Below are 144,179 nucleotides of genomic sequence, written 5' to 3'. Positions count from 1 at the left end.
GCTGTGGTGTCGCTGTGTTCAGTGTATTCAATTAATTCGTTATAATTGTCATTTTTTCAGTCTCGTGCCAGATTTTGGGGAGACAACACGTCCTGAGGATGCCACGTGTAGAGGCGAAACACGTGTCGAATTGTTTCAAAACAAATATTGGCGGAATTAACACTAAAGAACACTTAAATCATTTGTATAATTATGGATTTCCGCAAAGTAACGCCTTCTTCAATAATAAAAATTTTTCATAATTGTCATTATTAACTCAATAGTTATTATTGGGTACGTAATAATTATTATTTTAACAATTATTTGGTTTACATTGTGAGGTTAGTGTATGTAGTTAGTGGTTTATCATTCTAACTAATACCAATATATATGAATAACCAATGAAGTTTTCGCTTCTGCCATGCGGTCTTAAGCCCACACTCCTTTTTTTTTTCATCAGTGAAATACATATATTATTTGTTCTTTTCTTTCTCGTATCTGGACAGCAACGATATCGACGAAAAGCAAAACCTTCAGGTTTTATTTAATGACACGCGATAGTTTTCTGGGGGGAATATTCATTACACGCGATATTTTTTTTTTGTTATTAATAGGATTTTGGTATATTCTGACTTTAACAGTATTTTTTGCTTTATAATATCGCCAGGGTCAGACTTCAAAATTATTTTTTACTCTTAGTTTTTTAGTTTCTTCAGCTATAACTTTTTCTCTTTCTTACAGTTCTCAAAACAGCAAAAGAATATGGTAAGTTATAAATCATCTATAAATTTTATAACAATCTTATAATTTAAATAATTAATATCTTCTTTCATCTTTTCTGTTTCGATATTTTATTCGACCTTATTCAAGTTCAATTATTTTTATTCAAAATAGGATTCATAATCACTTAATGAACTTCAAAAACAAAATAGACTGCCTCAGGCTCAAACTCAGCGGGCTTTTTTTTATATGTATTACTATATAATGTCGTACAATAAACATTTATAAAGATAGAGAAAGTGATATGAAAATATTTTTATCATATAAATTTTAGAACACCTTTCGTATCCAAAACGTCACCCTCCCCTTGAGCTCGTGAAATCGCAGATACATAGTTGAAGACAATAAAAGGCTTACTTCAAATGAAATACATATATTTTTGAATACAATATTATTGAAGATGTTTAGTATAATTTTGGAAAAATGGAAGATACAAAAAACCATTTACAATAAGTTAAAAATATTTCTTTTAATCGAACTCTAGCTGTCTGAAAGAACCCTCGACTCCAAACATTTCCTCAGCAGTCTTCGGTTTTCCCGGTCTCTTACTCTCATCTGAACCGAACGACTCTTCTTCTGCGAGCCAATCCTTATATTCAAGGAGTTTCTTTTTCCATGCCGCTGTTTTTAAAAAACGAAAAATTGTTAGAATCTTTCATTATATCTAGGTAGCATTCACGGACTAGTAAAAAAAGAAGGACTCGTGATATTAGCAAGTGAAGCACCTTTATGCTAGTGTGTGTGCGGTTACGGTGTATACCAGATACACAAGTTTTTCTGACTTAAATAATCATATATCCACAAATACTTTTATAGTATTGTTTTTACACTTTTTCACAACGCACGACGGCATTTTTAAAATATTATTAATATACGCAAACCGATATGTCACAGACGATGGCAAATCTCATAATGGCGGCCGATCGGCTTGTATTACTGTAAGTGAATGCGTGGGGCTATGTATTTACACGTTTACCGGCTTGTTTTGTTGCCTCACTATATGTAAGGTGATGCGGAGTTCTTCTTATTTTACTGGTCCGTGGGTAGCATTATATAATTTATTCTTGTACTTATATTATAACTAGCTGATGGCCTCGACTTTATCCGCGTAGATAAAGGGTTTTTAAAAATAAAAGGCATATACGCGTAACAAACAAACTTACATTCCCATTTATAATATTAGTAGGGATATCAAATATGTAATATTCACAAGTAATATACACATAAACAGTATGTAAAGGATAGGTACAGTTTTGCTAGATATCAAAAAACAGGTTTATTATATTTTATAGGTTAATCTCGTCATTTGAAAAGGGGAATCCTATCTGAATTTCGGTCAAAAGATGAGTACTGTCCTACATAATCCTGTAAGGCTTTTGAGGCTACACTTATACAATTTATACAGTACTTTTTAGTGGAGTTCGACAAACTTTATGGAGAAAAGTCGTCATTTCAGCCAAAAAAAAGTAAACAGAGCCGTGCGAATGGAAATTGGAAGCTGGCTCTCGGCAACATGTCAAAACAGAAATGATAATGCCGTCATTTGCAAAAATCATAGCATCATTGGGTAGCGTCATGACTTTTTACCATCCTGTATAAATAGTAGGTTATTTCAGTTATTAGACAGGTACAGAAGAAAACAATATAACCAACATACCAGTGGGAGGCTCCTTTGCACAGGAAGCCGGCTAGATTATGGGTACCACAACGGCGCCTTTTTCTGCCGTGAAGCAGTAATATGTAAACATTACTGTGTTTCGGTCTGAAGGGCGCCGTAGGTAGTAAAATTAATGGGCAAATGACACTTAACATCTTATGTCTCAAGGTGACGAGCGCAATTGGAGTGCCGCTCAGAATTTTTGAGTTTTTCAAGAATCCTGAACGGCACTGCATTGTAATGGGTAGGGTGTATCAATCACCATCAGCTGAATCTCCTGCTCGTCTCGTCCCTTATTTTCATAAATAATAAAAAAAACATGAAATATTACCCGTGATTTCTGGAATAGTTCCTCCATTGCCGCCGTACTCGACTGGTAATATTTCTTTTGGAATTGTTTTATAAAGTTCGTCGAAATTTTTGTTGTGAACGTATAGCTGTAAATGATACTCAATATTAATATTTCCTTATAATATCGAGTGTTTTGTTTGGGATTTTTAGTCCATTCTTCATTAACAGTGATGTATAATAATTCAAATATTTTATTGAAGTTATACTTCTTTACGCGCGTTTTGAAAAAATTATGAAAATGAAATTTTGAGATGCGCGCGCATCATTATAACACAAAAGTAACAGGGTGAAGTTGGTTCCAAAAAAATTCTGAGGTTTGCGACATTCGGTTAACTTTTTGGTTTCTTCGTCCATTATTAGGACAGGCAAAGGGTTCAAGCACATACAGCCGTATTCGTTATTTAATAGTTAAATGTCAAAGCTATATTTGCAAGATTTATAATATTGTTCTTTCTGCAAACGTAGAATAGCAGGAGGAATAAATAATTTTAAGGATTTTTGCTTTTATTACGTCAAACAAGTATAACTTCTTGCGTGCGTACACCCTTTTTTTTGCAATAAAACTTGATAATCATTCTGTTTATATTTTAAGAAATCATGTTCGATCTAAAAGATCTAATTTTAATTCATGTTTAGTTTATTTTTCTGACTGGAATATTCTTACCCTGCTTTTAGTCTTTTCATTAAGGAAAACTTTCATAGCGTTGAAAATCTTCTCAAATCCGCCGCCGACATTAACATAGTGCCCACCTTTAAAGCGCAGTGGGGACGCATCCTGAATAAAAAATAAAATTAAAATAACAATTACAACGGTGAACGGATCAGCCTAGCTATCCAACGCTGAAATGCTGCCAGTATTCTTGATATGCTTCCTTGTAATGATAGTTTTAATTTTATGTAATCATAGTATTGTGAATATATTCATAAGATTTTTTTTATTTGTTACAATTATAATTACAATTTATTCCAATCTACGAGTTCTACAGCTCTCGCTTTTTGGAATCTATTGTAATGGGCGGGGCGTATCAATGTCCATCAATTGAACGTCCTGCAAGTCTCGTCCCTCGTTTTCATAAAAAAAATGTTGGCGAGTGAAACACATAAAATAAATACATCACGGCTCGGAAACAAACATTCATTTTATATACGAACGTTTGTATCTACTGGGATCATTAGGACTGCTTTAATACCTGAGAGAAAACAGCCATTTTCTTCATTAGACTCGGTGTTACTTGTAAAAAGAATGACATACTCAATCCTTCCCAATCCATAATGGTACGTATACCAGACACAACTGTATTGTCATCCTCCACGAGCAATATCTGAAATTAATAATTTGTATAATAAAAATTGTACACAGTATTGGCAAGTACTACTCAGCCTTTAAAATAATTATATGCAGGAAATTTAAAAAGAGAACGCATTTTGTGTCATTAAAGGTTTTATGCAATACAAACAACGTAGAGAAATTGAGAACATAACGCAGTGGATCGCTAAAGTTATGACCTCAGTTATCTAAGATATTCAAATATATATACAATACGTGCCAACATGTCCCGGGATAGCGTCGACGAGAACCGGAACGAACTTGTGTCTGAAATCGAGACTATGCTTTGCAAAGTCTCGGAATGGGGCCGACATAATTTAGTCCAATTCAACCCCAAGAAGACACAAGTTTGTGCGTTCACCACTAAAAAGTCTCCCTTTGTCGTATCCCCTCGATTCGAGATCACTCCTCTAACTGTCACAGCCTGTATTGGCATACTTGGCGTCGATATATCGAGCGACGTTCAGTTCCGTGGTCACCTGGAAGAGAAGGCCAATCTGGCCTTTAAAAAGCTTGGTGTACTCAGTAAGGCGAGACAGTACTTCACTAAAAGCCATCGCCTGCAACTTTATAAGGCGCAAATTCGGCCTCACATGGAGTACTGTTCTCACCTCTGGGCGGGTGCTCCCCAGTACCAGCTTCTTCCATTTGACCGCATACAACGAAGAGCGGCTCGAATCATCGACGGTCAAGTCATCTCCGATCGGCTTGATTCTCTAGCATTGCGTAGAGATGTGGGTTCTCTCTGCATCTTCTACCGCATTTATCACGGGGAGTGCTCAGAGGAGCTGTTCGGGTTGATTCCAGCGGCCGAATACCACCATCGGACATTATGTGCAAAGTACCATCCGCATCACGTAGACGTCTGGCATTCCACAACCGCGCGTTTTGTTCGAAATTTCTTGCCTCGCACAGCCATTTTGTGGAATCAACTACCGGCAGCGGTCTTCCCGAACAGATACGACTTAGGGACCTTCAAGAAAAAAGCATACTCCCACCTTAAAGGCCGGCAACGCATTTCTTGACACACCTGTTGTTGCGGATGTCCGTGGGCGGTTGCCTCACCTCTCCCCATCCCGTGAGCCGCTTGCCCGTTTGCCCCCTCTCATATAAAAAAAAAATAGATTTAAAAACCTTATCAAACTGAGGGACAATTTGAGGAAAAATATCAGGAATATATATATATATATATGTATATGTATATATATATATATATATATATAATACTAAAAATATGTAACTACTACGGGGAAAACTAAAAAAATATAACTCATTTACAATTGTTGAATTATACATTTTTGAGTGCTGTATGTTTTATCGAAAAAAATTTAGCGAATTCAGTAAACATGAAAACACTTCTCTTTTCTCATCCAGGGAACCAAACTACAAGTACCTTGCTGTAGAACTCCATTACTTCAGAGAAACTGTTTGTGTATGTGCATAAAAATCTATAATCACATCCCAAAAATAATAAGACAGGTATCGTCAAATAGGAATTTCTCATCTAAATTGAAAATATACCTTAGTTAAAACTGCTTATATTCATTAGACGAATATTTTCAACTAAAAACTTGACTATATACTATATAATACTGCTACTAATCTTTTGTTATATTTATATTATTGTAACTAATGATTTAGAAATGTATTTTATAAAATTTGCACGTCATAAATGTGGCAAACATGTACTTAATAATATTTATGTGACATCAATATAACATGTTTATGCAAATAAAAACTTTGACTTTGACTTTGAAAAATTAAGGGAATATGTTGTGCCTAAAATATTTAACAGTATAGAATGGTTAGGAGATTATTATATTATTATTTTATTATTAGATTAAAAAGACTGTAAAAGAGTACTTAAGAAAAAATTAAAAGAGTCACACTTCTTTAACGTCTCCACGTAAGTCTTAATATTTAAAGTAGTATAGTTTAGTTATATGTATACAGGTAAGATTTTACTATGTTTTCTATATTATTTTTTGAATATAATTTTATGAATTAATAACTAAGTAATATAATATCATATGTGTATTAGTAATAGTGTATATAAGGAATAAATTAGGTATAATAAGAAGAGAGAGCGTCAACTCGCCAACAAACATTGCAACAGTTTTGCGAGATATAAAATTTAAGTACCAACTGTGCATACATTTATGATTAAGTAAATTGGGAAAAAAAGATACAGAAAAAAAAACTCTTATTGTCTACGACACAAGCCATCATCATCATCTTGGACACAGGACAACATCCAACCGAAGTATCTACACAGTACAGGAGATTCGTTTAAGTTACTGGGGTTGTTTAGAACCATCATCATCAGGCATGTCTCTCGAGATAGTTTTTAGAGGTAAAAAGGCATGAAAGGCATTTATTTTCTCAAAATTGATTCCTTTAGAATTCTTTTTGATGTCATGTCTAATGGTAATTCTTTGGGTAATGTGTGTGTTCCTAAGCTAAATAGTTTACAAATACGTTTCACTCACGATTATTTTAAACTCAATAGATTATGGGGCATAATTAATAATAGCACTAATACTATTTTATAATTAAAGATGTAAAATAGATATGCTGCAAACATTTCACAAGTGGTAGGCTACTTTGGAGAAACTCTTTTAAGTACTACAGCGGCTCTCTCTGCCTACAAACGATACCTTCAAAAAAAGCGCGTACACCTTCCTTAAAGACCGGCAACGCTCCTGTGATTCCTCTGGTGTTGCAAGAGATTGTGGGCGGCGGTGATCACTTAACAACAGGTGACCCGTACGCTCGTTTGTCCTCCTATTCCATAAAAAAAAACAGCAGCGCTCATTATTGTTTGTCCTTATTTGAAGGATGCCGCAGCTAGAGAAATGACTGTGGTAGACGAGAGCGTACTCATACTTTACTTGGACTTTACTCACGTAAAACTCAGCAGAGTTCAATCTATGCACAAGCTTTGATTTGGTCATTTGAGTCATTTGATTGCTGAGATTATGTTGAGCTAAGACAACCCAATAGAAAGGCCAAGCGAGCTATTCATTACACACAGTACATTGTCGATTATTGTTGTTATTATTGTTAAACAAACTTTAACAAAATAATGTATACTAAATTGTAACAATATCCAAAACTTATCTGATTTTTAATTTATTGAAATAATTGGAAATCGATGAATGATTTAAGTATGCGAATTACGGTCTTGATATGTGGTATGAGAAACGGAACGCATTTTTACATGTGTGATAGCTGTGGGTGACAGCAGACAGTGTATTTATACGGGAATTTTAAAACTTCTAACAACAGCTGTTGTGATGACGCAAGTAGTGTTGATCTCCTTTTTGTTCGGCTTATAGTCTGTGTTTTTCCTAAGTCTCAACTAGCTAGGTCAGTCTGAGCAAAGTCTAAGTTCGCTTTATAGATCTCAGCCTTCACATCTTATGTCTCATTATGACGAGCGCCTCTCAGAATATCAGGCTCAGGAGAATTGTCTTGAAGTCTTGCTCGACTTGCTGTCGGCGCTAGATAAAACAGTCAGCGATTGTTGTCTGTTTGACAGCTGAATGTTTTGTTACTGAGGATTACCTCAAATCTAATCACAGGAACAAACTAGATATTGATATCTACAAAAAGATAATACGAAAGGACATGAGCTGTATGCACGATAGAATAACAATTAAGATTGATTTAATCTCAGTTCAGTACATATTAAATTCTTTAATATGTACTGAACTGTATGTATAACTGGAGAACTGTATAATTTAATTCAATTTAAAATTATGAAATTGAGAGAAAGCGGCTTGAGATAAACTTTGAACAAAATTACATTTATTATTAGAATCAAGCAGGTTGGTTTTGTTTGATTATTTTTTCGGACTAATACATTATCTTTCTATAAAGTGCGGCATGCCCATAATTTTCACCTAATTGCTAATTTACGGTATCCAGACTTAACGTTACGATATCAAATCAAAATCAAATATGTATATTTCTCCCAATATCTAGTATTGTAATAGTATGTAGTTACAATAGTACAGCAATACTTGTCATATTATTGATTCTTTCTTGCAAGAATAATATGTTTTACTAATTAAATTTAATGTATTAAATGCCTTGTTATAGAGTTATAAATTCGGACCTTGACAGCAGGAGAACTTCCTAACGTAGCAGTCCTAAAACGAGGTTTTTTACAAACTTCATATCGCCGGTATCGTCTTTTTTTGATCTCTATTACTTTGTATTTTTTTTAATTTATACTTTTGTGTTGTCTTAAAATTGCTTTAAGTATAAACAGTTGTCTAACGATAAGTATATGTGCATTTCGATATAGCTGATATCTTGGGAATAACCTCGGTTTTAAAAAGCATATTAATTTTAAGAATGAGTCTGCGCAAGTTGTAGTTGTAGAATGTGCGATTTAGCAGCTGCACCCAAACTTTAAGATGTAATAAGCGTAAGAGTCGTGTACTTTGAAGTATCTTCATTATATTCTTAACTTATTTAAATATAATGAACATTTCGTGATTGTCCGATTCTTACCAGCTTGGCATATACGTTCTAAGTATGTTTTTACTAACATTTCTTTCAAAAGCTTTATTAATAATCGACCATTATACCACGACTGTTATTATTGTTTATCGTATCATAGTAGATACAAATTAAATTTGTAACCAAAATTTATGAACGAACGAGTGGGACGCGAACCCTCTCGGGTTCCGGCTTCATCTACAGGATCTACTTTACATTTTATTACATGATCTTAGCGTACCTGATAAAAAAAGGAGTACGATCGGCATCGTACTCCACTTTTTCAAAATGGCGTCCATTAAATACGTAACAATCGAGATACAAATTCGCTAATCAAAAAAATTGTGAAATATAGTAACACAAATGAAACAAACAAACGCGTTTTAAAAAAGTTGATAACAACATTTTACTTTTTTTTATGTCCCTTTTTTGTCATCAAGGCAAGCCACAAGATACAAATAGTACAGTCAAAGAGATATTATTTTTCTTACAAGTTTATATCTTTTAATGGCACCACTCACGCAGTTGTATCTGGCCATTCGTTAAAACATGCGGAGTCCATCGAGAGCCAATTAAAATGTTTCCTCCTTTTGGAGTATTCATTTTCCAAATACCAGTAATTCTTTTTAAATAAGTGTGTTACAAGAAGCCAAAACAGAAACTTTTAGTTTGGCCGACGTTTAACTGAATTTTTAGTTAGTTTTATCTTAGTTCCCTCTTCGCATTATTATAATAAGCGTGTGTTTTATAAGAACTTTTGGATTATAACTGTCAAAATATTTTATATTCCTAAAATAAAACGGCATGGGGACATATTATGTTTTGTTGATTTTACTTAGCCGAAGTTGTTATTAACAGTATTCGTTTTTGGACAAGACTTACAGCAAGTTTGGTATCGTAGGATGATCTCATGGAACATAATGAATTATTGATACGAGTAGTCACTCACCCTCTGCATTGCGTTTGACACTCCGATAAAATCGGTTATTTTATAATTCTCAGCGTCGATAAGACCAGGTCTGTATATAACAACTCGCTCACCATCAGGAGAAGATAATTTGGGAAGTATTACAATAGCACTGAAATATTGAAACAAACGTAAAGGAGATAAAAGATTGATTATATTTTATAGAGTAAAATAAGACAAGGATTTACTAAGGTATCGTCGAAATCAAGCTTATATTAAGATCAACCAACCCATTTAAATAAAACACTTTTCAAAGGATTAAAACGCGTGTAATTGTCACTGTTCTTTTACGTAAAGGTTACATTTTAATTATTATTTTTTTCAACCGCATTCCCCCTGAAACTGTGCTCTACGTCGTCGAGTTATCTAAAATAACAATCAATGTAAAAACACAGTGACACGCGTTTTAATTCTTTTAAAAGTGTATTTTTATTATAATAAGGGGCGAGGCGAGCCGGACGTTCAGCTGATGGTAATTGATACGCCTTGCCCATAAAAATCTAGTGCCGCTCAGGATTCTTGAAAAACCTAAAAATTCCGACCGGCACCACACTTCCGCTCATCACCTTGAGACATAAGATGCTAAGTCTCATTTGCCCAGTAATTTCACTAATGTTTACACATTACTGCGTCACGGTAGAAATAGGCGCCGTTGCCCCCCACTGTTTATTTATTAATTTATTTATTCAAGGTCCACCAACATAGAATACACATGTCAATTCATAAGATTGTAACATTAGTCCAAAAATCGTGTTCCTGCATTTACAGGTTAACACATAATGCACATAAACATACAAACAATTTAGTTCTTAATTATATAAAAGTAAATTGAAGTCCTATAACAAAACAATAACCTATGTCAAAACAATATAAAAAGATAGATTAATTCCACAAATCATTACAAGCTACAATACAGTCACTTCAATATAATCACTAAAATACAATATACAATATATTTTGTCAATGTGTTTTTTATTATAAATAAGGTCATTACATTTTACTAATCAGAGTGTCAGGGTCCTCTTAAATTGTGCTACTGTATCTCCAAAAACATCTATAGGTCGCTTGTTTGAAATTATAGTGTTGACGATATGTTATGTTTTTAAAGTGATAACCCTCACTTCTAGGATTAATACACAAATAAAATTTGAAAAACTTTATGAACTTTATTTTTCGAGTTTTATTTGTGTATTAATCCTAGAAGTGATGGTTATCACTTTAAAAATATAACATATTGTTTAGATTTACAAGAGCGACATCTCAAGTCAATTTCCTAATACGCAAATATTGGGGTTGAGCAGGTTATCAACTGTAAAATAGATCCTGTAGATGAAGCCACAACCTGAGAGTTGAACAAAGCAAACAGAATTTTATAACGAGGCGGTACTCGAACGGTTAGCTCAGTTGGTTAGAGCCGGCACGGAACGCCGGAGGTCGTGGGTTCGAATCCCGCATCGTTCATAAAATATTGTCTTTCAAATTTTATTTGTGTATTATAGTGTTGTATTGACGCAACAGCCTATTCAGTGGGGAGTTATATCCGAGATTAGAGTTTGCTCGATCAGGTACAAACGGTTTATATTTTGCCAGTTGAGCTGCTCTAGTTGGCATGAATAATCTTGCTCAATGTTTTATTTAATTGTGTAAAATTTTCGTTTACCAAAGAATATCCTAAAAACCATTTCATTATGTACATTACCCAGATTCCAAAATCTGGTTGAACGCATCCTCAGTTATTTTAAGCGAGAAAAATTCCGGAGCGAGAGTTCGCATTGAATAGTACAAGTCCAACTTTTCCTTAGTCCTCTCAAGGCTGTGTTTACACGCACGCAAAAATGCTAGGAGCCATTGATCATCTGTAAAAATTACACGCAAATTGTAAAAATATACACCTTTATGTGTTTTGTAAAAACAACATTTGTACTTATATCGTTCAAGTTAATAATTATATAGTTTTAAGCGCCTTAGCAAATCAATAAAAACTATAAGCAGGACATCTTCACGATAAATAGGCGACACAAGTGTAAAGAGGCGGTGCGGTGGTGGTGAGGGCACCTTCCAGGATTCCAGAGAATCAATGTTACCAAAAGGCCTCTTGATATTGTTACGTGAAATATCGTTCGGTTCTAGAATAGCCGACACATTGACGGCAGCAAAGACCTGCCGAATTACATAGTTGAAAGGAAAGACGACTTTACAGTCCGATGATGCGTTACCAATTTTCATGTGTGCGTTTCACTAATATTAAAAAAGTGGTTGGTTGCAAGTTACCTACCACTTTTTTTAACCAAACACTAAAAATCAGTTACAATAACAATAGATTGGCTCTCCTCTTCAACCGTGTTGTATCTTCGTGAGATATTCTATTCTAGTATATTCTTCTCTCTTGCATCCTTTATTTGTCTATAGGCAGTAACAATAGTAAGTCTAATAAAGTTATTTTAGGAGCATTATATGAACACTATGAAAATACATATAATAAAATTTATAAATATATTATTTTTAAACATTAACATCATGTAGCAGAGTTACTGATCACAGGATTATCCAGCCACCACGAGAAGCGTTTGCAAACATGACGCGTGAACCAGCCATCACCTCTCTATCCATATTTTAGGTAAGGAAACGACCCGCCACACGACGCTGCCACAAACAATGACATTTAAGCGAGCATAACGAAGTCTGCTACAAGAATTCATCTCAACCAACTTACAAACAACAATGTGTTATTAACCTGTTCTTGCTCTTAGATGTGACTGCTTGGATAGCCACTCCTTAATATGCTGCAAATCACTTTCTATTCGTTTTGGGTCTTCATTCAATTCTACTCTAGCTTTCTCAGCTAGCTCTGGTATCAACGGCCTGATGTGCATGTTTTAAAAAAAAAATATACGAGTAATTTGTAATGTCAACGAAATAACTACCACACAGCACTTATCACACTTGTATTGAACAGAAAAGTCAATAATATCAGTGATACTCCTACCTGATATGATGTAATCAACGCAGAGCGCTGCTATCTTAGATAAATGTATAATTTAATAAATATCGAGAGATATAATGCACCTATCTCATGAACGTACGTGGCTTAACGTTTCTATTTTTTGCACATATTACAAAAATCCGTTGTACTTTCGCGGGGCGGTAAAAAGGGAAGTCACCGGGCCAAGGGCGTCGTAAGCGCCTCTTAAACCGTAAAGCCCTTAGTTGCCAGTAAGGGCTTTCGGTTCGATTCCCACAATCCCCCACTTCCACCGTATACGACAGCATTCCTTGAAGAGTTTTTCTCCGAATAGGATACCAGATCTGCCAGATTCGGGTAATCCCTTCTTGAGCTTTTTTCTTGAGCTCGTCATATTCTGAGGAGGGCACAGTACTGCTTATCGCTGAGCACTGACGAGGCTAGAACAACGCGGCACCGTGCTCCACAGTTAATGTGGATTTTTGCAACATTTTTGGAATCCATTTCAACTTAAGCGCCGGCCACCACCACCCTGTGACTCCGCAGATGTCCTTGTTTCCTTAATCAGACTCAGGTCTCTCGACTGATCGACACAGCGTATTTAACATACCCATGTGCAAAACCGACTTTAGCTACAAAACTGGGTAAATTTTTTGCTACCACTTTTGGGTATTTGCCTTCTTATATTCATTTTCATCAAGGAGGATATCTGCTGTCACCGAGGCACCAATTTTGATATTGTAACGTGTCGTTTTTTGTATAAGAGGGGCAAACGGGTAAGAAGCTCACGGTATTGGGAGTGGCGAGGCAACCGTTTTTTGAAGGTGCATAAGTTGTAACAGCAGCCAGTAAATCCACATCTCTACGCAACGCCAAAGATTTAAGCCAGAGGGGAGAACAGTACTCCATCCGAGGCCGAATTTGCGCCTTATATAGTTGCAGGCTGAAGTACTGTCTCGCTTTACTTTAGACACAAGACTTTAGTACACCAAGCTTTTTAGAGGCCAGTTTGGCCTTCCTAGTGACCAAAACTGAATGTCGCTCGATTTATCGACCGTAAGTATGCACAGATACACCTTTTTTTTATAGTCCTGAGAACACCAAGATACACAACGAAGCGAAGTCTGGACGCAGCTCAAAGTTCCGTTCCCAAAATACTGAATCTCCGACTATTCGAGCAGCTCTGTGGGGCATGCGGCTAAATAGTTCGCTCTGATAAAAGGGTGCACCAAACTAGAATTGAGAACAATTATACGCCAAGTCACCTCCATCTTATACAGCACTAGAGTGTCAGCTGGCTTGAAGTAATTCTGTGTATGTATGTATATGTTTCGTTCTATTGATGAATTTTAAATACTGGGGGTATTTAAAATCCAAACCTTTGCATTAAATTTGACCGCGGAATTAGCAATCGCTTGACTCAATATTACGATGCTAGGTGAAGGATGGACGAATGCGGTTTTTAGCGGTTAACACTCAAACTTGAGTCTTCTGGGGCTTACATTGAACACGGTAAATTTTACTGCATTTAGCGACCATTCATTCAGAGAGGACTCGATAGAATAAACAAGTTTCTCCATATCATAGATATGTAGAAGAAACAGTTTATGAGATGTCACACATCCTTAGGGAACGCCAGCGTTCATGGGCTTCAGGTTTGAACAATATCTGCCGACAGTTACATGTATGCTGTACCCAGTCATGAAGCTACTGGTCTACATAAATTAATTTAATAGCTTCCTTTCACGAGCATGACACAGACCCTTACTACTTTATTACTTCTCAATAAGATTGACATATATGTAATAACAAAGTATCTGTAAAATAGAATATATGTAATAACAAAGTATCTGTAAAATAGAATAAGTTTTATTGGATAAATAAAGATTTATTTATTTATTTATAAAACAGGCATTAGATGGAACAATAACCATAGCGATGGAAGAGAAGGACTATCCCCACGATGACACTATAATTAATGACCATAAAAGAGATAAACAGGGGCAAAAAGGTTATCACTTACAAATAAAATATTCGAAAATGTATCTATATTGAAGTAGACAGTTCTTACAATTTTGTTTATCTTAGATAGCAGAAAACATCGATTAGGAGTGCATATCGACGATACAAGCAGGATTACCACTAATTTGTACATTAGCAGACGTATAATTGTGTGATCTCTTCGAAGAATTATATAATAATATGCCAATTCGCCCGTTAATTCCTGAGTTAGCTGAAAAAGCTCGATTGGAGCTAAATGAAGATCCAAAAAGAATCGAAAGTGATCTTCAGCATCTTAAGGAATGGATCTCCAAACAACCTCATTTAAAGGCAAGAACAGGTAAGACAAACATAACTCTGTTAATTTCAATAGTAATTCGATACGATATAAGGATACTCACTAGAGTTAATTGTATATAAAGACTAATAGTTATTATTATTATCCAAATTGTAATAAATATCTATTCTAGGAATTACGTTACAGTTATATAACTGTTATACTCGTATAGAGAATTTTAAACCCAGTAAAATTATAAACATTATTAATTAGGTTTAAAAGTCTTGAGAATCATATTCTAATTAAAAATACCACCTTTAATATTTTGGTACAAGTGCATACCAACTAACAAGACGGACATAAATGTTCTAATGATTTTCTTTAGATAAATAATTTTCACATACTTGAGTATGTAAATTTGAGGTAAAAACACTTTATAATACATTTAAACAAAATACAATAATGAATAAAATCTTTAAACTTCTGAGTAATAGATTAGTTAACTACTAATACGTATTTTATGTGTAATCAATAAAATTAACAACCTCAATAAGAAATTTACAATGAATTAACGCTCGATTAAAAATTATTAAGAGTATAGGAAACTAATTGCAGATGACCAATGGCTTATAGTATTTCTACGCGCATGCAAACATAGCCTTGAAAGAACTAAAGAAAAATTGGACCTCTACTATTCTATGCGAACATTGGCTCCAGAATTTTTCCAACTTAAAATTACAGATGATAAGTTTAAGGAGATTTTGGAATCGGGGTAAATATCATTTGCAATGTAACTTAACTCCTTTATGTAAGTTTCTTTGTTGTCTTAGATAAATACTAAACTGCTACGATGAAAGAACAGAGCATATGAATCACCTTTTTTCAGGACGTTCAGCTGATGGTAATTGATACGCCTTACCCATTACAATCCAGTGCCGCTCAGGATTCCTGACAAACCCAAAAATTACACACTATAATAATAACGCTCGTCACCTTGAGACATAAGATGTTAAGTCTCATTTGCCCAGTAATTTCACTAGCTAAGGCGCCCTTCAGACCGAAACACAATAATGCTTACATATTATTGCTTCACGACAGAAATAGTCGCCGTTGTGGTACCCATAATCTAGCCGGTATCCTGTACAAAGGAGCCTCCCACTCGTATACTACTCCACTCTAATGTTACTAAAACCAGGCCTAAACATTGTATACTTTTGTCGCAGTAAATATATCTGTGCTTATGGTATTGTTGGTTGTAAGGAGTGGACTTCCAACGCCAAGATATTTTCAGTGAGATTCAAGTGAACTAGAAGCTGACTCACTTTACTTGTTTTAATAACAGATGATGAAAGTCTTCTAGTCGTTCATACAAACCTCGCTAACAAATATTTGTTGGTTTGTCTACCTAGCCAGCTTGTATTGCCTTATCTGATTTTTTTACTCTTAATTCGAAGACATTTGCAAAGCGGTATTATATTTCGACTCATATAATTGTTTTGTCAATGAAATTTCAATATTCTCACTACATAAATATTTTTCAGTTGTTTTGTTATGCTACCAAAATTAGCTGCAGTCGATGGCCAGAGGGTTTGTATAGCTCGACCAGGGGCTATAAATACAGACAAATTCAACCTCCTGGATTTCTTTGCTGTATCAAATGCTATACAAACGGTAAAACAAACATATTAGACAGATTTTTATTTTTGTGAAACTGTAACTTTAATCGTCTTTTGTCATGACAAAGAATTCTACTTGAGTATTATTGATTAGATTACTGGTTTCATTTCGTGCTTTTAATAAATATATATATGAACATTACAAAAAAACTGAATAAAGTGATGCGCCAAAAATAAAATGTGCTACTTGAGGTTAGTGACTGAATAATTTAGTTTCCCAATGTAAATTTATACTGGAATTGAATGAATGGGACTTGTTGGGTGCTGCTTCAAAATTACAATTTTCAAATATTTTATTGGTTCTATAATACCTTAATTAAATAAAAAAAAACATCACATTTGAACTAAACGAAAATTTGATAATCTCATTATTTTCGGTTTTAAGTATAGAACTTAATTCATGACATGTAACATAATTTTAACAAGAAACATTAATCTTCCAGATAATGCTGATAGAAGATGATAATACCGTTGTATCAGGAATACAAACTATTTCGGATTTGGAGGGAATGAACATGGGGCTCTTTTTACAAATGACGCCAAGTGTGATGAAGAAAATGGCAGTTTTTTCACAGGTAATAGAACCAGAGCACTAGACGGCTTAAAGAGAATATATTTAAAATATAAAGATAATTATATTATTAAAACTTTCATTAGTAATTATTAAAATTATCTATTAATACGGCTTTACTCAGGTTTTTGTCGGTGTCGGTACCGACTAGTTTCGGACCATTCGGAAGTCCTTCATTAGGGTGAGTGTGGTGGGTTCGCGATAACGTCCCACCTCTTACTGCGGACTTGAGCTCGGAGTGCGCGGCTGGACAGGGCGGGGGGCGCGGGGTGTGCCGGTGATGACGAGCACGGTATCACTGACACTGTATCACTATTGGTGTCCACGGGTGCACAGAATGTACTCACAATGTCCACTACGTGATCATCGGCACTATAGGTCTTATTGCGAGACGTGTTTTGTAACACAGGTTTCCAAGTTGGTGGCAGAGCCCATGCCTTGTCTTTATTAAAATTAGGTCGACGGTCAATTTCTATGGCTTCTAGCAGCTTGCGAGACGCAAAGTTTTTATTGCGAGCCAATACTTTCACCATATCGAACCTAATATAATGTGACGTGTCGGAGTTTAGAGCGTGCTCTGCCACTGCCGAGGTATTGGCTATCTAACTTGCGTACACAGCGTATGTGCTCGGTGAGCCTGGTTTTTATTTTGCGTCCCGTTTCACCAATGTAGCTTTTGCCGCACTTGCATGGAATTTCGACGCCAGGGCTCTCCAGAGGGTCTCGATCCTGAGGAGATCGTAGAAGACTACCAATCTGCGTCAGGGGGCGGAAAATTGTCCTAATGCTATATCTACGGCGTAATAGGCGTCCAATTTGATCCGTTGCCCCTCTCATGTATGGCTCCACATGTTGAGGCCGCTGTTTGATGGTCGGATTTGCCAGTCGATTACACTGTCGCCAGTTGTAACCATTGCTCTCCAACACTTGCCGCACGTGTCTCAATTCTGACTCAATGTCGACAAGTGCGACGGATGGTGATGGGAATCCGCTTTTAGGTATAAAGATAATATTAACAACTCTATAAATAGAAAGGTTAAATAATAATAATAAATCTTCATTTATTCCGAATCACTTGTTACATTTTGTTTTTGTATACTTAAATAAATATTATAAACTTAAATTAAAACAGTTAATTCAAAAGTAAACTAAGTAAGTAAAATTAATGCTACTTATAGGATTAATTCGGATCCCTTTCGGATAAAAGCCTCCTCCATATTTTTCCATTGTTCTCTATCCTGTCCTGTTTTCATCCATTCCTTTCCCGCTATCTCTTTTATGTCGTCGACCCACCGTCTCTTGGGTCTTCCGACTCGTCTTTTGATTAGATATAATATAGATTATTATGTTTTGTTTTAGTTCAGATGTTAACTAATTTATTATTTCAATTTTTAATTGATATATTGTATTTAATACGTTTCAATTCCGTTATTTTAGGAAGCGGCACCAATGCGGTTCAAGAGCGGGCATCATGTGAATGTTGGCAGCGGATTTGAAAAGTTTTTTAATGCCATTAAAGTGTTCTTGAACGAGAAAACTAAAAGCAGAGTAAGTAATTACTGTATCACTGGGGCTTAGGGACTTAATTTTCCAATTATTAAATCATAATTAAGTGCAACAGGCTTGCTGATAGAGACTCGCACATTGCAATTGTAGGACATTTCCAAAACTTTCAGAAATTGATTTATTTTTCCAAGTCAAATCCAAAGTGTTCAGCCCAGCGCTATTCAGCACTAAAGTTGCCGTCAAGTAGTACTTTTTCTTTGCCAATTAAAACATGCTCTGACACCTCAAACCCAAAGTCATCTTTAGCATCATCAAAAGCCTCATCGTCTGTGTCAGCAGCAGATGGATTATTTTGTGAGCTTACGCCGTCGTCTTTACGGCAAAAATCCTCATAAACGAAATTAGGTCATAATCTGAATCACCAATGTTTAATTCCTCATAACTGAATCTTCAAAGAGTGTTGCTATCTCATCATGTGTTCTAGAAGTCATTATTGTGTTATTCTTTGCTTGCTTCAATTTGTCTGAAATGAATTTGTAATAATATTTAAATGTATATTAAAACACAATAACATGTTATATTTTATAAGATAAAACAGATATTGTAAGATATATTCTTTACAACTTACCAGTATTTTTTCTTCAACGGGGTTAATTCCCCAGGAACACCTGCGCTGCTGAATGCATTCTCGCGAGTCCTGCTCACATGCGACCTATTTATTTTATTTGCAATACTTTTGAATATATCACAATTTGAAAAGATGGTAGGGTACACCTCTGTACCCATAGTAGTCTCAAAAGACTGAAAATATTAGTTTATTGCTGAATGTTGCGCATTTTAATTTTAGAACGAGATATTTTTTGTTAAATTGACATATAATATTTTTGATTCTATGGCAGCTGCTCCCATAGCTCAAGATCGCAAATCTCATAAATACGTTAGCCATGCTGAGAGATGCTGAAGTCAGAAGTTGTGTTGTGAACAAATATGCCATTAGCTAATAAAGTATTAATCTAACACATTTATATGTCAGTGTAATATTTTACGTATTTATTCCGCAGCTTCACGTTCACAATAAAAACTTTGAAGAAATGTATAAGACAATCCCTAAGGAAATATTACCTGTAGAATATGGCGGTAACGGTGGAAGTATTCCAGAGATCGTTGGTAAGATGCAATTTCAAAAGTAATATTTTAAAATCTAATAAAATTATAATTTATATATGAGATAAATGTGTAGAATTAGAAGTAATATCTAGAACTACTGCAACTAAATCTCTTCTGGAATATTATTATCTGATGATAAGTGATCACTAATGCAACAGCCATACTACCGTGATAATGCAAATATAAGGCGGTAATTTGGCAAAGCCAATGAATATGGCAAATAACGGTAAGCAATAGCTCCGGTAGACGTTACTTTCACACATCAAAGAAGATTACCCTGATCAGGTGATAGCCTAATAAAATTATTATTTTATTATATTTGGAAAACCTGTAGTATTACAATACTTGAAGTATTTATTGTGAAAACACCATTTAACAGTTCTCACATATCACAAAATATAATATCTATAATACATAATGTTATGGGATATCCGATGTCTAAAATTCATTAGATATTCATAATTTCACCTTCCTTAAAGGCCGGTAACGCTCTAGTGATTCCTATGGTGTTGCAAGAGAATGTGGGCGGCGGTGATCACTTAACACCAGGTGACCCGTACGCTCGTTTGTCCTCCTATTCCATAAAAAAAAACGAAATTAATTATTTGTTTGTGAACAGAATACTGGAAGAAGAAAATCGAAGAATATAAAGAATGGCTAATAGAAGATCAGCAACATGGCACTGATGAAAGCAAGAGACCAGGAAAGCCAAAGTCTGCTGAAGAAATGTTTGGAGTAGATGGATCATTCCGCCAGCTTGAATTTGACTAAATAAAACTAAAATGCTTACTGTTTCTGTGTTTAATTTGTATGAGGCCATTCTAAGATTAACATTAATTCTACAACAACGTACCGTCGTGCTAACAACATTTATGAAAATTTTATATACTTTCACAAAAATCGTCACCTTTTTGCTCTTAATAGTGATTTTCATTATTATAACACTAGAAATAAGGGATTGCTTGTAACTAATTCTAGTAGGCTTCATAAGATACATAATAGCTTTAAGGGTAAATGTATACACTTCTATAATAAAGTCCCAGCCACTGTTCAGGCATTATCTATAAATAAATTTAAATGTTTTATAAAAAAATGGCTCTGTCGTAAAGCCTATTACTCCACTGCTGAATATCTAAATGATCCGACAGCCTGGGACTAGATTGTGATTATTTTATAGCGATAGAAATGACTGTACAATATTGTATATATTTATTGAAAAGAGCGCAAAAAAAAATGTTGGGAGAGTTTCTTGCGCCGCTTCTCCTCTCTCAGAGCGCCATTTGTTTCCGAAGCGGAAGTAGTATCTAGTAATATCTAGTAGTTATTAGAAATGACATCAAAAAGAATTCTAAAGGAATCAATTTTTGAGAAAATAAATGCCTTTAATGCCTTTTTAACGCGGGCGAAACAATCACCCGTGAAACAAAGACAACTAAAGGTCGTAAGTAAAAAATCAGGGATACGTTACGAAATCCGGTTACATCTAGTTTCCAGGAAATAAGCTATGTCGGACTGCTTAAATTTATTCGCTTATTGATGTCGGTATTGTAAACTGTTGTGGCTTATAAGATTAAGCATAAATAAATAAAAAACGACAATCAAGGAGAAAAGAGTCGTACATAAAAGTAACTGTTGATCGTAGATGGGTGAAAATTAGAAGTTGTATGTATTTTTTAATGCTGAAAAATTCAAAATATTAAAAAAAAATTGACTAGGACCATTTAACATTTAGGGGGAAAATAGATGTTGTCCGGTTCTCAGACCTACCAAATATGCACTCAAAATTTCATGAGAATCGGTCAAGCTGTTTCGAAGGACTTTAACAACAAACACCGAGACATGAGAATTTTATATATTAGATATGCTCAGTTAGTTAGTTCTACAAATCTTTGAAAAACAGAAGTAAAATAAAGCTATAATTCGATTATCTTAATACCAACTTAGTCAATGTCAGATTAAATCGAAAATTAAGACGATTAGCACGTTATCTATAAACACAACGAAACATTAACTCACTTATAATCATATGAACACTGTCTATCTACGGATATATATCAATATAGTCATCTAAACTATCTATATATATAAAAATGAATTGCTGTTCGTTAGTCTCGCTAAAACTCGAGAACGGCTGGACCGATTTGGCTAATTTTGGTCTTGAATTATTTGTGGAAGTCCAGAGATGGTTTAAAATGAATGAATAAATATGAAAATGCTCGTAATTAAATAAAAGCACCAATTTTATTTTTCCTTTGATGTGACCCCCGTCGTGCAGAAATCAAATAAAAAGAATAGTTTAAAATGAATAACTAATTTGAATTTTTATATCTTTAACTTTCTCAGGAGGTAAAACAGAAACTTAATTTTAGCTAACTATAGTTGGTAGATTATTTACAATTGTTAACTATCTATCACATTATTTTTATCTTAATTGATAAAATATGGCGATACCTTCATTTAATATAAAGTTAATAAAGTTTCAAGAAATAAAGATTTTTAAAAGTACTACAGACGAAGTACGTACTACTACGTACTTTTTACGTACTTTTTAGTATGTACTAGCTGATACCTGCGGTATCAGCTAGTACATAATAAAAATAAAATAAATCTTTTAAGATATAATTAAAATAATAATTCTTCTACACCCCATGCTTTTTTTACAATAAAATATATTTTTTTAGACTATTTTCAATTTAAATTTAATTTTCTATTTTTTAGTTGAATTTTATATAAAGCGTGCTTGTTAGTTTTTTTTTACTAATATTTATTTTTCATTTTTTAGTCAAATTAGTGTAATGCCATCGGTCCTCGATAAATCTACAAAGTTTGAACGAAATCTAGCCGTTTAAAGTGGGTCAAAATCGCGCCCAAAGATGTCGGTTCCAAACATACAAATATACAAACATATAATACAGACACACCTCTATACAAATTATCTTGACCGAAACTAGGCATAGCCTGTACTATGACACATATTATATGACTATTTAAAAGTGTATCATTTTTATTGGGAATGCAGATTACAATTTGTTGAAATTGAGGTAACACAAAGTGGTCTACTAAAAACGTAGTCAGATACGCTATACGCATCTTGCTCTGTAAAATACTTAAATAAATATACTAATTTTAATGCCACTTACAAGAAAACACATAATTATTTCTGTATTTATAATGATATTACAAACTAACTATACCATTTACCAGTGAGAGGCTCCTTTGCACAGGATGCCGGCTAGATTATGGGTACCACAACGGCGTCTATTTCTGCCGTGAAGCAGTAATGTCTAAACATTATTGTGTTTCGGTCTGAAGCGCGCCGAGCTAGTGAAATTATAGGGCAAGACTTAACATCTTATGTCTCAAGGTGATGAGCGCAATTGTAGTGCCGCTCATAATTTTTGGATTTTTCATGAAACAAATTCAAATATTGTTATTCAATATAGGATGTGGCATCACTTATTGAAAGTCAAAAACTACTACCTATTCCAAAACGAATGCCTCAGACCTGAGAAGAATGGGCGCAACAAACTCAGCGGCATTTTTTTTTCATCGAAAAAATATGTTTGCAAAGTAATATTGTACAATTAATCTTATTATTTAATAGCCTGAAGGCGGTCGCTCCATTCCCAATCTGTGGTATCATTAAGAAAGTCATTTATAACATAAATGACTTGACAGTAACGTTTACTACACAAACGTTTTTTTTACAATTCCTTTGAATAACGTAATAATATTTTGAACATTTTGTTCTAAAAGCTTAAACATCGCCCCACATGGAGCCTCCCACTGGATAAACTGGTGACTCTCAGAGAAATGGAAGATATCGGAAGTAACAAATTACGTAATGTGAGCCCGAGAGACACGAACACAGTACCTTACTTGAACTGTCAAACTGCCCGTGACCACTGGGTCACTTTGTGTTTATAGCTATTATAGTTTTATGATAATATAAACAATTCAAATAAAAAAGACTATTTTTCAAAAAATAAATCTATCGAGATTTTTTTTCGTAATCGTGTTTTCAAAACTGAGATAATTTAGATAAAGAAATAAAGATAAACATGTCAAAAAATTGGAACCGTAGTATTTGTAGAAGTATTTTAAGTAGATTTTCAAAAAAGTTACTTTTTAGGACTATAGCGCCTTAAGTACTTATTTAAACTAATTGGTGCATAGGTGATCCCATTATTATGATCCTGCATTAGTATGTATTGCAAATGATTACTCTGTCCTTGCATATTGACAGTTTTATAAATAACATATTATACTTTACTAGGTACAATAAATTTTTTTTATTAAGTTTGCGCCTGGCTTGAAGGTAGAGCAGTTTACACTTAGATAAAAATTGGGTCTGAAAATATTATAATTTTCAATACTTTTTGTAAAGATGGTGCCAAATAGAAATAACGTATTCTAACTAGTGACAACCCGGTCATTCGTTGCGTGTCTCCTGCACGTTCATGCAAGCATACACATGCATGCCTAAATGTTTGAAACCGAATAGGTTTTGATCCCGACCAACTGGTAATTTTATGCTTTTCTCATGAAGACCTTTTCAACTATATATTGTGGGAGTCTGTACCTTGTATAGTTGCTGAAAAAAGAAATTTCTTACGCCCTCCTCGTTTATAAGTACAGTAAAAGCCACTTAAGACGATTTCACAGGGACGCAACCAACTTAAGCGAGAAAGCACATTATGCGGGATAGGGAAATAAAACATACCATACATACCTCCTACATCTGTGTCATAATATCACATATAAAGGTATTAAATTATACACTTATGAATTATATTAAGTACTTAATGTAATTTAAATTACGTAATTTAATGACAGAAAGATTTTGATGCATTAGCAATTAAGTACAAGATTTTCAAAGTAATTTAAATTTTGCAATGCGTCTTTGCTTTGTTTTAAAGAAGCTGCGAGGCGTCTTAAATCGCTAACAATTGATAATGCCTGGGCAATTGGCAAAATGGAAGTACCTATACATAAGTATATGAATGTATATATAGACGGTAAGGTTTTCTTTAAATATACAAAAGGCAAAGGACTATTATGCGAATCAGCGGAGGCTGATGTCATTGTGAAAGCGTGTCCCTATAAAATCAATCAAATCATATATTTAAGTACTGTAGCACCAACAAAAGAAAAATCAAAACAGAGAGACGCAGATAACGCTTATATGGCAGTTGTTTGAAAATAATTTTAATCTAGGATTAAAAACGCTTGCAGTGTTGATCTACTGCCGACAAATTAACATTTTTAGACATTGAAATCGACAGCAATTTAAATTGGAAAGCCATATCGAAAAAACAAAAACAAAATTATCTAAATTTATATATGGACTCAGAGAACTAAAAAGAACTGCCAACTTAAAATCTGCACTAGCCGCGTATTATGCTTATGGCTAAGCATTTTTGAGGAACGGAGTTATTCTATGGGGATACAGCACAAATGCCCAGGATCTCTTTATATTACAAAAAGTGCATACGAATACTGGCCAACATAAAAATAACAGACTCCCCAGATATACCCCATTTCAAAAAATTTAATATTCTAACCCTACCCTCCATATATATCTTCGAAATATGCAAATTTGTTAAAAGAAATTTACACAATTACACAAAGAAATAAAATAAGCCCCGTTGATTTCCCGAAAGAAAATAAATAAATTAATCCTCCAACAATCAAATTTAGTACTACATACATCGAGTCCTTATGTAATGTCTATAAAAATATATAATAATCTGCCAAACTCAAGGATTTATTAAGGCAAAGTCTGATAATATTCCTGATGTTGATATATTTATGATCACCGATTTTTTAAAAAATGACGTTCGGTTTAATTCTGCTGAAGTTCGAGGTGCCAAGGCATCAAGGTAAGTTTGTTAAAAAATAATATAATAAATGAAAATATTTAATTATTTATTCTCCATTACATTAAATATAATTATTTATTTCTTAAATTGCAGAGCATCGCGTGAGAGTTACGGCGACAAAGCTATAGGTTATGGAAATAAAATAAGCCCCGTTGATTTCCCGAAAGAAAATAAATAAATTAATCCTCCAACAATCAAATTTAGTACTACATACATCGAGTCCTTATGTAATGTCTATAAAAATATATAATAATCTGCCAAACAAAATTTTTTTATAAGAAAAGTGCTACTATGCCATAAATGATTTCCTAAACGAGCCAAACGAAAATAAATAAAAATATGGGTCTACTACTGTTAGGGTTTGTAACCGATTACAGTTTGATATTGTTCATAGATGTCGCCCTAAGCCATCAAGGACGCATTATCTAAGTTTATTATAGAACTGTGACCTTACTTATTATGTAACTGGTGAATATTCTACGCTGCCCCCGCCTGGTTTGCGCTGACAAGCGAGACGGGTCGCAAGTCGCTGCGAGTGCAGCAGTCGCTGACGCTCCGCACCATCTCCGGAGCACCACGCTTCGTACGAAATCAGGTCATCTCCAGAGACCTGCGCATGGAGAGCCTGGACGACTTCGTTCGTCGCCTGAGCACCTCTATGTTCGCGCGCGCCGATGGAGCGCGATCCCAGCATTTGCGTGGCATCGCGCCATACCATCGACGACCGCCGGACAGAAGAGGACTACCACGTGACCTAGTCTCCTAGGACACGACTGCTTCCTCGCCGCTGGCTGATGGGCGCTCACCGGTACACTACCGGCGGGCTCGACCTCGCTGAGCGGCGGGCGCAAGCTAACCACGGACCTACAAACCGGCTGCAGTCCGCAGATCGCTCGCGACACTACGCGGGCTTGATCGCACTGTAGCAAGATACCACCGGACATGACACCACGGACCAACCGGTCCCACCCAGTGCCCCGTCTGTAGTTGCAGGCGGCGTTTATACTACTGAAAGGGGCCATCGCCCCGAACAGTTACCCCGAGGCCCGTAAGGACCTACGCGGAAGACCCACCAGATGGTGAATATACGATTGGTACGCCCCTATTAAGTGTTTTAATACTTTAGTTAGTGGGATATTTTTGGGATTTGTACAACTACGGTCTGCTGTTCAGACCAAATTGCGACACCCGAACTGGGTATCCATAATACTGCCTTGTAAAATAATTATAGTATTTACTACAAATGTTATATTTAAGGACTGTATTTATGGAATTGCAATTAATTGAAATTTAAATCTAAGTTGTAGGTTTTAGGTTTGGTTTTTGGAGTGATCTTGATCGAAGTCGAGTGGACTCCTGTGTTAACTTGAGAGGTAACGTTGCTAGAACCGATAATTTTTCTTAATTTGATGAGTAACTTTATATAAAAGAAAAGAAACTAAAATATTAAAACACAGTTCGTAAAGTTAGTTAACCATTAATATTTTAGTAGACTATTGATCACCACGATATCATGCATTAGTTATAAAAACGGATTAATGTCGGTGCAAAGTGTTTTTTTTTTTTTCAAATAAAGTGAGTTATTTTATACTTTTAATACCGCACCTTAAATTTAATTATTTTATAATTAACACCACTTAAATCAAAATTTACAAATCAGAGAGCAGAAATGAACTAGCATTTGACCCAGAAATAGAAATGTTTTAAAAGTTATAATAATAATAATAATATTGATATACTTTTACACAAATTATCTTGCCCCAAAGTAGGCATATTATGTACTATGGGTACAAGACAACGATATCTTTAATACAATATACATGTTTAGACATACATGAATACATATAAACATCCATAACTCGGAAACACACATTCATATTCAGAATAAAAATGTTTGCACCTACCGGGATTCGCATCCGGGACCTTAAGCTCAGTGACTACTGGGCTATATCAGTCGTCAATTTCTACAAACTTTATAAACAAATAAACTTGACATAAAGATATACCTTAGAATAAACAAAGAAAATGCACAGTGTTGACTATATCGCTGACAACACTGTTAATACAATGATAATTCTGAAGTTTTCCGAATGTCAAGCAGCCTTAAAAATTAAGTCGGGTAACGTTAAACGTCTGAATAAACAAATCAGCAAAATGTCTATTTGTAAACATTTTGCATATTCTTGGTTAATTCTTAGATATAATTTTAGGCCAGTTTTATTTGTAAGGCCGTAAAACTATATGAACTTAATCCAAAGAGATTCTTTTTAAGAGATTATTTTGAACTTAATTTAATTACAGTTTTTAAATATAATTTAATATATTTTTTTAATTTTTTGATCTTCATTGTCATCTTGTCTAAGGCTCAAACTTATTTTCCGAACATAACTTAAAATATTTGTAATGTAAATATAACAGAAGATTCATACAAACAATGACATCTTATTACACAAGTTATTTTAGTTTTTTTTTAATACATATTAATACAAAACTTGACATCAAATGACGGAACAGTCGCTTGTTTTCGTCTTCTATAAAAAAATATGTTATACATCTATATCCGGTTAATATTTATATTATACTAGCTAAACTGACATACGTTGTTCTGTAGATAATAAAAAAATACTGTTGTATAGGAATTTGCCAATAACATTTCAAAACATCAAGAATTATTTCGTAAACAATGCTCCCTGTTGTTATAATGAAATTGTTTCACAGCAGAACTGTCAAACCATGCGTCACTAAATTCTATCATAGAAAATATGTCCATACAAAACAAATATTGGTAATAAAAATAATTATACCCCACAAATCGAAATAAAAAGTATCCTATCTCTCAAGTTGGACTAAACTGCACTCCATGAAGTAATCCTCATTAAAATCCGTTTATTAGTCTAGGAGTACATCGCGGACAAATAACGTGTCACGTAATTTATATATATTAGATATCCATAGTAGACAAAACAAATCTTATAACTATATTTACAATACTACGACTACATACAATTAAAACTATCATTACGTGGAAGCGTACCAAGAATACTGGCAGCATTACCGCGTTGGATAGCAAGGCTGATCTGTTGACCGAAATAGCTGCCAGCGCTTGGGTTTCCAGTAGCCTTATTGAGGCGCGAAGATAGTATTTTCTCTGGGCCCCACGGGCCAAGTGTCTCGACACCAAACGGCACAAAGATGTATGACTCACTGAGATCAACATATTTGCGACGCTTGCTGTCTTCGGCAGTCGAAGCAGCAGCCCCAGCACCAACTGACGTAACTTGGACATGAGAAAGAGCCAGAGTGTCGACGCAAGTAGCGTCCCACACCAGCGCCCTTCCCCGTGCCCAAGCCACTAGCGTCATTCCATCAAGACGCTTGCCATCGCAGCGGGTAATACCATTTGGCTTTAAAACAGCTGGTATATTAAGAGCGGCAAATGCCCTGCGGATGACTTCACTAATGCTGGCGTGACGACTGATACGGCCTGCCGATTGTAGGCAAGCTAACCCGTGGCGTCCAAGAGCATCTACCTGAACGCCACATCTACATTGATGTGGTTCATTCAGTTTTATACCTAGCCGGAGTGATACGCAAATTGACAATGTCATATTGTCAAGTAGCGTTCCAATCGGCGCAGAAGTAGTATATTTAAATTTCTTGTAGAAAAACAATCCGCTTGCCACATTTATAACACCTCGTCGTGATAACAAGCCAATGGCAACTAAAATAATTATTATTAATTATCACGTCTGTTATATGTACGTATATTTTGTTATCTAATAACTACTAACAAAAGTGAATGTGTCTAGTTTATACGTCTGTGTCTATGAAGCACTTAGTGACTTAGGTAAGCTATTTAAATTTTATAAAAGTCAAGTGTTACAATAACTAGTTACATGATTAGATTTATTTTGTGTTGTCACAATTTTATTGGCTCTACTGATTAAGCCAGCTTATTCTTAACTCTTCCTTCAAATCTACACGTGTTTGAGACAAGATGTTTTCACACATCTATTCATGAAGAATTTTTACCAGTGGGGGCTCATTTGAACAAGATGCCGGCTAGATTATGGGTACCACGGTTACGGCAACTATTTCTGCTGTGAAGTAATAATGTGTAAATATTACTGTGGTTCGGTCTGAAGGGCGTCGTAGCTAGTGAAATAAATGCGAAAATGAGACTCAATATCTTATGTCTCAAGGTGACGAGCGCAATTGTAGTGCCGCTCAGAATTTTTTGGTTCTTCAAGAATCCTGAGTCGCACTGCCTTGTAAGTGGCAAGGCTCGTCTGGTCCCTTATTTTCATAAAAAATAAATCAGTTTCCTTTGTTTACTTTTAAGGTAAAAAGTACAAAAATGAAAATAAGGCCCTTATCAGAGCATTTGCAAAAAAAGGCTATCACGGAATTGTTTGAGGATCCTGCTAGAATCCATTTGGATATTGAATACATAAGATCCTGGCTTCAAAAGCAGCCACATCTAAAATCAGCCAATCCATGTAAGTATCACCTGAACTAGCTATAAGTATAGGAATTATACCACCACGAAGCCATTAGGCGGACCAGTATGTTCTATTGTTAACCCTTTTCAACTATTTCGCATAGTTGGACAAATCAGATGTATACGCGCGCTGTTAGTCTAAACCGCCTGCACATGTCATGGGCATCCAATGCTTTCGGTGAAAGAACAACAGCTTACATAGTACCTAGACTGATTAATAAACTGCCACGTGACTTGACCGACTCGTTGACTGAGACAAATTTAAAACAGAATTAAAAAAAATACTTTTTAATACTTGACTGACCACCGATCAACTTATCGTGCTTAATAACTATTATTTGTATCAAGTACTTTTACTTTTATTTGAAAAATTATAAGTATAGCTAAGTTTCTAACGATTGCGAATTATTTTTTCTTTTGTTAATTTAACTCTGTTGTTGTAGATTAAATTTAGCAATTGTACAAACCTCAGTGCTATTGCTTTGAAACCTCCATGTAAAATTTTGGTTTTTATTAATAAAAAAAAAAGGTATCGCTAGATGTTAGAAACTCTTGATTATCCACTTGGACTATCTACTCTATTATCACAATAGACTCTATGACATCTCAATAAATTAAATATAACTTCTTATACAGGACAATGGCATAAACTAAATATTTTCAGTAGTCGGATTTTGAGGTATTATATGTGTGCGAGGACTGTAAATAGTAATTATCGTTTTTTTTAATGCTTTGGGTTTTCTTGACTTTGTCAGAAAATTTTCACACAGAAAGAGCTATTCTACCAATTCTCTTGTCTTCTAATTCTCAAATCTTTTCAGGTCTAAGCTTTATATCCAGTTTAAGTCACCAAACGGAACTACTTTAACAATTCAGCTCTGCGCGTAGTTTTTCTGATTCCTCGTCAAATGAATTCCAAGGCTTACTACCGTGATCTGCTCAATTAATTGATTGAGGGCATAATTAACTTTTGGCTCCGAGTCAACCTTCACCTGCATCGCCAAGAAATGATTAGGTTCAGGCCAAACTCACAAAACTACATTCACACTTTTACAAGATGGAGGTTTATCGATAAAACCACATAAGTTTACAATATCTTCCGTTCCAGTTCCAAAAATTTTCACATTTTGTTCGACGTGACTTAATAAATAGCATTCATAAAATTAAATTAAAATAAACTATTATGCTATTTGAATTAATCACAAATAGTAAACATCATGAAGATTGCAGTCCGCAGGTCGCAATCGAACCCATCGTCTCCACCCCAAAGGGAACAAATATTATATATCCATCACCGAGTGATGCATGTTTCTTCCGCTTTAGGTTTAGACAGTTTTCGTCGCTGCTCCTGCCGCCTTAGATGTATTTTCAATATAAGAGAGCTCTATTGTGTCCACACAAGTCACATCCCACACCAACGGCTATCCACGACTCCAGGGAAACAACGTCATGCCATCAGGCCTCTTGCCATAGTCACATGAAATACCATTGCAGTGCACGTAGACGGTAGCAAAGGCCCGACGTATGACGTCGTTTAAGGCGGCATGGCGGCCCGTATTACGGCGGCAAGATAAGCCATGGTGACCAAGACTGTCTACGTTGCTTCCGAAGTGGAACTTTTGTGTGCTAATGTTACTAACACTACATTACGTGCATAAATATCACAATTTTTTTCTTTGTTTGCACTGCATAATCTCATTTTTTCTACTAAATTTTATAATGTATTGAATTTCTTCTTGATACTATTTGTATACGGCCAAAGCGATTTTATTACAAGATTTTACATAAAACTATGGGCAAATATGCGGAAGGGCTTTTTCTCCGCCTATTATTTCACAAGCAACCTGATAGATATTATGTTACCATCACATATTATAAATTGTTATAATAATAACGGTATATTGAACTGAATAACACCCGTTGATAATACCTGAAGGCATCAGAACTTTTTGGTTTTAATCAATAAAATAATTTTCCCATACTTTTTCTATTATTAATGAAATTCTATACTCTATAAATTAATTTATATTATTGATGAAGTTCTATACTCCTTAAATTAATAGCATTTCACTGTGATAACTTTCAGCTGATCAAAAGATCGCGTCATTTTTACGTGGATGTAAACACAGCCTTGAACGTACGAAAGAAAAACTTGATATGAGCTACACACTACGAACATTGGCGCCGGAAATATTTCAAAAAAGAGATCCTCTGGACCCAAAAATACAAAAAATATTAACCAAAGGGTATGTAGAAAACAGAAATGTTTAACAATGTAAATGTAGTTTTGGAGAACATTCTAAATAAGTTAGCTGAAACTTAAATATAATTGTTTCTTTAATTAATTTGAATTGTTGCGGCCTATTCACTATTTCAGGATAATATTGCCATTAAAGAGATGTGAAAATGATGGCTGTCGACCAATTTTAACGAGATTCGATTGTGAACTGGCTCCTGAATGTAGCATAGAAGATATGGTAAAAGTTTGTTTCATGGTAATTGAAGTGCTGATAGAAGAAGATGATAACATAATAATATGTGGAGAGGTAAGATATTGCATACTGTTTACTGAATAACTGTTATGTATGAAACATGAAACATGAGCGTGGAGCAAGGTGCCGTGGTGTTACTGCCTCGTTTGTCCTCGGACATGTGCGGTACTGCGCCCTCCCCAGAATACAACGGGCAGCCCGAGCGCGATTGCCCGGGGAGGGATTCTCCGACTCTGGTAGAGCCGGTACCCTCCTGGGGTAAAATCTTTTTAAGTTCCACTGTCATATTCGGGTGGAGGGGCGGGGATGTCCTCCGGTCCTCGACAATAACCTATGCGAAATATAGCGGCACTAATGTGTGTGGTAATTAATCCGGACAGGTCTGGCCCGAATGTGCTGACGTCATAAGACGGCAACGTGACTCTCCCACTTCTAAAAAGCCCTCAGTCGCCTTTTACGATACCCTTCGGCCTGGGACTCCCATATTCTTTTTACGCCCCAGGGAAGCACAGGGCAAAATGTGTGTGTAGTATGGAGAGACTCGGATTGTTGAGCCCTAGAAAAATATTGCTCTTCAGTGCTTTGTAGTATCTTTCTCTCTTATAGCATTCTAGATATTTACACAGAACCGATTCATACTTTGGCTTTGTGAACTTTGAAGAAGCAACGCCTACATGCACTCATATTGAGTATTGTAAGTCCAACATCAGTAAGTCATCAACATCAGATACAACTATTCAGTGAACTCTGATATCTACAGAAGTTCCAAAAAAGAGTGGCTGGATTGCATTTATATAATGATACCATGAACGCGCATTTTTAGACACATATATAAATCCTGGCGTGAAAATCTCTATCCCGAAATAAAAGATTCAATGCTTGTGTTCATCGGAACGCGAGAGGCTAGTATGATTTTTAGATTGTCGATCTATTGGTGATCTTAAATGTCTATTCCAATGAAATGTATGTATAATAAATGTATGATTCCAATTGAAAGAAAAGAAGAGGATATGTAAGCAGCATGGATAAAGAGTAATTCTTTAATCGTTTTAATGAAGACCATTCCAAGGAGTTACTGAGAATTTGTGCAAGTATCATATTACTTTCTTACGAAGCGTCAAGTTGTGTGTCAGGTAATGATGCCTCTACCTGTGTTCCTTATATTAATTATCACACAGGTTGGCTGTCATCCTTTAATTTTAAAAAACATCGTGGTCTAATGCATATCAACGCTATCTGTGCGCTATGCTTTAAAATATTTTTTATATATATTAGAAGCATTTTCTTTTCCACTTCACGTCCAGACCTTCTTGCCTCTCTTTCATTTTCTGAATTATTCTATTTAGATAAACTGATAGTGGATGACGCGAGTACTTACGATTCTTGACGGCAAATAAGGCGAAGGTTGTAACACAAGTGTATAGTGATAAAAACATCTTCACTGACTTCTCAATTCAATTCAATTTCGATTCTTTGGCCAAGCCTTTCTAATATTTAAAGTACTAAAGAATAGAGACCAAGGTATTTGACAAAGGCTTACTTAATAATCGATTTTTTTTTTCAGGAATTGGTATCAGACTTGAAGAAGACAGGATTTGCTTTAGTAACGCAGTTTACCGCGCCATTTGCTAAAAAGCTTGTTACATCATTCGAAAAAGGCTTGCCAGTGCGAATGAAGGCTTTTTATTTCTTGAACCCACCTACAGGAATCGAGACTGCTTTTTTCATATTGAAATTTTTTATAAGTGAAAAACTGAAGAAAAGAGTAAGTAAGAGTATATACATACATAAAAAAATGTACATTATTATTAATGAAACAGCATGCTTCTGATATGCGAAACCGAGGGAAAAAAAATAAGTTTTCCTCACAAACTAATAAGAAAAATTTCTAAAATGCTCGGTTGCAATAGCCATTCCGGTCTTAATATGAATCTTAACTAAACAGGAATTCATTCAAAATCGCCACCAGTGCGAGGCTCGTTGGCACAGGATGCCAGCTAGTTTATGGGTTCCACAACGACGCCTATTTCTGCCGTGAAGCAGTAATGTGTAAGCATTACTGTGTTTCGGTCCGAAGGGCGCCGTAGCTAGTGAAATTACTGGGCAAATGAGACTTGACATCTTATGTCTCAAGGTGACGAACGCGTTGTAGTGCCGCTAAGAATTTTTGGGGTTTTTCAAAAATCCTGAGCGGTACTGCATTGTAATGGGCAGGGCGTATCAATTACCTTCAGCTGAACGTCCTGCTCGTCTCGTCCCTTGTTTTCATAAAAAAAGGCATATAATGGCATTAAGATTGTTGCATCCGGTTGGCACAAGTTTTATGTCACACACACACGAACAGAAACGGTATACAAAAAACTTAATTAACATATAGTAACAGCTTGATGTTATGGTATAAATTGTTATGTTAATGCAAACGCCTACAAAATATCGATAAAAAAATAACGGGTTGCACTCCGTTATAGGATAGTGCCGGCAGAAGTGAAAACTTTGTTTGAACATTAACGTAGTTTTAATATTTTTTTTAGCATTTTTTTATATTTTTGAATGGTTAGGGAATAATTTTACACGAACTGCTTTATTTATCAGTTAAAAAGTACTAGAATTTATGTTGTTCAATACAATATTCATTCATGGTGTTCGGACATGGCTTATGTTCCGTATTTGCATTAGGTACTATTATGGGAACTGTAGACATACGGATATCTCAGCGAGAGAGTAGAGAGGTCTGTTATCTTATTGACAACGATAGCAAATATGGAGGATAATTATTATCGCCAACGAACACAGATACCGCAGCATGAGACACAAAGTTATACTCAATCATATCTATAATGCGTTCTTGAGGTGGTAGTGGTCGGCGTTTAGGTTGAAATGTAGACTACTTTGACTTGCACGTTGAAGTCCACGCTAAGTCTGGAGCAGGATGGTTTTTACTTCATTTGTACTCGGTTATAGGGAATCCTGTAGTATCCCCAGAATATGAAAGAAGAAATTTCCGGAATGATTCTCAGACCTTGGCAGATACCGACTCTGCCAGAACTTTGTCACAGTCTTATACATAACATAGTAATTCATAACAAACGGCGCTATGCTGCTTTTTCACACAGGTTTATAATCCACTCGAGTATTCCCTGTTATTTCTTATAGCTTGACTTTTCCATATTAAATGTCTGGAGTTACTGGTTCTAACTTCAACGCTTCAAGAAAGACTCTTGTGGTATCCTATGCATATATGGGTTAATGGTGAAGTTATATACTCCAAATTTAGCTGAAGTTTTGCTGCGCTCATTTTCTTAATACCTGAATCACTGTTCTTATCGTAAATCGCGTAACCAGCATTTTTTAGTTTCAGGTGCACAATGAGAACTCTAAGGGAGCTTATGATCAAATACCCCAAGAATTATTACCACAAGAATACGGGGGTAATAATGGGTCTATAGAAGAGTTGACTGGTACTATTTAAATATTGATTTGTAATATATGAAAGAACATTAATACTTGTTGTATTCATGTTATAATTCTTCCAGAGTATTGGAAAACAAAGTTGGAAAGCTACCGTGACTGGTTCCTTGCTGAAGAAGAATCGCGTTCCAATGAATCTTTGAGACCGAATGAAGCTAAAACGACATCGTCACTATTTGGAGTAGAAGGATCGTTTAGAAAATTAGACGTAGATTAAAAAATAATCATGGTGTATATGTATATATTTTATGTAACGCAAAATAAAGAATTTGTTTATTTGAAACGATCACTACAGGGAATCATTTAATAAATATTAAATCAAATAATACGAACAAAATTTGAAAAACATATCTAAATATGAATACAATATACATGCCTAATCTAATTAATTTAACTTATAGCTAATCCTAGATCAACATAATAAAAGATTGCACCCTTGTCGGCTACCAGCACTGCGTCTTCCGGTACGTGGTCGCCATTCGAGAACTTTACTGCCCCAACGGCCATCTGTCCGTCGAAATATGTGCCCTGCCCACTGCCTCTCAGTTTCGCAATCAAAACCAAAATTATTTAGTGTCTAAAGCTTCGATATTAACAGGACAGGTTTTTTAATGTGCTTGACAAGCTACGTCTTACCTCCGTGATTTGTAGGTCACTTTGTGTTAGTTTGCTTGCATTGCTCATAATAGAGGTTAACAGTCAACCTCAATTTTTTCGACGTTTTCACAGCAGCTGTCACAGTCTATCTAGACGTATAAATAATCTAAGGTATGTATGCAAAATTTTGTGGGAATCCCATTAGTCTTGGATCGATAAAATATCTTATAACGACTTCCCCAACCTTCAATTATCTCACACATTTTAATAAAAATTATAATTAAACAACGCAAATAGTAGCTATGTCAATGTCAGAGAGGTTCTTGATTCATATTTTAATTATAATAATAATTATATATACAAGAAACTCATTAGCAATTTTTCCGGTGTGATGTGCAGATGATTGAATTATATTTATATTTTTGTAAGTTAATTTTTTATCTCGTATATTTAAACCTGCAATTTTACTGTAGGTTTTTTTTTTAAGAAAATAAGGGATGAGACGAGCAGGACGTTCAAGTAATGAACGACATGCCCATAGGTTTTTATACATTTTTGTATCTATATATTGCATATTTTGGAATAGATTATTATCAAATTTACTACACGGCGAAACATTGTTCTAGCCTTGTCTCATCTGAGAATTCTTTATAAATAATAATAATAATATATTTTATATACATTTAAACAATGCTATGTTGGTACACTTGCTATATTTCGAATAAAGTAAGACAAGTCAAATAAAACTTTATTGAAATAGGCTTTACAAAGCCCGTTTGATCATTGTCATCAATTAATATTTCTTTAAAGTTACGAATCCATCATACGTTCAGAATTAGAGCTCGTGAGAGGAACATACAACAAACTAAACGGCCACTCTTTTATTAAATCAATGAGTATTTTACAATCAAAATAAATCTTATAACTATATTTACAACACTATGACTACATAAAATTAAAACTATCATTACGTGGAAGCGTACCGAGAATACTGGCAGCATTTCCGCGCTGGATAGCTAGTCTGATCCGTTGACCGAATTAGCTGCCCGCTCTTGGGTTTCCAGTAGCCATAGTTATTGAGGCGGGAAGATAGTATTTTGATCATTCTCCGCGCCTCTGGGCCCCACAGGCCAAGTCTCCAAAGAAGTTACATCCAAAGATGTAAGACTCAATGAGACCGACATATTTACGCAATGCTGTCTTCGGCAGTCGAAGCAGCAGTCCCAGCACCAACTGAGATAACTTGGACATGAGAAAGAGCATTTTACAATAGTTTTAATACATAACAAATTAGTAATAAGTGCACCTTATGCCTCCAATATGTTAAAAGTTACTCTGAAGCTCGAATTCATTGTTTGACGACCTGTATAGCCGAGTGGTTAGCGATCCTACCTACTAAACTACAGGTCCCGGGTTCGAATCCCGGTAGGTGCAAGCATTTATATGATGAATATGGATGTTTGTTTCCGAGTCATGAATGTTTAAATGTATTTTTGTATGTTTAAGTAAGTATATTATATTTATGTTTATTTAATCAAAACAAATCTTATAACTATATTTACAATACTACGACTACATAAAATTAAAACTATCATTACGTGGAAGCGTACCAAGAATACTGGCAGCATTACCCCGTTGGATAGCAAGGCTGATCCGTTGACCGAAATAGCTGCCAGCGCTTGGGTTTCCAGTAGCCTTATTGAGGCGCGAAGATAGTATTTTGAACATTCTCCGCGCCTCTGGGCCCCACGGGCCAAGTGTCTCGACACCAAACGGCACAAAGATGTATGACTCACTGAGACCAACATATTTGCGACGCTTGCTGTCTTCGGCAGTCGAAGCAGCAGCCCCAGCACCAACTGACGTAACATGGACATGAGAAGGAGCCAGAGTGTCGACGCAAGTAGCGTCCCACACCAGCGCCCTTCCCCGTGCCCAAGCCACCAGCGTCATTCCATCAGGACGCTTGCCATCGCGGCGGGTAATACCATTTGGCTCTAAAACAGCTGGTATATTAAGAGCGGCAAATGCCCTGCGGATGACTTCATTAATGCTGGCGTGACGACTGATACGGCCTGCCGATTTTAGGCAGGATAACCCGTGGCGTCCAAGAGCATCTACCTGAACGCCACATCTACATTGATGTGGTTCATTCAGTTTTATACCTAGCCGGAGTGATACGCATATTGACAATGTCATATTGTCAAGTAGCGTTCCAATCGGCGCAGAAGGCAAGGCTTGTAACCAAAAGCCCGACTCATTTTGTGTCACGGCCAAAAGACGAGCACGCTCTGTTATGTCAGTAGATGAGATCAATAGATCATCAAAGGCTGACTTACAAAGAAGTGCGTCCCATGCTTTTTGACACTTTAAATCGTCTGGAAAATTTTGAATGTTTGCAATATTTAGCCAAGCATTGTTAGCTTCGTTCAAATACACAATCTCTGAGTTACCTGATACATGATTTACAATTCTAGTAACCAAAGGCTGCGCACTATGAACTGAAGATAGAAATGCTGGTAAGGCAACGCCCGAAACTTTGCGAGTACCCAAACCACCAAACCGTATCGGTAAAGAGGCTTGAGACCATGCACGATCTGTAAACGCGCAATTCAAAACGGTTTCTAAAATATTTTTAAGTGAAATATCAATCACATCAAGCAAATTTGGAAATTTCCATAACGGGCTAGACCTTAAGAGGTACGTAAATTTTGGAACAAATAAACAAGACCGAATAATAGTTAAGGCCATATGAGAATTAATTTTTAATAATCTGTCCGAAACATTATTAAATTTTTTAATGTGATCGTTTAAGATCGTTGGAATTGAAACAGGAAATAATGGAGCTCCAAGAAGGTCAAGTGAATTCTTATCCAAAACTTTAATATTGGGGGCCAGAACATTAAATTTATTGGTAATATCAACCCGGTCTGAAATTTGGAAATTTTCGCCGATAAAAAGCTCGCATTTTGAAAAATTTAACTCAAGGCCGATTGAGCTAAAACTTTCTATTACAACTTTCAAATCATCTAAAACAGAGTCCACTTCACCACCCAAAGTACCATCATCCAAGTACCAAACATTAAATTTTGATTTTAGTTTTGTTATGGCGGAATGAATGGCAAGGCTAAATATTGCTGGACCAAGAGGGTCGCCTTGCTGACAGCCAACAGAAGACCAAATATTATGATTTTTGAATAATAATTTGGATGGTTTACTATAACATTGCCAAATATAATGATATACTGAAGGAATTGAATTTTTAACTTCTCTCAGCAGAGCTCCCCTATCAACAGAGTTAAAAGCATTTTTCACATCTAATTTTAAAAAGACATCACCAGAGTTCCTCTCCAAAAAAGTTCGCGCAGCGTGGACTGCAGCTTCGCAACCACTTTTGCAGCCGAAACCCAACTGAGTTGGAATGAATTTAGTTGATAGGAAAGGAGAAATATGTTTACAACAAATTTTAGAAACAAGGCGTCGAAATGTGCAGCCCACGGCTATAGGACGAATACCACCATCTTTTTTCTTAAGAGCACATATATTCGCACCATATAAAATTTCGGTAATTTCGGTATTAACTTTTCCAGAAAGCATGAGATTTACTAAGAGAACAATGTCCTCAAGCAACGCTCTACCCGCATCCCCTGTGGAAGGACATACCAGATCTTTCAGATGCTGGGGTGTCAGTCCATCGGGGCCGCCGGCAGAACCAGTCTTAAAGGACATTATTGCTTTTAGTACATCACCATCATTAGCCCGTAGATGATTATCGGAAAAAGATGGTTCCGGAATAACACAATTAGCATCTGGTGATGGGTGTTTACTTTGTAAAGCCAAAAGTGTTTCATTTGAGTCGGGTGCCAGGATATCATTTGAAAAAAGTATAGATGCAGCACCTTTCACGTCACCGTCATTAACTTTCTGTTCTACTTTTCGAAAAATGTTGAATTTGGAATTTTGGTTACTATTTAAAATATTGCCAAAGATATTTGGGTCAGAACAATTTGATTTTATTTTCTGTGTGAGTGAACTGTGGTCATCTTTCTTTGCATGTAAAGTTGAATATGCGAACATGAACAAATGCTCCCAACTATCTTTTGAATTTTGGTTGACTGTAGATCGAATGACTTTGGAGAGTGCAGTTGCAACAGTAATGCGAGCCCCTTTTGGAATTCGCTTTACTACTGGAACCGAATTCTTTAATTTTCCTAATAATTCCGAAAAATTTGTTGTAACATGATATGCGTTATTTGTCGAGGGCAAGGTGCTATGATGTATATCCGAAACTAACGCGGAGCTGTGCTTTTTACCGATGTGAATTTTTAAGCCTCTTGCACCTCTAAAATAACGTGTAGGAGAGCATAGGTTACATTTCACAAGATCACTGGCTTGGTTACAAACATTGTTTATGTTTAGATTATTATCACTCATTAATTCACTATTGGTCCATTTAACAGTCACTTCACACACAAGCTCAGCTATTGGTCCTCGAATGACACGAACTGCGCGTTGCTATGTGCAGAAGACAAATCTGAAAACAATAAATACCTTAGCAACTATATTAACAGGACAAAAATACTTAGGAAATATACTATCCTAAAACATTGTGATGGGTAGCCACACCGACACACCAACACTTGTACCGATGCAGCACCACTTTCTGAGGCTGGGATGGGACAGCAAGCGCTGATTTGCAGCGAAAATAATCTGAAACAGAATTAAAATATGGATCAGTAGTATGTTCTGCGTGACAGCTCAATGACAATCATCAATTATAAGTATATTGTATTAAATATATTATCATTGTCTTGTAACCCATAACACAGGCTATATATGCTTAACTTGGAGCATGATAATTTGTGTAAAAAGTGTGTCAATATTATTATTATTATTTTTTGTGATCATACTTCGTGACTAAGGTCATAATTAGTAATCGCATCGAAATATTACAAATGGTTTATTATTACATTCATTTAATATTATTAATGCATTTATTTATACAGAAATAAAAATATATCTACTAGAACGATGAACCTAAAACTAAAAACCTTAAAAAATATATAATACTAGCTGACCCGGCAAACGTTGTTTTGCCATTTAAGATGATGGCGTAATAAAAGTGACTACAACTGAGTACTCGGAAGCATCGCAGAAGCACACGTTCTGAGTATGCTACGAAAATCCATTCGGCCCCCTAATTTTCTTAATTTCAAAGGAGAACAAAGCCTCCTTAACAGCTGTTTTCCGAACTTTACTTTAAACATAGAGCTTTGAAACCAGTACATGTTCAGCAATATATTTCTGGTGTCGTTAAGACTGGTGTTTGATGCAAAGCGAGTTCCAGAAAATCTGGTTTCTATTATGCTGTTTGGCCCAGGGAGGTATTCTTCATGTACCACATGTATATTGTGGCACCTGAGAAGGCTGGCTGAGGTTACAAAAGCCTTCAACAGCCACAGCTTTCGACAAGACAAACTGACGAGCAAATATTTTCCTTAGATGATTTTCCACTTTTGATATCTCGATCTTTGCTGTTGTCTGTGAACCAATGTAACTTGAATTAAAGGTGTGTGCACTTACGTAAGAATTAAAAAAATATACTTCTTTGGCATAAAAAAAGAAAAATAACTACAAAATTGCATCAATATATAAATAATAAATCTAAAAGCTGGTTTACCCTGTTTTGAAACGCATATCTTCACCTGCATAATAATTTAAAACTACATATCAAAATATACAGTGTCTGAAGACAAAGGTTTTCAACCAGTGTGTGTTGCCAGTGATGACTTACGGCACGCAGTCGTGGTCGCTAACTATGGGCCTTATGTGAAAGCTCATGGTCGCTCAGGGGACAATGGAGAGGGCTATGCTCGGAGTTTCCCTGAGAGATCGAAAATTTCTGATTAGAAATGAGGAGATCCGTAGGAGAACCAAAGTCACTGACATAGATTGGTAAAGTGAAGTGGCAGTGGGCAGAGCACATACCGGAAGACGCAGTGTTGGTAGGCCCCTCATAAGATGGACCGACGATCTGGTCAAGATCGCCGGAGTACGTTGGATGAGGGTGGCGCAGGACCCATCGTCGTGGCAATCTTTGGGGGAGGCCTTTGTCCAGCAGTGGACGTCTTCCGGCTGATGATGGATCTAATAAATAGTTCCCTAACATTTTGTACAATATCATAGTTACCTATTGTATGTTTTGACAGTGTCACTTACTATATAAATATTTTGAATACATACACTTCACACTATACTAGAGGGAGATTCATCCACTACCGCGTGTATCGTATATAAATCTTATATCGTAAAGTAACTACAGAAACATTGCCTTTATGTTTCACGTTTTAAAATATAGCTATAAAAAGATAATTTTACCAGCGACCCTCATCAATGTTATGTCGTGTTATGTAGTTTTTATCTGTATTATATTTTATTTTTCACCACTAGCTCACCTTGGTTCTTAATATAGATTGATAATATAGACCCACTAGCGGGCCAGTAGTAATAATCGGAAGGCTGACGTGAAACAACGCGTAAAAATAGTGTATGTCTGTATATTGTATATCTATAACATGGTTTGTCATGCTCACTAAAACGGCATTGCTTACGGCGGCGTTGTGTGCCGGGCCGCCTTTCCTCAAATATGTACGACGTAAACGATGGCTGGTCCATGCGGTAACATGAGAACGAGTACTGCCTGTGGTGCCTGGTCGATATGCTATGTTAATAAACTATTAAAATAATGATGCAACCTGTTCAAACACGCTGTCCCCTTCCCATCTACATGGAACCAACTACATAGCTGGTGCGGCTTGTGAAGCGGCTGAAAAAGCTAAAGCATACAAATACAGGAGTCTAGGCTCCGAATAAGATTTTGTCCCATTTATGTTTCATGGACACTTCAGCCACGTACAACCACAATATGAAATGAGCTTCCTTGTGCAGTGCTTCCATTGCGGTACGACAAATACTGCACATAAATCGCCGTAAATGGCAAGTGTACTTAAAGAATGCGTTAATTGAACGTCGCGCCTGTGATTATTTTGGTGTAAGAGATCGGGCGGCGGTGATTACACCAACAGACACAAAAAACAACACAACTTTTCTTTCAAGTGATTCATTTACTTATAAAATGTTCAATAATACATGAGTTCTTAATGATGTAACTTGAAAGAGATTGTAATATTGACACACAAAATGATCTTGCCCCAAACTCGGCATAGTCTCTCGGCATACCATATGGTTACTTAAACCTACATTTATATATATAAATATCCAGAGTCAGATTATTTCTCAAATGACAGCACTTAGCACTCACTCCCCCAGTGAAGGTATCGAAATCGTAAGTACATGCGGCGGCCTCTACAAAAGGCTATCCAGTTAGGACTCGCGAGCAAGTAGTGACGCACGCGCGAGCTTAGTTCGTCACCGATCCGATATTTTAAAAATAAAAACATAAATAAAGCAAAGCATATTAAAGCTCATCGCGATCCAAATTAATTTTTTTTAAGCTTCCTAAAGACGCTTAAACAATCTAATATAAAGTGATTATAATGAAATTACCATTCATGATAGCTACCTATTTATTTCCTTTATACTAAATAGACTATGTCGTGGTCTTCCAACGCATACATTACTATCTGTAAGTAATGTAGGTTTGACGACGAAAGAATATTGATTTAATATCACGATTACATACCTATTTATACATATAAGAAAAAACTGAGCTATTTTTTTAAGATGACCTTATTAGGTAGGTACAGTTTTAGGTAAAGAAGTCAACCCTAATGTCGTCAGAAGAGGCATGAGTCACGCGATAGAAAGAGACGCAACTTCTAGGTGAATAAATATGTAGGTTAGTAGCGCTGTACCATCTGAATTACACCTTATTGTATGAGCGCAAGAGTCCCTATTCTTTAACTTATGTTGCAGAGTGAGACTTTCTTAGTTGTTCTATTATATATTATTTGCCCTTCGGGCCTACGATGAACTCTTATTGCGATTCAATTGACAACCTAAAATGAACTGCTTTGCTATTTCGTACCACGACGTGATTAGAGCTATCAAATTTAGGTTGACGTCAAATCAACTGATTAAAACGCAATTATGTCAATTGAATGTCAAAAATGATATCAATTGAATCGCAAACTGATTTAGTTCGTTCATTCATTCGTACCAGGAGGTAATATTTCAACCTGAACTGGATAGCTTATGTGTCAAAGTGAGCGATTCGAAAACAGTAGCTACTTCCTTAGAGGAAAGTGAATCGTGTTGTTAATAACTTTTAAAAAATAGTGAAAACATACAGAAAAGGAAAATTTTACTGACGAAAGATGAGATAAATACCAAAAATGAAAATACCAAAGACGAGGCGTAAGGGCCCGGGCTGTTCGCAAGAACGATTTAAAAAAAATGTACTCTGTGGTCCTGTCAAATAAAACATCAATGGAGGTGAGTTCATATCTCGTTATTTTTACGAAAACACCTACAAAAAAGGGCTTTATGGTTTGTAATTTGACGCTATAAAGTGCAATTTTAAAATGTATTTTTAGTATTTTCTACGCAAAAAATCCGCTAAAATCATATCATTTTAGGTTTCGAAACGCAACGCATATGGTTCGAGTAAGAGAGACAAACTAATGCAACGACTGTAGAGCGTCATCTCTTTCTCACACCGCGGACCACAGACACATTTATTTCGTTCATTCTTCATATGCGATCCAAACGCCATTCAGTTAAAGGCACTTCATGGTACGAAAGTTGTGATTGAGTTTAGGTACCTAAACTGAACTGCATCGGAATCGCATCGCTTATTAAAAGTTGATGGTAGGCCCTCTTGTGTTAAACATACTGGTCAAGCCCGACAAATGCTTATCCTGATGACGTCATTACCGTCGACACCAACACGGCAGGCACTAGGGATGGGACACTACACCGTTTCATATCTTCTGTTTTTCATTTCTCATTACCGTGTAGGTAGATGGTTCTCGTGGGAGACGCTTCGATACTTTAAAACACTTGAATATCCACGATGCCACTTATACGTTATACGCAGTAAGGCTTGAACAACCACCAATAGTCAATTTTAAAATTAACAAATGTTAGTAAAAATTTATAACAGCTGTGACGAAAAAGTTAATCTTCACAGAAAAAAATCCATCTACGTAATTTCTAGTTTTATATTTGATGTGGCCTCTAAACTAACAAAAGCTAATTTACAATAATTAAATTTAATATAAGTACACTATTCTCCAGGAATAAAATGAAATTTGTATTTCTTTGTTCTACGCTTCTATTTATTATCTTCTGATATATAAAATTCTCATATCGCGGTGTTTGTAGTTAAACTCCTTCGAAACGGCTTGATTCTCATGAAATTTTGAGTGCAAATTGGGTGGGTCTGAGAATTGGACAACATCTATTTTTCTTCCCCCTAAATGTGAAGGGTCGTCCACGCCAAATTTTACTTTATTATTTTTTTGACATTTTTTTTAAATTTGTATGATTATGAGTCAGCATTAAAAAATACATACAACTTCAAATTATCACCCATCTACGATCAACAGTTACTTTTGTATCGCGATTTTAATATTGGCAATACAACGTTTGCTGGGTCAGCTAGTAACAAAATAAGTTTATCAAGTTACAACACGCCTGTGAAATTTAAAATGTAACTTGTTATTCATTTAAATTATTTAAGTTCCACTTGCCGCACCGGGCGACCTTAAGCTTTTGAGATAATAATGTTTTACATATTATAATATTATACCATCAAGAATATCGTTAGTGTTATTATAAGCGTGAAGCAAGTAAGTTATTTCAATTTATAAAAGGTTTTTGTTAAGTCCTATAATTACTTAGCCTTAATTAAATAGTACTTATACCTACTAGCTAAAATATTATACGATAAAAATAGTTTTTAAAACGGTTGGTATGTGTTAATATCTAAACATATTGTTTTGGGGTTTCTGAAACTTGTTGTGTGTGTTATTAATTGTGTTAATAGCCATATTGGTCGTTTTTGGAATATATAGACATATTTAGCATCTTCTAGAGCAATCGTAAGTAATATTTTTTTGAATAATAATTTTATTTTGAATAGGAATAGTTTTTCAGTGTAGTGTGATAAATAAATACGCGCGGCGGATGAAAAGTAATCACCGTTGCTCACCTTTTGAAACACCAAAGGACTTACGGGAGCGTTTCCGTCCTTTTATATAGGTTCCCATAATAATAAGGGATTGCTTGTAACTAATTCTAGTAGGCTTCATAAGATACATAATAGCTTTAAGGGTAAATGTATACACTTCTATAATAAAGTCCCAGCCACTGTTCAGGCATTATCTATAAATAAATTTAAATGTTTTATAAAAAAAATGGCTCTGTCGTAAATCCTATTACTCCACTGCTGAATATCTAAATGATCCGACAGCCTGGGACTAGATTATGATTATTTTATAGCGATAGAAATGACTGTACAATATTGTATATATTTATTGTAAAGAGCGCAAAAAAAATGCTGGGAGAGTTTCTTGCGCCGCTTCTCCTCTCTCAGAGCGCCATATGTTTCGCAAGATATTAGCAAGCACAAAAAAACATGACTTATTTAGCCTTGTTTATAAAATTTATACATTATCATTCGTTTTATTGAGTGAATATTTAATGGACGTACACGGCATATTTACGTTTTTATTACCTATAAGTATAGGTGTATAAATTTGGTACCTCATTACCTACTATGAGAATCAAACGTCTTAAATGTCTGTCATTATAGATTTCTGTGACCTACAGCTTCAGCTCAGGTCCTACAGGACATCATACCAATAATAACATCGCTTATTTACACAAATTTCAATACACAAAGCTTAATTCCATAACTAGCTGACCCGACAGACGTTGATCTGTATATAATAAATAAAATAATGTTTTTATATGAATTAACATCAAAAATTAATTCGTAAAATATGCACCCTGCTGTCGTAATGAAATTGTTTCGCAGCAGAACTGTCAAACCGTGCGTCAATAAATTCTCTCGTAGAAATTATGTATGGACACATCAAAGGAAAAACAAATTTGTTGTTTTTATTTAATTTAGCAGCATTTTCCCATCTGTTCACCTTTTAAACCTTCTCTGGACTTCCCCAAATAATTCAATACTTAAATTTGCCAAATCGGTCCAGCCGTTCTCGAGTTTTAGCAAGACTAACGAACAGCAATTCATTTTTATATATATATAGAGAGAAGACATGCATACTGTATACCGAATTTGTTTGTATTTATACCCACTGGCTATTAGTGGTTTCAAATTACCTTGAATTACTTTTACAGACTTAAAAATGACAATCCGACCACTTTCCGGGCCTTTACAAGAGAAAGCTATAAAAGAATTGTTTGAGGATCCGGAAAGAGTAGAATCGGATATTGCAGCTATACGGACATGGCTTCAAAAACAACCGCACCTAGAATCGGCTAATCCGTGTAAGTAAAATTTTACCATGTAACGATTTTTTTATAAATAATTACACTATCATTGTCTGTATTGGTATGATTTAAACACTCTTAGAACTAGAATCTTATTATTATTATCTTTATCCATATTTTTTATCCATTAATCTTATGAATAATATAAAGATTTAATACTTAAGTATTCATCGCTACACTGTGCAAAGAATGATTAGTTTTGGTATGCGTCTTTTTGACTCATCCAAGCCCTTATTGGTTCTTTAAGATTATCTTTGGACCAATATACTCTTACCTACTTAAAGAAATAAATAAATACCTAAAATATGGTAGGTAAAATAATGTAGGTAAATAAATAATATGCAAGGTAAAAATAAGCTAGTGGTAGTCCACTACCTTATTTTTGTTAGACATCTGTTGAGTAGGTATGCTATCCCTTCACTACTAATTTAGTTTTATCTCAATATTGTTCGATTCATGTTAATAATTTTACCTTGCCATCAATTGGAATAATATTACCTACATATTTTACAAGCGTTCATAGTTCCCGTAAAGTTATTTTTTGTATTTCTATTTACTAAAAGCTTCAATGTTCTCATTTGCAATTAATTTTATTCTTTATTTATTAAAATAATAGTAACAGGATGTGTGAGATATATTTACGCACTGATGATTTTAAGTGATAAATTTAGCACACGGTTACAATGATCATAGTTTTAAATATTAATATTTGAGGCACCCAGCATTTCAAATAGATACCTACTGGATAATAATTGCTCTCTGTTAGATTTTCCTTGGCAACTGCTGATCACCAAGCGTATACGAAAAGCTAGAGTTACTAATATTTGTAAGCCTAAGTCAGTATTTAATTTATCTTAATTTCAGCTGATCAAAGGATAGTTTCATTCTTGCGTGGAAATAAATACAGTCTAGAACGTACAAAGGAGAAGCTTGATATGAGTTATACACTGCGGTCTTTGGTGCCGGAAATATTTCAAAACAGAGATCCTCTTGATCCAAAAATACAAAGGATTTTGGCTAAAGGGTAAATATCATATTGTTTAAGAATAATAAAATATTATTACGAGCTTCGTGGATAGAAAAGTCGTTAAATTAGTAAATAGAAAAAAGATATATATAACACACAAAAGCAAATAGAGCGTAAATTCACACACAAAACACTGTCATTAATTACTCTAATTTACACACACTTTACACGCACACATTTATCAATCACTGGTCACAATACTCTCACTATTATCTCTTCGAAGCTATTCGCTTGGTATTGCCATTCACAACGGAACTGAACTCTTTGCGTTTCAGCCTGTATATGCCTGTTAACAATATTCGAGAACTTTCTATGCAAATCTAGAATGCAAGATCATTCATCTCTTGCCAGACGTAATTCCGTCTTTGTCACACAATTCTAGAACAATCGCTCCAGCTTCTATAAAATTCTACTTTTCCTTCTCTCTTGTCATGCATTCTAGAATTCTCACTCTAGAATGTTCCTTCAATAAAGGGGTATAACCAGTTGTAACAATGCCTGTAAAAAGGGGTTTTGTAAAAGTTGTACCAAGAATCTAAGGTTGTACTCAAATCGCCTGAAAAAGCAGTTTCAGCCTCCTGAAAACGAGGTCAACTATGTGTTATATCCAATTTACTACTATGTATTAGCCTCATGTCCAAAAACGCCGGGAATTACAAGAATTACAAGTCTTCGTAACAGTATTTTTTATATGAGAGGGGGCAAAAGGCTGATGTGACGGGAAGTGATGAATCATCCGCAATACCAGTGGTCAAGGCACAGAGAGATTGACCTTTATGTGGGAGTATTCTCTCATGTACTCCAAACAACAATTATATGAACATTTTATTGAATATATTATTTTTTATTATATTAATAAAACCATGATGAGCTGCACAATATTAAAATAAATTTGTTGTTATAATAATTTAATTCAATGTTATTTGTCACTGCAGTTTTTACATGAATTACAAAAAACCCATTTCCGAATGAATGCAAAACAATATGCAATTACAGATTTACATATTTTTCAACACACTTGCTCGTAAAGTGAGCCTTATGTTTAGGACCATAAAACGAACTATAATACACTAGTGCATAATAGAATTATCCCTACAAAGTTAAGTTAGTACTTAACTGCAAATTATATGAGAGGAAACAGAGCACTTTCAATTTAACCGGGTAATACAGTTTTTTATTGGAAAAATAAAGAGATCTAAGCTGTTGAAAATCACAATCAAATCAAAAAAACATTTATTTTATTTTTATCGCATATGTTGGTGTGTCGTAAATTTATATTTCTTTTTTCCTCGCAAGTGGGTTGAAAAAGTGCGTTTGAAACTCGTGAGCAACTTCCTCACTAGAGACTCGACTGATTTACACCCACCTAGTATTATTTTTAATTCCTCTTTAGTTGTTTCTTTTATGGTTATGTATTGATGATAGGTAATACTATGTAGATACATAACATATGAACGAAGTAATAAATATACAACTCAAACAGTTATCTTACAATTTCGCGATGTTTGTTACAGGACATTTTTGCCGTTGAGCAAATGTGCTAAAGAAGATGGGCCTCGGCCAGTATTAGTGAGATTTACTTCAGAAATAGGTCCTGACGTCACCATGGCAGATATAATGAAAATTAATTTCATGATAATCGATTTGCTGATTGAGGAGGACGATAATTTTGTCATCGCTGGTGAGGTAAAGAATTTCTTTCAAATCAAATCAAATCAAAATCAGTTTATTCACGTAGGTCACGGAAATGACACTTATGAATGTCAAAAAAAATGGAAATGACACTTTGAATCAAATTTTCCTGCCATATTATGTCTTTACAACATTCAGCTGGACCTTAAGATATATACTTTTAGAATATTTTGTTTGGAGCAAAATCCACAAAAAATATAAAGTACTATCTACACTCCCTTCAGATTTTTGTGGCACTAATCTTTTTAATCTTTTGAAAGTTGTGCTCATTTTTAGATCAAGTTATTTGCGAGTTGGTTCAGATGGTTTTGCATTCGCTTGTTCTGAGTATCCATTGAGGCTGATACTTCTTTCTTTTCTTTCTTTTTAATGAACCATGTAGCATCAGTCATTCTTAAAGTTGGATAGCCACCATTAAATAACTAATTTTAATAATCAAATAGTGGTTAGAGTATTTATTATATAAAATGCAGTATCATATGTTTGAAATTTTTTATTTACTATTTATTTACCAATCTTATCGATACACTTAAAATTATTGAGGTTATTGAATACAATGGTAAGCAGTTAATCATTACACAACTTAACTAGTTGGAATCAAAATACCAGCAATGTTTATAATAACTTATATTGTGTTTTCAAACGCTCTATAGCTCTAAGCCCATACGGCTTATAAGATTACTGTTATAGTTACCAGTGGGAGGCTCCTTTGCACAGGATGCCGGCTAGATTACGGTACCACGGCGCCTATTTCTGCAGTGAGGCAGTAATGTGTAAACATTATTGTGTTTCGGTCCGAAGGGCGCCGTAGGTAGTGAAATTACTGAGCAAACAAGACTTAACATCATATGTCTCTAGGAGACGAGGGCAAATGCAGTGCCACTCGGAACTTTTTTTAAATTTCAAGAATCCTAAGTCACACTGGATTGTAATAGGCAGGGCGTATCAATTACCATAAGCTCAACATCCTGCTCGTCTTGTCCCTTATTCTCATAAAAAAACATGGCATACTAGCTTCTTTGGATTAAAATAAAACCTCCTCATTGTGTTCATTGCGATCTTTTTTTCACATAGCTAGAACATTCTAGATTTTACAAAAATTCAACACTAGAGTGTATGACTTTCAAGAGAATTATTAAAAAACGTTTGTATAGTAAAGCTTACTGTAACATATATGACTTCTTATTGATACCACAGATTGGGAATGAAGCGACTGCACTCAGTATATTAAGTAATAAAATTGTATGATTATTTGTGACGAAATTTTATTTTAAAAAAAAGAAGCACGCAAGCAATATAGAAAAGGAAAGCCAATCTATTGAATCTATACCACTGACCTCTACTATTTACCACTGGACTGGCGGCTGTCAAAGTGTTTTTGTATCTGTTTGATATTCGCCATTTTGGCGCTGTTGGCAATTTAGCAAGAGTCTGCGGTACTAAAACTATTGAAGAACTATAAATAACATGGAATACGAACGAAATTAATTCAAAATGCAAAAATAGTTCAGAGTTTCGTACGTTCCTTCGCAGCCATTTGCATTATACGTCACAATTAGTTCTGTGGACGCTCGCGAGTGGCGCTTCAAATAGGCACAAAAAATTTGCTGACAAACAAATGGAGCAGCCTGTCCAGTGGTATTTATACATGTCAGTAATTGTTTCTGTCGCCGATTTTGATTGACAAGTCGTTAACAGTTAGCGCTCTGTAATAACTCCTTAGTATTTTGAATATTAGGTAACGGACACATTTACAAATCAAAATTACTCACGCTTTATCGGGCTGTCAGGTAGTATAAACGCTACTATATTCAAAGTATATGATTATAATAAACGTTCCAACCCTTTTTTAATGTTAATAAGGGATGAGACGAGCAGGACGTTCAGGTGATAGTAATTGATTCGCCTTGCCCATTACAATGCAGTGCCGCTCAGGATTCTTGAAAAACCCAAAAATTCTGAGCGGCACTTAAATTGCGCTCGTCACCTTGAGACATAAGATATTAAGTCTCAATTGCCCAGTAATTTAACTAGCTACGGCGCCCGTTCCACCAAAACACAGAAATGCTTACATTACTGCTTCACGGAGTACACTTAAACTAGCCGACATCCTGTGCAAAGGAGCCTCCCTCTAATGAAAACCCTTTCAAAAGTGATACTGTGTTTAATAATCAACGAAAATAATATAATTTATGTTATTTCAGGAAGTGATTTCAGATGGTAAAGACCTGGGATTTGTTTTAATGTCGCAATTTACTCCAGCGTTAGCCAAGAAAACGGTTACCTCGTTTGAAAAGGCTTTGCCATTACGAATGAAAGCTGTTCATTTATTGAACACTCCTCCGGGATTCGAAACAGCTTACTCACTATTAAAAACATTTATAAGCGAGAAGTTAAGGAACAGAGTAAGTAATTGTCACATATTTTAGATGCATATCAAAAACTATTTTAATCATAGACGTGTAGACAGTAACAGATAGATGCTGTGGAACAAGCTACAAAACTAAAACCGCAGTAACCAAGCCATACAGAGATGTACATTAATGTGGCAGGCTCCTTTGCACAGGATGCCGGCTAGATTATGGGTACCACAACGGCGCCTATTTCTGCCGTGAAGCAGTTATGTGTATGCATTACTGTGTTTCGGTCTGAAGGGCGCCGTAGCTAGTGAAAGTACTGGACAAATGAGACTTAACATCTTATGTCTCAAGGTGATGAGCGAAATTGTAATGCCGCTCAGAAATTTTGGGTTTTTCAAGAATCCTGAGCGGCACTGCATTGTAATGGGCAGGGCGTATCAATCGAAAGCGAACGTCCTGCTCGTCTCGTCCCTTGTTGTCATAAAAAAAAATGTCAACTAAAATATGGATAGGGCCAAGAGGAAAAACAAAATAGAGCGTGTGCTTAAGATCGCACGGCGGAGGTGAAAACTTCATTCGCCATCGCATTTAATTCAGATAGTATAATGACTATATCTACACTATCATTACGGGGAAGTGTACCAAGAATACTGGCATCGTTACTGCATTGGATAGCAAGGCTGGAGGCCTACCCGGAAAATTTACTAAGATATATTCGGAACGATACGATAATACTCCGAATATATCGCACCTACCCTACTCTAACAAATGTTCGTATTTCAAATCGGTTATCGTAACAACATCGTAACCATAGACTAGACTATAATAATATTTTGATTTTTTTACGATGTTAGAGTAAATGAATTATGCACAAACCAAACATTATCTGTGCTATTAAGTGTCAAAAGTCAAAAGATAGTTTAGGCGCTAAGGACCATGCCAGACTCTGCACCATCAATATGCATCATTTACACAAAATGTAAATATTCAAAAATTATGTAATGAATATAATATGACCATTTAAAATTGAATATATAATACAAAACTTGCGGATAGTAAAATGTAAAAAAAAAGTAACTCAAGCCTTCTCGTCGACTTCCAATGTCTCAGGCGGCCATTGGCAATACTTTCTACGCATAAACGATCAACAAAATGACTTAAATTACTTGGTAGTAAAAAAATCCAGTTGTATAGTAAATCATATATAATTATTTTAATAATATTTATTAAGTATGTATATTGTATGGCAAATATATCTATACAACTTGAATCGATTATAGTAACGACAGCCTAGGTGTCGTTGAGATTATCGTAAAAGTGACGTATGATTATTTGTCATATTCGAATATTCGTCTCTGACATTTTTAACTAAGGTTAGGACCGATAATATCGAAAAATGTTTCGTTCGTTCAATCATCGTTTCGAATGCCACGATATATCGAATATCGTTTTACGGAGTAGACACCCTGGTCCGTTGGCCGAAATAGCTCCCAGTGCTTTTTCCAGTAGCCCTATAATTGAGGCGCGTAGAAAGTACTTTGTTCAGTCTCTGTGCCTCTGGACTCCACGGGCCAAGTGTCTCGACACCAAACGGCACAAAGATGTAAGACTCACTGAGACCGACATATTTGCGACGTTTGCTGTCTTTATCATAGGTTGTATTGTAAATATCTATATATATAAAAATGAATTGCTGTTCATTAGTCTCGCTAAAACTCGAGAACGGCTGGACGGATTTGGCTAATTTTGGTCTTGAATTATTTGTGAAGTTGAAGTCCAGAGAAGGTTTAAAAGGTGAATAAATAGGAAAACGCTGCTAAATTAAATAAAAAGAACAAATTTGTTTTTTCATTTGATGTGTCCATACATAATTTCTATGAGAGAATTAATTGACGCACGGTTTGACAGTTCTGCTGTGAAACAATTTCGTTACGACAGCAGGGTGCATATTTTACGAAGTAATTTTTGATGTAATGATAAATTATTGACAAATTCATATAAAAACATTATTTTATTTATTATATACAGAACAACGTCTTTTGGGTCAGCTAGTATACAATAAATATATAATTGTAAATACATAATCATAAGATTTGCTTCGTTTCAATATTCTGGTTGCACATTAATATATATGTGTGTTTTTGTATGTATATGTTTACATGTGTAAATGTGCCACCGATTTTATTTATTTTTTCTCATCTGATGCATCTTAAGAACCCTCCTGTGCATATTTTCTGCCCACTTGGAAGTCAAATCTTTGACCATCTCTACCTATTCCGATCTTTGTTTGTTTTATCAGTTTACATAAACTTACCTTGTAGAGTATTTTCTCAGTAGTTATTTTTAAACTTTTTAAAGTTGCTAACGTTTCACCCTTAGTATTATTGTTTTTTCTAGATGACTTACCTAAATGGATTTTTTTGCAGTTTCATGTCCACAATAAAAACTTTGCGGCTCTGTACGAGAAATTCCCACAAGAGATGTTACCAGAAGAGTACGGAGGCAGAAATGGCTCTATTCAGGAGCTGACTGGTATTATTTATTTCGATTTTATTATTGCATCTCATACCTTTCTAAGTTTAAATAGCAGTTCCACTATCTATATGTTATCAGGGGTATTACATCCAATAAAATTGCACGCACGTCAGATATTCTATAAAGGCATAAAAAGGCATTTATTTTTTCAAAATGGATTCCTTTAGAATTCTTTTTGATGTCATTTCTATTATACTAGATACTACTACCGCTTGGGAAACAAATGGTGCTCTGAGAGAGAAGAAGCGGCGCAAGAAACTCACCCAGCATTCTTTTTTGCGCTCTTTTTAATTATCTCAAGTCTCAGGGAATAAGGTGTTGTGATGCTATCGTATTTCGCTACCCCTTTTCAATTTGTATTTTTGAAACGGCTCATGTCTTTCTTATACTGTGCTTCTAAACATTCGAAAATGTATTTCTCAGAACCTGAGAAAAACATTGCAAGAAACACAGCGGGTTTTTTTTAATAGAACTTCGATATAACAATATCCATTTATTAAATTGTCTGAAGGCGGTTGCTCAATTTCCAAGATGTCGTATCATTAAGACAGTCATTTATGTTATAGTAACCTTTACCACATAAAAGCTATAAACAATCTTTTGAATTTCGCTCATATTTTGTTTTGTATATTTTCTGGGGTCATGTTATAAAAGCAAATACATCGCCCAATAAAAGACTTACTAATTAACCGAGTAGTAGGCATAACAAGTTTACGTCTCTTCTGGTGTTGACATTAGGATTATCGCAGATGCTAGATAATCGTTTATGTCCCTATATACATTACATGATGTTTTTTCCCTCTTTTACAGGAACTCAAAAATATAGCCCTAATTCTCAAAGTGAAAATAATGTTACTGTAATAGTAATGTGTGAATATATTCCAGATTACTGGAAAGGCAAAGTGGAAAGCCGTCGCGACTGGTTCCTTGAAGAAGACAAAGCGCGCTCCAACGAGTACTTGAGACCAGGCAAACCTAAAACTACATCCTCGCTATTTGGAGTAGAAGGATCATTCAGGAAACTAGACGTCGATTAATATTTAAGAAATTAGTATCGTGAGGATAAGAAATTTAATAATATATAAAATAACCGCAGTAAAAGTTTGGGATGAATAACTTATATACATGTACCTATATTTGTGTATAGATATATTAGAACAGAAATAAAATTATTTAATGTTATATAGTTTTGATTATTTTCTATTTCCTAAAAAAAAGTACAACACGCGTTGAACACAAATCCGTGTCTTTCTGTTGTTTATCGTCAATCTTCAGACGTCACTTAATTAGTTAGACACTGTTTAACAAAACACGTGTCTTAGTCATATTTAAATTATTTTTTGTAATAACACAGTCTATTTTTTAAATAACACGGCAGAAGATCTTCATAAATACGAGCGAGACTCCCTTAGTTGACTAGAGTCTTTACCCGAAAGAATTTTTCAAAGCTGAGCATGATGAGTCAGTCATTAAATACCCACACAATATAGTGTATAAGCGTGCCCTAAAATATAATGCCGGCATTTAGAGGGAACGAAAGCATTGTCTGTTTGTAAAAAGGTCCAATTCAAATGCACACACTCACTCACTCACACACACAATTCATTGTTAATTGTAAAATTTGGTTTTTAATCATTTCTGTTTATTTCTATATTGTTTACTAAATAAAATGTATCTGCTAAGGAAGTTGCGCGATATTTCCAATACAAGTTTCCTGAGACAACTTACTGGGAAGTCTCAACCACTAAAAAAGATGTATATGTAATCTTTGAAATAAACGAAATTTATTTATTTATTTAAAAAAAAAGCATATTTAGATTTTGCTGAGTGTGACAAACACGAACTTGACTTTCGCATTGGGCTGTCGTAACTTTTGCTCAGCATAATTTCAGTTGCCAAATGACTATAAAAACGAACTCACAGATGCATATGCTAAGCATGAACTCGGCTAAGTTTTACCTATGTAAAGTCTGAGCAAAATCTAAGTACGGTCTATAGTTATTAGCCTTAGAGCTAACATGGTAGCCTATAGAATCTTGCTCGAGAAAAGTAAGCCAACATGTCAAAAAATATGAGCGATAGCTCTATTTTTATGGAAAAGGAGGACAAACGAGCGTACGGGTCACCTGGTGTTAAGTGCTCACCGCCGCCCACATTCTCTTACAACACCAGAGGAATCACCGGAGCGTTGCCGGCCTTTAAGGAAGGTGTACGCGCTTTTTTTGAAAGTACACATGTCGAATCGTCCCGGAAACACCGCACAAGGAAGCTCATTACACAGCTAAACGTACGTGGAAATTAGCTCCTTGAAAACTGCGCTGCAGAGGACCGCCACACATCCAGATGGTGGGGATGATATCCTAACTTGTGGCGTGTCGTGCGAAGGTGAAATTCAGCGGCAGGAATCAGGTTTTAACAGTTCTTCAGAACACTCCCCGTGAGAAATGCGGTAGAAGACACACAATGAAGCGACGTCTCTACGCAACGCCAAGTGATCCAGCCGTTCACAGAGAAATGGGTCCCCGACAATTTGAGCTGCTCTGCGTTGAACGCGGTCAAGTCGTTCGAGCTGATACTGCGGTGCGCCAGACCAGAGATGACAGCAATACTCCATGTGTGGCCGGACCTGCGCTTTGTAGAGCGCTAGAATGTGGGCTGGCTTGAAATATTAGCGTGCTCTATTATTGATGCCCAGCTGCTTAGAAGCCAATTCGGCTTTGCCCTCCAGATGGCCACAGAATTGACAATCGCTCGAGATTTCGAGACCCAGTATTCCGATACTAGACGAGGCTTTAAGGGAAGTGTTGTCGAAGAACGGTGATACGACAAATGGGGTTTTTTAGTGGTAAATGCGTAAGCTTGAGTCTTCTGGGGGTTAAATTGAACAAGGTTCAATTTACCCTATTCCGCGACCTTCTCAAGAGAGGACTCGATAAAAGACACAAGTTTCTCCCGGCACTGGTCGACGATTTCCCGAGAGAGACCTGCATGGCCCGTACATACGGCACCACCAGAGCTGTCGTCTGCATAGCAACATATGTTGGAGGTGTCTAACTTATCATTGATATGCAGAAGAAACAGCGTGGGAGATAGCACACAACCTTGGGGCACTCCAGTGTTCACGGACTTCGGGTTCGAGCAATAACCGCCGACAACGACTTGTATGCTGCGCCCAGTGAGGAAGCTGGAGATCCACTTGCATAAACTCCCGGGAAGCCCAAATGATGGAAGTTTTGAGAGATGCTCCTTGTGCCATACATGATCAAAGGCCTTCACTATATCTAGTCTATCTGCCACTCCATTCGCTACTCGTTCCATTCGGAATGTCTAGAAAAAAGTATCTACATCAGCAGGGCGCCAGAAAGCCAAAAATAAGGTAAATATTTTAAAGTTTTACATCATCATTTATGAAAACGGCGATGGGAAAGAAATTATTTAATGAACTACTGTTAAATTTTTTTTTTTTAAATATTACTTTTACTTTTATTAACAATATTTAATTAATTTCTTTTAATTATACAATTTCTGTACAAGTTTAACTTAACAACTGTTAATTAAATAATTTATTTAATGTTAAAAATTATTTTTGAAAAATAAAAAAATAAAAAAAAAAAAAATAAAAAAAAAATGCTTAAATTTTTTTTTAAACAGGAATTTATTCTTTTCAATGACATATTAATATTTTTTACCAAAAGGAAAATTATTATAATTAATATTCTATATGGTACCTACAGAAACTATATGGACGTGGAAAGATCTGGAGGAAGCCTATGTCTGTGGACAAGCGAGCGATCAATAAAGAAGATAAATGTATATTAGTTGAAATATAATTAAAATGGTCTTGATAAATGGTACCTACCGATATTTAGTTTGCTTGCAATAAAAGCTTCATTCATTCTCTCATTCATGTACATATTGTCATAGCATGTCCCTTGATTATTTTACAAGGGATGTGTTTTAATAGTAATACAGAGTATTGTTTACCGATTTGATTTTCATGTAGGAAATGCCTCTTAATATTGTTTTTTTTTTAACTTATTGTTTTTATAATCGTAAAATAGCACGAAGAATAATTATATTTAAGGATTTCGTTTTCTAACGCCAAAGATGTATATTATGTAAAAGTACAGTGAGTACACACGCACTTTTTTAAATATTTTGAGCATAATCGTGTAAGCTGAATTATCAAATATAAGACAACCTGATTAACGTTGTTTCATCGTCTCATATCGCTAATCTTATAGATAGCACTGGCATCATATACGAGCTATTATACGATAGCCTATATCAAATAAGTCGATACAATTACAGTGTTATTGTGGAGCCTTTATACAGTACGTATTTTACATCTATGAATTAAATGTAGCCACATACTTGTTATAACATTTGCTGACGATATACAAAACAGAAAAAAATCGGTGCTAGTTAGGTCAAAAAGTAGACTTTTAATTTTGAGCGAATATTAACATGCTGTACATTGTACAATCGGGTCACGAGGTCACTGGGTCAACACTCAATGATTCAATGAACTTGAATCTTTGCACATAAAAATGCGATGTTGCCACCTCGCGTGCTTCATGTTCAAAGACGCTGGTCGTGTTTGTCGGATAGAATACAAGCGATGTTGCCTGTTCGCTTCTCGCGGTGAGTTCAAACCTGTCGGACCGTCCTAAAGTGAAAGAACGCGGACGGGCTTAGGGTAGGGCGCAACCTATCGATAAATAGCTTCTTTTAAAGGAAATAATACCCGATTCAAAAAGCTATTTAACTTTAAATACTTAGCGCACAGTGTTTCTAGAAATATCGTAAAAAACCTTAAAACACCACGCTTACCAAATTACTTAAACTTAAATACTTAGTGTATTTAATGAAATCAAATGAAAATTAATTTATTTAAATTATTATTTTTTTGTTTAAGTAGTAAACAGATAATAATTATAAGCAAAGGAGAAATAAACAATAACGTTTTTTAATGTCTTACATGTTATGTAATACAAAGCAATCTAATTTTTAAAAACCGTATTAACTTACCCGTTGTTACTCAGGTTTTATTAAACGGACAAAGGAGCGTACAGGAAACCTGATGAATTGATCACCGCCGCCCTCATTCTCTTACAACACCAATGGAATCACAGGAGCATTGCCGGGCTTTTAGATAGGTGTACAGGCTGATTTTAAAGATATCTATGTCAAGGAAGAAAGTTCTTTGAAAAAGGCACTGTAAGGGAACGCCTGGTGGAGGTGATTTCGTAATTTGTGGCGAGTCGTGCGAAAGTGGAATTCGGCGGCAGGAATCAGGTCAAGCAGTTGTTCGGAAACTCCTAGCAATACAAAATGATCTAGCCGTTCACAGAGCACTGGATCCCAAACAATTCGAGCTGCTATGCGTTGAACGCGGGCATTAGATTCTAGCTGATACTGGGGTGCGTCCGACCAGAGGTGAAAACTATACAGGGTGTATCTGGTGTGCCTGCACTTTTGGAGTGCGCTAGAATCTAGGTCAGCTTGAAGTATTACCGTGATCTATTAATGACCCCTAGCTTCATTGAAGCCAATTTGGCTACCTTGACACCTTCCAGATGACCTGTAGACATGACCGGACGTGGTCTTCATAATCTACTCGCAGCCAGAGAATACACCCTACTCTTGAAATTGCCGAAACGTTGACAGCAGATATCCTCCCCAATAAACCCACTTACCCATATTATTATTCTTTCATTATTCTGTGCGAGTGAGGAACTTAATCCGAACGAGTCTGATCCGATCATACTGTAGTCATAAGCTGACAGCATGACTCTGTCACATCAAAAAACCCTTTTAGTCACCCACAACTCACAAAACAGTAGTTTCGTAAGTTAAATCGTAAAAAAATACTTGCTAGAAGTTCATTAAATTTATAATTTGTTAAAATTATAATATCGTTCGAATAACACAAAAATAGTTGTATCCTATCCTTGGGTAGGTATTTCGTAATGGATGCTAAATAATGGTAAAAAAGTATCGATAAACTATAATTGTGAGGTATTCCCTATTAAAGACTTACCCCCTTATTCACAATAGTCTGCTAACTTAAAGCTTTTTAACCTGATTCCTGCCGCCGAATTCCACCTTCGCACGACACGCCACAAGTTAGGATATCATCCTCACCATCTGGATGTGTGGCGGTCCTCCAAAGTGCGGTTTTCAAGGAGCTTTCTTCCACGTACTACAAAGCTGTGGAATGAGCTTCCTTGTGCGGGGTTTCCGGGACGATACGACTTCAAGAAAAGCGCGTACACCTTCCTTAAAGGCCGGCAACGCTCCTGTGATTCCTCTGGTGTTGCAAGAGATTGTGGGCGGCGGTGATCATTTAACAACAGGTAACCCGTTAGCTCGTTTGTCCTCCTTTTCCATAAAAATAGAGCTATCGCTCATATTTTTTGACATGTTGACTTACTTTTCTCGAGCAAGATTCTATAGGCTTGAGAACCTCACTGTGGAGGACCGCCACACATCCAAATGGTGGTTATGGGGAATGTTCGATTAAATCATCGCGAGCTTATTGACAATGACGCCCTTTACTACAGAAAATTAAATTTTTTAATTCGATACAAAAGAACTCGCACTTGTGTAAATGTAGTATATATAGCTGAGTACAACAGACTGAAAATTAAATAATATATAATTATAATGATGGTATATTTTAATGTATTTATAATGTTGTGAAAGTGAATAAATATCTCTTAATCAACTTCAAGTTTCCGAAAGGATCCCTCAACACCGAACATGTCTGCAGCATTCTTTGGTTTCCCTGGTCTCTTACTCTCGTCAGTGCCGTATTGGACTTCCTTCTCAAACCAGGAGCTGTTTTCTTCAACTTTATTGAGCCAGTAATCTGTAAAACCAAATTAGAGTATTTTCTACGAATGTTTTATTTCAAAATAACATCATTATGAAATTTAAGTTTGTTTGCAAGAATTTACCTTAATGTTAACTAGTGAGTCGAGATAAGATGTCATTTCTCAAAAATTTCTAAGTAACGTTTGTTCCTAACCTTTATCTAATTATATAAATCGAAGTGTCTGTCGTGATATCAATATAATAGCAATAATTAAATAAATACGAGAGATTTGAAGAAAATGATTTATATCAGAAAAGTATAACTAATTGAGAATTGTCTGCCTGGTTCAGACGTGACATACCGTTCAAAATGAGTTATTATTCTGTGCTAAATAATAAACCAATTAAATTGTGAATATATTGTTCTGGATTTTGAAATCTCGAGCGATTGCCAATTTTGCGTTCTCCTAGAAGGCGAAGCCAAATTGACTTCGAAGAAACTAGGCGTCATAAATAGAGCACGCCAATACTTCAAGCCGGCCCACATTCTAGCGCTCAACAAAAACTGCTCTTATTTAATCCCATGAGATTCCATAGTTTCTTCAGAATCTATTCCTCAACTGTGCACCACCGTTGGGTTCCGCACATATACAATCAAATACATATCGGCAGACCTGTGGGAGGCTCCTTTGCACCGGATGCCGGCTAGATTATGGGTACCACAACGGCGCCTATTTCTGCCGTGAAGCAGTAATGTGTATGCATTACTGTGTTTCGGTCTGAAGGGCGCCGTAGCTAGTGCAATTACTGGATAAATGAGACTTGACATCTTATGTCTCGCACAATTATAGTGCCGCTCAGAGTTTTTGGGTTTTTCAATAAGGCACTGTATTGTAATGGGCAGGGCGTATTAAGCACCATTAGCTGAACGTCCTGCTCGTCTCGTGCCTTATTTAATAAAATAAAAAGATAAACGTCAAATCAAAGTTAAAGAAAGTTACCAATAATTTCTTCTGTAGTCCCGGCATGTCCTCCATATTCTGTAGGCAATGAATCTTTAGGAATATATTCATATAACTCTTCAAAGTTTTTATTATGCACGTACAACTGAAAATACAATGCACATAAATAAACCTTCTAACATAAAAGACAAAGTGATCCCATAAGTGTCTCGTTTTTTATTTGAGGTATGAAACCCCAAAAACGAGAAAAAAAACTATTTATTAACGACAAAAGTTCATGTCAAAAAATAATAATAAAAATATATACAAACCCTGCTCTTATTTTTTTCGTTCAGTAAACTTCGCATTGCATTAAAAATAGTTTCGAATCCTGGCGGTAAGTTAATATAGTGTGTTCCTTTCATTCTGACCGGGAGAGCATCCTGTAAACATTAATAAAATATAAGTGTATGTATATTTTTCCATCTATTATTATTTGCTTTACTAATACTGTACTAGATGATATCCGCTGGCATTCACTCAGTTTTTGACCAATCGAGAGGAAGCTCTTGTCTCTTTTTTTTATGACAGTACGGGACGAGGCGTGGCGCGTCTACGTGACAAGAGATGGACGAAAATGGTGACCACATGGGCGGGTCCATGGGGAAAAAGAAAGAGAGGTAGACGTGTAGCTAGTTGGGAAGACGACATTAAAAGAAAAGCTGGCCCCAACTGGATTCAAGTAGCCCAGTCTAGAGAGGACTGGCTATCTTTGGAGTAGGCCTTCACCTATAGAGGAGTTCTTACAGAATGAAGAATATTAGTACAAATAGTATAGAATTAAGGAACCCTAACACAAGTGAATTTAGGAACCAAACTTAATCACTAACAAACTAATAATTGTATGTAAGTAAACTAACTTAATCTAATCTAACTTCATGTTTTATAAGCTGTAAGAAATAAAAGGCTTTTTTATTTTTTTTATTTTGTTTATAAGGGACGAGAGAGAAACGGTAATTAATACGTTCTGCTCATTACAATGCAGTACCGCTGAGGGTTCTTGTGAAATCCAAAATTTCTGAGCGGAACTACAATTGCGCTCGTCACCTTGAGACCTACGATGTTAAGTCTCATTTGCTCAGTAATTTCATTAGCTACGGCGCCCTTCAGACCGTAATACAATAATGGTTACACATTACTGCTTCACAATAGAAATAGGCGCTGTTGTGGGACCCATAACCTAGCCGGCACCCTGTTCAAAGAAGCCTCCTACTGGTAAAATGGTGGTCTCTACGACAAACTTGTAAAAATAGTCATTTGCCGGCAGTGTGAGCAGTCAATAATCAACTAATAATAATGTGTCTGTCTGTTTTATCCACATGGAGTTATTAGAATTTAAAATAAAGACTAAGTCTGTATTCCAATTTCGTAAGTTTCCATGCCTTAAAAGTTAGGAAAAGAGCACCAAATAATAATAATCCAACAACATCTTATTCTGCAAATAAAGATGATTTGATTTGATTCTATATTTGTTGTAAGTTTTTTGAGCGAAAATGTAGTTAGTCTAGCCGGCTGGGGAAACAGTGCGACGGGTTATCAGTATACTCCCAAAGATGACAACAATAAGTCAACATAAAATGGCTGGTGGCAAGATAAAATGGTTTTAGATGGATATACAACCATTTAAAGAGACCATTAACTTCATCAAACTTGGTGTCATTTATACAATTGATCTCAGTCTCGTGCCAGATTTTGGCGAGACAACACGTCCTGAGGATGCCTCGTGTAGAGGCGAAACACGTGTCGTATTGTTTAAAGACAAATATTGGCGGAATTAACACTAAAGAAAACTCAAATCATTTGTATAATTATGGATTTCCGCAAAGTAACGCCTACTTCAATAATTTTTTTGTTGGTGTCATTTGTAAAGTGTCCCATAGTGACTCCTTCTATGCCAAAACTTGTACGCCGTCCCACAAAAAGTGAACTTTGCGTATTAAGGTGGGTGAGTTTGGCCAGTTTTCTCTTTTGCAATCAACTTCCACTTGTATGTAGACTTAAAATGTTCTAAATACCTGTCCTAATACGACCATTTTCTTCATCAAACTTGGTGTCATTTGTACGTAGTGTCCCATAGTCACTCCTTCTAGATCAAGAATTGTTCGCCGTCCCACAATAACGCCACTGTCGTCTTCCGCTAGTACAATCTGAAATTATTCATGTTTCGTCTTTAATTTGGTTAAATTTCCATCAAAATTCATTGTAGTAACCATTACGCTGCCTATAACACGCTTCATATGCCAATAAAGTACACATTGGTATCGGGGAGAAGTTTGCAGCTGGATGAGTTGGTTAGCGATCCTACCTACTAAGCTAGAGGTCCCGGGTTCGAATCTCGGTAGGTGCAAGCATTTATTTGATGAATATGGATGTTTGTTTCCGAGTCATGGATGTTTAAATGTATTTATGTATGTTTATATGTAAGTTTATATAAATTTATGTATGTTTAAGTAAATATATTGTATTAAATATATCATTGTCTTGTAACCCATAACACAGGCTATATATGCTTATCTTGGGGTAAGATAATTTGTGTAAAAAGTGTGTCATTATATATTATTATTATTTATATATATTATTATGAGGTACATAACATAATGCGAATATAAACGATCTTTGTAGTACGCCAAAGACCATTTGGTTATAAAAGGAACGATAACATAGAACCTTTAAGAAATCAATAGAATCAATCAACAAGTGGGAGGCTCCTTTGCATAGGATGCCGGCTAGATTATGGGTACCACAACGGCGCCAACTAGACCGTGAATAGTTTAATATTACCGTGCAATGGAATAAAGTAACATAGACAAAGTCTATATCTGTGAACTGTGCATCTGTCATTTTGATTTTTATGTTGTCAAAACAGAATTCCGTATTTTTCGTTTCTTTAGAGTTGCGTGAAAGTTTTATTTGCATTAATATAATTATTTAATTTATTTCATTGATTTTAATATCGCATTTACAGCATATTATACTCCAGAGAGTCGTTGTGTTAATTGTGCAGTATGTTCATCGTAATGTGCGAAAACATTAATTAGTGTCTGAGATACCTGGAGACTTGAACTGGGCCTCCGGAGAATACAAAATTTTGTTCAAAAGAAGTACCTTCTTTGGGGTAGGATACAATCAAGGGACACAATTAGAAAAACTTATCTGGTTGACCCATCGATTTCTAATACTCGAGCTGATCTTGCCGGTTACTGTTGCAATGGTTTGGTGGGTAGACATTCTGTTGGTTGCTGTGAACATGAAATGTCTGTTGGGTGGTATTTAGGGCACGGCATCAAGATGAGACTGAGCCACCTGCATCGTTTCTGGATGAGATTCAAATTATAAAAGATGATTTTAAAAATGATGATGACTACTAAATATTTATACTATATAAACAATGTGTTATTTCTCCCTATGATAAACAGTGTACAAAACCTTACCTCAATAGTATTTACTTATTTTATTAAGACACGACTTTGAAATTACAATGATGGTTGCTAAGTATTTTTACAAGATTTCTGGTAACTATACCAGAAGCAATAACCACTAGGTTATGGTGATTGCCCTGACTGCTAAACTGAAGTATTGGAGTGTCGGTGTACACACGCCTGGGACTATTAATATACTAGTGTGATGAACATTTTTGTTCTGTGCATCATTGTAAACCATCTTTTATCAGCTGTATCCTTACTCTTCCTACAGGCTCTGTTTATTTTGATATCAGATATTACTACTTACACTCCTACTTAATTTTGGCCGTTTCTGTATTATGTCAAGATATAACGTAATAGCTTATTACTAACATTTATTTATGATTTTTAGGTTATTTTGACGTTCACATTTTGTCGTATTTCTCAGTATTCCGGTTAGACCATTTCTAACTAAATATACCGTTGTAATCTAGAGATTATAAGGAATAAATCAATATATGTTTCATTACTATACATCACATTTCGTGGTGGGCCTATTCCTCGAACAAAAAGAAATGTCTCCTTTCATGTATATATATATATATATAATAAAACAGAAATTGGTATATTATGTACGCTAAATACCTTTTCTAAGTTGTGTGTTGCTGCCAGAATGTCTATAATGTTATATTTATCTGAATCATATCTTCCCGGTCGAATGACTGTTACTCGAGGAGCCGTTGCTGACTTTGATGGTGGCAATATTAAGAAAACCCTGCAAGAATATATAAATATATTATATATATAATATATATAGCAAAGAAAATATTAAGAATGTATAATAAAATATGGTAAGCGTTTTAACGGTACAAATATATCCATCATCAACTCAATTATAAATTAAATTTGAAGGTTATACGAAAATACAGTGATTATTAACGGAAAGTCGCGTTGTACTTTTAGGAAGATATAGAAGATTAAAACATGAAAAATGGAATTCAGTATTGAAGAAATTGAGAAAAGCTGTGCATTGCACAAAGTGGATATGGTGCCGTCAGTCATTTTCATGACTCTGGTCACAAGGCATGAACTGCCCATGCCTAACTTGTTGGGAATGATCAGGACTTTATGACAGCTGATGATGGGAGCTTATCCAGACCAGATTTTGAGTCTCTTCAAACATCATTAGAGAAAGCAGTTGGCTTTGAGTGGCAGTCCTGTGTAAATAATGCGTGAGTCCATAGATTTGTATCCAGACAGATTAAAATACAAAAGTAGCTTTTACAATTGGAATTAATTTATATTAATTACCGAGACTTCAATAACTATGAACATATAGCTAAAATTAGAAACGCATTATTTTTTGTGACAGTACTTATACTACAAGATTATATACATAAGTTTTGGATTAAAACATAAAAATATTACTTTCTTACTTACCCAAGTTTAATAATCTCCTTAAACAACTGATCTGTTGTTCTAATCCTAAACAATTCTGGAGCCAACGAGCGGAACGAATAATACAAGTCTAATTTCTCTTTTGTTCTTTCTAAGCTGTATTTACAGCCGCGTAGAAACGTAACAATCCACTGGTCATCTAAAAATTTAAACCATTATTCGTCTAAATATTACACTGCGTCAAATATCAGCCTAAATGGCTTCTTTGAATAAAATTATACATTATTAGACCGCATCCAGATATAACTAACGACGATAAAAGAGAGATAAGAAAGGAAAGTGTATGATGTGAGGCGGGTGAGAGAGAAGGGGCACCTTTACGATGGCTTTTATTCGCTGTATGTTGTATATGGCCTTGTAGTGCCACTAAAAATAATACAAAATAATTGACTACAAGGAAGTGCGCGACTTGCTTTGACATACAGAGACTGTAAAAAGTACTTTCTACGCGTCTCAATAGGGCTAATGGAAACCCGACTTTTTTTTAATGGAATAGGAGGACATACAAGCGCTCCTGGTGTTAAGTGATCACCGCCGCCCACAATCTCTTGCAACACCAGAGGAATCGCAGGAGTGTTGCTGGTCTTTAAGGAAGGTGTAAGCGCTTATTTTGAAGGTACCCATGTCGTATCGTCCCGGAAACACCGCACAAGGAAGCTAATTCCACAGCTTTGTAGTACGTGGAAGAAAGCTCCTTGAAAACCGCACTGTGGAGGACCGCCACACACCCAGATGGTGGGGATGATATCCTAACTTGTGGCGTGTCGTGCGAAGTTGGAATTCGGCGGCAGAAATCATTTTAAACAGCTCTTCGGAACACTCTTCGTGATAAATGCGGTAGAAGACACACAATGAAGCGACATCTCTACGCAAGGCCAAGTGATCCAGCCGTTCACAGAGCACTGGGTCCCCAACTTGCTGCCAGTATTCTTGGTACACATCCCCATAATGATAGTTTTAATTTAATGAAATCATAGTATTGTAAGTATAAGCATTGAACAATAAAGTAAAGTTAATTATATTTTGTTTGTTGGTAACAACGAAGCTGGCAATTAGCAATGGCAGTTCTATGGATACAATTCGAACATCTTTCATACACTTTTGCTCGTACCTACTGTTGCGTGGTCACATCTTTATGCTTTGAAAAAACACTTGGAAAGGACAAACAAATAATCATTTATTTTTTATATTTATAAAGGATCAACGTTACACTTGTACCTGTCGTTCCCTACTTCTTTTTCCTAAGCTAGCCAGTAAGCCAATTAAGGCAAGAGGGGCAGTTAGGTCGTTGAAAGCGATCAAGAGAAAAGCCTTGAATGAAGAAAATGCACTGCTTATATGCAGAAGTATACTGCTGATTTTTTTTTTTTATTTATTCATGTATAGGAAGCAAACAGTATTATGATACTTAAATATTAACAAATCTTAAAGCTTACACTTTCACCAGTGAAGTTTCCAACAATTTATACGACACTTTTAGTTAAAAGGGAAGCAACGGTAAGATAAAAACCACAAAACAAAAGTAATACAAATTAACCACTAATTACAAGCTACATAAGTTACACAATACTATACACGCCTATTATACAATACTATAATGAATTAGTTACAAATGAGATAAGTATTCAGAAAAAAAATATAATAATGGGGTTAAAAAAATCAGTAATTATTTAAATTATCACAAACCAATGATCTGAAAAAAATTAAACTTTTCATGAAATATGACTGTATGCTCTATTATAACAGCTACATGCCCGAATTATAAACCTGTTCTTTCTATGTACTGTTCTCGCATAGGCAACATCTAATACATCTTTACATCGGGATGTATGTATTATGTATTTTGGAATATTGAATATAGTAATAAGTGTTGAGGTGTTTAGGTGGGTCAGCAATAAATTTTTCAACACAGATGTTAAACATGGCGTACTTTCAGAGGCTATATAACTATGACTCGAAAATTAAACCTTTCGCATCTTTCTTTTACAAGGTTTTACTTTACAGTTTACTTTTGAATTTATAAATAAATTTGAAAAGTTTTGTAGCACCGAGTTTTCATACATTAACCGCCGTTTTCAATAACGTATCTCTAGTTACAGATATATTGCTATCACCGTTTAATGACAAGATCTTATCTATCCATAGTTATGTCCAATATACTTAAGTCTTTGTGGTTTTTATATTATGTTGGGATTTAATGTTTCGGTTTGCGGAAACTTAGGTTTAAAGATATTTATTTCTCATTAAAAACATAATACGAGTCACTTACATGAGAACATAAAATGATGTAATAATTTATCCGCCGTTCTTTACATGTTCAGTACATACATATACATTATAGTACTTATTCTTCTACACAAAATTTATGATTACACACTTTTACAGGTCACTGTCACATAACAGACAATTTCAGACATGTGTTTTATAAAAACTTTGAAACAATATAGTCTGATAACTTTTAACTCTGAAGTTTCAATTTTGAAGGTAAACTCTTCAGCTGCTTGCGTTGTAGTATGTATATCGTATTGTGTGAAAAATTACATTCTACAATTTTCTGTAATGGTTTAAAACTCCGCATTGAGCAAAAATGGCAGAAACGTGTTTATCACAATAATTGTTTCAATTACGAAAGTGACAATCACGCGCACTCTACTCCAGCAATGAATAAACAAGATAACTCACAAGTGACACTACACTTATAGCTGCAGTATTGGTAAACGTTTTCACGGGCACTTTCGCATCCCAACGTCTACAGTGCAGCTTTTTTTAAGTCTAACGATCCTGAGTTCAAGTTCTATCAATCCTCTAGTTTTTTATAAATCGATCACGCTGGTCTAGTTATCAACTTCATGGGCAATGTTTGAATTTCTTTGCTAATTGTGTGTCGTCCTTAAGATGTTTATCTTCTGAACGATGAATTCGAAAATTGAAAACTAGCCTTTGCACCATCGTCGCACAGTACACTAATAGTTGCCAACTCGCAAAGTGACCCATCGTAACAATTAAACGCAACCAAAGTTCTATGTGTTTTTTAAATAAAAAGACACATCATTCTCACACACATATTGATTTTATTTAATAACCACACCGTGAACAACTAGCATACGATGTATGGAAAGGAGGAGTAGGAGATGGGAAGAAATTAGATATGTTTTTCCTACCATAAACCTACCTAACTAGCACAAAAGAAACAATAGCAGAAAACTGATAAAAAGAAAGAAATGTGGCAATAATGATGTATGGAAGAAAGGTTAAGGCGCTTCAAATTGTAAATGTAATAAAAAAGTGTGTCATATTAAAGATAATAACGTCCTGCTCGTCTCGTCCCGTATTATCATTTAAAAAAAAACGTTATGTGTTGATCACAATAATTGGTTCAATTACGATTGTGACAATCACGCGCACTCTACTCTAGCAATTAATGAATAGGGCACTTTCGCAACTCATCATTTACTGTACGGCTTTTTTTGGTTCAAAACGGCCCTGGATTTAAGTTTTGTTATAAATCAATCACGCTGGCCCTATCATCAACTACACAACCTTTTAATTTCTTTACAACGTATTTAATAGGTGTTTACAAGGTGTTTTCCTTCACCATGAGAGTGTTTAATAAACCAGCCTTTGCGCCATTGACACCAGTAAGTTACTGGCAAAGAGTGACCCATTGTAACAAACGTTCAACGCAAAGAAAATTCTTCGATTTTTTTAAATAATAATATACATTTTCTCACCCACACATTGATTGCACTACTAACACCACAGTGCACAACTAATATACGATGTATGGAAAGATGGAGTTGTATAGGAGAGGTGGAAAGAAACTAGATATCTTCTTCCAACCTGATTCTTCAAAAGACCGATATCGAAAGAGAATTATGACGATGATGATATATGGAAAAAAGGTTGAATCGCTTCAAATTGTAAATGTATAAAAAAAAGTGTCAAATTAAAGAGACTTTATGATGTAAAATGATTAAATGTAAAATATGGAGGTCTACCTCACTCTCTCATTATGCGAATCTTATTTCAGATGTTACCTGTTCTTGCTCTTAAGTGAGGTTGTTTAGATATCCAATCTTTTATATGCTGTACGTCGCTTTCAATCCTCTTTGGATCCTCATTTAGTTCTCGACAGGCTATCTCAGCCAGCTCAGGTATCAAAGGTCGAATATTCATATTGTCACACCACACCCCTACACATACAGAAATTGAACACAACTGACATTTTTCATTGTTTCATTAAAAGACATTATCTTTATAATAACATTATATCTGATTGCACAATCATTATCAGCAAAAATGATATTAATATGGATTATTAAACGTGTATGCATTCCTCCAGCCATAGCTTCAGTTTCTATGAAAACGCTTCTTATTTCGTTAAATATAATCTTAACCTTAATAATATATAGTATATAAGTAGACTTGCCAGAAGTTCTGTCATAAATAATATTTTTTTAAAGACTTGTCCTGGCAATACATAAAGTAGAATTCTCTTCACAATTACTAACTTTGACTCTACTCTGTATTTACGCGTCTGCTTCCATGATAAAATTAATAACTGTTTATTCTAGAGATTTCTTAAGCGATTCGATGTCAGCAGATTTCCTTTCTAGCAAGCCACGCCTTCTTCTTTTATGTCCATGAGGTTCAGGTCTGGGCTAGACGAGTGCCAAAATTCAGCTTTCTTTTCAGTCCAGTAAAACTTGGATTGTTGATAGTTTATACCTAGGTCCATAATTCAAACTACGTTTTCAAAAGTCGTATTGCTTAAAGGCTTTACAAAGTGACAGTCTCTACATACATTTTGAATTTTTAACTCTTTTTAATAAAGACTCCTTGATAATCAACCCCCAAACTATGACTGATGCAGTATGATGACAACATTGTGATTCTTTTCCGACCACTTGTGTAGCTATTTTTGTAACTATGAGCATACATTTGTAATTATGCTTCTTGTAACGCGAAAATTTTGTCAGTCAAAATGGTATTTTCTTGATATAAGTATATATAATAACCTCTAAGGTTTATGTGCGAGCGGTAAGTTCGCATTACAACAATTATTTTAATTTAATATAATATATAGTAGTATTATTAAAAATGTACATCATAGGTATTCCTGGTTATTAGCTTCTAGAAGCTAATAATAGTAATAGTAATAATAATATCTAGATAGTATTTTTTTAGCTTTACTTTGAAATTTTTCTTTTGCAGATATATATCTATTAGATCATCAGGTAATGTATTTAATATCCTAGGTAATACATAGTTACAGGTTCTTTTACCATATTCACATTCTTATATTTAGGTAGACAAAACTTATTAAGGTAGGCTAGTTTCCTCATATTTTGTTTTCTTTCATGTTTCTTAATATTACAATTACAGTTTAGGGACAGCATGCATTAAGAGCGATTAGCTGTAGGGTTTGATTTAGAGCATGTCCTGTATATCGATGATATGGTTTATAAGGTCGTTTTTACCCTACCTTACCTATTGGATATTGACGATCTGGCTATAACAGCATTAACAGCCGTGTTCTAATAGCAAGCCGCCGCATCACCCCGATCTTTCATGATGTTCGACAGAGGATCTATCGATAGTATGATATACAAACAGACGATTAGCTTTTGAAGTAAATTGAAACTGACGGCTTCATAAAAGGCATAAAAGGAATTTACTTTCTCAAAATCAATTACTTTCAAATACTTTTTGTTCTTATTTCTAATATACTACACACTACTTCCGCTTCGGAAACAAGTGGCACTCTGAGAGAGAATAAGCGGCACAAGAAATTCTCCCAGCATTCTTTTTTCTTGAGCTCTTTTTAATGAAATATACAATATTGTACTATCATTGCTATAAAATAATCATACTCTTTTCCCAGGTTGTCAGATCACTTAGATATTCAGCTGTGGAGTAGAAGGATTTAGGATAGATCCACTTATTGATTATATACTTACCTGTAAGAAAAAACTAAAAAAATCTAACAATACATTAGACTTTAAAAGTAGTGACGTAATTTGGCCATTTGTAGCTTGTATAGAACACAAGTGGACATTAAACACGTGTAGATTGTGAAATCATCTCTAGCAACGTGGGGCGGCGCACTGTCTGATGCTTTTGCCCGAAATAAACAAACTCATCACGAACGTTCCCAGATATAACTCTAAATACTACGACTAACTACGATACTTTAGTTTCTTTCTAACCATTTCTACTGAGGATTTTTGATCCCAATTGTGCTTTTAGATTTAGCTATTATTGCCATTAACCATCGCGAAACAAATATCCGATAGAAAATTTTTACTATTGAGTTTTTTTACTGTGTGAAAAACAATTTGAATTTGTTGACTTTCATTTTGTTTTGGGAAGAAGCTTTAAGAAGCTTTAACGAGACCATATTTTTGAAGATAAATAATGAGACCTGATCTATTTACCTTATTCTACTGCCACCAATCTTCATCGTCAACCTGGATTTGAGCAATATTTTCGTCCAGCCGTGTCTTCCTAACATTACTAAATTACTTATGGTGCTTTTTGTTTCTTTCAAGTTCTTCTGTCTCTTCATGCTTAATCGCTGGTGTATCAAAGTGCTATAAATATTCCAATGTTTAAGCAAATTAATCACTAATTGATTCTTAAATCTTATCTTAGATCACCCCTTTTTCTTTCAGATTCGTTTGCAGTGTATATTTTTTCGCTCACTGTACTTTCAGATATTTATTTTTATAAAGTTTTTTTTTTTGCACGAATTAGATTGTAGTTTTGGCGTACTTTTGATAAAAAACACTGATGGTGCAAGATTTCATAATTATATGTACTTAATACGTAAGTATCCGGCCCTACTCTGTGGTTATACTTTATTCCCATGACAGCTAGACCATTTTCGATTTAAAAAATTAACAATATTTGATTGTTGACTTTCATGTGTTTTTCATTCGGTATACAAACATACTTAGTAATACTATTTTTTTAATACAATAGTATTTTTTATAAGAGTTTCGGCGTACGAATAACGCAGCAGAAACGCACTGTGCGTTTATGGCGTGTTTTTTTGGTTAAATCGGTTTTCGTATCCAGGTACCCAGAGGTCTACCGCAAAGTCATAATTAACCTTCACGTGAGATGACAGGCATGTATAGATAACGAGGGTAAACACGTCGAATAAAGAAAGATTAATTTTAAGAAAAAAAAAACGACAATATCATACCCTAATATTAATGTGTTCAATAAAATTTGTTAAAAAATTCGACTTAAGTCAAGATTTAAGTTTATTCAAAATACGGGCCAATCGCCTTCAACTGAGTTCAATTTAATGATTGGTCTTTTAAGAATATTTCTAACAGAAGAATCACTATCATTTCAACTTTGGCTAACATACTATATTATAAGCGACATTTGTATGTCGTTTATATTTTACGTTAAATTTATCTTTAAAAACTTTCCTGACAATTATAAGCCCTATTCATTTTGATAAGTATTTAGATAACGTATCCAATATAAATTATCCACAATGGATTATAATAGTTCATAAAGTACATTTTGTTACAAATGTACTTATCAAATGTTATCAATACTTTGTGATTTAATTTTATATCATGCTATTTTCGTTATCAACAGCGTGCAGCTACCACGCTGTTACTAGATGGTAGATGATCATTGCAGTCATTTCACCCCGTTTTTATGTAGAATCTGGGATTGTAATTTTCACCACCTTCACGATATCCCATTTGCTTGAAATTTTAAGAATCACGTACAGCGTTACAATATCTACATCCAGAATATCCATGATAATAAAAGTTATCAACACATAAACGAACATAGTCCAGTTTTGTGACATAACACAAGAAAATAAATTATAATAGTTGAAAAAACTAAAAAACACGCATTTAATAGCAAGCTGTACTAAAAAGTTGAATTATTTTTAAATATCCGTAATGGTTTGTATTATAGTGATATAAAGTTCACTGATATATTTTAAATTTAGTACTAACCGTAAGCATATTTGTTATTATAACTTCGAGTAATGAGATTATAATAAAACTAACATCCCAAAATACGGATTGCAAGTTTCAGCCTCAGCATTTGTGAACGGTTGTTTGTTTTCCTGTAAAAATTCATTTATTGAGCATTCTTATATTTGGAGAACGCTCAACTAAAAAGCACATACACCAAACCATGGAAAAAATGCAATTTACTGAGCGAAAATCGATCCCGACTCGTCGTAGACGAACCGAGCAACGAATTTGTCAAGAACTATTATGAATACATGCCGTCGTGTAATTTTTTTACGATAGAAGCAATCGTGTGTCACTCTGCGCTTGGTACAAAACACTCATAATAGATAATATTATGGATTTTGCTATACTCAGTCGGTTGTCAGTCATAGCTACATATTTTGTTTTCTTTGTTTTTTATTTGATCGGAATAATAATGAATAATAAAAAATGAGACTTAACATCTTACGTCTCAAGGTATCGAGCGCAATTGTAGTGCCGCTCAGAATTTTTGGGTTTTTCAAGAATCCTGAGCGGCACTGCATTGTAATGAGCAGGGCGTACCATTTACCATCAATTGAACGTCCTGCTCGTCTCGTCCCATATTTTCATAAAAAAAATACAAGCCCTCTCAAACATGTAAAAGCTCAAAATCATCTAGGTTAACAATTCAAACGTATATATTATAACTCCCCAATAAGTTCCCAATTAGGAAATTAAATAATTTCCTATTACAGTTATTTTTTTCTTCTGTTAACGTGCAAGTTGTAAGGTACAGATATTGCACGAGTTGAATGCAGTCGGGGACTGAGGTAAAGAGCGGGAGTATCTCTCCCCGCTATCCGCACGCCACCCCTCGAGCGCCTGCAGTGTAGTGCTATGCCGTTCTTGTCAGTTATCGTACGCTTAACATGTTATGATATATAAATATATATATATATTATTGATCTTCAACCATACAGCCGCAAGGAAATAGCTATAATAGCAGCCGTGAGTAGCACCTACACAATAAGTACCAGTACATAGTGGTGTGCGAAAGATGCCACTATGTGAAAGTTATGCTAGCTAAGCTAAGCTATTCCTCTTTAGTCTGTTATAGAAGATATAGATGAGTAACTTCTACACTTTAGTACAAATTACGCGCAATTTTATTGCTAACAGCGTTCAAAAAGAATAAGAAGGGCGGAAATATAAAGTTTGATTGACCAATATATCGTAATAATAAAGACAGACAGTGCGACATTAATAAAAGATAAACGACGATACTCATATCACGCTAAAAACTTATCTGAAGCAAAACTCTGCCTATGCGTCTATTGGGCAGAGTTTTTGTTCAGTTGTTTCGACCACGCTTTGAATACAACGCTACACAAAGTCTTCTGTGAAAAAATTTCAATATTTTGACATTGCGTTATTTGTAACAAGCATATCCAAACTTAAAACTTAATGACATTGCACATAGTCTTATTATTAGTGTAAAATATAGGGCAGTTTACTAATAATTATTTTTTGTATTTTTAATATTGATGGTATTTTCTTGTCTCATTTAACTCATATCATTACCCAAAATATCGTAGATAAAAAGAGAAAAGTACTGCATGTAGGCCTTAACATAATACGTAGCACGTTTACTTAATTTTTACCTCAGTTTTTCAAATAAAAGTCGATACAAAATATAGTTAATTTATTTTAATAAATATTTACACCATTTATTACAAACTAACAATTATTAAGTACTGAAAACCCTGTTTATATACATTGAATACATCTTACATTAACACCGTATACCTATACAACTCTTAAGATTGCATAAGCAAACAAATGCATAAGCAAATAAAACATTATGTATTAACATACAGAGTTCTCATTTGACTAATAAGATCACAGCAATCACAATAACATGGCTAAGACTTTAAATAAAGTAAAATCTAAACTCTTATATTAAGGATTGGTCTCCGCTGCGCTCCAACTAGATACTGCAGGCGTAATCGCAAAGTGTGGCAACTAATACTACGCCCAAGGACGTACATGAGCCAGTTTTGAAAAATGTTTGACGTTGACGTGCCACATGTTCTGTTAAACTTTGCTAATAATTGAAACTAAATTTACGGGTTGCGTAGTAAAACTTTGTAAACAGAATACTACAAGAAATAAGAAACACACTGAGATCACATATCATCAGTAAGTTTTATGTATTTTACTTATTTCAGTGTAAAATAACACGAATCTGTAACATATACAGAATTTGAAAGATGCCACTGAGTGTCAAGATGCCACGTATCTAATACGAAGCGTATGTTACAGAATTTGAAAGATGCCACGCATCGAATAGTTGAAGTAATTAAAAAGCTATTGTTCTAAGGTTGTGCGGTATATTTCTGTGGGGCAGCGCTGCCGACATTAATACAATATTTGTGCTGCAGAAGAGGGCTAAACGCGCTATTTATAACCTAGGCCCTAAGGAATCATTGAGACCAAAATTCAAAGAAATTAACATCTTGACTGTTGCTTCTCAATATATTCTTGATAATGTAATGTTTTTTCATAGGGACATAAGTGAATTTGCCAGAAACTGTCATAACCATAATGTTAACACCAGGAACAGACATAAGCTAATAATGCCTACTACTCGACTAGGCGAGTTAGCAAATCTTTTGTGGGGCGATGTATATGCTTTTACAACAGGATCCCAGAAACTATTCAAAGCAAAAGTATTACGTTATTCAAAAGAATTGTTAAAAAACGTTTGTGTGGTAAAGGTTACTATAACATAAATGACTTTCTTAATGATACCACAGATTGGGAATGGAGCGACCGCCCTCAGGCTATTAAATAATAAGTTTTATTGTACAATGTTACTTTGTTACTTTGTAAATGTTACTTTAATTGTAAAACATATTTTTGATAAAAAAAAAGCCCGCCGAGTTTGTTGCGCCCATTCTTCTTAGGCCTGAGGCATTCATTTTGGAATGGGTTGTAGTTTTTTGACTTTCAATAAGTGATTTCACATCCTATTTTGAATAAAAATATTTGAATTTGAATTTGAAAAAAATATCTAGTTGTAGAGCAGCGCAGTCCAATCCTTAATCTAAGATCTATACTCATACTTATTCCCCCGAAATGGGTGATTAAGAAAATTATGTTAAATGCTAACAATAAATAAAAAGCCCGCAGATTATTAGGTTCTACAAGCATTCTGAAAGTACTTACATACCCTACTATACTCTATCATTTTCTAATGCTATTATTATCCACAAAATCAAAGATATTACAGACTATAATAATAATTTATGCTAAATAATACCTGCCAGAATAATATACCTAACTATATATTTTTATGAAAATATTTATGAAAATAAGGGATGAGACGAGCAGGACGTTCAGCTGATGGTAATTGATACGATCTGCCCATTACAATGCAGTGCCGCTCAGGATTATTGAAAAACCCAAAAATTCGGCACTACAACTGGACTGGTCATCTTGAGACATAAGTTGTCAAGTCTCATCTGCCCAGTAATTCCACTAGCTACGGCGCCCTTCAGACCGAAACACAATAATTTAGAGATATTTGGTGAGATTTAAAATTTTGCATTTGAGCAGTTTGTAGATATTATATACAAATATAAACGCAGTGTTTTATATGTTTCTGTATAAAATATATTTTCAAACAAGCTACTGTAGTTATTTTCAAATATTAATGATTGTTCATCGTCAGTTTGACAGTCCTCTGCTGGATAAAGGCTTCCCCCAAACATCGCCCTCATCGAACCTATTCCGGAGATCTTGACCAGATCATCGGTCCATCTTGTGGGGGGCTTACCATCTTAATTAATGTTAATTGTATATTTTCAATATTTTATACGAGTTGTTAAACGATCTGACAAAATAATGGACGCAAAGCATACAGAAACAGTTACAATCGGACGAAAATCTAACCCTGGGGAAATTTTTTTAGCAATAGAGAAAGCATTGACAAAAACTTAAAATTCTATACGATGCCGTTAATTTGATAGCGTTAAAGTTAAATGTTTAAATGTGAAGAACAGAAGAAATCCCTAGCCGTTTATTAGACTAATTTTACATATAAAAATGTATGGTACAGAAACTTTGAGAGCTACGTAGCTTGTCAAATAATGTTTTTGATTTGGCTTACATTAAAAAATACTGCCGTGTATTAAAAAGATAAATATTTTTAAATACAATAATTTTGAGGAACTATTAAATAAATTACACATCCTCTGTTAATTTAACATTTCAATAAAGCCTTAATAATTATTATTATATTATTAATTATAACTTGAAACAATTTTTTGGCAATTAATTACGAAAATATAACAACATCGTGTAGTACAATTAATTGATTGTTTCAAAATCAGATCAATAATTTTATATGACTTAAATAAATAACATTTTCTCAGTCATTGAACCTTACAAACCAACTGTTTTAAATTAAAATTGGCCAAACGAAGGCGGTATCAAAAGTTGACGAACAGTTTCAATTCATCTGGGTCTAGCGACCTTACTGCTTTCCAATCAGTTTCTGGGTATTCATCGAAGTTGGATGTATCTCCCTCGTACGATACAGATGGCACTATCGGAGGCTGAAATATTTAAATAAGTAATTAGTAAATAGCTATTAAAATACATTCATATTTCAATTATTGAGTCCCAGTGGCTTAATCGCAATGTAAAGTAAAAGTTATAGCTAAAAATACTAATAAACACGCTTGTATAGCGAACCAAACTAAAGGTTAGGGTAGTAAACTAACGACACAATCACATTTTTTGCCAGTGGGCTCGGTGCCTATTTCTGCCGTGAAGCAGTAATGTGTACGCATTATCGTGTTTCGGTCTGAAGGACGCCGTAGCTAGTGAAATTACGGGGCAAAGGAGACTTAACATCTTATGTCTCAAGGTGACCAGCGCAATTATAGTGCCGCTCAGAATTTTTGTGTTTTTCAAGAATCCTGAGCGGCACTGCATTGTAATGGGCAGGGCATATCAATTACCATCAGCTGAACGTCCTGCTCGTTTGTTCCCTTACTGTCATAAAAAAAATTGCATTGTCGATGCCCTCTGCACAAGCTACTTATATAACGGGATAAAGAAACTTAGATTTGATTTAATGATTGCAATGCAGTGCCGCTCAGGACATACGCCATCAATTACCATCAACTGAACGTCCTGCTCGTCTCGTCCTTTATTTTCATAAAAAAAAAAGTCAAAGACCTCCCGAAACAAGAATATACTATTTTACCTCAACTTATCCATGTTAAAATTATTATCAGTTTCACATTTTTCTCACCTGAAGTTTCTTCAAGAAAACATCAGCCCAGTCTAAATGCTTGAACCACCTGTGCCGTTTAACATCTTCAGAGCCCGACTAGAATAAGAAAAATTTAAATTTTATTTATTTATTACCTTAACATGTTTCAAATAACTGCATTTATTGATTTAAAAATATAAAACTAATATAAATAATTTATATTCAAATATCCTTTAAAAAACACATTTGAACAGTAAGTATTTAAATGTAAACATTTTTTACTGTTGATTCGGATTGCTGCATATGCTGAGAGCATTCGCCAAACAATTTATCAATTGCTGTATTATTATATTTACAGCGTTTAATACGATGGTAAAAATATACACGTATAGAGCCAGTAAATATAAAATTACCGTCATCTATGGTGCTGTACTAACAACGTTTATGTTAGGAAGATCTTTCGTGTAAGGTGAAAGTCCTCGAGAAATACTTAGGTTTACTAACAAAGGAGAATATGATTTAAATAATCAATACTGAAATCATATAAACGTAAAAAAAATAAGTCTAGGTGCCAATTACGCCGGCCCAACTCGGCTAAGCCTGCATGAGTTGGCATCCTGCACCCAATGTCTTTTAGATATCTTTAGTATAATATTTATTATTTTGTTTAACCAGTCTTGTTCCAATTTATCTGTGAGTAACATTAAATATTGTTAAATAAAAGTGCTTTTTAATAACTTAATTCCCGACGCCCGATACATAACTTGCCCTATATATATACGAGTGTACAAATACAATATTCAAAAATATTAAGAATCGACCATCTCACGTGCGTAAATAATTACTCAAATTTTATTAAATTCATCGGATTTACATTAAATTCTGTTATTTTAAGACTGCCTCCTGAATTCAAATATGGACGAAGACAGGGTTTAAAAGAATGCTTTTAAAATATAATAAGAATTCGTATGTACATAGATGTGGCTCGCTAGCAAAATCACTTTGGATATAAAACCGGGAGATAAATCACAGCATCTATATCGAGTCAGTAAACAATCAATCCAATACTTCAATCAAACAACTACTGTAGAAACCATAGACTTACAATATAATAGACAAACATAGTATGTGACAGAGAAGAACACCTGTAACGGAGAAACAGCAAGATAGAAAAGGAAAGAAATCTATTGTGTACTGTAATCTATTCTGATTGACAAGTAATAAACAGTCAGCCACGCTTGGCATTAGCTCCTTAGTATTTGAAATTACACTAGCTAACACATACTAGGCTAGCGAAACTCTATTATAAAAATCACGCGATTATATGAAACGTGCAATCATTGATAGATTGACAGATGACGGCTATAATCATAAAGCGTAGATAGCCGAAATCCACTACATTTTAAGCTCGCTTCGCACGTTCGCTTTCAAACTTAGCCGGATTATACTTCGTCGCCAATCGCCATCCTGTATTGTTACTACTATTCCAAACTTACGTCAAATGACTGCACGTTTCATACTAAACTAAATTTCATTTTTTACTTAGGCAGTGCCGCCTCTTATTACGTAGTATTTACATCCTCTTTGACATACACATTGACAAATCAAAATTGCTCACGCATTATTGAACTGTCAGATCGTTCTAGGTAAGTTCATAAATTCTTAGTCTATTGTACAAACGCTGTTTGCCAAAATTAGTACAAGTTGTTATTATTGGCTTAAACGACGTTAGACGCAATCCAACATCGTAAAGTAGTAATTTTATGAAGCGTGTCCAATCGATTTCAACATCTTATAAGTATTATGACTTGTGGAGATTTGGCAGTGAATGTTATATTGTTGTTGTTATCAAAATATATATATTTAAGTATCATAATACTGTTTGTTTCCTATACATGAATAAATAAATAAGATATACCTAATACTCTAATTTATATATTTTTAAGTAGAGGATAAACAAACTTGGGTTTTTATAACATTAACAGTATAAGCACAAATCGTTGCTAGATTGTAATGTACTTTGCAAAAGTCTAGTAATTCAACCTGAAAATACCGCCTATCAAAATTGCGTCCGTTATTTTGCTGATGTGTAGCAGAAAGTTTTTACCAGTTGGAGGCTCCTTTGCACAGTATTGCCGGCTATATTATGGGTACCACAACGGCGCCTATTTCTGTCGTGAAGCAGTAATGTGTAAGCATGATTGTGTTCCGGTCTAATGGGCGCCGTAACTAGGGAAATTACTGGGCGCAGTTGTGGTGCCGCTCGGAATTGTTGGGTTTTTCAAGAATCCTGAGCGGCACTGCATTGTAATGGGCAGGGCGTATCAATTAATATCAGCTGACGTCCTGCTCGTCTCGTACATTATTGTCATAAAAAAAGAAAGTTCTCGAAGTATAAATAACACAATAACAGTGATTTTTTTATGACTGACGAGACGAGCAATACGCGTACGTTCTCCTGGTCGTATAATTGTAAATTACGTGGGTAACACTGAAAATGTTTAGAACTGGCCAGTTAGAAACATTTCAAATGAAAACTTTTTTTGAATTTCAATTTTAGAACTCTTTGGTAACCTAATGTAGTATATTGCATTCATTTGTCATTTGTTTTTGTGAATTGGCGGCAAATCTAAAAATCTTGTTACAACTGAAAATGAACCTAACGTGAGAAAATTTTCGGTCAATGATTTATTATGACTTTCATTGTAGGCTTACTCAACAACAAAGCTATGATAGGCTGCGATTAGCATTTCTTAATGAAGCCCCATCTCGTGCCACTATTTACAATTGGTTTAACGAGTTTAAGCGTGGACGTAGCAATCTCAATGATGATCCGCGTGAGGGACGTCCGACGAAAGTCAAGTTGAAGAAATATTACACGAACATTTAGGCGTCAGGAAGCTATGTACCAGATGGATTCCCCATACTTTAACCGACGACCAGAAACACCATCGCATAGTTGATGACACCAGTCTATACTGGTGTCACCAAATGTTAGATAAGTTCAACGGCGGTGACTCAAATGCTGTATTTGACATAGTCACAGGTGATGAAAGCTGGATATATTGCTACGAACCCGAAACCAAAAGACAATCAGCTCAGTGGGTGTTTCCTTTCGAGGATCGGCCAACTAAGGTAAAGAAAGGAAGAAGTCAAGGAAAACAGATGATTGCTTCATTCTTTGGTCGGAAAGGTCATTTCGCGACAGCTGTGCTAGAAGATGGAAGGACAGTTACTGCAGACTGGTATATCACTCGCTGTTTGCCTGTTGTCTTGGAAAAAGTTCGACAGTAGTGCCCTCGAGGGCCAATTCACCACGACAATGCTTCAGCGCACTCCGAAAAACGGACTGTTGAATATTTGACTATGGCAGATATCGAGATAATGAGTCATCCGCCATACAGTCCTAACCTGGCGCCCTGCGACTTTTATTTATTCCCAAGAACTAAAGATAAAATTCGAGGTATTCGCTTTACGAGCCCTGAAGATGCGGTGAAAGCGTACGAAAGTGCCATAGAAGAGACCCCTAAGGAAGAATGGGCCCACTGCTTTTCTCAGTGCTTCCATCGAATGCGATGTGTAGAGAGGAACGAAGATTACTTCGAAAACAATAAGAGTATAGGCAACTTTCTACATTAAGTCGTTTTTTCATTTTCTAAACAATTTCAGTGTTACCTAGGTACATTGTCCATAATATGTGGCGAGTTGGGTTACCTGAATTATATCTTATCACTCATGGATAAATTTAGCGGAACACAAGAAAAAGTTATTTTTAATTTTTCTTGTTGTGATTTTTGTGCGTAACTACTGGCCGCAAATATAAAAAAATAAAGTCTTAAAATATTTCTTTTATCGAATTTCAGTTGTTATTTATTTAATAATTTTTATACTAGTGTTTTTCTGTACTGCTAAAATTTTCTCAACGTTTAGATTTTTATTGTTTAGTTTTCCTTTGATTGTCTCGTTTCATTACAGCAAATAAACTGAGAATGCCAGATCTAAATACCACTGAAGTTGTTAGGGCTGTTACTTTAATTGAAACTGGACACACCTACATATCCAACATTTTGGATTGAATTTCGAAACGTTAAGAGTATTTATTTTTACGAGACTAGAAGGACAGGGACGTAATCAGAAACCTGCGACCACAGATGAATGTTTCATCATTAAAAGCCTGATTAATATATTAATATCATTTTTTTATGATAATAATTAGTAATAATAGTAATTGATATGCCCTGAACATTACAATGCAGTGCCGCTCAGGATTCTTGAAAAGCCCAAAAATTCTGAGCGGTATCACAATTGCGCCCGTAACTTTCACACGTAAGATGTGAAGTCTCATTTGACCAGTAATTTCAAACCAAAACACCAAAATGCTCCCGCATGTCACATCAACCCAGTAATTTCAATAGCTTCCCTTCAAACTGTAACATAATATTTGCACCTTATCTACTGCTTCATGGCATAAAAAGGCACCGCTACGGTGGGCCTAGCCGATGCGGTCCTGTTTAAAGAAGCCTCTCACTGCTTATTAGTTTGTGGTCCAAATGACCGTAAGTAAAAAGTAAAAGTTTGAACTTTAACATTAATAATTGCAAAAAGCAACATTATTTACATATTACAACATTTCGCGTGTTGTAAATACCTGCATGTTAAGAGGCGACTTAAAGTTAAGAGTATGTATATATTTATAGGCGGGTTATGGCAGAATTTAATAACAGTTTTGTTTTCTTTGTTAGCAAAATCATTATTTCAATGTATGTCACAAAATGAAATAAAACCTCCTACACCTTTAGGTTACGTGGAACTTGGAAGAGATCGCTGAGTAGCGATAATGGCGCCTAATTGTGCTACCATACAAATGGTAACATTATTTAGTACATTAAAGAATTTTCATTCATATGAAATACTTAACTTACAACCATTTTAATGTAATGATAGAGCCTTATACAAACGAACGAGAAAATTAGAATTTCAACAGTTCCTTTGAAATGTACTAATATTTAATATTTATAAGTATGTAAATTTACCAGAGCAATTTATACACAATTAATAAATATACTTAAAAGTTATGTATAAATACAGCTAAAATACGCGTTATTAACCTCGCCTTGGTGAAATTTACATATTTTACATCGTAGTGTAGTTTTAAGCACACGTCTTTTTTTTGATAATAAATGATTTTCGACATTAACTTTTAAAATTATCAAATTTTGATAGATATGAATTTGAAATACTATGATTACTATTCGGCTCAATGATTCAAAATCATATGTAGAAACACTAAGCTGTATAAACAATGAGAAAAAATCAAATGTATCTCAAGCATCACATGTGACATGGATCACATCGACAACTAGTTCACAGTCAAGGCACTTTGGTATCACCGACGGACGCTTGACAGATAGCTTTCTATACATCTCGACCACATTGCAGGTAAGGCTCGGTGAAAACAGAGACTTCTAGAAATTACATTGATTGATTGCAATTATCTCTACAGGGCCAGTCTCTCTAGCCCGTCCATTTAAAAGAAAATCTAAGAGACAGTAATCGAACTCACCATAATAAATAAGTAATGAAATTGCTGATCAGGAAATATTTAAAACTATATCTATAATAGTTTGACACCATTAAAACTAATAAAGGTCCTATTGGGCAATGATATTTCAAATTATAATATCATTGCTATTAGGTGGTTTACTCCCAGAATTCCATTTATTAAGCGGAGACTCATGTCGAAGGCTTATAACATTATTAATAATTACGGAAACGACATTATAATATGGAGTTAAATAGTTATTATAGATGTTACTTTATATAAATTTGATGGTATTGTTTTCTAGATTGCATTATTTATAAAATATTTATGTATAAATTCTTGTGAAATCAGCATGTATTTAGATTGTATTTTTCACAGGTATTTTTAAGTGATTAACTTTGACGAGGGATCTGTTGATTTTTTGTCAATATAGTATTTTTGACTTTTGACTTTGACTTGGTACACAGTAATGTGCAAACATGTTTTTTTAGTGTTTCGGTATCAGGTTACAAGTACATACAAAAATTTCCTCCTTGGAAATTTATATTATAATTATTGTGAACTAATTCTTTACTTGTTTGTTTTTAGAGAAAAACAAAACGACAAAATTAATATAAAAGTTGTGATTAAATAATACTTATGAATTTACATATAACTTTAGTACATTTAAAGTTAAACTGTGAAAGAAAGCTTGCTTCTAAGCAATTAAATATAACTTTATTATTGAGTCAAAGTAAGTCACGGAATGTGGACAAACACGCAAATAATACATTTAAGAACTAGGTTCGCAAAACAGCGTGTCATTGTAGAGTCAAGGGCGTAGGGTTTGGTATCGAAATGTAATCTTACAAAATATGAAACCAGTTCTCAGCCTGGCTGATTAGAATAACTATTTTGCTCATGCAAGCGCTGAGTAATAGAACCACTTCGATTACAAATATCCATATTGACAATATTCTTACGTTTGTCTTATTTAACTTACTTGAACTTGTATTTAGAAATACTTTCCAAGATGGTAACGTTATGACTTAAACTAAACAGTGTGAGAAGCCTAAGCTTAGTGGAACATAATTAGAAGACCATGTTCTTTTGTAATATTACAGGAATATAATGAGCCCTGCTTTGTACGATGTGATGGTATACATTTAATTTTTTACTATGTCGAAACCACTGTGAAATTTTGCAGAGCAATGAAAATTTTGTATAGAAGGGATAAAAAAGCATTTTTTTTTCTCAAATTCCTTTAGATTTCTGTAGAATTCTTTTTGATGTCATTTCTAATATACTAGACACTACTACCGCTTGGGTTGGCGCTATGAGCAGAAGCGGCCCAAGAAACTCTCCCAGCATTCTTTTTTTTGCACTCTTTTCTATTTTTATTTTTATTAATTACCTTTTATACAGAGCTTGAGACTGCCAAAGTAAGTTTAAAAGAATAATTATGTAATCTTACTTCGGACATTAGATACATGAAAATTTTTGATGCGGATTAAAAACACGTTTGACATCTTTATTGAAATAAGCCTTGAAGGTAAGTTGGATTTGGTTAATAATAATAGTAAAGTACTATACTTAAAAATAGTCAACAAAAAGTTAAGTTCAGTATCACTAAACGAACAACTATTAAACGAGACTGGAAGACGTCGACATTCGAGGACTTTACTGCCCCAACGGCCATCTGTCCGTCGAACTATGTGCCCTGCCCACTGCCACTTCAGTTTCGCAATAATTTGGACTATATCGGTAACTTTGGTTCTCCTACGGATCTCCTCATTTCTGATTGGCCCTCTTCATTGCCCTCTGAGCGACCATAAGCTATTATATAAGGCCCATAGATAGCGACAGGTCTGTGTACCGAAATGCTTCCATTAAAAGTTTATTTTAAACATCTTATATAATACGCAGTCATCGATTTCCTGTTACAGTTTCATTATGAGTGTAATAGAATGATAATACGAATCACACTAATAAGAATTTGCGAAACTTTGACATACATTTCAGATTACGGCCAATAATTGTACAATAATTATCACATAATTACTATCGTCGCGTCGGCTCGAAAAAACAAGATATCGAAACGAATAATCGTACGCCGGATAAATAAAATCAAATAGACAGAGTTTTACGTAATGCTAAATTATTGTGAACTAGCTTTGAATTGCTCGGAGTACATGTCGGAAAAATTTAAATGGCCATAATTTGTTTGCTAACATTCAAAACATTACTTTTGACTCTGATTGCTACAAATATTAAAATAATTCGCGCTTATAGCCTCCTGGCTTAGTGATATGGAGGGGTTGATAGACGACACATTTTTAGAGCGGCGGTGCAGGTAATGAAAATTTTGACCTATGATGACTGACAGAGTATTTGCAGATACAGGGTACATAGGGCCGTATTCCAGAAGATGTTCTAAGACAGGTTTTAATACGTAATGCAATATAAAGTGTGTTTTTCACTCTCTTCATAATTGTGCATAAATGAGATAAAATGTGGTCCCTTTGATCACGGATAATGTCTTGAGACGCCTTCTGGGACAATTGTAAGAGACCTTGATTAAAGGATTGATGCCAATGGAAAAATGGAAGACTGGTCTGAAGATAACTATCCACGGCGTTTGCGTAGAGAATAAAATATAAAAATATTTAATAATAATAACACTGTAAAATAATTGGAATAATTTCAAACGAGCGACATCTATAATGGCAAAGATGAGTTCTTCCAGTGAAAGTCGAGCCCTAACCGGTTCATTTCGGAATTTATCCGGAGCAAACAAGCATAAAAACGACTTTTCTGGTAGGATTTAGTAAAAATCTGTTATGATAACAAAATACAATAGTATTATAGTTGTATACAGAACAATTTTAAAAGACAAAACAATCAATTTCAAAAGACTATTGGTGTCTACAGCAATAGTCTTTTGAAATTTACAATGCACACAATATATTTTTAACTAAACCAAATAATAGGTATGGGCGCTACAATGCAAGAGTATTTTAATGAGGGTATTAAATCGACTACATAAATTGCATTAGGTTAGAAGCTTTATACATGAATTGTATAGACAGTTGGAGACGAGCCAAAAACATAGTACGTACACTAAATATTGCGGGCATCACTAGAATTCGAACATGAAAATACAAGAGATTCATTTCCAATATACTATTAAGACTAAGATCCAATTTCGATTAAGACGAACATAGCTCAGAAACGTACCAACAGATTTCATACTTCCATAATACTGTATTGAAATAATTGCAAGTAAGGGAGATATTGTGAAATTAATTGAAAAAGTAATAATTTTAATGTGCTTTGGTCGTTTAGATAAGGTGAACGAAGATCTCTCATTTAATAGAGCGAATATTGATGGAAGCGTTAGAAAAGAAAAATGGTTATCAAGACGCACACTACGGGCCAATAGCTATTACATCCAGGCATATAGTGAAAAGGGGCCAAATTATACAAATAAAAGCGCTTGGATGAAACGATTGATGGAAGAGGAAGAAACCCAGAAAATTTACCAGCACTGCCAAATAGAGACGTAATCTGTCCAATGGAAAACAACAGCTATATATTATGTATCTACATATTTATTTTCGTAATCTCTGATCAATTGATGATAAATAGATGAAAATAAGCTAATAGATAATAAAAGCATGAACAGTGATCATTATCTATCTCTTAATTTCTTAAAATGTTGTCAAATATATTCCAAAAATTATTTAGAAACGAAAGTCACACTTATCTTCTGTTTGAGTATATGTGGCTCCCTTTAATGATTTTATTAAATACGAAACGTACACAACATACATAAATGTCATACATATATTACACATTATTAAATGTCATATTAAACAAACGCATGATCTTGACCTTCACGAAGAACAGCTTTTATATAGGTTAGTTTACAGGATGTAAATCAAGTACCTCTCTAAACTGGCAGGTTGCAATCGAATATTTTTTTTTTAATTTTAAAAATGTACCTTGTGTATTCGTAATTTGGTGGCTTACGATAGGATAACTTTGTTCGTACAAAGAACTGCAGTACCTTTTTGATCTAGAACAACTAAAAAATCTTTTCCTTAACTATTGTAATTAGTTTCTTCAGAATTTTTAATACAGTTATTATATTCAGAATGATACGAGTCTTAGGAGGTACTTGATTTACACCCCGTATATTATTACTTAAATTGTAAATTTTTATAAATATAATTCTTCACTTTGGCAATTCTTCTCAGCATGTTCAACTTTCCGAATCCTGTCATAACGGCATATTCTTTAACCATAAAGTAAAGAACCCACCCCTCCCGGATTCCGTGCGCTCTTACCTACTGAGCCAACCATTCGAGTAACGCACGGAACTAAATCTATAAATTTATAAATCTTAGTATGTCTTGATCAATTCTCAGGTGGCCCCATCTACAGGAAGAGCTCTACATCCTGTTCATACATTTTGGTTACAAATTTAACTTGTATTATTAATCCCAGAAATGAGGGATATCACTTTAAAATCACAAATTGTTTACATATGATAATTTATAATTTTACCTGGTTTATTAATTTGAAAGTTTACTGTTTATTATTTAAATTTATCTCAAAGAAACACAGCTATAAATAACATCAGTGTGCAACAGAAATAAAAAAATACCTTCATGTTCCCAAGTCTTTTAGTTCTGTCCTGAATTAAGAGTTTCTTGATCATGTCCTTGGCAACAGGGTCGAGGTGTCGAGGCCAATCAACTCTGCCATTTAGAATCTTTTCGTAAATACCAAATGGATTATCATCGTAGAAAGGCGGGTATCCAACAAGCATTTCGTAAACTAAAACGCCTGAAAAAGAAAACTATCATGTATTGCTATTAGTCAAAATAAGCGAGCTTTTCGATATTCGAAAAACTGTAGTAGTTAGATTGATCATACGTGGATATTTTATGCAAAAGGGTTTGTCATAATTAACCTCAGAACCCCATCGTAAGATTTGATTTTTTTTTATTTGGAAAAGTATATGTATACTTTGAGAAATGGCCTCATTATGAAAAAAGTCTGATCCGATGATGGGATCTAACTAATTTTGAGAATTCTAAAATTTTAAATTTTACTAGCTGACCCAGCAAACGTTGTATTGCCGATATTAAAATCGCGATACAAAAGTAACTGTTGATCATAGATGGGTTAAAATTTGAAGTTGTGTGTATTTTTTAATGCTGACTCATAATCAAACAAATTTAAAAACTAAAAGTCAAGAACATTAAAAAAAAATTCGTGTGGACCACCCTTAACATTTAGGGGGATGAAAAATAGATGTTGTCCGATTCTCAGACCTACCCAATATGCACTCAAAATTTCATGAGAATCGGTCAAGCCGTTTCGGAGGAGTTCAAAGTTTAACTCCATGAGACGAGAATTTTATATATTAGATAATTTTTCGGGTTTAATTTTTCAACAACAATTTTTTGAATTAGAGAATTTGTACACAGTAATCATATAATTTGTAAAACAATTAATATTTCATGGATCGCGATAAGATAGTAAGCCGACTAAAACATACCAAATATAAAGTTTTTCTAAGAAGATGTCGTAGCGAATGAATATTTTTGTTTTGTTGCTAAATTATTGTTTTAAGTTGATATTATTGTAAAGGATATCTGTTTGTCTAAATTCAGTAATTTTCGATAATTAACCATATACCAGATAAGAAAAATAAACCTGCAAATAATTAACGAATAAATATTATCCTATGTTCTACTATCAAAATTGTAAGTGGTAGGAGTCTTTTAATCATTTTCAATATGAGACACCTACATATTAATGTTTTCTGGTGTGTGGGCTTCGCAATCACGGTTTACAACAATGTTAATTTATAATTATTTATTATTATACTGATGATTTTTATTTTATTTTTATGAAATATTTTATACTTAAAACTCTTTCAACTTTGAACTTTATTATGTATATTACAGCTGTTGTAAAATACTCTAATTGATTTAATGGAATTGACGGGGGACCACTGGGTTTGTCTGTGAATGGTTAGATCACTTGGAAATGCGTAGAGGCGTCGCTTCATTGTGTGTCTTACCGCACTAATTACTGGGAGGGTTCCGAAGAGCTGTTAGACCCGATTCTTACCACTGAATTCCACCAACGTCCGACACGCCATAAATTAGGTTATCATCACCATCTGGATGTGTGTCCTCCTCAGTGCGGTTTTTAAGGAAGTTTCTTCCACGTACAACCAAACTGTTCAAGCTTCCTTGTGCGGTGTTTTGAGGACAATACGACACGGATAGCTTCAAAAAAGCCCGTACACTTTTCTAAAGGACCAGCAACGCTCCTGTTATTCCTCTGGTGTTGCAAGAGAATGAGGGTGGCGGTGATCACTTACCATGAAGTGTACGCTCATTTAACTCTCTTCCATAAAAAAAAAAGAAACGGATAAACTGGCGTAGACTTTACTAGATGAAGAAAAAGTTCAAAATAGATATGAGAGGAAGCGCTTAATGCTATGAATCTATTAACAGAATCTAAACGTACATACTCTGTATCTAGTTTGTGCAGAAAACAAAGTTTAACGTGCATACATTATACAAACATAAATACATCTTTTGTTTACAGAAATACAAGCGAAACATAACAAAATCTAGCGCTCAAATTATTAACAGCGAAAGGCGAATATCGTCATAAAGGATTGTAAATCTAAATGGATCAACTTGAGACAATAACAGGTGTCGCGTATTATACTGTAAATGTTAGTGCCAAGGATATTAGAATTACAAGTGCACACGATATTCGACGCAATAAATAATATTGGATCTGGCACCGACCAGCAGTTCTAAGTCATACGCGTTGGAAGTACATCATTAGGGAACATTAAACAATTATAATGTAAACAAATTCACATGTCACTTCGCAACTACGACTCTATAAGATAATTAATAATATATCGATCGAAGTCAAACAAAAATAAATATTGTTTACTAAGTCATTAATTTTACGCACCTATGTTTTTGATCTTAAATTGGCTTAAGATTTATATATGATAACAATGTAATATCAGTGTGAATAAAATAATTATTTAATTAAGTATTGGTTTAATGAGACCGTTAATCGAGTGGTTTGTTTGGTAGTTCCTACTTATTGCACACAGGGTCGTGGTTTCAATCTAAGCTCGCAAAATTTACCATGATGATTTTTATGATGGTAGAAATTTAACTATTAATTTCGTACATGATTAAAAACCGCCGTTAACCTTAAACCGAGTTTAAGGACTTAAAAATAAATCACCTACCAGTAAGGTTTTATAACTATAATAAAATGGCAGCCATTTTGATTTTTATGTGAACGATGCAGCTATCTATTTAAGCCCCATTTTTGGTCGAAGAACTCCTACACATCTAGATATAGCTAAATTAACACACGCGAGACGAGACACCCAAATTAACTAAAGTAGAATGACTATTATATTAAAGTTGTTTTGATTTATTTTGACAAAGGACAAGAAGAAAGACGTAGGTACTTACCAAGGGCCCACCAGTCCACAGCCTTATTATGTCCTTTGCTCTGAATAATTTCAGGCGCGAGATACTCTGGAGTGCCGCATAAGGTCCATGTTCGATCTGTCAGTTTCTTAGCAAAACCGAAGTCAGTGATCTTCATGTGGCCATCCTTCGCCAAGAGAAGGTTCTCCGGTTTTAGATCCCGATAGACAATATTACGCGCGTGGAGGTATTCTAGTGCTGATACTATTTCTGCCGCGTAAAAGTTGGCTGTAAGACAATATACAATAATAAATGCGGCGTTTCTGTTTGTAAACAGAAAATATAAAATTAAAACAAAACATCTTCCAAATACAATATCTTCTTATTTACAGGCCTGCTTAAATATAAATATAAGTAAAGGCATAATTATATCAAAAATAGATTGAAGCGTGGTTTAACCGCATGCTATTCCAATTAACTCATGCACTACAAAAGAAGTCAACAAGCAAACCTTTCCGTGTGTGTTTAGCGTGCGGAAAGTTATTATAATCCGCACTTGCGCTTTTGGTGTATTTGAATTGATATATTTTAACATTTTTAGGCTAGGTAGGTTTGCCCAGAAAGTAATCAGGTCCGTGTGTGTTTAGCGTGCGGAAAGTTATTGTAAATCGCAATTACGCTTTTGGTTTATTTGAATAGGTATGCTTTAACATTTTTAATAGATTTGCACAGAAAGTAATCTTTTCCATGTGTGTTTAGCGTGCGGAAAGTTATTTGTTTCCGCATTGTGCTTTTTGTTAAATTGAATTGGCGTTTCATTACTTTTACTTTGTACAACACACAATTTATTATGTAGATAATAATATATTATTGATACTCAATATATTTAGAAAGGACTCAATATACTTGGAAAGTTTCCCCGCCAGTTTTATAATCATGTAATGTCCTCGGAAAGTATTTTGTAAGTGCGTCTCTCCTTTTGTAATTAATGTTTAATCGAGAAAACCCAAGAAAAAACGTAATTGAAAGTTTATTTTGGGAGACGTGAAAGACAATGATAATTGCCAACATTTGCGACAACGATGTTTTTATTACGTTGCACGCAGTTTACGCTATTCACTTCTGTTATGTACTGAGACTTACTAACATACATTATATAGAATTGCTTTTGCAGTTATCTTCAAAAATCATCTGTTTTTTTATGACATTTATCATTAACTAGCTTGACGGGACCATGTTCTATAATAAATGCACAAAGAATTATATTAAATATATTTTTAGCAACATTACAAGTAATAAATTAAACATCATTCCAAAATTTTCGGTTTTTTATTCTTAATATTTTGATTAGATTATAATACCTTTGGAAAGGAAATACTTCGGTTTTATAGTGTATTTTTCAACTTTTATGCATCCGATAGAATATTTCACGCTTTTGAACATAAACAAATCTTCATGTTGAATGAAACTAATGACTTGAAGATGACTCATAATGCGTGGGAGTTTGTTTCGGTTCATTTATGGTTCTACGTGTTCTGAGTCATTCCTCTATTTAAGCTATGATCTATTGTATTTTGACCCCATTTTTTCTTTCTTTCAATTCTACAACATCACCATCAATGCTATTTAAAAACCAACGGATTCCGTACGCAAAAATATGTATGAATTAGGTAACGTTAACTAAACAATCTACAACTCTTTCGTCTTTACAATTTTAGTTTTATATTATAACCATACTGTTTACTTATTCAAACTATCTTAACTCTCGATTTTTTTTTTAAGAATTTATGGCCTGGTAACGAGACCTTTAAGCCAAAAGTCTCAGTTAAATTAAATCCTGCACTACTTACAACATAGACTTGTCTATTACGTCAATCCATTTCCGACTTTATTAGTAAGTACTGACCTTATTGGATTAAAATTAGTTAAAACATCCTACTTTCGTAATGCATATTATTAATAATAATTAATATTGACACACTCTTACCACAAATTATCTTGTATATGTACTATGGGTACAAGACAACGATATATTTAATACGATACACTTATTTAAACATACATAAAATACAAATAAACATCCATGGCTCGGGAACAAACATCCATATTCATCATATTGATTGCACCTACCGGGATTCGAACCCGGGATCTCTATCTCAGTAATCAGGGTCACTCACCACTGGGTTATAGGGGTCGTCGTAGTCTATATTAATTCTAAAAGATTACATCAGCTTAATAGATCGTACCAACAAGGTTCCAAAGTTTTAAGTATAGCATTATTTTTAGGTCGGAGATATTTGTGAAAATTTTTACGTCGGCTGTTTCTCGAAAGCATCGCTTTTAACTAAAGAAATTGTGTCTTAGCCTGTTTAAATGATATAAATATCTCAAGAGTGTCTTGAAATAGGCATTACTGTAATTATATTAAGTGCTCGTATAAAAGAAAATCACAAAGCGATAATACTTCCTGATTACGTGAGGCGACAAGATGTCTGGCGAAGTCGGTCGCAGTTCGCAGACTTGTACTGCCCAACTGTTAAATTAAAAATGGCTTCCCGCTTGTTCCCCTCTTATCGTACATAAAGTTTAACGCAAAGACATCGAGTTTTCAACGTGAGCCAGATTTTACAGACACTCACGTCATTGACCGACTATTTTTGTCCACTTCATGTCCTTTCCTCCAGAAATAATAATTGCGTGGTTAAAGATTAATATATTTAAATTTGTGCATATTCTATGTGGTCTTCTTTTAACGCATTTTTTTTTTGTTTACAGAATGTTCGCAATCATGGAATGTAATTTGACCACATACATTATCTATATCTACCAGCGGTAGATTGGTAGGAATATTCCTTTCGCCGAGTAGAGGTCATCTAAAAACGGATTTTAATAAATTCCACCCGCAAGAGGTTTATTAAAAACAGAACAAGATCTGTCGGCTTACCTAGTGTTATATGGTTATAGATTTTTTTATGAAAATAAGGTTAACGACACGAGCAGGACGTTCCGCTGATGGTAATTGATACGCCCTGACCACTAAAATGCAGTGCCGCTCAGGATTATTGAAAAACCCAAAAATTCTGAGCGGCACTACAACTGCGCTCGTCGCCTTGAGACATTAGTTGTCAAGTCTCATTTGCCCAGTAATTTCAGTAGCCAGAACGAAACACAGTATTGCTGCTTCACGGCAGAATAAGGCGCCGTTGTGGTACCCATAATCTAACCGGGATCCTTCGCAAAGGAGCCTCCCACTAGTAATAGTTGTTAGATGTTAAAAATAATTTAATCATACAGTACCAATTATAATATTCGCCGCTCGAGTGCCCAGGAGGTTAATTACCAAAATCGAAATTTCGGTTGCTGTCAACCGAAATTTCGATCGTACATTTTCGTATTTAGAAAGTGTTTCGGATCCAAATAACGATACGAAATTTGCGCTCAGACATTTTGTCTTTCGCTTACCTTATTCCCAAACTCACTAGTACTTTGGTAATAGGATTTAATTCGAAGTTCGTCGTTCTTTCTTTTCGGACCGAAACTTCGGCTTTCGATTTTGGTAAAAGACCACCAGAAGCAAAAGGAACACGTTGAAGTGTCGTCATACAACCGGTGACGCTAGAGTTTAGTAAAATTGGCAAACCGAAATGACACACCCGTGAATTGTATATAAAATAAATTTTATAGATCATTATATTTTTATAGTATTTAAACTAGATTTAAGCCACGATCATTATATACCAACAAATGAGTATCGTTTTAAAGTTTGTTGGCACAATATAGGAATTTTACTGTACACGAGCATATCACAATCTACTTGTAGTTAAAAGTCTGATGCTTAGATTTAGGATTGGTCTCCGATGCGCTCCAACTAGATACCGCAGGCTTAGTCGCAAAGTATGGCAACTAACACTACGCCCAAATGGGCGTACCGAGCCCGTCTAAAACAACGTTGACGTCACATCGATGTGATCGCCACATGTTCTGTTAAACTTTGCAAATAATTGAAACTTAAATGCCGGGTTGCATAGTAAGACTTTGTAAAAATAATACTACAAGAAATAAGAACGATACTGTGATCACATATTATCAGTAATTATTTTGTATTTTATTTATTTAAATGTAATATGCCATTGAGTGTCAAGATGGCAAATAAACGTTGGATTAAAGAATTTAAAAACCGTGTGTGATTAACGGCCGTTCCCAATATACTATCTACAGATATTGATAAATTACTGTCTTCTACTGTCAGTAATTAGCTGTCAATAAACTGTAGCTGTCCCAATATACCCAATAAGTCATTCTTATCGTCTTATATTGGGACGCATAAATTGAAATTTCCATGCAAACTTCTATCGCTAGTATGCTATACAGACAGCGTGTACGTGTAAGGTGAGTTACAGTCGATAAGTTTATTGGGACAGAAAAGTCAACGATAGTTACGATTTTTATCTCAAGTAAGAGATAGACTGAATATTGGGAACGGCCGTTAGACTAGATAGAAGTGAAAACTTCAACAAGGCACGGTTACTCATCAACACGATTTTTACATTCACGGAGGCGCTTTGGATGGAGGGATTTTGTAGTCGGATTAAAAAAATCTTACAACGGGGTGTGGTTAAGACTATTTCGAAGTGAAAACTTAATTAAGACGAGATTAATAATACGAGCAGGTCTTCTTTAGTAGACTTTGACTGATTCAGCCTGACCGCTCAGTCTTATTCAACAACCACAAAATAAAGCGCTCATCAAAGTTATTACTTCAAAAATGTTGTCCTAGTACTTTTGGGAGTATTCAATATCGCGTCACCGACATGCTGATGCATATATTATTCTCTAGCTATAAGTTTGACGTATTGCGCGTATGTAATGAGCGTTCGTGCATTTATATTTAATGATACAGACAGAGTATAATATGATATAGAAATAATATTTACTCGATATCTTCTTGGAAAGCGCTTTTCGTTTTGATGTGACAGCTGAGCCAAAGCGGCGTCATTTATTTTGTACAAATAGAAAGGCAGAAGTGTTGTATGAAAATTGTTTTTAACGTATTCTTTATTTTTTAATTTTTGGTTGTTTATTTATATTCTACTTGTTACTAACTAACCTGACAGAAGAACTTCTGTTCATATTTAAAAAATAATTGAAATCTAAACTAATGAAAGACATACGAAATAAAACAAAAACGTTTTGCTGAATGATCCATATATTAAATTATTAAAACAGTCGGTTAACTCACAGGTTTATCGGTGTACGCATAACGATCCAAATATCATGTATTTACAACCCCCTCCGTGTGGAATTTCGTTAAATCCGTAAAAACCCCGACTCGACGTAAGGAATATTTCTACCAAATTTCAAGTCCCTGAGCCTTATGGTTTTTTTTTATGGAATAGGAAAACAAACAAGCGTACGGGTCACCTGGTGTTAAGTGATGGACACTAGAGGAATCACAGGAGCGTTGCCGGCCTTTAAGGAAGGTGTACGCGCTTTTCATGAGGGTACCCATGTCGTATCGTCCCGGAAACACCGCACAAGGAAGTTCATTCCACAGCTTTGTAGTACGTGGAAGAAAGCTCCTTGAAAACCGCACTGTGGAGGACCGCAACATATCCAGATGGTGGGGATGATATCCTAACTTGTGGCGTGTCGTGGTTCCAGAGATATCGTGATGAGTCAGTACGTAGGTGGAAATCTCTTATATATCTGTTTAGATTCTTAAATACTGACAACTCGATGAGACCTAGGGCTGTCACTCGTGACACGAACTCGGCCGAGGGCTTCACAGAGGGATTAAGTTGTCAAATAACGAGTGCACACCACAAACGCAAAGTGGCTTCATGAAAATTGGCGAGGTCGGTGTCGTGTATTATATGAGTATATCGGAATCCATATTATGGATTATTTAAAATTGACAATACAAATTCAAATACAGAACGAATATCAATGCGTAGGTCTTCTTCGTAGAAGGCTAGGTGAAGATGTAAGAACGTGAAATAACTAGCTACTAACAATTTAAACTACAACATTGATAAGAAAAGAGTCCATTGTACTCTCAAAGAGGATGTAAATACAACGTAACAAGAGGCGGAACTGCCAAACTAAAAATTATAATTTAGTTTAGTATGAAACGTGCAGTGAGATTTGACATAAGTTTGAAATAGTAATTACAATTGGGCGACGAAGTATAGTCCGGCTAAGTTTGAAAGCGAACAGTTGCATAAGACGTTGTTTATTTTGTCTATCTCCGTTTTTTTACAAGAATATAGCCGTCATCTGTCAATCTATCAATGACTGCACTTTTCATACTATCGAGTGAATCGCTTTTATCTTAGCGAGTTTCGCTTGGCTGTGTACTCTCTTTGTGTCTCTGTAAAACCTAAAATTGAATTATAATATAAAAAAATAATATTTATTTTCTTTTAATAAAAAACGCTGTTTATCACTCGGGATGAAATGATGCGTAAGCGTAAGTCACTCTGCACTTTAGGTACGAAATTATGCAACATTCCGTATGTTGCATAATTCCCTCGAGGACCGAAGTAGATAAGAGTTCTATTCGTTTGCCACTTTTATTCTTATCATACGTACACATTTTCATTTATTTGTTTATTTGATCGGAGTAAAAAGTCCTCTCAAATACCGAACAGCATAGATAGTTAAACAAATTTATTATGACGGGTACTCACGATATATATTTTATTCATTTGATTCCAAAGTAAACAAAGTTATTTTAACTATCTTAACTCTCAATTAAATTAAAACCTGTACATATCTGTACCTACTAACAGTATAGACTTGCCTGCTACGTCAACCCATTTCCGATTTAATTACGAGTATATCCTAGTCTGCGTATACTGATTTAACAATGTGTTATGAATCCAACGCACTTACGAAGTGAGTACGATAAATAATCAATATTCTTCGAAATGTACAAGCAATTAAGTGAAACTTCTGTACTATTACACTTTATTCTGTGTCAAACAGTTCTTAGCCTCGTTGCAACTGTTACCTTTCTTCACTTTATGAGCAATGAACTCTTACCTATGTTATTACTAAATCTTCCGGCATTCCTTAGGTAGGAAAACAGTTCTCCTCCACACACGTAGTCAAACAGCATATAGATACAGGAGTCGTCGTGCGTCCACCATCGTCTGTCAACAAATGTTATTGATCAACATCATAATTTTAATTGTTTCCTCCAACACTCCAGTAGGTACCAGAATGGACACATACAATATATATTATCATTGAGTTGAATAACCCTTTTTTATGATTAATCACTTTATGAAACTCGGTGAAACGAAAACGCGAGACGAAAGAGACACAAACAAGTAACTGTATAGGATTCAGCTGGCGAGAGAATGAGATAGGCATTATATATCAGTGTTTTGGTACCGGGTGATCATAGTTGAAGACGAGTTTGTCTTATGTATGTTGCGAGTATACCTTAATACATTCTGACGTCATTTGCACGACGTAGACATATTGACATAGACACTAGAAGAACATAAATACGGTAGCGGTGATTGTAATGTCTTTCATAACGGTTGAAATCATGTGTCATCCTAGCAACATGTACCAGGACTTCATATGCAGTTTACAGGTCTAATGTAAATTTTGCATCGGATACAGCGATTCCGTTGATTGAGTTGAGAGACCAAAGTAAGTATTTATTTCATACTTTAGTTACCATAAGCTCCTGTATGGTTGATCCAAAATATAAGCTTTGAATCTGAATAAATCTATGTAATATATACAAATAAAATGTAGTATAATTATCAAACCTTGTAACACTATGATCATTACTAAAACGAACATTCAACATTTTCTTGAACCTAAAAGTTTTGAATGTTTCACTTTTAATACGAGTGAACTGCACACGTTTTTTTATTTTTTTTAAATACACAAGTAGGTCAAAGCATTTGAGTTAAAAATGCTGAAAATGTAAAGTGCTGCAAATAAAGATTCTTTTTTTGCTCCATCTTCTCATTAAAGATCAACTTTTTCTTCGTTAAAAGAAGTTCTCGCTTCAAATTATTGTTATTTGATTATACTTTAGATTCATTATACACGCTTTAGTTAAATTTAATATAAACAAAAACGAAAGCAAAATATATTGTTAAGTATAAGAGCACCAATATTTTATTAATTTCTTCATTAAACTCTTCATTATAAAAGTGAAAAGTGTCGAACCCAACGATTACATCCGCTTCGCGCGGTCTCATAAATTATAAGATTTACTTCAATATGAAAGTTTTACCCCAAACAATCACTCACTCATGTTTTACAACGTTATTTTAACTAACATTCTGTACGTCGTAAGACATTAAACATCGGTGATTTACTTTCACAATAATTATTGAATTACGAGTGGGAGGCTCTCTTGCACAGGATGCCGGTTAGATAATGGGTACCACAACGGCGCCTATTTCTGCCGTGAAGCAGTAATGTGTAAATATTACTGTGTTTCGGTCTGAAGGGCGCCGTAGCTAGTGAAATTACTGGGCAAATGAGACAACATTTTTTGGTTTTTCAAGAATCCTGAGCGGCACTGCATTGTAATGGGCAGGGCACATCAATTATCATCAGCTGAACGTGCTGCTCGTCTCGTTCCTTATTTTCATAAAAAAAATCATTAGAATTATATCGATTCTGTTAAAATACTCAGAACGCAGCTAAAAATATGTTCATTGTTTTGTTTTTCTTCTAACTTCCTAACAATCTTTCGTGATATTCTTATACTTTTATAAGTATACTTCCTATGAAGTATTCTTTAACACGAGTGACGCATTGTAAACTAAAAATGTTAATTTTAAGTTAGAGAAATCAGAAAACCATAGATGGAAGACATTTACAAACCGGACTTAGCGACTTTACCCGTTAGGAAACTATAGAGATTATGTTCATCGTGTGTCGTCAAATCTAACTTTAAAATCAGCTAGGAACGATCCACTTTTATGAAACGGACCAATGATCAATGGCACCAAATTTGCTGATAATAATTATTATATTTACTTTCAATCTAGTATTAATTAAAAAGCTCAAACTATGAATAAAGTTTCAAAAGAGATTATTTTTCCTCTTAAATTTATATCCATACATACATATATACCATATGGAATAAATGATAAATATGATGTATGTAAATGATAAAAGTTAACAAGCTAGATTATGGGTACCACAACGGCGCCTATTTCTGCCGTGAAGCAGTAATGTGTAAGCGTTATTACTGGGCAAATGAGACTAAACATCTTATGTCCCAAGGTGACGAGTGCAATTGTAGTGGCGCTCAGAATTTATGGGTTTTTTCAAGAATCCTGAGCAGCACTGCATTGTAATGGGCAGGGCGTGTGAATTACCATCAGCTAAACGTCCTGTTCGTCTCGTACATATTCTTTGAATATAACCATAATATCATCCTATAAATATCTTTAGTATAACATTTTTAAAATTCAGTTGTTAACATTTAATCTTCATCAACAAGGAAAGTTTTAAGGCTTGTTTGTAATATGTAATCAATAAAGCGTGTGTTGCTCTCGTTGTGGGCTAAGGTTAAATAAATGTGAAGTATACTCACAAATTAACTATAAATGGGTGATTGATCTCGGACAGTATATTTTTTTCATTCATAACATGGTCAACTTGTTTTAAGCGTATCACATCAGCCATCGACAGGATCTTCATAGCCAAGTACTCGTCCGCTGCTTTGTCCCGACAGAGACACACGCGGCCAAATGTACCCGTGCCTGCAACAATTAAATAATTTCATTGACGTCTTTGCTACAACACACATAAAATAGTTAAATTGTTTGCAATGTGAATGAAGCTGTGACCTTTTACGTTCACCTTGGCTTTGATACTCATTGTCTATTTAATAATGTTTAATTGTTATTATTTACTTGGTCTAATTAACTTTACGTTTTTGTCTCATCTTTTAAAATTGCTATCATATTACATTGTACATCGTTTTATAACAAGGCTGAAGTATATACCTGGATTTAACACGCGAATTATAATTTCGTGCATGAAGACAGAAAATACAAAAACTGTTAGGAAGAATAAAATGGACGAAAACAATATTTTGTGTCTTTCTCAGAGTTTCCGTTTTTTTTTGTTGGTCGCAACCTACACTTGCGACCAGTAGTAATTTTAATCATGAAAATAATTGGTAATTGAGTGTTGCATATAACTTATCCTTAGAAAAATGGAGATATGTTATATATTAGGCTTCGAAAACCTTACTGAACTGAAATCATAAAACATAAACAAATAATATTTAGTTATATTTAATAACAGTAAGAGAACTATAGAAATAATGTGTAAATTAATTAATAATATAGTTCAAATTATCGTTCTCGGAATAAAGGCCAAATCTGTCCACAATACCACTTATTTCTAATTTCAGGGTTATAGGATTGTTTATCTTTTTTGGGTGAATGTGCATGGCGGATCCAGGTGATCCTACATCCTAGTTTTACTATATTGATTTCCCTCTCAAGGTATCTTAATGTTAATAATATGACTCAGTGTTTAACGAACTCTGTTTAATGTATAATTCTATTGAGGTAATATCAACAAATGAAATTATTAGGAATTGAGTTCAAAGTTCCGTGAATCAGAATGTCGATGTAAATTTTCCAATTACAAGTGAGATACATTTAGTTTGTTTACATTTTATTGACATCGATGACCCATATAGCTCTGTGGTTAGTGGCCAGTCAAATTCCGGTGGAAACATTTTTATGATGAATGTGGATTTTTGTTTCTGAGTCGTGTATGTTTAAATATTATGTATATCGTGTTATAGTTATTTATGCAACTGTTGTGTAATAAGGGGTATTAAAACACGAATGTGGATTTATCACACTCGGCTTTGCCTCGTGTGATAATAGTATCACATGAGTGTTTTAATACCTAATTATCAACAGTTGCATACAAGACTTTATCTACACCCAGAATATGAATCCTCTAAAAGATTCTGGAACATTTAGCTTACTGCTAACATTAAAACACCAGTCCTAATAGTAACCTCATATCATTCATTACTGATTATATACAAATAAACTAAGTATTAATGAAACAATTATTTATTTTAGTAGTAATTTACATTTAGTATAGTGCAATAATTAAAATTCACTCTAATATAATGTTCTTTTGCAGCGTTTAAAATGAATCGCTCATTTTTTGTAAACAAAACAATAAAAATATCGAATAAAAATGGCGGGGATTCGAATAACCTACTTTTTTTTACGGCGCGCGACGTTCTGGTAGTGTGGAACGCGCGTAAACGAAAATGTTCTTTTTTGAAATTCATACAGATACCACGCATCGAGCAATAAGAATGTGGCTATTTGTTGAAACTCTTTGCGCATGAAGGGATAAAAAAAAAATAGGAGTGTTGTTATGAAATTCAGTACAACATTACAACTCTTTTGGATGATGTAATGGTTATTAGAACATTGGGTGTTTTAATGTTGGCAATAAGCTAACTGTTTCAGAATCTTTAATAGAGGATTTAAACCATGGGTGTAGATAAAATATATTATCTTATACCCATGATAGTACAGGCCATGCCTAGTTTGGGGTTAGACAATTCGTGTTATTATTATTATGATAAATACAGATTATGTAAAGGGATCTCTATGTATGCTTAAGCAAGAACGGTAGTTTTTATCACTCAACGTAATGAGTATTGTGAATTATTGTGTCATTTATTTATTTATTTTAAATGTAGCGCGCATGAGATATCTAGAAAGCTCTATTGCAGATTTCTCTTAAAGATTATTCATTGAATAATTTAAGTTTGATAAGATTTTTCAACACTTTACAAGTTTTGTTAAATCTGTTTGAACTGTACACAACCATCATTGATACCTATACATAACTAAATGTTTCTTAATAAATCCTGATAAATAACATACAATAAGATTCATTCAAATACCTATATAAATAGCAACATGCAGATTTCCTTTTACTTGAAACAAGTAGTTCGCTCTGACTTCATACTAAATTTCGAGTGTAACTATTACACGCAATCTAGCTTTTTAAAGGTGACAGAATTTTAAAAAGTGATTAATTACTTATTATTGAGTTAATTCATTACAGAGAGGATAGCTACGAACTAGTGTAGGTACAGGTTCCCTTGAATTTTAGACTTTCAGTTTATACTATAACTATATTTACAATACTATGAATACATTAAATGAAAACTATCATTATGGGGATGTGTAGCAACAATACTGGCAGCATTTCCGCGTTGGATAGCTAGGCTGGTCCGTAGACCGAAATAGCTGACAGTGCTTGGGTATCCAGTAGCCTTATTGAGGCGCGAAGATAGTATTTTGAACATTCTCCACTCATCTGGGCCCCGGGGGCCAAGTGTCTCGACACGAAACGGCACAAAGATGTATGACTCACTGAGACCGACATATTTGCGACGCTTGCTGTCTTCGGCAGTCAAAGCAGCAACCCCAGCACCAACTGACGTAACTTGGACATGAGAAGGAGCCAGAGTGTCGACGCAAGTCTCTTCCCAAGCCAGCACCCTACAGTCAGTTTAAATTTATAACAATAACCCTATTAAATTTTACACAATCGCCGAATCCAAAACATTGTATATGACGTAACCGACACAATACAACATTTGTCTGAAGCAACTTTCGTAACATTCACCATCCGAATTTATTTTCGCTATCCTCTTGCGCAAGCGCTACATCGAACTACATTTAATATGTAACAGAATTAAGGGCACCACTATTTATTTTTATAATTCTTTAATTCAGGGCTCTCTATGAAGGTTTTCGTTTTAGGTCGTGGCCGATCACGTAAGTTTTAATAGTAACAGCATTTACACGATCAATTTAACATTGCTAGGTCGTTTATTTTAGATTGTATCTTTATGAATTGAGATGAAATACAAAATCAATAAACTTTTTCCCACCATGGTAACATATATAACTTAAACATTTATTTAAAACTAAATCTTTAGTAACAATTAGCAGTAGCGAGTGTGTACTGAGTTTATTTTGGCAGAAGATTCTATCTAACACCTGGCTGGCGATGATTCACTACAAGTTTTAAAAAATAATTTATTAGTAAAATATTTTGAATTTAGAATAGATGTTACAATTTTTATTGATACTGGCTGGATTACACGTTTCATTTTTTTTCTCATTATCATTGTAATCGTTTTATGCCTATAAAGTATCTGATATGTATTTGAAGCGAATTTGAAATTTAAGACAATTGGCTACATTGGTTTCAAATGAAATTGTCTAAACAAGTAGTCATGGATTTAACATTAAAGTAAGTAAAATTTCAATAATTCACTGCTTAAGACACATATCTAACATTTTATTAGTATAATATTCAAATTTACATTAAAAACATTAATGTCCAATATCTTACAGTGCTATTGATCAGTTAATTAATGGATATTTTATGTAGGTAAGATATCATATTTATATGTTCCGTCGGGTAACGAACCACCGTTGAAGTTTAGGGAAGTGATATGTGGATTGCCCTGGGTATAAGTAATGAAGTACCATTTATAGTGACCCCTGTGTATATCTGTCAAAAAGTAGAATTTATTTCCTAAACTCTGAAACACATCGAACATAGACATATGGATGTTAAAGCATTAATTTAAATATTACCAGATTACAATCTATCTATGTATACTAAAACATGGAGAGCCGTTTTTCCGTCGGATATACTGCGCAAATCACTGAACCGATCGGAATAATATTAATACCATACCTACAGGCTGTTTCGGTGAAGGATTTGACAAATAATTCAGTCAACGACATTTCATTACATATGACAATTACTCATACAATAAGCGGGCGCGTGTACTTAATTAAAATGGCATAATAAAGTTTGCCGGGTCAGCACTTGTATAACATAATAATAATTGTGTTCTGTAGTAACTCAAGCAGTAAGTATAAATATTTCGAGTTACCGAATATTATTCAACATACCTTCGAGAGTACCTAATCGAATTTCGATTTCTATACAACATTACATCACAGACCGGACCGGAGAAACATTTACCTTCAAGTACAGTTTTATGAGAACTTGGTGAATGGCGAGAACGGGTGTCATCTTCGATAATGTCTGTTCTTGTCTCTCTATATAAAGACAGAAGGTGACAGACTCTTTAAAATCATTTCTCGAATCGAACAACAACTTTCACTAGCACGCATAATGTACACAGTTCTACGTCACGTCGGTATTTGACCATACGAGACCAAAACAGGAGTGAAACTGTTTCTGATTCATGGAAAATTTTATTATATTTTAACATTCACTACCTAAATACGTTGTCTTTACACTATCAGTAGAATTATTAACATGATTCAAAAGCTTCAAGATATCATAGTATATGGAAAGTTGTATGTATATTATAACCAAAGACTATCGCAACGCGAATAGTGTATAGAAGTTAGGAAAAAATTTTCATAAAAGAAATCATCAAAAAATATTTATCGAATAAAACAAAAAGGAATTTATTTATACGGAACATCAACATCATGTTATATTTAACAATTAATGAGTCTTACTTTATCAAGGAACAAACACTGAAACACATGACTATAATAGATGTACACATCACTCAGTTGGGATATTTAGTAAAATTTAAATCCAAAAACGTATAACTAAATAACAATAATGGTTATGAAACCAGCTTAATATTTTTTAAGGTTATAAGGCTGAAAATTATGAGATTTTATTTTCATTTTAGGAGAAGTAAAAATATGGAATGGTATCCTTGCAACGGAAGAAGGAGAAAAATAATGCAACCACAAAGATCGGAGAATGAATTTTGTGAATGGCTGGAACAGATTGAGAAGAAGGTTGAGGAATAAAGTAATATGGAAAAATTTAAGGGACACCTTTGCCAAAAGGCAATTGACGTAACACGAGTTGCTAAATTAGATTGATTAAATGTACATATTAAATGAGGGCAGTTTGCCTCAAAGCCCTTAATATCCAGGCAGAGGACCTACCCCACTTGTGTCCACTGAGGATACTGCGCCTATTAAAGGTCAAAGGCCTGGAAGATGTGATTTAGATACAAATTAGAAATCCGAATATGCAAGGGAAAAAGTCTCTAAACGTTGCCCAACTGTCTCATCACAATGAACTATCATCTAGGGCGTGCATCCAAGCACTTGTAGGGGGCGCAATAGATCTACAGATTTAAGTGCTTATTTCCCCAACAATAATAATAATCACAGTTTGTAAAAACGGCTTTATTTTATTTCGTAATAAAAACTACATATTTCATTGCCAACAATCGACAGTTTGCGGTCTTTGCAGAATCAAATCACATTTTAAATGTTGCATGACTAGACGAAGTTTTGCCTTTAACATAACTATTTCAAGGTTTTGTTCGAGGAAATGTTACACAAAACAATGATTTTGCCCTCGCACTTGACTGTGACCAAAGTATCTTTTTATAGATTTGTATAAAGTTAAACAACTTAGTTCGGGCAACTACTTAAGTTGATTGAGATATGTTTACATTTTAATTCAAATGATTTTATTCCATTTCGACATAATAAATTCAAATGATATACATTGATAATATTTCTTAACGTATTGAGTGAAAACATAGTAACAAATATAATAAAAACTGTCTAAGTAATTAATACTGCTTTGTGCAAATAATTCGACTAAGAACTGATATATTAAAAGATCACTGTAGTATCAGAAAAATCAATTTATTTAGGTTTAAAATTATTTCTGTATGAAATAGATCAGGAGAACTTGGCATTCATTTAGACCTTAATCATTTTTATGACGCGAAGTATGACTGCCATAATCATATTGCCGTTTTAGAAAGGATACTAATCAACATAAAAAATTAACTGAATTGCTGAAAATAAAAAAAGCGAAATCAAATTTTTGAATTCTAATTTGAATTTCAACGAATTCTCGCGATAATCTATATTTTTATATTAATCTCTCACTTGTCTAAATATTCTTAAAAGCTAAATAACCATTTCAGTAGAATTTAAAAGCGACATGAAAATTTAAATTATTTTCAGAATTTATTATGTTCAGGTGATTGTAACACATTAATTGAGCTATAAACTTAATTGTACAGCATAAAATGAATCTGCTGATGAAAAACAGGTTAATTTAGTAGTATTTAAGTGTCAAATAAAGCGCGTTTTGGAACAAACCTTGTCCCAATTCTGTTCTAAAATAAGGACTAGGTTTTCGTAACAGTGTAATATTAAGCAGACACAGAATGCTTTACGTATTAACCGTTGCACTGTTTAACACAAAACAATTGTTTACGGATAAAGTTTAAATATATTGTTTAATTAAGCAAGTTGTTTCGCGCTCTACATTAGGTACAGCTCATGTTACCAAATTAAACCTTTTTTTTTATATTAACAGGCTCCGTCGACTGGATGTCGACGATTCGGCCAACGTCAAGGTGGAGAGATTTTTTATTTTAATTTAGCTGATTGAAGTATATAAAGAAGCTCAAGAAAGTTAGCCCCCCAGATTTCTTTTTTTTTTTAATTACATCGTTAGTTCGCCATTTGTTCTTGATTGTTCTCTATAAACATTCGTTTGTTCTCGATGTATTTATTTAAAAAAAAAATGCAATTCATTAAAATTGGTTAGGTTAGGTTATGTTAGAACAGTTAAAACAACGTAGGCCAGAACCAAATAGTAGGCGTTTCCCCCCATTAACAGGAGGCGGGGGCTAACTAAAGGGTATGTTTTTAATTAATTGTTTTAAATTGTTGTTACAAAAGAACAAACAATAATTTATAGCGAAAGAGAGCTTTAGAGCCTCCCATTGGTAAAAATTGATTGATGATTGTTAAATGTCTGTTCAGAAATTTTACAATAGCCTAGATCTTTTGAGTTGTGAGGTAAAAAATTGCGGGTAAATATTGATATCGCGTTGATATACAGCGCGCGAAAATCGCAAATTGTATGCTAGGTGTGATCAGCCAATAAGGAATAGAATATGAACCTACCAAAGAGATTCAAATAAGAAGGTGATGAAAATGTTAGGTGTTATTATTATATTATACTAGTGGACCCAACACACGTCTTAAATTTGAAAAATCGGTCCAGCCGTTAGGAGGAGTTCGCTAACATACACATGAGCAGGAGAATTATATTATATGGACGGAATTGAGAATCTAAACCAATCTCAAATTCACTGAAACAAACAAAAAAATCATCAAAATCGGTCCAGCCGTTTAGGAGGTAGTTTAATTTTGAATATAAACCATTCTCGAATCCACCTGAAGACACACACCAATCTCAAATTTACTGGAACACACGAAAATATCATTAAAATCGGTCCAGCCGTTTAGGAGGTAGTTCAATTGTGAATCTAAACCATCCTCCAATCCCCTTCAACTCACACAAAAAATTTCATCAAAATCGGTCCAGCCGTTTAGGAGGTAGTTCAATTGTGAATCTAAACCATTCTCGAATCCCCTTGAACTCAGACAAAAAATTTCATCAAAATCGGTCCAGGCGTCTAGGAGGAGTTCAGTGACATACACACGCACACAAGAAATATCTATATAAAAACTAGTTGACCCGACAGACGTTGTTCTGTATATCTATACTAATATTATAAAGAGGAAAGATTTGATTGTTTGTTTGTTTGCATTGAATAGGCTCCGCAACTACTGAACCGATTTGAATAATTCTTTCACTGTTGGGAAGCTACATTATCCCCGAGTGTTATAGGCTATATAACATTTTCAAAAAAATTAGGGATCCCTCCTAAAAGTCCGGTAATGTAACCCAAGGTGTAAAAACGACGTCGCGGGGTATCAGCTAGTATTAAATAAAATAATGTTTTTTTATGAATTTGTCAATAATATATCATAACATCAAGAATTATTTCGTAAAAAATTCTCCCTATTGTTGTATGGAATTGTTTCATATCAGAACTGTCAAACCGTGCGTCAATATATTTTCTCATAGAAAATAGTTCCATACAAAACAAATATCGGACGACGGGGGACACATCAAAGGAAAACAAAATTTTTGTTTTTATTTAATTCCGAACACTTTCATATTTATTCACCTTTAAAACCTTCCCTGGACTTCTACAAATAATTCAAGACCAAAATTAGCCAAATCGGTCCAGCCGTTCTCGAGTTTTAGCGAGACTAACGAACAGCAATTCATTTATATATATATATATATATATAGATTACCGTGACTGCCGCCTATATGTGTCTATACTATATGATACTTCTACTTTCGCTTGCTTTTTATAATGAGGGATTTGAGTAGCAATAGTGTGTATACAAAATGACGTCGATACGAACGAATTTAGAATCTCACAGTGAAAGATCATTGTTATATCCTTGATTAAAAAAAAACAGCAGTTTAGTAAAAATAAATTTATCCAAAGGATTTTGATTGGTTTAGTAACACAATATTTGCAAGTATAGAATTTAGAGCTATCATATTTACTAATACATAATACTAAATCTATTACTCGCTGGTGGTCTATAAGTCACCTATCAGGCCACATGTTACTTCTAGCACTTTCTTATTTAGATTTCAATGGAACCAAATAGTCTATAATTATAATTAAACTTATAAATAACTTATTTTCAAATTTATACAAAATTCGATACAACTATAATTTTAAGCCAGGAATTGAAAACAATTTACATATATCAATCAGTCAAATATTAATCAAAAGATTAAGAAGCTCGACTCAAGTGGCCCGAACGCAAATCCATTTGGAAATCATAAACCTCTTTTAAACAAATGACGCAACTGGCTCTCTCAGTCTCATGCCGGTAATATTTTCTATACAATCTAAAATAATCTTCGTTTTATCCAGCCCGTGACGTAGTTTCGCGCCCGTCTTTCATGTACGATTCTCCCACAGAATCACTATTTATTTCAATGAGTGTCGTGTTATCATTAATCTTAACATTATTATATGTAAGTGCTATTTGATGTCATCTCAAAGACCTTCCTTTGATGACCGCGGACAACAAGAAGTTGATAGTTAATAATATTCACGACAGCACCTTATGAATGGTGATGCCGTGAATATTATTTCAAGACAAAACAAATTGAATTTTCAAATATTAAGGAAGTAAACATCAGTGTGTTTCCGTTTAATTGTTAGTCGTTACCAGGAAGATATAAAAACAAGACAAAATTGGACTTGGTCGGTTAGCCGCGCAATTATTATTAATTTTTATTCAAAATATGATTTTAAATCACTTATTGAACATCAAAACTACCCATTCGAAATAGTATGCCTCAGACTTGAGAAGAACGGGCGCAAGAAATCAGCGGGCTTCTGTTTTTTATTAAATTTCGTTACAATATTATGATATCGTAGAATTAAATTTATTATTTAATAGCCTGATGGCGGTCGCTCCATTCCCAATCTGTGGTATCATTAAAAAAGCCATTTATGTTATAGTAGGTACCACACAAAAAAACTAACAATTCATTTGAATTTCTTAACATATTTGTTTTGTACATTTTCGGGGCTCATGTTGTAAAAGCATTATACATCACCCAACAAAAGCTTAACTACCACAATAATTCAAAAACCCTTTTGAATAATTGTGGACACAATATAATATGTAATTGTAGCTTTATTTAATAATTTGGACATCGTGTATTCAGATTTTTTAAATATAATAAAAAACAAAATTTCGTGAGCGCAAGAACGATGCTTTTGCAAAAATCTCAAGAAGTCCATTAAATGGAAGTTTCGAGAGACATGCTTTGTGCCTTACTCGATCAAAGGCCTTCAGTCTTGTCACGTCTTTAAGTATATCTTCCGCTGCTTCACTAACTACTAGTTATGGTGCTTAATTAACAACCAAATGGAATGCCATTCATTGATAACAAGCCATGTTGCCAGTTGTGTGTGTGGGCAAATCGGTCGCGGGAGAAATCGTAGAACATTTGTCAACGAACATGGGGACGATTTGAGAAAAGGAAAGGTGCGAAGCACCCGGAACCGGCGAGCATGTGTGAAAAGAGTAAGGAACGTAGAGGAAGCGCGTGAAGTTTGTAAGGATAATAGCAAGTGGCTTTCTATTGTCTCTGCTACCCCGACGGGAACAAAGCGTGAATATTTGTGTGTTGCCAGTTGTACATCCAAGTCACTATATCCAAGGTAAACGTCGATCCTTCTCCCATCTCCTGGTTTTCTTGAGATGTATCATGCAAAGGCATACCTAGCAAAGGCTTCGTGACATTGTGAATCTGATTATTATAAGAGAATAGAGTTTTATATTACTTACAGTTTCTCGGAAGTGCCTTTGTATTGATATGACAACTGGGTCGAAACAGTGTCCTGTATTTCGTACAACAATGGGGACTAATCCATTTCTAATGTGAAATAAACGGGTAGAAAAACCTAATGAAAAACCATTTCTAGTGGGTTCTTCATTTGCTTTTCGTTTGGCTATATTTTTATGAAAAACTGTACTGGCTTGTTACAATGTCAATAAACACTGTGTGAAAGCAATTAAAATATTTTGAATAGCTGTCTCAAATACTTCATATATCACTCTCCGTTGAATTTTTTAAAATTGAAAATATTTGCAGTTTATTTGCATAAATTATAATAGTTTATATTATAAAACTAACTTTTTATTGAACTTATACTTCGTTAGGCGCGTTATAAAAAAAATATGAGACTGAAAATATAAGATGCGCGCGCATCACTGTAACACAAAAGTAACAGGGTGAAGTCGGTTCCTAAAATTTTCTGACGTTTGCGACATTCATTATTTTTTTTTTCATCGTCCATTATTAGGATAGGCAGAGGTTTAAGCCCGTACAGCCGTATTCGTTATTCAATAATTAGCTGTCAAAGCCATCGTTACAAGATTTTTAGAATATTGTTCTTTCTACAAACGTAGAATAGCACGAGGAATAAATAATTTTAAGGATTGTTGCTTTGTTAGGCGAAAGAAGTATAACTTCTTGCGTGCATGCATAAGTACCTACACACACAATTTTTTTTATATTACTCGTACTGTATCGTTCGGGACAATAGACTAAGCAATATATTACGTCACCATGAATGACGTACAATAAACAACTAGGCTCCCAATCGCCTATTAAAAGAGCGTCAAAAAATGTCCCAGCGGCGTTGTATATACCTATACATTAAGATACCATTAAAACATTCATTCTAATTAACATCTTATTTCGTGGCAAGTATCGATTAAACTCTATTACGCTGATTAGAAGCTTGGACACGAAAACGGGGCAAGAATATTTTGTTTGGCAATTGAAATGTAATTATTTAGCAAAATGATTAAAAAGGTCAAGTTAGTTATACAATTTTGTTATTTTATCGAGGACACTTACCTGTAATACGGCACTACATTCTTTTTAAGTTTAAATCTACTGTTATTTGCACATTTTTTTACCAAACACTTTGTCAACGTTTACAAATTTAATTTAAACAACAAACTTATAAGCGATGCGGGATACACCCTGGCACTTTGACCATTTTGTTTGTTCAACCCTCGAGTTGTGGCGCCACCCACAGAATCTAAGTTACAGTTGATAAATAATTGTGGTATAGAAATTATAAATGTACATTAAATCTGAAAAGTGAGGGTAATCAGTTCAAAGCAGAATGGGCAAAGTGGTCTATATACACTAATGAAACCTATATCAGTGAAAAGCTTAATTTAAGTACTTAATTTCATTCTATGGAAGCACCGCTGTAAGTACTGGGGTTCAAGAGATATCCGAGAACTACAAAAAGCAGCCCCTACCTTATTTTTCGGTCTCTACCAAGTATACCGTATACAGAGAGTATTACCTAAATGATTTGAATGAGTTTGGCATAGGAGGTAATATTGTGTCTCTTCTGAGTTCTTCTTATTTAAAGAAAACTCCGGTGTATTTAGATCTAAACGAAAGCCTTGATTATAGTCTTATTAGCTTGATTATGGACTTATTATAAAGATTATTAGATTATTATAAAGATTTGATTATGAACTTATTAGCTTCTCATTTCCACAGAGGGCGTTAATGTTCGATCGTAGACCAACGTTTATACACTTCTGCCAATTATTCTTTAACAAATAAAGTTGATAAAAAAATGTTCCGTCTATACACATAATAAGGCTTAATAAACCGGGTTCGTTCGCCAAACAGTTCATAAATAAATAATTTAATGCTGACTTTAAATGCGATAAAAATCTAGAGCAAACTCATTAACATAGATTATAATAATCAAACAATGCACCTGTTACATATTCGTTATATTATATTGTAAAGTTGAATAGTTCAATGGTCGTGGTTCATTTGTTTGTAATGCACCGTCTCCTATGTGTGTCTTATTTACATTTTTTTTATGAAAATAAAGGACGAGACATCGAATGGCGACCACGTACCGGGAGGCGTAGTGTTTGTAGGCCCCCCACAAGATGGGCCGACGATCCGGTCTAGATCGCCAGAGTAGGTTGGATGAGGGCAGCGCAGAACCGATTGTTGTGGAGATCTTTGGGGGAGACCTTTGTCCAGTAGTGGACGTCTTCCGGCTGAAAAGATGATGATGATGAATGGACGAGACAAGCAGGACGTTCAGCTGTTGGTAATTGATACGCCCTGACCGTTACAAATGTAGTGCCACTCAGGATTACAGAAAAACCCAAAAATTCTGAGCGGCACTACAACAGCGCTTGTTACCTTGAGACATAAGATGTCAAGTCTTATTTGACCAGAAATTTCACTAGCAACGGCGCCCTTCAGACCGAAACACAGTAATGCTTACACATTACTGCTTTACGGCAGAAGGAGGCATCGTTGTGGTACCCATAATCTAGCCAGCACCCGTGCAAAGGACCCACTGGTGATATTATTCGCTTGCGTTGCAACACGTTACTTATCTACCCGCTACCGTGACTAGTCAGGAAGTTGTTTATTGCAAATAGATTCTGGTAATAGTAATGACTTCCGTATATTCTGCATCATTTGAAATTACTTACGTATGGTAATTTCTATGCGCTTAAAATGATTAGCGCTTGCGCGATACATGTGAAAGGCTATGTTTAGATAACAGACGGATTGAAATGCGTTCAGAATTTTATTTTTAAATCATAAGCTTTGTATTGTTCTTTAACCATTGGTATGAGAGTTTTATAAAATTGTAAGGTATAATACAGTAACTTGTTTAATAATTCTAACTTAATTCGGAATCTAAAATAACGAAGAAAGTAGATATTTATTAACCCCCTTATTCATAATAGTCTGCTAACTTAAAGCATTGCTAATTCGCACTCTGTCTTCTTCTATTGACCTAAGTCAGAATGAGAAAAAACACTCCTTAGCGGCTGTTTTAAGTTAGCCGACCATTATGAATAAGGGGGTAAGAATTTTTAATATTTAGGTATTTAAAGAACAATTAATAATATTTTGTTGAATAAATTAATTATAGTATGTTTCATCTTTTTTTTATATAAAGGGGGCAAACAGGTTGAGATTATCAAGAGGTTTACGTTAAGGGGGTCCACAAAAGCAGGGGTCAAGACATGTGGTGCTGATATGATTTAAGGCTGGGGAACAAGCCGATGGCCTTGAGGAATCGAGCAAAGCTAAGTTACCTCGTTCGCACAAGATTTTTAAATTAGATTTTCTCAAGCATTTTTAATTTATAACAAACATAATACAATTTCCTTTACAAAACTATATCATGTTAAATAATATTGGTGTACAATTAATAATTATTGAATTAATATCAATATAAAATGTGGCAAAACATGTGGCACGTAAACTTCACACATTGTACGCCCACTTGGGCGTAGTATTAGTTGCCGCACTTTGCGACTTCCTTCCACGAGAACTTCAGTTCTGATGATTATTTTTTTCATCTAATAGACTTCAATGAATAGTTTATTCATTGACCATTATCCATAGACAATAAACCCACTTTCATATAAACGGGCGCAACGCGAAAAGTATATATAAAGAATCCATCTAACTGTTTGCATGTGTATCTAAAAATACATTCTCTATCATGTATAGCGATTGAAACACCTGCTAACATTGTCACTCCAGCACCAATTTATAGCACAATCTTACGTACATTTATGAAAATATAACGATTAATTATGTATCTAAGGAGAACGTGACTTTATTACAAACACAATTTGTGTATATCTTTATTCAGAAACAAATAAATTACAACAAACGCATGCGCACTAGTTCTCACTAACACAATCGTAATTTGAGACAGATGATGCTGGCCAGATTATGCAGCAGTAGTTTGTAAACATTACTGTTTTTGGGTCTTAAGGGCGCCGTGGCTAGTGAAATTACTGGGCAAATGAGACTTGACATCTTTTGTCTTAAGGTGACGAGCGCATTTGTAGTGTTGATAAACTCTCACTGCTAATTATACAATTTAAAGTAGGAAAAAATTATGAACGATGCGGTACTCGAATCTGCGACCTCTAGGGTTCAGTACGAGCGCCCTTTCCAATTGAGCCAACCTTTCGAGTAACTCATGAGTCTCAAATTTTGGTATATCTTGGCTCCATCCCCAGAATCTACTTTACAGTTGATGACCTGCTCAACCCTAATAAGTGCATATTAGGAAATTGACTAGAGATGTCGCTCTTCCTCTTTTTTTCTTTTTGTCAATAACTAAAATACACTGGGCCGCAAAGAAAGCGGATACGTTAAAAAATGCGATCTATAAATATTAATAATTAGAAATAAACTCTGTATAATTATTTACCAAGAGCTATGTTTTCAGAAGAGTCGATGTTCACGCTGTACACGCCAAATATAGGGCAGAGAGTCTACAGAAGAGTAAGTGTTCTACGGCGGAGATACATACACGTTTGTGCTGGAATTTCTTCTGAAAGCTGCACCGAACTAGTGATGATAGAGGACTTGAGTACTTTAACTAACTTCTACTAAGGATACGTAAATAATAATAATAATATTGACACACTCTCACACAAATTATCTTGCCCCCAACTAGGCATAGCCTGTACTATGGGTACAAGACAACGATATATTTAATACAATATACTTAAACATACATAAATTAAACTAACTAATACTTAAATAAACAATGTATCCATGATTCGTTAACAAATATCCATATTCATCATATAAATGATTGCACCTACCGGGATTCGAGCCCGGGACATCTAGCTCAGTAGGCAGGGTCACTATCCACTGGGCTATAGGGGTCCTAGCTATAATGAAATCTTAAAGCAGTATAATGGCCCAGTTTTTAATAAACTTGGGCGAGAAAGCCATCATTTTGCAGGAACGCTCCTCCCCGTACAGCTTGGATAGTGTTTGAAGACGTTGAAGATGTGGAGTGGCCAGCACGCAGCCCAGACGTGAACCTCATCGAGCAAGCCTGGGACGAGTTGGGACATAGTGTACAAAAGCAAAATTCCTGCCCAATGACGCATTGTGAACTAAAACTAAGCACTGGTAGAAGAATGGGAGCATATTCATCTGCATCGGCTAACCATAAAAGAGCTTTATTAACAGCTCGTGTTGTGTTTCTGAAGTTTTTTTTTTATGAAAATAAGGGACGAGACGACCAGGACGTTCAGCTGATGGTAATTGATACGCCTTACCTGTTACAATGCAGAACCGCTCAGGCTTCTTGAAAAACCCAAAAATTCTGAGCGGCACTACAATTGCTCTCGTCACCTTGAGACATATGATGTTAAGTCGCATTTGCCCAGTGATTTCACTAGCTACGGCGACCGTCAGACCGAAACACAGTAATATTTACACATTACTGCTTCACAGCAGAAATAAGCGCCGTTGTGGTACCCATATTCTAGTCGGCTTCCTGTGCAAAGGAGCCTCCCACTGGTAAAATTTACTTAAGTTACTTTTGTTCAAAATAAACTTCATCATCTATAACTTTTATTTTTATGCATTTATACCATAGCTAGCAGATATTTCTAATATTTGAGAAATTATTGAGGTTTTATTTCCGACCCGTTTTCTTTGCGGCCCATTGTATATTAAATTTAGTGAAATATTAATTTGTGATGTTATATATACGTGCTACATTATATTCTAAATAGGATTTTTATTTTAACATTTCATAGTTAAAAGACTGTGATATCAAACGAAGAGATAAACCCGTTTTTTCTAACTTTATTTCGGTATTCACACGATTTTACGATAAGGCACGTGTAACGCTTCAATATACGTTCACTGTTCAATATATGTAACAATAAGTGTCTTAAAATAGTTCATCATATATCTATCTTGCAAACCTTTTAAATTATCTTGATTGAAACGATTCAAGGAAATGTTGCAAACATTAAATTTCCCAGTGGGATGCTCCTTTGCACAGGATGCCGGCTAGATAATGGGTACAACAAAGGCGCCTGCCTATTTCTGCCGTGAGCAGTAATGTGTAAACATTACTGTAAAACGGCCTGAAGCGCGGCGTAGCTAGTGTAATTACTGGGCAAATGAGAGTTCACATCTTATGTCTCAAGGTGACGAGGGCAATTGTAGTGCCGCTCAGAATTTTTGGGTTTTTTAAAGAATCCTGAGCGGCACTGCGTTTGAGCGGGTATGGCGTATCAATTACTATCAGCTGAACGTCCTGCTCGTCTCGTCCCCCTCCTTCCCACAAGCACACAGCCGGTCTGAGGTTCGAGTCTCCTTAGGAGACGCCCCGCGACTGTTGTTGCGTAGTCTTTGCGGCCTCCACGGCCCACGTCCTACTTCGCTGTGAAAGCCAGAGCTGCTAACAGCACAGAGGAGGTTTTAGTCGGTATGGGGTGTCCGCTTATGCGGACACTCGAGTCCGACATATTACGCCCCGTTCCGGGGCGTAAATACGTAACCGTATTTCCTCCTCTCAAAAAAAAAAAAAGTATCGTCCCTTATTTTCATAAAAAAAAAATTACTATTACGAAGACATAATTAATAATATCTTGACTCACATTAATGCAATTTTATCATCATCTTATTTTTTCTTAAAAGGCATAAAAGGCATTTATTTTCTCATTTAGAATTATTTTTGATCAATTAAATAATAAAGAGAAAAATAAGTTAATAAAACATAGAACATGTTTCTCACAGACATTACAGTTTTCTATACTTGAAGAATTTGTTGAACATTGTCAGCAGGTTCTGAGATTAACTATTTAAATATCGTGGTGGAAGTATTTTAGGTCTTGCCTGCCTTCTCTTTCTCACGACAGACGACTCGTACACCATTGAGGTAATAATATCTTTCTTATTTTTTTTATGGAAAAGGAGGACAAACGATCGTACGGGTCACCTGGTGTAAAGTGATCACCGCCGCCTTCATTCTCTTGCAACACCAGAGGATTCACAGGAGCGTTGCCGGCCTCTAAGGCGAAGAGTAAGCAGAAAACACGCAAACATGGTGTTTTTAGACAAGTTTTGTGGTGAAAGTATAGCATTTTGAGCTATGAACACTACTTAATCCTGTTACACATATCCTTAAGTCTTATTTGTAGGTTGCTAATGCTTGCTGTTGGTTATAGTTAACACTGCTGCTAACTCTTTGAACTACCACTTTTCTTTGAAGTTAAACAAGTTTTTTGGTATGGCGTGACGCATTTTTTGGTACTTCTCTCAGAAAGTTATTCTTATAGCTTGTACTTTTTTGTGTAGGTTCATTTATTCAGATTAGTAGTGAATAACGAGGATTGTAAGCATATAAACTGTTTTCCACCCAAGAATTTTGAAAATATTGGCTTTGGTACATAGATGTCAGGCCGGCAGCCTTGAACTCATATCGCTCAAGGTCGCTGGCATTTAGTGTCGCCTTAAGGGTGTACGCGCTTCCAGTCGACCAAAGTCGCGAGCGCCATCTTGTTATAAATTAGACGGTATATGCATCGTCAATTGAATATATTCATATTTTAATTCAATCACTCGGAACATGAAGGCCGTGATGTGTAATTTCACATACTGACATACCAACGTTAAGAGCGTTAACAGCGGAAGTTATTTTAACATAAATTCTTATCACTAGAAAAAAGTCACGCTAACAACAATGATTGAAACAATGGAAACAGTTTTTTTCACCGCATATTCAAATATTTAGCCTTACTACTTTCAAATACCACTTATACGGGTAGTGCTCTTATAATAAGTAGGTTTCATTAAAAGAAAACTCATTTTAAAGTACTGTTAGGTGAAATAAACAAAATTTTACAAACTTTAATTATGTGCTCAATTAGTATTTTAACAGCCACAAATGTTTTTAAATACATTTTAGCGCGTATAAATAAAATGTTAATATATTAATCTCACAGTATTTTTAAATTTTAAATCATCGCCAAGTAAAAACATCATTTATTATATATAAATGCTAAGCTCTCTTAATAGTTTATTTGATAAATGGAATTATTAATAAAACTATCCCTAATCATACTTAGAATAGTTTGGAATATTTCATACATTTACACATCGAGGAATTTGATATTGGTTACGTAAATATTAACGAACTGTACTCATATAAATATTATATTGTCACATCAGGTAAAATCTCTAAACAAAAATATGGTATGGGCATTGAGGCTTGAGCCCGTATTTCACAAGGGACTAAATTCCAGCCACTCATCAGAAAATCCAAGTCATTTCACTAACAATTACGTGTATATATATTTCAGTCTCTTGTGAGTTTGTGACAAACCGAGCGCGTATAAGTGTTGTCGTATATTATGACGTGTATCATAATTTATATCAGTTTCTCGAAGTGACAAAGTTTTTATGTGTATTTCCCAGAAGCGTGGGAGTAATTCTCGACGGGTGTCGGCAAGTAGGGCACACCGCCTGAGGGCAAGCACCGACCTGTTTAAGCAGAGTTAGTTATTAGTAGGGATGTAGCGATACATAATTTTATCGATACGATTCCGATACCGATTATTGTACTAATTAGTAACTAATCGATGATATTTAAGTATTTTATCTCAGTCGTTTATCTTTATTATACACTAGCGGACCCGACAGACGTTATCCTATACACACATCTTAAATTTTAATAATAGGTCCCGCCGTTAATAGGTGTTCCCTAACATACACATGGGCAGGAGCATTAAATATAGACTGAATTGAGAATCTAAACCAATCTCAAATTCACTGGAACGCACAAAAAATTATCAAAATTGCTTCAACCATTGTGGAGGTAGTTCAATTGTGACTCTAAATCATCCTCGAATCCACTTGAACACACCCAAAAAATCATTCAAATCGGTCCATTCAATGTCAACACACGTACACAAGAATTATATATATATAAACATAAGTACAAACGTAACTATTACTAGAATTTGATTCTATATTAAAATAGTGTATGGATTTCTTTTTCAAATTAAATTCATTGATAAAATATGATAGTAGTCATTAACCAAAGTTACTTTTACTAATTTTTGTTAGGAATACAGAGCTTACTCAAATCACAGACCGTACTCAGATAATATTCTGTTATGCGCGCGAGTCCTTCGTCTCATCTGCTTAACGAGTTGATATCGGTGGTATTATAAAACCTGTCATTTATATCGAACGATATATCGGCATCAGATACGGTACATCCCTACTTATTTTTTGTTTATACAACAAAAGAGATTATTGGGACGGCAGTGATCAGAGTAAGCTATTTGGTGCATCAATTGATCTATTGACCTAAAATCCGGAGATCTAAATAGTTCATTTAGATGAGTCGTAGACGAGAATAAAATTTGATATACAATTATTTTTGAACTAAAAACTTTTTTAGGCACTTGCAGAACCGGCACGTGAAGTGGATTATATTATATACTAGCTGACCCGACAGACGTTGTTCTGTATATAACAAATAAAATAATGTTTTTATATGAATTAAAATATGCACCATGCTGTCGTAATGAAATTGTTTCACAGCAGAACTGTCAAACCGTGCGTCAATAAATTCTCTAAATAGAAATTATGTATGGACACATCAAAGGAAAAACAAATTTGTTGTTTTTATTTAATTTAGCAGCATTTTCCTAATTATTCACCTTTTAAACCTTCCCTGGACTTCCGCAAATAATTCAAGACTAAAATTAGCCAAATCGGTCCAGTCGTTCTCGAGTTTTAGCGAGACTAACGAACAGCAATTCATTTATATATATATAGATGACATAGAACGGAAAACCGCTCTTTGTACTAAGATCTCTTTGTCGTCACGCATTTGACATTAAAAAAAAATTATCAAAGATATTATTATTATTCTTAGATTAAGGATTGGTCTCCGCTGTGCTCTAGCTAGGTACCACAGGCATAGTCCGGTACACAGTCATACTATGCCCAAGTGGGCGTACTCGAGCCAGTCTCGAACAATGTATGACGATGTTCTGTTAAACTTTGCAAATAATTGCAACTAAAATGCCGGCTTGCGTAGAAAATCTTTGTAAAAAGAAAACTACAAGAAGTAAGAAAGAGACTGGGATCACTAATTAATTTAATAATTAATTTCAATGTAAAATAACACGATGCGTATGTTACAAAATTTGAAAGATGCCATTGAGTGACAAGATGCAACGCACTCAAGCATCTAATGGTGGCCGTAATAGAAAAGCTATTGTTCTTAGGTAGTGCGGTATCTAGTTGGAGTGCAGTGGAGATCAATCCTTAATCTAAGGTTAATATATTGTTACTGTAACCGTACTAACTGTATTTTGAATGACAAGTACTAAAACTTTTGTGTAATTAACATGCATATAGATTGTATTTTTAGTAATTGACGTTGACGAGCAATGTTTTGATTTTATGTCAGTAAATATTTTTGACTTTGACTTTAAACAGTCAGCCACAGTTGACATTAACTCCTTAGTATTTTGAAAATTATGCAAGTATCTAACGCCCACGTCAGGTCATCTATTCAAATCAAATAAAAATCACTTTATTCATGCAGGTCGCGGAAATGACACTTATGAAGGTCAAAAAAAAAATTTTTCTTATTGAATCTACCGCTACTTCGTAAAGGGTTGAGATAATGAGAAGCAGTAGCAAGAAACTCATTGCCACTCTTTTAAATCAAGATTTACATTTTCATTGTTTTACAAATCATTTCAATTATAATATAATATGTAAAGTGATGCAACAAACATATTCGCTAGCTCGTATGTTGAAACTAGCAGCTGCTTTCTGTGTACATTTTCGCGGCAAACTCAACAATGAATTGGAGTTTATTCAATATGATTTATTTCGCGCGGGACCCTAATTCATTTTATAAAACAAATGTGGTATGTTCCTTCTACCGTTAGTTATCTTCCAGTAAAGGTTCAGTCAATAAATGGGGTAAATGTATACACTTCTATAATAAAGTCCCAGCCACTCTTCAGGCATTATCTATAAATAAATTTAAATGTTTTATAAAAAAAATGGCTCTGTCGTAAATCCTATTACTCCACTGCTGAATATCTAAATGATCGGACAGCCTGGGACTAGATTGTGATTATTTTATAGCGATAGAAATGACTGTACAATATTGTATATTTTTATTGAAAAGAGCGCAAAAAAAGAATTCTGGAAGAGTTTCTTGCGCCGCTTCTTCTCTCTCAGAGCACTATTTGTTTCCGAAGCGATAGTAGTATCTAGTAGTTATTAGAAATGACATCAAAAAGAATTCTAAAGGAAACAATTTTGAGAAAATAAATGCCTTTTATGCCTTTAATATAGACACCAGCCGCACGAATCTTAAATCCCTAAATACTCTTTAGTGTGTACTTTAACTAGAAAGCCCGCGAAACTAACACGTTAATAACCATTACGAGTTATGAGTTTCCGTTTAAGTTGACACACTGTGGTAAAGCGACATAATATTTACGTTTTCATACTTTCGACTATAAACATATATATGGTGTATATAAGTAAATATATACTGCAAAGGAGCCCACTGGTAATACCAAAAATATTAAAATAAATATATATGACATAGAGCTGATAACAATTTTAAATTGATAACCATACCATTGATAAATATACCAATGAGCCTTGTATGTCTAGTATAATATTGTCTTACGGCCGTTCCCAATATTCAGTCTATCTCTTACTTGAGATAAAAAATCGTAACTATCGTTGACTTTTCTGTCCCAATAAACTTAGCGACGGTAACTCACCTTATCCGTACACACTGTCTGTCAATGGGACGAAGTATGACTTACCAGTGATAGAAGTTTGTATGGAAATTTCAATTCACGCGTCCCAATATAAGGCGATAAGAATGACTTATCGGGTATATTAGGACAGCTTCAGATTATTGACAGGTAATTACTGACGGTAGACGGTAGTAATTTATCTCTATCTGTAGATAGTATATTGGGAACGGCCGTTAATGGTCTTAATAATCTATAATCTATGTACCGTCACGCATTTGAAATTTGACAGGGATTTGAAGGCAGAATCAATATTGTTCGTTATTCTTATTTTAATATAATGTTCAGTTTGTATAAAAAACTGAAATAAGGAAGTGACACGGCAGAATTACTCCTATATCCTTTCTCATTCCGCAACATATTCAAAATATTTTGTCCCTTTCCTACTTCCACATAATATGACGCAATCTCGCACCCGATTGGGTAATAAATCACTAATCGACGCATCACAGACCTAAAAGTAGTTTGCCATGCACTTACTGAAATTTCGCCTAACTGTATCGACGCTCGCGCAACATATTATATTCCTTATTAAAGAAGAATTTACCAAAGGTGCTGTGTAACGCTTACTTTGAGAATCCTCTATATAAATACCGGCCACCTAATTGAGTGAACAATAGAATCAGTAATAATTTTAGTGCTGTGTGAACACGTGGCGGTGCGATTCTTCATCGAATCTTCAAAGAAAAGTGAGATCCATGCATGTCCTTTACCACCTTCATCTAAAATCTTCATCTTTAGTTCTGTCAGTCACGTGGGAAGTTATATTGATTTGGAGGAAAATGCTGAACTAAACAACTACCGATAAAGCTTATAGTACAGTACCACTTAAATTTATAACCGAATATGGTAATTAAAAACCTAACAAATTAATAAGTATGAAAAATTAACTCTTTCAAATCGACGGAATAAAATTGACATCACTATTTAATATAGGTACTCTCATATATCATAGTAACTTGGTCGATGCCCCTTCATTATTAAATAAAATAACTTTTACAATTCCTCGTAGTCGTGAACGAATTTGTCGTGAAAAAAAACCCTTGTTCTCTACTTTTAAACGTAGAACTTGTTATGCAAATAACTGTTTTATTAATCGTGCTACTAAACTGTATAATGATAAATTTTCTATTATACTCTATTATAGATTTATATAGTTACTCTTTGCTTAAATTTTAATAAAAAAATTTTTTTTGTATATCATTAGTTCAATAAGTTCATTGTATTTACACGTTGAATTGTCTGTGGTTACCAACAACCATGGAAGCCAATGTAAGGCAAATCCCCATTGTCCAAATGCACCGAAAAACACATCACGAAATTAAGGTTTACTTTTATGTAGTTTTTATTTCACTAAGTAACAAAACTTTTTACAAAACTAATATTTAAAAAAATACAAAATGATTACATGTAACAGAAATACCAAATAACATCTGTAGAAAACTTTTGGGGACGAATTAAAAAAAACTGACTATCATTGTTAGTTTAGATAATATCTTATTTAGAGAAAGTGTAAAAGTACGCAGCACATCGAGTAAGCACATGTAGGTTATATAACATAACAAGATAACCATCAACTGCCGAAGCCAAATAAAACAGCTCTTCCACATTTACTTGCACGTTTTAAATAACAAAAGGTATACCTTTATTTTGCTGCGCACATTTCGCAGCACCCATACTAATACACCGTTGAAAATACTACACTACGCATGGCGTATTATTTATTTGATATTATTTTTCGTATATCACAACATAGTCAAGAAGCTCAAGCCTTCTTTGTATTACAGGCTACAGCATAGAATAGGGATGGATACTTACGCTTTAACAGAGAGACAGCTCCCATACTACGAATGAAACTACCGTAAGGAACATTACAACAGCGACAGTGCTGAGCAGCAGGAACTAACACAAATAATTTTTACTTGGTTCCTACATGTGTTTCGAATGTGCTGTAGTTGTGTCGTGTTATTGACACAAGATGGCGCTTAGCACAAAACTTGTTGTATAGAGTATCACAGAGTAGGAATGGATACTTACGTAATAGTCTAGACTATGCGCTAGCACAGTACGAGTTGGTTATTTCACACAAAACTATTTAAATCTTTGCGAACAGTTACGAAAACGCGTCAAATATTTTTCTTTAATGGGTAAAAGTCAAAAGACGAATCAGACGTTTACGTGATTGTAAGAGATACGCCCAGCCCCTAACAATGCCGCTAGGATTTATGACTGAAACCAAAATTCTGAGCTGCGCGTCCCAGATAAGAAGCAACGGCCTCAATCTAATATAATATATAACCCAAATACTAGTAATACTATATTTTTCGACGTTTTCACAGCTTTCAGTGTCTATGTATACCTAAGTCCATTTACGTCTAGATAGACTATGAAAGCTGTCGAAACGTCGAAAAAAATTGACTTTAGAACTAACCTCTATTTTGAGCAATTAACGCACACTAACACAAAGTGTCATACAAATCATGAGTGTAAGACGTAGTCTGTCACGCACACTAAACTAATATTCCTGGCCTGTTTATATCAGTTGTCTAACAGCAAGAGTCTCTATCTAGACTCTACACGTAGAAACGATCTAAGGGTTTTCCATGTGAAAAATTAATCCTTGACGCCCGCATCCGATATCACAATGAAATTCCACGAGGAAACTGCTCCAGTTCGATATTAATAATAATAAGATAATAATGGTGATAAGTTGACGAGCGGTGTGTGACGGAAAGACGGTCAAGGCCGAAATAACAATCCAAGGTGAAAGTAAACGATACCTGATTATTGTATCAGAGTGCAGTCTGCTTTTATTTGCTTAACCCAAATATAATGATATAATTTAAGCCATTGTTAAATAGTAGCTATGTGACTGTACATAATTAAGGACACACACACACGAGTTTAGGTTTTTGAAACGAGCTAACGGCGTATTTTCTAATAACATCATAGGAGTGTTTTAATGCCTAATTATGTACAGTTAGTTACATACATTATTTTATAAACCCACATATAAGCCTCCATAATGCATTCAGGAGCCGGATATTATGACCACCAGCAATTTTAACCGGTAATACGTTTTAAAGTTTTCTGGCTGTCATAGATTTTTTTAATTCGGAGACAAATTAGAGTCGGCCCCAACTATCGTATCGTTCGATATCTTACTTACGTGCAACATTTGTTTACAAACTGACATTTCATTTTGAACTAAACGTTATCTCGACTGATATTAGAATAGAGATCAAATCATATATCTTTAGATTTCCAGAGATGTTCGAAATTTTAATGAAATAATAATATCGAAATCGATGTGATTATTTAGAATACCACTTTTACAAATAAGAAATTTCTTCAAATAAAGCTGTCATTTATGGTAGTCATAATGTTCGGTTCTTGAACATATCATGGAGGGTTAATGATATTTGAGTATATAAAAACATATTAATGTTTACTTGAATACTTATATCTGACAAAACTAATACACAATAAATAGAACTGTTTACTCTCACTACGGAGCCTCCGGTTCCATTCTCGCCTGCCACGTTTTTTCGGTTTTCGAATTATGTAATGCTAAGATACTAGGCGCGTATGAACCGAATTATTGCGAATTATTGGGGTAGTGCAGCGTAAGTAAATAATATCTTCATACTTCAAAAGAGAGCTGTACGTGCCATATACCAAATGAGACCACGAGAATCTCTAAGGGAAAAATTCAAAGATATTCATATTATGGCCATGAACGGCCAATATATTTATAGCAATCTCCTGCACGTACATAAACATTATAATTTATACAGTAAAATAAGCGACAAACATAATTTAAACACTAGAAATAATTACAAGCTTATAGTGCCCCCTACTAAAAACTAGGCTCTGTAAAATAAACAATTCTTTTGCATGCAATGGTATTAAATTTTACAATAAATTGCCAAAAAATGTATCTGAATTATCAATAAATAAATTCAAATCTTTTATTAAGCGCAAACTTATGTCGAAGACTTATTACAGTATTGAAGATTACGTAAACGATAGTACAATTTGGAATTGAATAGTATTGTAGTTGTTTTTTTTTTTATGGATTTTATGGTTCATAACTATTGTGTAATTAACATGTATCTAGATTGCATTTTTTGTGATTGACGTTGACGAGCAATCTTTTGATTTGTTGTCAATAAAATATTTTTGACTTTGACTTATTAATATATATATATATACTATAGATATCTATGTGTACAGGACGCTTCAAAATTTCTTTGTGTTGGTTGGCATCTTCCCAAAAAAAGTAAAGTAATAAAAATCTACAGACAGTGCCCAATTTAAAAGTTACCATCGAGACAGTTGTGATTTCAGCTTGCCAAAGATTGCACGTCTCTTATGCGCAGCGTTGAGTAAGTGCTCTACTCTTGTCATGTCAAAAAAAAACAGTTTTCTCGAAACTGTATCAATCTGCAATCTGTAGAAATAGGTAGGATATAGGTATACGGATTATATATCAAAACAAATAAAATATTTTTTTTGTTTGTAAATATTGAACATAATAATGTATATTTCTTAATATATATAAATTAAGTGACACGTTGTTTGTCCGCGATGGACTCCTAAACTAATGAACGGATTTTAGTGGGGATTACTTCATGGAGTGCAGTTTGCTCCACCTTGAGAGATAGGATAGTTTTCAGTTCGATTTGAGACTCAAAATTCATTTTTTTTTTTTCAATATTTGTTTTGTATGGACATATTTTGTATGAGATAATTTAGTGACGCACGGTTTGACAGTTCTGCTATGAAACAATTTCATTATAACAACAGGGAGCATTTTTTACGAAATAATTCTTGATGTTTTCAAATATTATTGGCAAATTCCTATAAAACAGATTTTTCTTTATTATCTATAGAACAACGTCTGTCGGGTCTGCTAGTATAATATATATATGTGTATCACGACCTATATAGTTTGTTTGGTGTTTATTAGATTTTTGTTTCCGAGTCATGTATGTTTATATGTATTTATGTTTAAGTTATTGTATTAAATATATCATTGTCTTGGACCCATAGTACAAGCTATGTCTAGTTTGGGGCAAGATAATTTGTGTAAAAGTGTGTCAATATTATATTATTATTTATTATGTAATATACCCACATGGTATTTCGTATACTTTTTAGATAAATAGTATTTAAAGTAACAGTTTTGCTTCATATACCGTATCATATCAGGTTTGTTTTGCATTTCATCATAAGCATTGTTTTGCTTTGGTAAATAATAAAGGAATTAATAGTATTGTAGTACTAATCATAGATTGAGTAACGTAACCAAACATGCGCTATTATTTTACACCCTTAAGGCCTGCATTCATTTTTTTTTATGGAATAGGAGGACAAACGAGCGTACGTGCCACCTGTTAAGTGATCACCGCCTTCCACATTCTCTTGCAACACCAGAGGAATCACAAGAGCGTTGCCGGCCTTTAAGGAAGGTGTACGCGCTTTTTTTGAAGGTTCTCATGTCGTATCGTCCCGGAAACACCGCACAAGGAAGCTCATTCCACAGCGTTGTAGTAAGAGGAAGAAAGCTCCTTGAAAACCGCACCGTGGAGGACCGCCACACATCCAGATGGTGGGGATGATATCATAACTTGTGGAATTAATATAACCAACACTTCTAAAAAGTAAATAAATATTATAATGTACGGCGTAATAAGTTACGTGTAGTTGTACTTTTTATTTTTTAATGTTGTAACTATAACATCAAAAGTTGCCCTCAGTTGAAACCTAAACTTTAAGGAAATAATACTTACTCAAAATAACAAAATTGTTCGAAAATGATGGATATAATGATATTAGTTAATAATTATTTTAGCCAGTAAATACGTTTCGTACGCTGGTCAAACGCCCTCGCCGTATTAGCAAGATCATTGGCAAACATGGTTTTTCCTACGATAGGCGAAGCAAACCAAAAACACGAAAGAACAACAACAAATTTGTGTTTCTGTTGCCACAGCTAGGGTAAATTCTATTTTTCATTAAAATCTAAGGTATTCAAAACCTTTTTGGTAAAATTATAATTTTATAGAAAATATTGTTTAATATGTAAGTGGCCAGTCCCAGAAACAAGCCAAAATTTCTGTTAATAAAAAAAAATGGGTATGCAAATAAGTTCTGATGGTACAAATTTTAAGAGATAACGCATGAGTTAACCTTTGTGGTGTCGGTTGAAAATGAAATCAATCTTGTACTAACATTATTATGAATCTATAACTATTCCTGAGTTATGACGTGTACAGCCAATAGCACTCAACCGACACAATATAACCGATTTCCCGCGCCTCATACAGTTCTCTGACCGATCTGTATTGTTCTACACTTTCCTTCTAACTACTACTAGTTTCTAGAAATGTGTGAAATATAAGATAATACTCACGTGCACCTCACCCTCCATTTTTCGATATGACTCTACATGTTTTTAATAATCTCTCTAAATAACTCTTATAACATATAACATTATATAATTTTACCACTTTCCCTGAAAGCGGTGCGAGTTAAGCCATAAATCGAAAAATCATCAATATTTAGGATCTTCAACACATTTACATATTTAAATTTATTGTTTGTGGTATTTTAATTCAAACGACCCCATGTCACAAACCGAAGTATTATATCTTATGGATGTATTGCGCTTTTTTCTGACATTAAGGAGAACAGGACGTTCCGCTGATGGTAATTAATACGGCCTGTCCATTACAATGCAGTCTCTTTGAGACATAAAATGTTAAATCACGTTTGCCCAGTAATTTCAGCCCTTCAGACCGAAACACAGTAATGCTTACATATTACTGCTTCACTAAGAAATAGGTGCCGTTGTGGTACCCATAATCTAGACGGCATCCTGTCCAAATGTGTTTCTATTGGTTGAGGATTTTTTATCCGTCACAAAATCAATTGACGATATGAAAGTTGGTGATATAGTATGTAACACGTATTCGCGTAATTCCTCCTAGAAGATTGTCTATAGTATAGACTCTATACTCATGTTACCCTGACGTGACCTTAACCTTTAGTTAATACTGATTACCTGTGACCCACGCGGTCGTAACTACTGCTTAGAAAATACCATAAAGTAATCTGATTACTTATCACAGACATATTATTTTAATTTCTCATACTCGGAAAGTAATGTTGTTTTGATCTGATTATTGGGTGGAAAATGCTGCTTCCCTCCATAGAGAGGGAAAAACTCATACAAACTACTTCCCACCTAAGGGCCCCGGCCGGAATGAACTTTAAAAATAGAACTGCTATCTGCTGTGAAGAGTTATAAGTAAAAAAACAGCTAATTAAAAAAAATGATGCGGCCATGTGACTTTCTAAACAGCCAGTGTTAACTTAGCGCAAACTTTTTTGAGCGGAATAAACCGCAACAATTACGCGGTGAGTTTAAAATTTAAAAAGTCGACATAAATTGTCTTAATTTGACAGGTAATTTTAAATAGGTACTACTAATATTATTATATATTATCAATAGTTTAGATAAACAACTAGTTTTATTAAGTTAAGTTTGTCTGAATACCTCGGGAATTGATTCTTTCGACCCTCGGCTAACAATCTACTATTTTGCCCTCCAGATCAAATAACAAAAATACGGTAACCTACATTCACTTTAAATGAAGCGTGACAAATGTTATTATCGTAGATACACAAACTCAGTGTTACTAGTAGCGTGCTTGTTTATATATTTACGAGATAATTTTCACATCAGCCGGTTTGGAATGTGTAATTAAAGCGATACGGCTTAATAAACTTTATCATAGATGTTAGTTTTATGGCTATCAGCACGAATCTAATTTGATTTAAAAATGTTTCACCTTTAAAATATTATGTTGTTTTAGCACCTTTTTAATTAACAAGAAAGTTGGTAAGTAGGTGCTTGGATTAAGTAAAGTTGCCATGATACAATAAGTGGTTTCGATTCTTGGAGATATAGGTAACACAAGACGGAATTGTAAGTTTACTAATAAAATAACTGGATTGGCACATATAAAAATTAATTTATCAGTAATTATAAATATGATAATCGACATTGTAAATCTTGAATAAATATTTTGAGTATCTTCATATTATTTTAAAATATTAAAATTAAAATTACTTTTCTGAAAAGTTGATTAAAATTTTGTCGTACCAATTATCTTTTTATTCTCGGCGATAGGGATTTGAGATAATTTATTGAAGTGGGCGTTATTTTGCGGTAAACCATAAATATTACATTGAGTCTCGTGCCAGAATATGCCAAGTCTACATCTCCTGAGGATGCCTCGTGTAGGGGCGAAACACGTGTCAAATTGATTGAAGACGAATCTTAGCCGAATTTACACTCAAGAAGGCTCACAGCAATGGGTTAGGGATTTGTTTGTTTTGTACACTTACTGTTAATTTTACGCATATTGTGTTTACTTGATTTTACTAAACAATAACACAAATACGTATCTATATAATCACATCTGTTGTTATGTCATACATATATGTGTAGTTATAGAACATGAAAAAGCAATTACCCTTATACACGTTAATAATGATTTTTTACTTCTATCAGATCGCCTGACAGAAGTGAAAATATAGTCGCATATCGCGTGTTAAACGGGTTTATACATATTATTATATTTGAGAGCCGCAGTGCGGTCATAAAGCCACAACTCGTTAGATTTGTAAGTGGAGCAGCTGTCTCTACTGTAGAAATAATAGTCAAGAGATACATCTGCCGACGACATTTCGTGCTCTGTTTCACTTTACACTTCGTGACGAACGCTTCTATACATTAATGTTCGTTTATTTGCATCTTAGAACTGATTACCACAAAATTTCTACACACGAACTCTTTTCTCTTTCGGCGTCATGTTTGTTTATGTTAAGATTTTTATAAATCGTATCGCTTGAACTAAACAAGTTCTCGCTAACATTTCTATTTTTCAATGATTTTAGATTGAATTAATTTATCATTTCAATTTCACAGCAATCGTTAATTAGGATTAACGATATCAAAGAAATGGGAACTGAACTCGGTAGTAACTATGTCGTAGAAAGTGCTCAATGTTTACGTTTAACTTTAAAAATTTAAACTAAAAAGTTGATCTACAAGAATATTTCTGACATAGAGTCACGCGTTATAATTTAAATTCATATTAAAATACCAATCCGCTTGCATCTGTGAAAGTCTGGTGAACATATGGTTTTTGCAAGTCGTACAAGATCTGCTAATATTATAGGAATTTTAATTTGCTCGACATACAGATTTAGAATCAAGATTAAATTACATACATTGATAAATATACCTTATATTTTTATGAAATTTAATTAGTGGTTATCTTATCTGCAGACTTAACTCTACATAACATAGTGGCGTCCTTGGCCCATTCCGAATAACTGTGCCAAATGGGGACCCAGAACACGGACGATGTGTTTCGAAGTAGGTTTAATTAATCTCAAATAACTTAAGTACAAATCCATATTATATTATAACCTATTTAATAGGAATCAATACAGCAAAAACAATTTAGTTTTCTTATTGAAACTTTTGAATTGATTGATTGTTAACTTAAAATGTATGGGGATAAAATGGGAAATTAGATATTTGGCATGTGCAAACTCAAGTTTGCTTGAGGAAGGAAAATAATTATATTGTATCTTCCTGAATGGAACCACTACACTACAACAATAATCTTACCATTTTAATTTTGAACAATAAACAGATTTTTTAGAACCAGTAATTTAATTTAAATAAAGGCTAAATTAAAAAACTGCTAAGTATTGAGATACTACATAAAAACAGTAAGTATTTTGTTGTTGTTGTATGTTATTAAAAATTAACACTCATTAGAAATATTAAAATTAAATACGTAACTATAATTAAGTTTTAGCGTTTCACCCATGTAAAGGTAAACGATTGTCATTTGGGGAGAAGGGTTAAGTAGACAATAAAGTTAAGTCATAATGACGTGTATTGTATTGTATTCAAAACAAATTAAATTACAATTAATATTTATTAAAATAAAATATCGAAATCAGTATACACGCACCGATTGTTTTGAGAATTTGAAGATCCTCCAACTCATATTCCTTCTCTTCCTCGGAATATTCTGACTCGGTGGTGGTCGACTCCTGTTCTTCGGTAGAAGATGACACCGACAAGGAGCGCACTTCTGAGCTCAGTTCTGAACTACAGTCTCTTACCAATTTCGCACTGGCCATCATCATTTTGATTATTGTAATTGCAACACTATTTACTTGAATTAATATATCATAGTATTAAAAAGTTTTTAGTGAAAAACTTTGTGTTTATTTCAGGCGGTAATACCGCGAGCCAAAGCCTTTTAATTATACGTTCGTCGGTCTGCGCTGTTCGAAGCACACCGTTAAACTGTTGAGTGTCGGTGCGGCGATGTCTGCCGTCTTAGTTTTCAACATAGAGTGTGCAGCTGACTGGATCAACCTTAATTCAATATTGAATGTGATTTTCGATTCGCCCGATCTGTTGTAGCGCTAAGTGTAGTCTGATCGTATCAAAACAAATCCGCAATACAGTATTTATAAAATTGTTTACGCATTGAAAAAAAGATAAAAATGTCTGTTGTAATTTTGCACTTTATTTAAACTATTTTTTGTGACGAGTTAACTATATCCTCATTGTTGAGATTTAAGCCGAGTTTTCACAGTAATTTGAGGTGTTCATAATATAATATTATGTCGCCTTAGTCCTAAATTTTATGACAACAAGCGCTTTTTAGGTCATTTTTTTTTCGATTTCTCCGTAAATTATGATTGAGGTGTCATTCAATTTGGAATCTTATGTAGATAGTTTTTGAGAAAATGCTAAGGCCAGTCGCAAACTTGCAATAGTTATAAACAATTAAGTGAAAAAAGGGGGTTTGATTTTTCGCCAATGTCTCAAAAGTTAATAATTCAAAACAAGGAAAGAAAAGTCTCAACTCCCGGAACTGTAGGACTAATATTTATAATTTTCCCAGAGGGTTGAAAATACGCCTGAAAACGGGTACCTTCTCCGGCTTGCGCAAGCTTCGCCTCCTTTAATGAATAAATATTATTTAAACTTATTAAATATGAAAATTAAAAATTAAATAAATTAAGGCGCCTTCAGGATAAATCAATGAACAATAATCCGCGGTCAATTTTTTTTTAACATGAACATTGCAAGCGGTAATTGTTAAACTATTAATCTGAGAGTTCTTTCCTTTCGTGGAGCTATTTTTTCAAATTTCTCGAATTTTTCGTTTTGTTATAAACAATTTACTAAGGTGAAAAATTATAAAGCTTAATTAAATAACGGACTAATAACTTCAAGAAGTCGTCTTATAACTGTAAGAGAGGGATAAAGGAAAAATTAAAACAAACACTTTTTAATAACACTTTATTATTTGTAATTTTAAATCTCTATGTAAAATAAAAACACTTTACAAAAATAAACTTTAGGGTTTTAAGGAACATAATGGTTATTAAAAATTATTAATAATAAAGTAACATAAACGTATTTTTTTTTTGTAATTTAATAGAATACTACATAATACGTAAGAATGATACATAATATCACAAATATAAAATAATTATTTCAATAGATAAAATCTAATTTTCTTTTTTTTTTCAGTAGCAAACTTATTAATTACCGAATCAATATTAATTTCAACATTTAGGTGTATGTATAAAAGAGCTAAACTTGAAATTCTTTCTTGGCCCATTGTTGCTCTCAGCCAATTTTTTATTATTTTAAGTGTTGAGAAGCTACGTTCTGAAGACGCAACACTTACAGGCATTGTAGATAGATGGACCGACGATCTGGTCAAGATCACCGGAATACGTTGGATGAGGGCAGCGCAGGACCGATCGTCGTGGAAATTTTTGGGGGAGGCCAGGACTGGACAAAGGACTGGAGGCTGGACAAATCCAGCAGTGGACGTTTTCCAGCTGATGATGATGAGGAGCAAACGAGCGTTCGGGTCACTTGTTGTTAAGTGATCACCGCCGCCCACAATCTCTTGAAACACCAGAGGAATCACAGGAGCATTGCCAGCCTTAAAGGAAGGTGTACCCGCTTTTACAAAAAAGTCACTGTTTGGTGTGGATTTTGGGCTGGCGGCATCATCGGTCCATATTTCTTTGAAAACGACGTTGGTCAGGCCATCACCGTAAACGGAGAGCGCTATAGGTCGATGATTACCAACTTCTTTTGGCCTGAATTGGATGATATGGACACCAACGACATGTGGTTTCAACAGGACGGCGCTATGTGCCACACAGCTCATGCCACATTGGACATTCAGCATTAGCGGTTCGATGGCATGGTCATCTCACGTGGAGATGATGTGAACTGGCCACCGAGATCGTGCGATTTGACCCCATTAGACTATTTCTTGTAGGGTTTTCTTGAGTCGCAAGTCTATGCGAATAAGCCACAAACCACAGCGGCCCTCAAAGCCAACATAACTCATGCCATCGGTCAAATTCAGCCTGATGTATGCATCAGCGTCATGGAAAATTGGGCATTTCGGATGCGCGCCACCCAGAGAAGCCGGGGCGGACATTTGAACGATGTTATATTCCACACATAATGGTATCGATAGGCCTTTCAAACGAATAAAAATTGTTGATGATATCTAACACAAATTTTGTTTAATTTAAATTTGAAGATAGGAGATAAGATAAGATATAAGCCCTTAATGAAAGACCCTTTATAAGATGTTAAGTATCATTTGCGAAGTAATTTCACTAGCGACGGCGCCCTTCAGACCGAAACACAATAATGCATACACATTACTGCTTCACGGCAGAAATAGGTGCTGTTGTGGTACCCATTATCTAGCCAGTAACCTGTGCAAAGGAGCCTCCCACTGGTGGTCCTTTATATTGGGAATTGTTCCAAAGAGCTGTTTGAACACCTTCGCAGGACATGCCACAAACTTGGATATCATCTCCACCATCTGAACTTTCTGCCACGTACAAATCAAAGCATGAAACGAACTACCATGCCCGCTGTTTTAAAGCATGCCCAGCACTAATTTTTTCAGACAGAATGCTAGCACCTATTTATTCCTTATAGTATTTTCTTTTATTAATGCGAGTGTAACACATTTAAATAAAACACTTTTACAAATTTCAAGATTCTCTTCTATTTCAAGATTTTCAAAAGATGGTCTAAAATTATCTCACACCTGGGATCCAATAATCTCTAAATTAAAACCCATAACTACACATACCAAAAAAGAAGAGGACACTGACTGTAATTTTTGCCAAAAACTATCTGTGTACAACAAATACCACCTCCGAGGAAATAAATGGCGCTAAACTTCATAATGACAACTATGACAAATACTATCTTTGACTCATTTCATCTGCAGTCCCCCTGAAAACGAGATCTGGAAAGGTCTTGAAACGTCGGCTTAACTAAAATAAAATGTAACTTTTACGCAAAAATTACTTACGTAATGAATACGCGTTTTAATCCTTTATAAGTGTTTTATTTATTTCAGATAGTTTGAGTCTTGGGTCTGCTACAACGATATCGTGAAATTTACCTGATACTCCTGGAGTCGGGACAGTTTTTGGCCGGCAATTGTTTACGGTTGATCAAAAATCTGTCCTCCCTTCAATACTTTCATATTCAAATGCTTAATTATGGCTCTAAACTCTATTTTATAAATCTATTTATTATGTAGAGTACCTACCACAATTTTGTATGTATATGTTTTTTTTTTGAAGAGATGTCATTCGGTCTGCTCGACTTACATACCTCCAACGAAAACAGAGTTCACCGAACAGTTTTCTATCTATACTTCAGGCAGAGCTCTGACACCGTGGCATGGTCGGTGGTGTTTTTCGTAGTCGTCAAGAGTCGAGGTGGAGGAAAAGAGACTGCACAATAGATCGGCTTTCTCTTTTGCCGTATGGGCCAGGGTGTCATTCCTCACGTTACCAAGTTCAAGTTACCAAGAGCAGCTTTCAACAACGACCAGAACTTGCATGTTCCGGTCGAGTAACTGGAAAGCTGCTCGCCGATTTTGACGACGTGCTTCGATTGCACACGGGCGATTACGCTTAAAAAACCTGATTGGTTCTCTAAACCCGACCCGGTAGTACCGCCATATAATGATGAGGCCTAGGTTCTATTAGTTTTTCCCACATTTCTACAGAAATTGAATACCATTCATGCATATATCTATTGACGCCAACAAACTTCTCTAATCGTGACACAGTTTCTTAACTTCATTCACATCAAACATTTTCGGTTCGATTAAGCGGATTATATAATTTGCCTGGTGTAAAACGGTCACAGTTTGTTGTCTCAGAAATTATTTTCTTCTCTACCCGCAATGGTTTTGGCATCTTTGTCATGACGCAATGTCGAAATATGATCCATATAATTACTTATTCTTTGTGATAAGGTCTCCATTTATTTCGAAATTTCATATTTCCTGCTATAAAACTTATTACATGTGTAAGGTCCGCGTCCAACCCAAAATTTAAGTGTTTTCTCCGCCATGCTTAAAATAATTGAAGTTGGGCTTTAAAGTTTTATTTCGAGGACAGTATTTCCACCCGACCTTCTCTTGTTTATCGTTGTTTCGTATAAACTTAAATTTACAATTTCTAACTCTCATGCTATGGCTCAATGACGTTCCGCTACTTTTCTCATGATGCCGGACGTTTATGAGACTACCTAGAGGCCTTGTTCTGAGAAAAGCTGGTAAGAAACTCAGTAAGCTTTATCTACCCCTTAGAGTTTTCATAGTATCCACATTTTTATCATTTATATATTCCTGAACTTTATTCATTAAAATTTAAATAAGCTTAAATTTATATAACAGAAGTTTATTTACAATATGTGGGACTTTATTATATATTTGATATTTATATATTTACATGTTTGAGTGATAATTCTTATACAGTCTGAAAGTTGGAACAGTAAGTCTATTTCTACCTCTTGTATTTATATTGTGTTAATCAATATTTACAAAAATATACGTAAATTTTTAGGAACATACATAAAGTTGTAATATATATTTGCAAGCAACTGCCAAAATGAATGAATGAATGAATAAAAACTTTATTAATAACAAACACAAACCACACAGAATAATACAACTAAAAAAGACTTAGAGGTAAAAAAATAATAATTAAAAACTTATACTTAGCATAAAAATATACAAATGATAAAAAAAAATGAAACAAAATATTGATTTCATTAAAATATAAATCTCTAAACGAATCACGGGGTCTAAATTTATAAATGGCGCGTACGTTTTTATTTTGTTATACAAAATTGTCCTCAATATCAGCTGCTGACCCCCACAGTAATATGAAATAACACTATGAAAGTCACTGAAAAAATATCTAAAAGTCTAGCCGTCTCAAAATCAGACATAAATCAGCAGTAATTTTTTTACAGCAAAATCAGCCGAGCGAAGTCTTCCTGGTAGAGTAGTTATATGAAGATTCCATTGCAAACGTGAACCCAAAAAATACTGATAAGTCAATATATTTGATTCATCATAAAAGCCGGAAGACGTCCACTGCTGGACAAAGGCCTCTCTCATAGTCCTCCACGACGATCGGTCCTTCGCTGCCCTCATCCAACCTATTCCGGAGATCTTGACCAGATCTTCTGAGGGGCTCACCAACACTACGTCTTCCGGTACGTGGTTGCCATTCGAGGACTTTGCTACCCCAACGGCAACGGCGTCGAGCTATGCGCCCGGCATACTGTCACCTAATTTTCTCAATCATTTGGACTATGTCGGACGCCGCTTTGGTTTTCCTACGGATCACCACATTTCTGATTCATTCTCGCAGGGAAATTTCAAGCATAGCATTCTCCATTGCTCTCTGATAAACCGTGAGCTTTCTCATGGGGCCTATAGTTAGCGACCACGCCTGCGTACCTACCGTAAGTCATCACTGGTTAAAAACCTTCGTCTTTAGACACTGGTATTTGGGAGGAGAAGATTTTAGGGAGCTTCCTGAACGCTGTTCATCAGAGTTAGATTCGACGTGTGACCTCTTTTGCGAAATTGGACCTGCTTAACTGGATTGTTTGTCCAAGATAGGCGTACTCCACAACAATTTCGAGAGTAGTTCCCAACTGTAATGGGAGTAGGTGCGACATGGACATTAGACATGATCTTCATCTTGAGACCTACTCCTAAGGAAGCTGTATTGAGGCCATCGAGCATATGGCTTATGGCTTTCATGGTCTCACCCATTATTACGATATGGTCTGTGAACCGCCTTGTCTGACTGCTTGACATTTGGTATGAAAATTTAATATATTTTTTATTATGGTTTTATTTGAATTTAATAAGAAGTTATTATTAGTAAACTAACACACTACTTTGGAATGGGCATTATTCACATCGAAAAAATATTTGCATTTATATTTTGTTTGAAAATTATCTGTAAATAATACCATCACCTAATAGTGCCATCAAATAAAACTGTCTCACAATTTTGTTTACATAGAAAAAATAAATCAGAAAAAGCAATGGACCTAATATCGAACCCTGCGGCACACTCTCATTACGAGGTCTACTTATTAATATTATCACTGTGATTATTTTACTCGATATAAAAACTCACCTAAAACTATTGCGTGACGTTTTCTATCGTTTTACTTTTATACAATTTAAAATATATATTTTGAAGTTTTAAGTTGCATATAGTATTTGAACTTAACAAATTTCGCAAATACATCACAAATTGAAAAATAACGTAGCTTCCGCTTACCAAAGTGAAATAATTATAAATTACTAGTACATAGGCTGCACTAAAAGTATCGGGAATGGAATATTTCCACTGTTCCTGTCATATTAAAATCTTTTTAATTGAAAACTCCTTGGTTTTAAAAATCGAACACCATTTATTTATTTAAAAAAAGATTCTCGGTCTTGTCAAACTTGTTTAGTCGTTGAGAAAATGGAATTGACTCGAGAAAATTCTAGAGCGATCATTTATTATGACTTTCGAAGTGGTATAACACAAAAACTGTGTGTTGACCGGATGATTTCTGCATTTTGTGATGAAGCCTTATCCAAAACCACAATTTATCGCTGGTTTGCTGAATTTCAACGTGGACGTGTCAAGCTCAGTGATGATCCCCGTCAAGGACGTCCAAAAACTGCAGTTACCAAAGAAAACGTTGAACATGTGAAATTCAGGCAACTTTAGACATTGGCATGAGTCAAATACAAATAATCTTGCATGAACAATTAGATGTAAAAAAAATTGTTTTCCCGAT

At 34.7% G+C, this 144,179-nt stretch overlaps 6 protein-coding genes across 9 annotated transcripts; 3 read left to right on the top strand and 3 right to left on the bottom strand.

The window, feature by feature from the left end:
• Positions 1-1,116: 1,116 nt before the first annotated feature.
• On the bottom strand, positions 1,117-12,476 carry LOC126972690 (alpha-tocopherol transfer protein-like). Its single transcript, XM_050819585.1, has 7 exons — positions 12,305-12,476; positions 11,270-11,426; positions 9,553-9,682; positions 3,958-4,089; positions 3,432-3,542; positions 2,748-2,853; positions 1,117-1,380 (listed from the first exon to the last, which is right to left on the bottom strand). The coding sequence occupies exons 1-7, from the start codon at positions 12,441-12,443 to the stop codon at positions 1,229-1,231; spliced, it is 927 nt and encodes a 308-aa protein (XP_050675542.1). The 5' UTR covers positions 12,444-12,476; the 3' UTR covers positions 1,117-1,228.
• A 2,147-nt stretch (positions 12,477-14,623) lies between these two features.
• Positions 14,624-20,522, top strand: LOC126972691 (alpha-tocopherol transfer protein-like). The gene is made up of 7 exons (XM_050819587.1): positions 14,624-14,873; positions 15,426-15,582; positions 16,352-16,481; positions 16,930-17,061; positions 18,495-18,605; positions 19,625-19,730; positions 20,350-20,522. Exons 1-7 carry the CDS (start codon positions 14,735-14,737, stop codon positions 20,499-20,501), a joined length of 927 nt encoding a protein of 308 aa, XP_050675544.1. The 5' UTR covers positions 14,624-14,734; the 3' UTR covers positions 20,502-20,522.
• Positions 20,523-29,275: 8,753 nt separating this feature from the next.
• LOC126972689 (alpha-tocopherol transfer protein-like) lies at positions 29,276-36,365 on the top strand. Of its 2 annotated transcripts, none has more exons than XM_050819583.1 (7): positions 29,276-29,370; positions 29,955-30,111; positions 32,200-32,359; positions 32,491-32,659; positions 34,170-34,370; positions 35,958-36,063; positions 36,139-36,365. In XM_050819583.1, the coding sequence occupies exons 2-7, from the start codon at positions 29,970-29,972 to the stop codon at positions 36,288-36,290; spliced, it is 930 nt and encodes a 309-aa protein (XP_050675540.1). In that variant the 5' UTR covers positions 29,276-29,370; positions 29,955-29,969; the 3' UTR covers positions 36,291-36,365. The 2 variants fall into 2 exon arrangements, with proteins under 2 accessions (XP_050675540.1, XP_050675541.1); XM_050819584.1 differs by having other exon boundaries at positions 29,329-29,459.
• A 9,971-nt stretch (positions 36,366-46,336) lies between these two features.
• LOC126972686 (retinol-binding protein pinta-like) lies at positions 46,337-56,950 on the top strand. Of its 3 annotated transcripts, none has more exons than XM_050819576.1 (7): positions 46,337-46,482; positions 48,002-48,151; positions 49,019-49,178; positions 50,696-50,867; positions 53,078-53,278; positions 55,660-55,765; positions 56,654-56,950. In XM_050819576.1, exons 2-7 carry the CDS (start codon positions 48,010-48,012, stop codon positions 56,803-56,805), a joined length of 933 nt encoding a protein of 310 aa, XP_050675533.1. In that variant the 5' UTR covers positions 46,337-46,482; positions 48,002-48,009; the 3' UTR covers positions 56,806-56,950. The 3 variants fall into 3 exon arrangements, with proteins under 3 accessions (XP_050675533.1, XP_050675536.1, XP_050675534.1); XM_050819579.1 differs by lacking the exon at positions 46,337-46,482 and adding an exon at positions 46,484-46,506; XM_050819577.1 differs by lacking the exon at positions 46,337-46,482 and adding an exon at positions 46,560-46,734.
• A 5,479-nt stretch (positions 56,951-62,429) lies between these two features.
• LOC126972692 (retinol-binding protein pinta-like) lies at positions 62,430-72,655 on the bottom strand. The gene is made up of 7 exons (XM_050819588.1): positions 72,485-72,655; positions 68,430-68,586; positions 67,635-67,764; positions 65,604-65,735; positions 63,861-63,971; positions 63,589-63,694; positions 62,430-62,642 (listed from the first exon to the last, which is right to left on the bottom strand). Exons 1-7 carry the CDS (start codon positions 72,621-72,623, stop codon positions 62,491-62,493), a joined length of 927 nt encoding a protein of 308 aa, XP_050675545.1. The 5' UTR covers positions 72,624-72,655; the 3' UTR covers positions 62,430-62,490.
• Positions 72,656-78,113: 5,458 nt separating this feature from the next.
• On the bottom strand, positions 78,114-137,441 carry LOC126972682 (cAMP-dependent protein kinase catalytic subunit 3). Its single transcript, XM_050819573.1, has 7 exons — positions 136,957-137,441; positions 104,308-104,476; positions 101,772-101,881; positions 94,770-95,015; positions 91,901-92,082; positions 81,750-81,827; positions 78,114-81,045 (listed from the first exon to the last, which is right to left on the bottom strand). The coding sequence occupies exons 1-7, from the start codon at positions 137,132-137,134 to the stop codon at positions 80,920-80,922; spliced, it is 1,089 nt and encodes a 362-aa protein (XP_050675530.1). The 5' UTR covers positions 137,135-137,441; the 3' UTR covers positions 78,114-80,919.
• Between the last annotated feature and the right edge of the window lie 6,738 nt (positions 137,442-144,179).

This window comes from Leptidea sinapis, chromosome 27, assembly GCF_905404315.1.
Source record: "Leptidea sinapis chromosome 27, ilLepSina1.1, whole genome shotgun sequence".
NCBI classification, from domain to species: domain Eukaryota; kingdom Metazoa; phylum Arthropoda; class Insecta; order Lepidoptera; family Pieridae; genus Leptidea; species Leptidea sinapis.
This window is presented reverse-complemented; position numbering and strand designations above follow the sequence as displayed.

Bases quoted from the DNA above. Each gene is read 5' to 3' on its own strand.
- LOC126972690 (XM_050819585.1), bottom strand. From the start codon at position 12,443: ATGCACATCAGGCCGTTGATACCAGAGCTAGCTGAGAAAGCTAGAGTA. The intron at 4,090-9,552 runs GTGAGTGACTAC...TATTAATTTCAG, and splicing joins TGTCAAACGCAATGCAGAGG to ATATTGCTCGTGGAGGATGA. The intron at 3,543-3,957 runs GTATTAAAGCAG...TTTTTTATTCAG, and splicing joins AAATGGCTGTTTTCTCTCAG to GATGCGTCCCCACTGCGCTT.
- LOC126972691 (XM_050819587.1), top strand. From the start codon at position 14,735: ATGCCAATTCGCCCGTTAATTCCTGAGTTAGCTGAAAAAGCTCGATTG. The intron at 14,874-15,425 runs GTAAGACAAACA...AACTAATTGCAG, and splicing joins TCATTTAAAGGCAAGAACAG to ATGACCAATGGCTTATAGTA. The intron at 15,583-16,351 runs GTAAATATCATT...AATATTTTTCAG, and splicing joins AAGGAGATTTTGGAATCGGG to TTGTTTTGTTATGCTACCAA.
- LOC126972692 (XM_050819588.1), bottom strand. From the start codon at position 72,623: ATGAATATTCGACCTTTGATACCTGAGCTGGCTGAGATAGCCTGTCGA. The intron at 68,587-72,484 runs GTAACATCTGAA...TTAAATTTTTAG, and splicing joins TCACTTAAGAGCAAGAACAG to ATGACCAGTGGATTGTTACG. The intron at 65,736-67,634 runs GTATTTAGCGTA...GAATAATTTCAG, and splicing joins CAACACACAACTTAGAAAAG to ATTGTACTAGCGGAAGACGA.
- LOC126972689 (XM_050819583.1), top strand. From the start codon at position 29,970: ATGAAAATAAGGCCCTTATCAGAGCATTTGCAAAAAAAGGCTATCACG. The intron at 32,660-34,169 runs GTAAGATATTGC...TTTTTTTTTCAG, and splicing joins ACATAATAATATGTGGAGAG to GAATTGGTATCAGACTTGAA. The intron at 34,371-35,957 runs GTAAGTAAGAGT...AGCATTTTTTAG, and splicing joins GTGAAAAACTGAAGAAAAGA to TTTCAGGTGCACAATGAGAA.
- LOC126972686 (XM_050819576.1), top strand. From the start codon at position 48,010: ATGACAATCCGACCACTTTCCGGGCCTTTACAAGAGAAAGCTATAAAA. The intron at 48,152-49,018 runs GTAAGTAAAATT...TCTTAATTTCAG, and splicing joins CCTAGAATCGGCTAATCCGT to CTGATCAAAGGATAGTTTCA. The intron at 53,279-55,659 runs GTAAGTAATTGT...ATTTTTTTGCAG, and splicing joins GCGAGAAGTTAAGGAACAGA to TTTCATGTCCACAATAAAAA.
- LOC126972682 (XM_050819573.1), bottom strand. From the start codon at position 137,134: ATGATGATGGCCAGTGCGAAATTGGTAAGAGACTGTAGTTCAGAACTG. The intron at 104,477-136,956 runs GTGCGTGTATAC...TAATTGTTGCAG, and splicing joins TCAAATTCTCAAAACAATCG to GCACGGGTACATTTGGCCGC. The intron at 81,828-91,900 runs GTATTTTTTTAT...TTCTTATTCTAG, and splicing joins AAAGACTTGGGAACATGAAG to TCGGGCTCTGAAGATGTTAA.